This window comes from Heptranchias perlo, chromosome 1, assembly GCF_035084215.1.
Source record: "Heptranchias perlo isolate sHepPer1 chromosome 1, sHepPer1.hap1, whole genome shotgun sequence".
NCBI classification, from domain to species: domain Eukaryota; kingdom Metazoa; phylum Chordata; class Chondrichthyes; order Hexanchiformes; family Hexanchidae; genus Heptranchias; species Heptranchias perlo.
In genome coordinates this window covers 102,561,835-102,700,660 of record NC_090325.1, presented here as the reverse complement: position 1 = coordinate 102,700,660, position 138,826 = coordinate 102,561,835, and the positions used below count along the sequence as shown (strand labels likewise).

At 43.0% G+C, this 138,826-nt stretch overlaps 2 protein-coding genes across 2 annotated transcripts; both read right to left on the bottom strand.

Moving 5' to 3' along the window:
* Nucleotides 1-588: 588 nt before the first annotated feature.
* lgi2a (leucine-rich repeat LGI family, member 2a) lies at nucleotides 589-34,616 on the bottom strand. Its single transcript, XM_068001497.1, has 8 exons — nucleotides 34,435-34,616; nucleotides 33,444-33,515; nucleotides 24,509-24,580; nucleotides 24,340-24,411; nucleotides 24,110-24,181; nucleotides 9,229-9,398; nucleotides 6,486-6,650; nucleotides 589-1,994 (listed from the first exon to the last, which is right to left on the bottom strand). Exons 1-8 carry the CDS (start codon nucleotides 34,614-34,616, stop codon nucleotides 1,177-1,179), a joined length of 1,623 nt encoding a protein of 540 aa, XP_067857598.1. The 3' UTR covers nucleotides 589-1,176.
* A 25,520-nt stretch (nucleotides 34,617-60,136) lies between these two features.
* Nucleotides 60,137-117,285, bottom strand: sepsecs (Sep (O-phosphoserine) tRNA:Sec (selenocysteine) tRNA synthase). Its single transcript, XM_067989167.1, has 11 exons — nucleotides 117,168-117,285; nucleotides 114,117-114,271; nucleotides 111,279-111,397; nucleotides 99,125-99,283; nucleotides 92,194-92,347; nucleotides 86,883-86,985; nucleotides 82,020-82,149; nucleotides 80,120-80,211; nucleotides 68,579-68,672; nucleotides 64,396-64,486; nucleotides 60,137-60,954 (listed from the first exon to the last, which is right to left on the bottom strand). Exons 1-11 carry the CDS (start codon nucleotides 117,279-117,281, stop codon nucleotides 60,636-60,638), a joined length of 1,530 nt encoding a protein of 509 aa, XP_067845268.1. The 5' UTR covers nucleotides 117,282-117,285; the 3' UTR covers nucleotides 60,137-60,635.
* Between the last annotated feature and the right edge of the window lie 21,541 nt (nucleotides 117,286-138,826).

Here is a 138,826-nt window from a genome sequence, read left to right as displayed (position 1 = left end):
GCTGTTGCTTGATTAGTCTGTGGGACAGCTCTCCCAGTTTTGGCACAAGTCCCCAGATGTTCGTGAGGAGGACCTTGCAGGGTCGACTGGGCTTGGTTTGCCTTTGTTGTGACCGGTGCCTAGTGGTCTGATGCCAGGTGGTCCGTCTGGTTTTATTTATTTATTTATTTTTTTATTCGTTCGCGGGATGTGGGCGTCGCTGGTGAGGCCAGCATTTATTGCCCATCCCTAATTGCCCTCGAGAAGGTGGTGGTGAGCCGCCTTCTTGAACCGCTGCAGTCCGTGTGGTGACGGTTCTCCCACAGTGCTGTTAGGAAGGGAGTTCCAGGATTTTGACCCAGCGACGATGAAGGAACGGCGATATATTTCCAAGTCGGGATGGTGTGTGACTTGGAGGGGAATTAGAAGATAAAATGTATCACACATATGTTATGGCGAACATAGTTGAGCAGTGGCAATTACTCAAATTAAAAAATATCACCAATGCAACCAGCAAAACAAGACTATCTAGATGAAGCAAGTGAATGGCGCATGATCGGCTACAAATTTGCAAGCACATTATAAAACAGCGTTAACTCAGGAACCGTGTTTTATTTTGTCGTACATTATCGGATTACATAAAACTTGGACAAACATATTTATCGCTTAACTAACATTACATGTTAGAATTGTAATATGCATATCCTTAACATAGAATATATATTAATAATGAACAAGAAATCATTTCGTAAATGCTTTTGCTAATGCTAGCGGTGTACAGATTGTATTAATGGCAGTAAAAGGAATGCACATTTTTAAAATTACTTTGTTATAATCAATAAATATCTTCTTGGTTCTGAGTTTGGCAATTTACAGGGAGATAGTCAATGCAACTGCATCCGTGCCAAATTTCAGGTATAGTAATGGCCTATCCAGTGTTTCAGCTTCTCCTGGAGAGAAAGCCAACAAACACAAAAAGAAAAAGACTGCCTGATTGTTAATTTTTTGTGACCCTGTTTTTCCTCTAATTGTACATCTGTGATTTAATATTTTAAACAAGGTTTGCTCCAGCCGCCTCTGTTTTCAGTACCAAAGATCCACTCGCAATCTAGCTGACCCACTATTTTGATTAAATCAGATTCTTATGGAAAAATAACTGCTACCTCGTTAATTCACTATCAGTTCCTTTTCATCAAGTTACAGACTCAAATCAACAATTGCATGCTCAAAAATTTGAGTACTACCTTTAAAACTTGCGGCAAATAAAAAATCCATTCGATCTGTAGATACAGCAGTGAAAGACCGAGGGGCCTGCACATAGATTTCTTTAAATTTTGTAAAGGCTTCCTTTTGTCTGTCCCAAACATAAATCTGAGAGAAAGTGTAGTCACTTCCTACAACAAGATAGTGTCGGTCCTTGAATGAAAATGGTTGCAGTATCATTGATCCTCGTGAAGGAAGATCCTGCACTTCAACAAATTGCTTTGTATTCCATTTCATTATTTTAGAATCTCCAATAAATCTTGTCAAGCAGATGAACAGGTCATCTTTAATTCTAAAACTTTTCACAGCTATAACATCCTCCATATATTGCATTATACTTTGCTGGACAAACTGGTTTGTATTTTGGTTCCATTCAAAGATGGCTGGAACTTGTGACCGACTTGTTAGTATTAAATATGATTTCCCATCAATATTGACATACTCTGAGTCTATGTCTCTGAACCATTCATGCAGAGTCTGATAGGAATAGAATCCTTTGCCACTCCATTTATATATTGTCGATAACCCAGCTTTTGAACTGTCTACTATAATAAAGAACCACTCGTTATCAATCTGGAATGCCTCGATGTCATTTGGCTTTGAAATTTTAGAAACTTTGATCTCTTGAAATTTCACAAATTTGGCCCAGCTCTCATCATATTTGTAAATGGCAGAATCACCAAAAAGTTCTGCAACTACAACAAAAACTTGCTCTTCGATTGTTATTGCTTTACATCCGATTATCGATTGACCTGTGAATATACCACAATGTTGTTATTTCACATTATATGCATTTGGTAAAGCAGTACACTCACAAATCTAAACACCTCAATAACTGTGAAAATCATTTATAGATAAACGTTCCTAATGAAAAGGGCCTTTCTGGAATCAAAAAGACTCAAGCAAGTTTTAAGGGTCTTGTCAGATGCCAACATCAAAATATGAAAATATTAAGTTTATAACTCCAATATATTAAATTTGGTACATGGGCTTCATTTCATTGAAAATTCATTATAAGTACAAGCAGTACTTGTTACTCCTGTAGGTGGTGCTGTGATAGGTATTTTCAATGTGAAAGGTGTCACACCTCTCTGTCATAACCTGTGATACACAATAGTGGCTATTTTATAGTGAGAATATAACACCCTGTGACCGTACAATCTGACCATGGTTCTCAAATCACTCATAATATTTTCTGATTTTTTTTCATCTGTAACTGAAATTATAGATTAATTTTTCTCTGAGTCTGAAATTTCTAATATCCAAAATAAGGTTGTAAGCAAAATAAATAAAAATTATTACATATTTCACAATAACATGATTAAATGTATCCATTGAAATATTTTTGTGTCTTTTAATGCCTTCACTAACATTTTTACTTAAGATGCTGCCTCTCCCAAAAGCTTGGGCTTCGACGATATTTTTGCCCAGAGCTGTGACTTTGAGCTGAATTTGGATTGTGCAGTCTGTGCATGTGCAGTGTGCCTCATGTCACATTGGTACTGTTCAATAGCTGTACTGATTGGACATACTAGCAATTTCTGTTCAAAAAATTTTCAAAATTATTTTAAGATAAGCTAGGGGACAAATTTTAAAATCTTTATTCAGCTAAAGTTTACAATGAGTGATTTTTAAAATAAAGATGCTATCTTTTTAAAACAGAGATGCTGTGTGGTCGTGTGTGTATATGAAAGAGAGAGACAGAATGACATAGAAGAGACTACTTATTAGAGCCTGTTATAGCTTCTGAACTTCAGAAAATATATTACGTTCAGAGAGGGAGAAACGTGTATGCAGTGGGCAGGGAAGGAGCAGCTAGTGGCCGTCCCAATGGGGGTGAGGGGAGGGAAATACAGGTCAAAAAAAAATCAAGTAAGTTGAATTTTGAAGATTCTAATTGCCATCTGTGTTTTGTAATTAAAATGTTTACATTTCTGAAAGCTGAGAGATAGAGAGAGAGGTCCAGAGATACACATCCATAAACCAATCACAAAATACCAAATTCATTGTTTACAGAGATCCCTTGGAAAGTCCACAAACCCTTGGAAAGTCCATAATATGGTAAGTAAAAAAAATAAAAACTTACCTCTTGGGAGACAGCCTCTAGTGGTCCCTTTAAGAACTGCTGGTTTGGCTGCCAAGTGCTTGAGAATACTGCACGTGCTTGCTGCGTTCAGTCACTAACAAATGTTGCATTTACAAAGAACCTAAAGCCTGTTTTAGGTGCAGGCCCTGCACAGGAGCCTTTACCAATATGGCGGGCGGCGCACTTCTGGTGCAAAATGTGCATCCGTGCACCGTCCGCCATGTCGGACACTTAGGTGTCCATTTTACGCCTGTAAAATGTATGCGGCACGAATGAATTTCTGGACCATGAAGTCTAAAAATGTTTAAAATTAACCAGGATGCATAATTCTTAATGTAAAAATTTAAAAATATTCTGGGGAACATCTCTTGTAGGAATGTATCACCCAAATTTGGACCATCAACATTTGGATTTTCCTTATAGGCTTTTATTTTTTTCCTCCTCCAATACAAGTGAAGGAATATTGTTTTTATCTATATAACTATAGAAGTTTACAGCACAGAAGGAGGTTATTTGGTCCATTGTGTCTGTGCCGGCTCCTTGTTAGAGTAATTCAAAACTAATCCCACTGCCACACACTTACCCATTCCTCAGTATCTTCCTATGCTTCAAATATTTTTAATCAATTTTCCCTTAAAAGATACAATGGTCTCTGTCTTAACCACTTCCTTTGGCAAAGCATTCCATGCTTCAACAACCCTCTATTTAAAGAAATTTCTCCTATCCTCTCCCCTCACTCTCTTAAGTAATAATTTTAAAATGATGACCCCTTGTCATTGACTCCCATAACAGAGGAAGTAGTCTTTTCCTATTTACTCTATCTAACCCTTCATAAATTTTAAAAACCGCAATAAAATCTCTTAGCCTTCTCTGCTACAGTGGAAATAAACCCAGTATCTCAAGTCTCTCCTCATAAGTATAGTTTCTCATCCCTGGTATCATCCTGGTGAATCTGTGCTGGATACTCTCTATGGCTTTCAGGTCCTTGCTATATTGAGTGCCCAAAACTGTGCACATCATTCTAACTGGCCTAACCAATGTTCTGTACAAATTTATCATCACTTCTTTACTCTAGTGCTGTATGCCCCATTTATAACACCACAAATCCTATTGGCATTTTTATGGTTTTACTTACCTGCAATCGCACTTTCAAGGAATTATGTATTTGAACCCCTGGGTCTCTCTACTGTTTAAAATGCAAAGTCTGTGTAACTACTTGTTTTCACATGTCAGGTGTGTTCATGAGTTATTGCCTTTTAAGGGCTGTGTCAAACTTTTTGAAGCTGTTGGTCAGCTTTTGTTAGTTTTCTAGGTGGGAATGTATGCTCTTGCATCCTGTTCACATCACGGGAAGAAGCCTTCATTGACATAAAATTGTAGGCTACATTGAGCTTTGCGCACATTGTCTGTGCACAGGCTCCAAGCGCTCAAAGCATTTCAGGTTCACATTGTGGTGCACTATAAAGATCAGGTGCAAAGTAGACCTCAGGCCTCTGCATCAAATAATATAGGGCACCTGTATTATTGTCCTCCATGTGTTGCATGTGCACCTCCCAGCAACCAGTTACAAAGTGCCACTGACCCGAGGCCTGAGAACCAGTCACCTGTTCACTCTCAGAGGTACGCAATAATGTGTAATGCGAGAATCTCTAAAGGGGAGAAGGAAAAATTAACCAAGAATGGGATGCAAAATATAAATGAAGCAATAGAAAAAAATTAAACAAATGTCTGCAGTAATCAATAATTATTTTTCACAGACACATTACAAAGAGGGTGGAAGAAAGAAAGGCTAAAATTAATCAGATTGGTAATGGTGGAAGTAATCACAGTCCTCAGGAGTCATTGCACTTCTTTTGCCAGCTCACTGCATCTGAGGACAAACCCTGGAATCTGAAATACCATCCTGCTGACTTCTTGTTATTTAGGACCATTGATTATGGCAATAAAAAAAATAGCTCTACTAATTGCAGTACTTTGGCATTCTTCCCTATTGATGCTAGTTTAATTCACTTTGTGAAGTTCCTCAACTAGAAACGCTGAAACCTCACTGATCAGGTCAGGAAAAAGAATTGATCTTCCGCTAGTTTATTTTCTTGCACTTTTAGAGACTCGGAAAGCTTTTCTTTAATAAGTAATAAAATTATTCTTTTTTTTGTTTGATGTGATTGTTGTTTAAGTTTCGATTTATCTGAAAGTACATTTGGATCACTACTGATAGAGATATTTGGTTCACAATCTTCATTTGTGTTTAATTATTAAAAATATTTTTATTGCATTACCAATTTATTTTAAAAATTTTAATCTACTGAGATAGTCCTTAAGCCGTTCCTAAACTATGGGCTGCAGTTTTACTGGCTGAGGAACAGATAAATAATGTAAAGATGACATAAAATCCAGTGTATTGGCTGTACTGATATAAGAGTCACATCCTTGACTTTTATAGTAGGTAGCCAGCCAGGAAAAGATTGATTGTACTGGTGCACAGTCACATCCCTTGTTTGTAATTTGTATAAACCTGCATGAAAGCATGAGCTATGGCCAGAACTAGCACACTGTATTCAAACACTTTAATAAACTGAAACAAGATATCATTGATATTACTTTTCCCCCCTCCACTCCTAAAGGTGGTAATCCATTCTGGAGTACAGTGCAGTGGGCACTAGAAGCCCCTTTCTTACTTCACCCGTGTGGCCATTCTTCATGTGTGGCTCCAGACAGCAAATGGCAGAAGCCTGTCCTCACCTGATGCCCACGTAAGTAGGCATTCCAACAGGGATGAATGGAGATCAGGACCGGAGAACCTGGTTGTTTTTTCCCCACCCAACTGAGGCAATTAGAGCAAAATGTGTGGCTCTCATTGTTTTCTCAGCTAAGATCAGCAACTCAGCACACAGTGGGGATCAAATCTCAGTCCACATAACAAAGTATTTCATTGTATGTGAAGTGTTTTGGTACATTTCTGAGAGATGTGACAAGCAATATATAAATGCTCATTTCTTCTTTCTTTCCCTGCCTTCCCAGTCTGTATGGCTGAGTACCAGAGAATATCATGTGGTGTATGTAGGATGTTACAATAATAACAGGCATTCATCTTTCAAAAACGATGAAAATAATGCACAAAATATGATTAGTGACTGTTAGTTAGATTTGTACATACCAGTAATATTGTCGTAACTTCTAAAATTCATCTCAATATGGTCCCATTCTAGCACTCTGCAGTTTCCCTCATTAGGTTGTGCAATTGTTACGTATACATCATTCTTAAAAGAGAATGTATTCACAGATATAGACTGGTATGGTAAAATCTGGTGCAGCACAAACTCTGCAAATAAAAAGTGTTTTTTATTGGTCATTAATACATAAATATAACCATAATCAATTTAACTTTTATCCTCTCAATCATCACAAGCTCTCTATGGTTACCACATAATTGTCTTGACCATTATTTTAATGTTAACTCCACCTGATTAACAATTCATGTGACAAGGTCATAAAATATAGTTTGGCTTTCTGGAAGTTCTGGGTGTTTTAGAAACTGCAGTTGTCTCATGTTTATTTTCTAATTTCAGGCTGTTATCATTTTGCCTGATCATCTCCTCACTTATGGCCCAGGATTTTTATTGGAATCACTCTCTGTGGTACACAAAAAGCCAGTTTCCCACTTGTATTTTATTCCCCTCCAATATTCTGAGTCACAAAGTTAATTTATGCATTCGGACATGAGCATCAAAATAATAAAAGTTCAAACATTCGGTCAATTCTACAACCTTTGGTTAACTTCACAAACGAATAAGTAAAATAAGACGATTTTATGGTTTGTTCAGTGGAAGAATTGTAAAATAACGTCACGTTAATCTTAAAGATTCGGTTGTGACACCAACAATTTCTGATATTAGGAGCTTTGCTCAGTCAGACAAAAAGAAGAGCAGGCAGTAAGGATATGTGACCTTTTATCTCATGCACAAGTAAAATTACACCAAAGATGCCCTTTAGCATTAAGGTCAAACTTTTCTTCTTAACAATAAATTTGTTCAATTTGTTTTTAGTAATATATCTTCAAGGCATTGATTGTCGAGAACTACATGAAAGGGAACGATTACAGTATACAAATCAATGCTAACGACAGTGAAGCACGATGAAAATATCCGTAGAGTGCACCTAATGATTATTTTTTACAGGTGCCTGAAAATATCAGATCTACAGTCTGGGCATTTTTTATGTCATTGTTATTATTTACTAATGAACTGATTGGATCATTGAAAAGTCAGAATACAGATGTATGCCAGTACACACTGTATTACACATCGTTTTACACAGCGCTGATTTTCTTTTCCAAAGTATTCAAAAAATACTATAATTTTAGTAAGGCACAAGAAGTCAGATAGTGAGATTAATAATGAGTACAAAAACAAAATAAAGGATAACATATATAGTACCCTAATACTCCGTTCTTGGTCTCTTCCTCCTCATCATTATTCCCTTCGGTGACATCATCTTGGAAGCACGGTTTCAAGTTCTATTTCTATATTCACAAACTAGCTCCTTCCATCCTTTGCAATATTACATGGCTCTGCTCCTACCTTTCCCCCACTGCTGCCTAGAATGTAAACCAAGACATTATCACCTCTTAATTGGCTTCCTTGTTTCTGCCCTCCACAAACTGCAACTCATTCAGAATGCCACTGTAAACTCAAAGGCACGTGTTTCCATCACCTCAGTCCTCGCCAGGCTCCACTGGTTCACTGCGCCCATAGGAATCAACTTCAAGACCCTTATCCTCACCTTGGTGTCTCTATAGCCTTATCCCACCCTGCTCAGTGAGCCCCTTCAGCCCTATCTCTATGACTGTCCAAATCCCTCCCCTTTATCTTCTCCCTTCCTGCTTTCAAAAGCATAAAAAAGGCTTTCTCTTCATCCACTCTTTTGGTTCTGCCCTTTTACCTATTCTCCCCCTCCCACTGAAAGGATCAGATAGGCCGTCTGTTTTACACTCTGCTCAATTTTACTTTGCATTGAAGTCAACAGGTTAGGTTAAAATTATCCTATTGCCTTAATCATTAATAAATGTACAATGCTAAACTGGGTCTATTTGATATAAACCAAAATCAGTAATCTAAATATCATTGTGTTTTTAATTGATATGCTAATTGACAGGTTGTGATATAAAATGGCATTGTATTTGAAAAAGTTAACCAGCAGAACGGATATATATTTCTCAAGATAACATTTACTATCTGGCCACTTCTAATGAAATGACTCAACTTCTTCTTGTTAACTAGTCTTTCTCTTTCAGAGTTAACTGATCTGCATTTCCAGTATTTCCTGTTTTTTACCTTAATTTTTTCCCTGCAGTCACTGAAGGTGCTGAATCATGCAGTGATACAGTCCCTCACCTTAGTGATACTTATTCATGTACAATGTGGTTGTCAGGCTATTCAACTTTAGGGGGAGGCATTAAGGGAACCAGTTCTTTGCCAACATCTATTCTTCCCCAACATCTACTCACATGCACTTCCTAGCAGGAATCACTGAATAGTGATCAGGAATGGGAACTTTGGTCGTTTATGTCGCCCTCATTAGTCAAGGGGCATTGAGGCCAATTGTAGCACAACTATCGCAGACCTAGCTTGGATCAGCTAACACAGAGCTCAAAGCTAATGGTGCAGTTTACCCATTGAACGATTGATGGAGGGCCCAAACATTATGTTTAACTAGAGACAGGCAGCAAAATCAAGGTCCATTCAGCAAAAGACATGTGTGAATTTGATGGGCCAAACCTTGTGCTTATTATTTTTATTATTATCATCACATAGATTTACAAATATTTGCTAAGACCATTGATTGATCTGTGATCAAAATAACTGACAATTTGCTTGCACATAATATGGAAGACAACATACCTGTTGACATGCAGTCAAAGTCAGAAGTTGTCATATCTATTAGTTTCTTTCCCTCATGATCTGGTGGGCCATCACAGAAAACATCAGCCACAGTGGCATTTATGGTCTTCAACCAAGTAGTCATCCATTTCGTTTTACAGTCGCATTGGAGCTCATTTCCACGTAAATCTCTAAGCAGTTAAAGAAATTACTGAATAAATATGTGCAACGGGAAGTCACCACATTTGATTGCCCATGGAGGGCGCCCACGCCACTCGGGATGTATCTCAGGAACCCACCAACCCCCACAGGACAGAAAGTCCAGCGACTGTTGCCATCCGGGGGGTGGGGTGGGGGGGCGGGTGGAAGCCATGCTTCCCTTGATTTTTTGGTCCTCATGATACCATGAGGGAGCCGATAATTTCAAAGAAAAAAATAATTTTGCTCCTGATCTGTCTTCAGGGCTCCAGTTCGCGACCCAAGCCTGGACCCCCAGTTTGGGGGCAGTTTTGTCTGGGTACTAGCCAGTACACCTCATCTCACTGGACATCCCAGTCACCATAGTTCTGCCCTGCCTCTGAAAGGATGAGGTCACAGGAACTCACATGTTGTAAGGACATATCTGGGCTCCAGCCTATTTTGTAATACTTCCACCACATTCTTGCGGAGTTATGGTGGGAGTGTGCCGGAAGGATCAAGGATTTTCAGCCCCATTAGATCCATGTATCATGCATCTATAATGCAAATTAGTTTTCAAAATAATCATGTTTTCTGTCACGTGGCATGTCATAAAACGGTTTTATGTAAAATGCTTTTACATATTGTAATGCAAATGGAACTAAATCTATGGAATCACAGAATAGTTCCAGTTCACAGTATTCAATGAATTAAAGAAGCCAAGGGGGCAATTTTAAATTAGTGCCTGAAACAGGTGCAATGTCAGCCGAGAGGCCCCTCCACTCGCCCATTCGTGCCGGCATGCGGCCCAAGCCATTTTGAGGGCCAGACCTTAGTAGCACGCTGCTGGTAAGTTGCGGGCGCACTGCTGTAGCTTTGCTGGTTCTGGGAGGGTGAGAAATTGGCCAGTTCCCATGCTGAGCCAGCTAGCAGATCGGGTCTAGGGTGGGTGAGGCGATCCCAGAGCCGGGGATGGGGGGTGGGGAGAGGGATCCACGAGCAGGCCAGCAACGGGATGGAGTTTTTTGCGGGCCCACCAAAGAAAAAATTAAAAGCTTCCTGGGCTGTATTCTGAGCGGCCTCCAGTGGTTCCTTTAAGGACCGGTGGCTACACCGCTCAAAACCTGGTACAACTCGGCAGGGCGTATACAGTGCACGCTCTTCCCATTTGTACTTGAAAACTGCAATCATGGTCCTACGACTGGCATAGAGCCCTGATTTATATTTAAGCAGCCTCCTGCCTGTTTCAGACTGGGGGGTGGGGGGAAGTGTCCATTTACAGGCCAGCCTGAAAATTGTATCAGGCAATAAGCGTGAATGGGGAGGCAGAGGTGTCCCACCAGATTTAAATTGCTGGCTGTCAGTTCTTCAGGCTAGAATCATAGAAAGTTAAGACACAGAAGCAGGCCATTCGACCCATCGTATCCAGCTTAATCCCACTTTCCAGCACTTGGTCCGTAGCCCTGTAGGTTACGGCACTTCAAGTGCACATCCAAGTACTTTTTAAATAAGTTGAGTGTTTCTGCCTCTACCACCCTTTCAGGCAGTGAGTTCCAGACCCCCACTACCCTCTGGGTGAAAAAAAATCTCCTCAGCTCCCCTCTAATCCTTCTACTAATTAGTTTAAATCTATGCCTCCTGGTTGGGGATTCTAGGAGTAGGGGGCACAGTCTAAAAATTAGAACCAGACCTTTCAGGAGTGAGATTAGAAAACATTTCTACACACAAAGGGTGGTAGAAGTTTGGAACTCTCTTCTGCAAACGGCAATTGATACCAGCTCAATTGCTAAATTTAAATCTGAGATAGATAGCTTTTTGGCAACCAAAGGTATTAAGGGATATGGGCCAAAGGCAGGTATATGGAGCTAGATCACAGATCAGCCATGATCTTATCGAATGGCGGAGCAGGCACGAGGGGCTGAATGGCCTACTCCTGTTCCTATTTTCCTATGTTCCTATGTTCCCACTGGAAACAGCCTTCCAGTTACAAAAACACCCGTCAACCATTACCCTTTGCTTCTAGCCACTGAGCCAATTTTGGATCCAACTTGCCACTTTCCCTTGGATCCCATGGGCTTTTACTTTTTTGACCAGTCTGCCATGTGGGACCTTGTCAAAAGCCTTGCTAAAATCCATGTAGACTACATCAAACGCAGTACCCTCATCGACCCTCCTTGTTACCTGTTCAAAAAATTCAATCAAGTTAGTCAGACACGACCTTCCCTTAACAAATCCATGCTGACTGTCCTGACTGTGACTTTCTAAATGACAATTTATGCTGTCCCTCAGAATCGATTCCAATAATTTGCCCACCACCGAGGTTAGACTGACTGGCCTGTAATTACTCTGTTTATCTCTTTCTCCCTTTTTAAACAATGGTACAATGTTAGCAGTCCTCCAATCCTCTAACACCATGCCTGTAGTCAGGGAGGATTGGAAAATGTTGGTCAGAAACAGGCGGCCGGCATTTGAAAAGCACTCCCAAATGGTCTAGGTCCAGTTTATACTAAAGACTGCTTACTAAACCAATTATATATATATAAAACTGCTGATGGTGAGTCAGAGGATACTCTAAACTGTGGCATCTGAAGCATGACAGCTAAAGTGCGACCGGAAGTAAACAAGACACTTACAGGAAATGCGTGCTGCATACAAGGTTTTATATACTAGTTGTCCTGCCAGGGCATTGCATGTAGGGAGTCAAGATCAAGTGCCGTATTTATGTCAAGCAGGATTAGAGGATGGGCGATAATTGAACCCAAGTGGAGGAGGGGGCGGAGGCAGGTGGGAGAGGGAAGAGGCCAGCTGGCCTGGCAAATGCTGCACATGGTGAGAAATTGAAAGCACAGCTTCCACATAGGTGTGATGCTCAGTGAGTATTTTTCTTTTGGATGCAGGAACCATGTGATCAGGATCCACTGGCTCATCAGCCAACGACTCATGTCGCCTGACCCTCCAATTGACAATCACAATCTCTCCCGCCTCCTGACTGTTGGTCCTCTGTGCATCACCTCGTGCTGTTCCCTAATTGGAACTAACAAAAACCCTCGAGTGCTTCACGCTGGGCTGTTGTTTGGAAGTGAAAGGGAGAATGATAGTGGTGGTGATGCAGTGGATGAAGATGGGCTTAACTGCTCTTCCTCCTCCTTCTCCTGGGATTCAGGAGCACCTAGGGAAGGATAACAGAAGGGGAGGGATTCAAATGGTGTTGTGATCAGAAATGTTTTTGTACTCACTTGCAGAAGAGGTCTGATCTCGAGTCTGTTGATGGGGCTGCTTTGGGGTCAGGGTAGGTCCTGGTCCAAGTGGATTGCTGCAGAAAAGGGAGACTAACCTTTAGCTGGTACAGGCCCTCCCATGCCTCCATCTCTGACACCTTGTGTTCTAGTTTTCCCAGAATTTCCAAGGCCTCCTCCTCATAGTTGGGGGGGGGGGTGGAGGGGTGTTCAGACCCCTAATAAAAGCTCCTCCCTAATCACCTTCCTCTCCCTTGCATTGTAGGCAGTAGCTGTAGGCTTGATTTAGGCCCAGTTACATTACTTTGGTGAAGCTCTGGAAATCCCAGGGTGGACTTTGGGGTTGGAGACTAAAGCAATGGGTCTGCTCTTCCAGTTCCTATTCTTTGAGCCTGAGAACTGAGCGTTCCAAGGGTGCGACAAAAAGAAAAATCATATTATGTGTGGCAAAATTATAAACAGAACACGTGAACCAGTTTTCACCCCTCTAACAGTGGAGAAATAGGGCTCGGCTGGCAATCCTCTAAAAGATTCTGATTGTTGAAGCACCAAAGGAGTTGATATTATATAAGTCGATGTTTATGAACTGTTCCAGCTACACCTCACCATCCCATATCATTCCACAAATCCACACAGAATCAAAGTGACAAAGCTTCACATGGGCTTCTCTCTCTCAGACAGTGACATTGTCAGAAATTGTCCCTTATACGCAGATGTTCAAACACAGAATTAAGCATCACTTCCTGCTGGCACTGTCAGCTGGCTGGCTGCCCAAAGACCACACAGAGGGAAAATCTACCCCACCTTCCTGTCCACATTCAATTGCATACTGGCCATCTTGCATTAATGTTTTTCTTTTTTGCAAATGCTAGTGAGGGAGACTTTTAACCATCAAGGAGTGCAGGTTTTGGAATAGGTAGCATTTTCTGAATCAAACTGGGGACTGCCAGTTGCGCTCAGTCTGTGATGAGCTGAATGAAATGCTGCCTCGCACCAGTATGAGGATGGATGGAACATCCAATAGGTAGCAGCTGTTACTTTACATAATATAAGTCGATGTTTATGAACTGTTCCAGCTGCACCTCACCTGCAGTTTCAAATTGTACAGTTCCTGTAGCCTGAGTGCCTAATAGTTAAAAAGTAAGATGCGTATTCAAGCCAATTAATGCTGGGATCCAATCAGCTGGTACTTTGCGACCAGTAGTGCACAACACTACATCCAGTATCATTTGCCACTTCACTGTGATGATCATTCCTCTCATCTTGATTTACCTTTTAGCACTTTTGGAAGTGGTATCTGTCAACCGTGTAAAGTATTGTGGGCTGACATTTGGCTTAACCATGCCTTGTTAGTCTCGCGTATTTGCTTGAGGTTTGGTAATGTCTTAGTTGAATTTGCCCTTTTTTGGGGCTTTGTTTTTTTCCCCTGATTTTCTTCCAGTTGTTGATTCCAAAAAATAAAAACTGAAAAACACCTGAAACCCGCCCCCCCCCCCCCGCTCCGAGTTTTGCAGAGAAACAGTTGCTACTTTCCACAATTCAGAAATAATTCACAAAACATGCTGTTGTCTGGTCGGACCTGAAATTAATTTACAACCAGAGGTGAAGCTGCCTGAGGCATATATTTTTCTAAAGAAAAATTAAAGTTAAAGAAAAATTAATTTACTAAGCATCATTATAAACCAATGGCAGTTTAATGAATCAACTTTCCTTTATCAATGCATGCAGAAAAATATCAGCAGGCCCGACTAGGTGAAGCAGGATGCTTGCTTTCTGAGGGATGAGGATGATCAACCCAAAGTTACTTCTGACCCAACCCGAACCCTTGCATTCATATGTGTCCAGTCATTGCTTCTGTACTTAAACCTCACATGGCTTTCTGAAGCTCTAAAGTAAATGTAATTATTCTGTTTTTTTTTGCAGGACAAACATGCACTCTCAGCATAATAAGGCATATGTGACAAACTTCAAATCACTTCAATGAGCCACTTAAATCGGCTTTGCCTTCTTCTATAATACATTCGCGAAAGATGCTGGCCCTGAATTTCGGAGGGGGTTGTCCTCATGATCTGTCATAACTTCCATGGGAAACAGGCTGAACCCTCATGGAAATTCAAGGCCAACGACTTTAAGCTGCACTTTAAGAAATAATATCATGTGATGTAATTGCCGAGCCTTTAACTTAGCTGTAATTGGAAGTGCAGCAAACTGTTCCATGTGCCAAATAGGGATTTGCCACCCCAATAAGAGAGGGCCACTTGAACTGTGAAAAGTCAAATTTGTGAATCAAGTACCTCCACACTGAAATAAATAAAGCAGAATACATAGAGGAAAATCGGGCAGGGAGGAGTGCATGCCCATGATGGAGCCCTCCCAATTTTCTGTCCATTCATGTAAATGGATGGAAAATCTGGTGGGTTCCATTAGGGATTGCGATCCTTTCTGCCTGGTTTTCCTCCATGCATGCTGCCCAGGAAATTATTTACACCCAAGTACAACAGAGGAAAATCTGCCCCTGTATGTTTGACATGTAGCACGTGACAACTTCTCATAGTTGGACATAATATAGAATGTTGGAATAGTGTAAAGCTTAGAATGAGAAAAGAGTATTCAGTTGAAACATTCCACAAATCTTGTACAATTTTCCCTTCTGGCAGATTCTACCCAACTTATGGTCCTTTTAACCAGAGAGCATGGAGAAGGGTTAGTTGTTGTAGTGTTGCTTTAAGAGGATGAAGAGCACCCAGTGTGTTACCCAGCCTGTTCTGCTGAGGATGTGGAACTTCTCGTGCCACTGTTCTGCAATAGGGGTACAGAGTAAAAGAGCAAAGAAGGAATGTTGGGTGCCACATTATATAAAGGACAATAAAGCCACATAGAGCATTCTGTGTAAATTCACCAGGATGATGCCAGGAATGAGAAAATATGGTTATGAGGGAAGACACGAGAAACTGCGACTATGCTCCCTGGAGCAGAGAAATAAAAGAAGAGATTTAATAGAGGTTTTTTTAAAATTGTAGGAAAATATTATTTCCTCCGACTGGGGAGTCAGTAGTGAGGGGTCATCAATTTAACATTGTCACTGAGAATGAAGAGAGAGGTTAGGAGAAATTTCATTATGCAGAGACTTGTTAGTGTATGGAACTCTTTGCCACAGGGAATAGTGGAGGCAATGACTATTGGAGAAAAATTGAAAACTATCTGAAGCAGAAGGAGACACAGGGTTATGGAGAGAGAGTAGGGCAATGGGATCAGTTTTGGATTGTTCTAGGAAAGAACCAGTTTCCTGAACGAACACGACGGACAAATGGCTTCCTTCTGCAATCTAAACTTCTATCTTTCTACGATCCTAAAGTAAGGAAAATTCCAGAAAATCTAACCTTGCAAATGATTAAAGTAACCAATGAATAGTACTTTTTTTAGACGAAACCCTTTGCAAAATTTACATTTGTGTTTGCTTTGAAGGATGTTAATATATTCCTCATGAGCATTATGGCCCAGATTTTCCTGGTGACTTGCGCCATTCAACAGCATAGGGACCCTTCAATGGCGCAAAAGGAAGAGGAAATTATGGAGTAAGTGACCTACGCCACTAATTATGACACTCCATATTTTCCTGGGACTTTTGCCACTACTCTGCTGTTACCTTCGTCAAAAACAGTGAGAAGTTAATTATCATAGCTCTGCCCCCATTTAAATCAATGGCAATCATGATTTTTTTGCATTTAAGCCAATTTTCACTCCGCTGCCAGTTAGACTGAAGAAGAATGGCATGAGTGGCCTGGCAGTGGCGTGATTTGTTGACTTTATACTGCATTTATTGATTACTTTTAAAGGACGTGCTAAATATGTTTGCTAATTGGGACTTGCTATTATTGACCTGTTACATGAGGTATTTTACAGCCCGAGGAAGCCCTAACCTCTCCCATCATTAATAATGCAAAGTATTGGTTTAGTAATGAGAAAGGTGTTCCCAGCAACAAAACTTAACTGTTGAGTAGTTGAATGTATAACTTTTATAGCTTACTCACATTTGATCGGCAAAATAACCAAAGGCGACATGAAGAAATACTTTTTTATGCCGCTCGTGGTTGTGATCTGGAATGCACTGACTGAGGGGGTGTTGGAGGCAGATTCAATTGTGGCTTTCAAAAGGGAATTGGATAAGTACTTGAAGGGAAAAAATTAGCAGGACAACGGGGAAAGGGCGGGGGAGTGGGACTAGCTGGATTGCTCATGCAGAGAGCAGGCACTGGCTCAAAGGGCTGAATGGCCTCCTTCTATGTTGTAACCATTCTATGATTCTATGATTCTATGATTTTAAAAAAGAATTGGAGGATTCCGTTCCTGCCCTAATCCCTGACAAGCAAACATTATCAATAGTTTCACAAATTGGCAAAATACAACTGAGTATGCTTTCAAATGCTTATGACTAGTGCTGGGATGCAACTTTGATCTAACTTTTTGACCGGTTGTAAACAATTTTACAACACCAAGTTATAGTCCAACGATTTTATTTTTAATCCCACAAGCTTTCGGGGGCTTTCCCCTTCCTTGACTGGTGTTAGTTCTCAAGTAGCTGGTGTAAAAAGAAACCTTAAACGCATCTGATTGCTTGGGTTGAATGGCAAATGCCTTGTCATGGCAATTTAATAGGATGTAAAGATCTGAAAAAGATCTTAAATTGAGAAAATGACAGCTGACACACCTGTGAATTTTAGTGTTGGCACGGAGGAACCTGCAAATGAGAAAGATCCAGCAATCGTGCCGCTAACAGGGGAATATCTACTCACTGAGCCACTATCCAAGTAGGATCCACTAACAAAGAAGTGAATTTATTTACAATATACATACTTTCACGTGCAGAAATGTAGTTCACATCAGAATCTAGGTTACAGAGTAAGGCAGTAGTAATGTGGCATTGCTGTTGAGCTCAGCGCTTCAATTACCTCCATAACAAAGAAATCATTGGCCACGGCTGTGTTGCTTCCGATTCACCACATTGCTCACTGTGGCGTATTTTAATTAGAAATGCAGGAAAATATGGAGGAAGTTATCAACGGCGAGATTGACGCTAGATGGTGAAATTTACGATCTCGGCAATGCAATAGCCCATATTTTGCTGGAGTGGGGCATCTCGTGGCTTGCCCCTTTAGTTAGACTTTCTCCCTCACCCTTCAGCTTGAAAACTTTTTGCCCTATAAGTTGCTGGAATTGCGAGCTGATAACGTCGCAGCGAGGGAAACAAGGCATCTGGGACCTTGGTGAAAGACGGGACCAACAATCTATTTCCTTCACCAATGAGATTCAAGGATTGAGAGAGAAACAGAGTAACGATTGAGAAGGAAATAGGGTGAATTAGAATCAAATAAGGTACAAAAAGAGAGGAAAGAAAGAATGGATTAAGAGAGAGAAAAAAAAGAGACAGAAAGGAAAAGTAAGAAAAAAAAGTAAAAATTTTAAATGAAAAATCTCTAACAACAATTTACTAACTATAGGAATGAGACTCCATGGTTTCAATTGTTCCCTTTCTGGGCTGGAGAGGTTAAATGGCATTGCAGGAATGCGTCTGGAGAAGACCATTTATGCAAGGTCTGGTCTGGCACAGAGCCCAGGCTGACATCTTGGTCACTGAGCTGCACCTTTGCCAGTGCTTGTATGAAGCTGCTGCAATATGCTGCAAGACTGAGATCGATAGATTTTTGGACTCTAAGTGAATCAAGGGATATGGGGATCAGGCGAGAAAGCGGAGTTAAGGTCGAAGATTAGCCATGATATTATTGAATGGTGGAGCAGGCGCGAGGGGCCATATGGCCTACACCTGCTCCTATTTCTTATGTTCTTATGTTCTTATAAATCTCATCATTAAAAAGATACTTGCGCTGTTAAGTACCAGCCCTAACTTTATGCGGCGAGTTGAATCAGCAATTAATGTGTAAATGCAGCAATTCCTTGAAACTCACGGGGAGGTTGAGGGCGAGCTGCCGTTTTCGCAAGTCTAGCAGTGGAGTGGCGCAAATTGTCCAGCAACTTGTGGCGATTCACAATTCACCTCTTCCTCACCACAAGTTGCTGGACGATTTACACATTAATAACAGCGTGTGAATTAAACTCGCGTTATTTTGGCAGCAAAAGCTGGCCCAATGACTTATTCATTTCGAGGCTGTCTACTACGTCCAAATTGAAGGGGAAGGTTGCCTCCTAGGAAATGAGGAACACACATGACTGATGACCCCTCTGGTGAAATCACGTGCTCAATCACAATAAAGCTATAATTCTCTCACCAGAACTGGTCTGCTCATTGAGAATGTTTTCAAAGTCATTAAGCAATATTTGCAGTCCTTTGATCGCTCAAGTGTGGCATCTCCATATTCATCTGTGAAAGCTGGAAAAATTGCTACAGTGCACTGCATGTTGTACGATATTAACATTGACAGAGGCTTGGCAATAGAGGTGCATGAGAAACAGCAGGAAGCAAAGAGGAAACAAGATGAAAAATATGCCCAGGAGCCAGCGGAAGACTCTGCATTGCTGGCTAGCAGTGAGGTTCAGGACAATATCATAGCTCATCTCATTTAGAGGAGCCCCACCAAAGTTTAAAATTACAGTTTCTTTTTCTCATTTGTATCAGACCAAATACCTTTTCTTTTGTGTTTAAGAGCTGCACCTTTTTTTCCTTTTCTGAAATTGTCAAGTTTGACTCCAGTTTCTTTGTAATAAAGCCTCAAAATGCAATTTTCAATGAAAGGATGTGCTATTTTACATCTTTACTATGTATGGTAGTATCTAAGGTGCATTTTCTGCACTTGTCAACCTGCACATGACCCCCCAAAGTGCAAATATATTACCTCCTAAAAGTGTTCTCCAATTGCGTTAAAACACCATCTGTGCTCTATTTACTGGTGGGAATGATGTCACTTGCCCTCATCTATGTGCTTCCCAGGAAAGGACCATCGTTGTTCCTGAGGTTCTAGGTTCCCTCTAACTGGAGAGGCAAACTACCCCTGATGTCCCTTCAGCAGGAGGGCTCTATGTTTGAGTCACTGTGGTGCACCTGCTTTTGAAGACACCCATGGAGGCCATTTATGCAAAGTCTGGTCCGGCACAGAGCCCAGGCTGACATCTTGGTCACTGAGCTGCACCTTTGCCAGTGCATGTATGAAGCTGCTGCAATGTGCCTCTCCTCAGGAGGCACACTCATATGCCAAAGACAGAAGAGCAAGTATCTTGAAGGGACCTGAATCGCTCCTCGATGGATATCAGTAGCCCTTTATTGATGGACTTCATACTACTGCAGTGTACTGTCATGAATGGTAATGGTTCCTCATTAACAGCAGACTCCATACCAGATAACTGTCCATTCATCCTTCCCATTAACTGAGGAATAGAGTCAAAGGACTTCTCCACACTGTCCATGTATTCTTTGGAAAGCAAGAAGCATTCCAGGCCAAGGAACCCGAGCCAGGACAGTCAGAGCCACAGCGTCCCAACCTGCACTGTTGCTCATAACCAGCCCCTGGCTTTTCTACTCATTCCAATTACTGTACAATATCTAGTGCTTCTTGTGGCTCCTCCACATCCATAAATCCCGAGATGCTAGTTTGTGGGCTGGAAAGTGAAAGTGGTGATGCTGGGTGCTTTGGTGTACTGTACTGCTCTGGATCCCACTGCACACCACTGGTTATGGCAGCATCACCTGTGAAGAGAACAGAAGGTACATTAATGAGTCTACTGGTACATTTTACTTAGTAAGCATTTTCTTTGAAAGTAATGACGTGGAAAACTGTTTCAACTGTTTCTCACCATGTGAGAGCAATAAGTCATAAATCAGGAGGCAGCATGAAATTGGAACAGAGCAGCTGCTTCTCCTTCCACTGTCTCCATGTCAATGTGGGCCAGTGTCCTTTGTTCAAAGGTTGTCAGGGTCTTCATTGTGTTGCTGCCACTACTGGTACCATTGTGGACCCTGTTGTGTACACCACCTTTTTCTGTAAAAGTGACATGACTAGACATTATTGGTAGGGTTCATTCATCAAGACTCTGGTAAGCCGTGTGCAATACCTCAAACTATTAGACTGAAATCAATATATATAGTGCATAGTAAAGGCTGCAGCACTGCACATTCAATTCCGCATTATTTTGGTATGGTACTTCTCGAGATGTGGTGCTTCTTTGCAACATCTTTCCATGCCAGCATTGATACCATCAGTAATCCATATCGACGCAGCCTGCACCCATACTTAGTGGACCATCCTCTTGACCCCAAATAGTGGTAATAATCTAGATCATTAACTGCTTCAGAAATGTGAATATGAGCATCAGTGAAGACATGTGCTGATTGACCAGCTTCTGCTTTCTGTGATTAATGTATTTGTGAGGCACAAATCTAACTGGAAGAAACCAAGGTGCCTGCCAGTTTGATTGACGGGTGGTACAAACAGAAATAGGTGAACTTTAATAAGTTTTGACTATTCCTGAAATCATAATCTTCTGATATTCACACTTCAATTTTTCCTATTAAATTGCAGCAGAGATCTCTATGTAGAAGCTCAGATTAATCTAACACATTACTGAATTTCACCAATGTAGCCATGATTACAGTTTGTTACTTGTCATTATTTTAAGGATAGCATCACAGTGAAATTTCTACCTTCTTTTTCAAAAAAAAAAGTATTTTTGGTGAAGAAATCTTACTGGAGTTTTCAAGGTTCAAATCATATTTTTAAACCCCTGGTTTGTTATTGTTTGGTATATATTTTCTAGGGACATTCAGATGACTTTTTATCACGTCATAATGTCATAAAGGTGTGATTTCATATTCCAGCTGTAAGTACCCCAGCACCATACTTTTCCCAAATGTTCTAATCTGACTCAGTTGTGTTTGATTTTAAATAAACTCACATACAAGTTCAATCTTTATGATATTCGATTTGTTAGAAATGTCCTTCTGTATATAACGCAAACAGCAGAGATCACAAGAAAAGCAGTCACATCAGTGATGCATTGATCTTAAGCCCATTCATCCAGGTGCACACATATTTTTCTGCAGGGCACAGTAATGGAATTTATACTTTCTGTATATTGACTATTTCTAGATTGGCTAGGCGTATTTAGTCTGCAAATTTTCATTACAATTTTCATTAGAGATGCATTTTGGGGGCCTAATAGAGCATACTACCCGTACTTTGTGTATTCTGTTCATAAATATGCAGAGTACTATTTTTTTTTTATTCGTTCATGGGATGTGGGCGTTCCTGGCGAGGCCAGCATTTATTGCCCATCCCTAATTGCCCTTGAGAAGGTGGTGGTGAGCCGCCTTCTTGAACCACTGCAGTCCATCTGGTGAAGGTTCTCCCACAGTGCTGTTAGGAAGGGAGTTCCAGGATTTTGACCCAGCGACGATGAAGGAACGGCGATATATTTCCAAGTCGGGATGGTGAGTGACTTGGAGGGGAACGTGCAGGTGGTGGCGTTCCCATTTACCTGCTGCTCTTGTCCTTCTAGGTGGTAGAGGTCGTGGGTTTGGAAGGTGCTGTCGAAGAAGCCTTGGCGAGTTGCTGCAGTGCATCCTATGGATGGCACACACTGCAGCCACTGATGAAGGGACTGAATGTTTAGGGTGGTTAATGGGGTGTCAATCAAGTGGGCTGCTTTGTCCTGGATGGTGTCGAGTTTCTTGAGTGTTGTTGGAGCTGCACTCATCCAGGCAAGTGGAGAGTATTCCATCACACTCCTGACTTGTGCCTTGTAGATGGTGGAAAGGCTTTGGGGAGTCAGGAGGTGAGTCACTCGCCGCAGAACACCCAGCCTCTGACCTGCTCTTGTATTTATATGGCTGATCCAGTTAAGTTTCTGGTCAATGGTGACCCCCAGGATGTTGATGGTGGGGGATTCAGCGATGGTTATGCCGTTGAATGTCGTGGGGAGGTGGTTAGACTCTCTCTTGTTGGAGATGGTCATTGCCTGGCACTTGTCTGGCATGAACGTTACTTGCCTGCGAACATCCCCATTTCTGACCTTAAGATGGAGGGAAGGTCATTGATGAAGCAGCTGAAGATGGTTTGGCCTAGGACACTGCCCTGAGGAACACCTGCAGCAATGCACTGGGGCTGAGATGATTGGTCTCCAACAACCACTACCATCTTCCTTTGTGCTAGGTATGACTCCAGCCACTGGAGAGTTTTCCCCCTGATTCCCATTGACTTCAATTTTACTAGGGCTCCATGGTGCCACACTCGGTCAAATGCTGCCTTGATGTCAAGGACAGTCACTCTCACCTCACCTCTGGAATTCAGCTCTTTTGTCTATGTTTGGACCAAGGCTGTAATGAGGTCTGGAGCCGAGTGGTCCTGGCGGAATCCAAACTAAGCATTGGTGAGCAGGTTATTGGTGAGTAAGTTCCGCTTGATAGCACTGTCAACGACACCTTCCATCACTTTGCTAATGATTGAGAGTAGACTGATGGGGCGGTAATTGGCTGGATTGGATTTGTCCTGCTTTTTGTGGGCAGGACATACCTGTGCAATCTTCCACATTGTCGGGTAGATGCCAGTGTTGTAGCTGTGCTGGAACAATATATAGTTTTCTTAAGCTATTTTTGTACAAATTAGTGACTGAATAAACATAGTGTACCACCTTAGAACAGACAAGGTTAAGGGGAGATTTGATAGAGGTGTTCAAAATCATGAACAGTTTTGATAGAGTAAATAAGGAGAAATTGTTTCCAGTGGCAGAAGGGTTGGTAACCAGAGGACACAGATTTAAGGTAATCGGCAAAAGAGCCAGAGGCAACATGAGGAAACATTTTTTTATGCACTGAGTTGTAATGATCTGGAATGCACTGCCTGAAAGGGTGGTGGAAGCAGATTCAATAGTAACTTTCAAAAGGGAATTGGATAAATACTTGAAGGGGAAAATTTTTACAGGGCTATAGGGAAAGAGCAGGGGAATGGGACTAATTGGACACCTCTTTCAAAGAGTTGGCACAGGCACGATGGGCCAAATGGCCTCCTCCTGTGCTGAACCAACTATGATACTATGAATGTTCTGGCTCTGGGAGTGTTTGCCTAAGATTATGAAATACATGGTTCATATTTAACCAACTATTGCACTAGACTCTTTTGTAAAACAACATATTGAAACTCTGCCATTTCAACATATTGAGTAATTTTTCCAGGTTCTTGGCCAGACTGCCAGGTGAAGTGATTCACGATAGCAAAGTACGTCATCTTGAGGGGAAGACAAAACAAAAATCTACAGGGAGTCAGACTTACCCAACCCCACCTGGGAATGCAGATAATGGAGTGGCACTGCCTACAGCTCTGACCTCCTCAGTTTCCTACCTGGAGGAGAGCATCCAAGAACCAGAAAGGCAGAAAAAAGGCGTTTTATTGATAAAATGTATAAGATACGGTTAACCGGTCTCATAGTGCAAGCGAATGATATCAGTAGTTAACTTAATTTATTGCTGAAAAGTGTGAGAATCTTACAGTTCAATCAAGGAATCCAAGTCAATGAAGACATCTCTTGGTAAGGATCTGATGCGACTGCTAGCCAAAGAACTGAAAATAAAATAATTCACTTTAAGACACTGCCTCATTAGTTTAAATACCATCTGAGAAATTACTTGTTTCTATGATTGGTTTCTTTCTATAAAAAGAATTTAAAACTTAGATTGTGTTAAAATAATTTGAAAGGTGACAATAACATGAAGACTTACAGATGGATCAAATCTCTGAGCCCTCGAAAAGCGTGTTTTGATATAGACTCAATTTTGTTGCTTTCGATGAATCTGAAGAAGTGAAGACAACCAGTTAGTTTAAATGGTTGAGTAATTTGATCATTAAAAAAATGAAGGAAATAGTAAATGCAAAAAGAAAAGGACTCACAAATACTCAAGATGTGGAAGTCCAGCAAAGGCATCATCTCTTATTGATGTAACTGAATTTGAATTCAGGAGCCTGAAAAAAAATCAACTCTTTTGAGGATTTTACAACTTTAAATTTATGTTATAAATTTTTGCAAAGAGGCAGCATCCAAGCTATGATTATTGGCAATAGATTTAATTCAAACTTGATTTAAGCAACAAATCTTTTACAAACACATGCGAGTTTACTCTCAAAGTTGTATAGTTTCTGGAAAAAAGTAACTTCAGAGCTAGGGTGTGAGGGGGATTGTGGGAGCTTTGGCTTGGTGTGCAGGGGGAACAGGGACAGCAGCAGAGGCAACTGGACGAATGGTCTCGACCATGGTGATGAAGAAATCCATGAGCTCCTCACATGTCTTGTTAGAGGTGAGGGTGGAGGGGGCAGGGGTGAGGGCTTTAAGGAGAAGGTTGATAGCAGAGAATAGGAGTCTGGGGTTATCTTTAAATAGACAACAAGATCACTAATGAAAAAGCCATACTAAAACCTATATTGACAATCATGGGTTAGACCAGAATTTTAATGTGATGGATAATTTCAGAGTTACTGGCAGCTTCCATAACTTTAGAAAGTGTCATTAGAAGAGCTGTAATTAAAAGGGTCAGAGAGATCACCTTTCTTAGGAATAGTGTGAACATGAGCAAATGCCCAAGCAGAAGAAAGATAGATTGGGCATCAGAGAGATTTAATACTGCATGGGACAGTGGTTAATTCAGAGACAAACATTTTGAGGATGGCGGGAGGGATGCCATCAGGACCAAAGTCTAATTAGAGTCCAGAGAGGAGGATCCATAACGTTTACTGGAATAAAACTTGATATTGGTTACCATAGCAGAATAGAATGGAACAATGGAGGAGTTTCTATACTCAGACAATTAACATTAATGGTGGAGGAAAAAGTGACCCAAAAAGGTCAACTTTCTTTTAGGAGTGTTAGCAATCAAGATGGGAGAGAAGTGGGGAGGTGGCTTTACTGGAATACAGAGTCAGCTTTAGCAAGGGACCAGAAGGAATGAATGAGAGAGATGAAGGCGGCCTAGAGCTGACACTTTTCTTCAATACAGTTGTGTTGAGCAAATTTTTAAAAATGTATTCTATAAAAAGAATCAACACATCTCCGTAACTGTTTAACAGGCTTGTGCATCAGTGTAAAAAAACCACATTACCACTAATGAGTGTGATATTTCATGGAAATTCACTTTTTAAAAGCTTATATTACTAACAAAGTACAAAAGCAGTCTTATCCGCAGCACATTTTTTCTGGAAACAAAGTGACAAAGTGAGAAGTAAAATTCAGTTAATCATTTCCAAAATAATTACAATTTCATGCCTTCAACTTGCAAGTATGGGTGTCATTTTATACAGTTTGGTACAGCAGTGGCCCCTTTCAAGCTGAGTCTGTTAACAGCAGTATTCCAGTGAATAATATGATTTCCCAGAAAGGATTTACAGAAGTTACGAGTAGAGATAAAATTGGATCAAGATGTCTCAGGCCAATTAAGACACCTGGCGGAAAAGACACTGGTCTCAAACATCTGCAGTCCTTTGATCCCTGAATAAGTGCTTGGAACTGTACATTGGGAACTTCTACCTCTGTCCCCGCTGGGGCATCCGGAGTCAGGGGGAGGTACTCTCATCCATATGATCCTGAAAGGTCACACACCACTATGGACACATCCTGGGAGCCATTGCAGAGGGGCTGGATACAGCGGCAATGAAACGCTACTCTGGAGATTTGCCAGTACCACTGGCACAGAAGGGTAAATGTTGTGCGCCATCGGCCCCCTTTATGAAGGGAGTTGAAAAAGAAAAACTAAATTGTGGCAAAATCTTCCGGGGTGGGACGTCCAGAAGGGGTTTACGTCTGCTGGCCAGGAGGCTGGTACACCTTCCCTCACATGACGTACCAACCTACTGGAAGACTCCCAGACTGTGGCTGAGGAAATACCTGGGCTGAGGAAATACCTGGGCTGAGAGTCCTCTTCTCCCTGCCACATCCCCTCTGACACGGTGAGCCTTGTTTGGGACAATCTGAAGTTCCATCACAAAGAAGGCCTTGTAGAAATTGACAGTACAGGCTGGGACTTGCCAGTAGTGCTAAACAGTAGATGCACAGAAGTAGAGGAGTGGACATTAAGTTAGCCTGAATGATGATTTCAGCAGGAGACAAGATGATCGGATAGATTTGATTTTGCTTGACAAAAATTTGAAAAGTTCTAAGGACAGATATTTTGAGCCATAAGAAATTGAAGTCAGGTGATTTAAGGGAACACATTTGAGCCACAAGATGCCAGAATGAACATAATCACATGCATCTTTTTGGGTAAGAAGCTGGAGGGGAAAAAGAGGAATCGGAAAGAAAGAAGTGACATTTGAGTTTCAGTTGGAAACGATAGCTGAGGGCAGCATGGTTAGAGCTGGAAATGAACAGAACCAAGGTTTGAGGAAAAGCTACAAATATTCCAAAAGTGTAGAATAGAGCAAGAAGAGGAAACAACAGCTGTGTGAGTATGATGCTGGATGATGCAGACGTTGGAATATGCTGTGAATCTTCAGGCTGTGGGTGCTGTAACATGAGAGGGGTCTGAAAGATCCCACACAGGATAGCATTGTAATCTTTTGGTGACTTCAGTCTGTTTCCTGGACATAGTTGCAAGGTAAAGTCACCTACAAGTGCACCCCTGATGTAGGCAGCTTCCCAAAGCACTACCAATGAGTTCAAGCAGTTAACAATCAAGTGGCTGAGCCATGGAACTGTGTTTGACCATGATGCCGATGAACAGAAGTAGCCTTCTTAACATTTTGAGCAGTGATGGACTAAACTGAGAAGAAAAAGAAAGAAAATTGGATAGAGTGATGCCAAAGGATTTCTTTCATTTAGTTTCCTTATGTTTTTGTTTTTTCTTGGGTAGGAACATGTATAGATGTGACCTTACTATGTACAGTACCTTGAACTACATTGTATATCAAATCTAATTAATATCAAAGAGGTAGGGAAAAACACTGTTAGCTGTGCTATGGGAATGCTCAGCATTAATTGAGGTACAGAGTGGGATAATTCTCTTTAAGGATCTTGAAATTATGTTGTGCATTATTAGTATATGAATGTTTAAGATAAGCATATAAAATTCTTCTGTCTGCTATTTTAACAGAGGTTTTAATCCATTAACTTTAAATACATTAATGCTGCCATTAAAATAGCAGACACAGGAAATTCAAATGAATGTGTTAAGTATTCTTATGCTAATATTGGACAGTATAATTTTTAGTGCCTTTGACATAGATAAACTTTCCAAAGCACTTTGCAGAGGCACAATCAGACAAAATGGACAACGAGCCAAAAGGTGGATATAATAGGAGGGATGACCAAATCCTGGTCAAAGAGATGGGTTTTAAGGAGAGGTATTAAAGGAGCAGAAGGAGGTGGAAAGGCAGAGGCACTTGTATTTTTGTGCTGCAGATCCTTCTCAATGTTTTTGTTCATTGACAAAAGATTAATTACCTACCAATGGTTCTCTATGCACCCTCCCATTTTGTCATATTTATTGGGAGCTATCGTATGCAAAACAAACCTAAAAATAGTTGTCATTAGTAGGAAATGTGGCCAGATTTGGGATAATTTAAACTTTTTCTGGGCAGTTGCTTTGGTTAAAATTCTGCCCCATGAGAAGACCACTTAGTCTCTATGGCAGTTATTTTACGATTCACAAGTATTTCTAAATCTAGTTTTTATGCCAGTTGCTTGTTTAGCAATGATTTTTTTGTTTGTTTCTTCATTTCAATGATTTGTATATTATTTATAAATGTTGTATTCATTTTGCTCCTATTTGTTTCTTTCTTTCCACTGGAGAATAAAAGTTTGAATTAAAAATGCACAGTACTGAACACTCTAATCTGATGTTTAGTGCAGTTCATCAACATACAACACTGTGCCAACAATGCACTGCGATTAGTCGGAGAACACAGAGCTTTTCAGTCAACGATCCTTGAGAAAGATTGAGATGCTGGCCTGCAGACATCAAAGGTTCTACTGGTGTCCACTTTCTAAGCTTTTACTTGTATTGATTGCATTTAAGATCTGTAGCCATAAACTTGCTCTACTGTGTGTTATGATGCCCAAAGCCACTTAACTAAACTGAAAGGGAATAATGTGCCATTTGAAGAGGTGGAAATAATCATTTAGTTTATTACATCCATGGTAATTTTTTTTTAAATTATAGTTTGTGTTTTCTGATTTGAATGGTTGTATAATCCATGTTTTGTTATTCAGTAAAATCAGTGTTGCTACAATATCCATCAGTGAGCAGTGATGAAAACTATATTTCCCATATGACAGTTCTTCCTGTTTAGTACTTTGGTACAGTGATAAAGTCATTTAGATGCCTAAGATTTGGCTTCCTGCAAACAAATCTAATCCATTCAAAATAATAAACAAGTAACATTGATTTTCCCAAGTGAGTATTACTCACATTAATAAAACAAACACTGAACAGAAAAATAGGATCTTGTTACCAAGTAATAGGTTTTGTGATTGAAGTGTTAATTTTGATGTGGAATGTTCAATAATGATGATCTACAAACCAATCTTGTAAAAATAATGAATTAAACAAAGCAGATCTAGATTTAAGGAAGCTTCATCATCAAATTGTGTCCACAAAGATTATCTTGTGAAGTGTGCTTATGAAATATTAAGCTATAAAGTTTCTATGAAACAAAACTAAAAATTAAAAGCTCTTAGAATCTTTATAAAGTAACACTCTGGGCCGTACAATGGCACAATCCTTTAATTAATGTGACCTGGCTTTAAATCCAGCCTGTACTGATGGAATGAAAGTTGCTTCTGGCTTCAAGGATTCTATAATGCAGTCTGACTCCAGTCACTAATGGGCATGGATCTACAGCATAAAACTGCCCCTAATGAGCAATCTCACTCAGAGAAATCACAGGATATTTGGTGTGGAAAATGGGGAAAATGTCACACTGATGCAGTAGGAGATGTTCTTCTAAGGCTGAAGCAAGTTGATGGCACAGAGTACTGGGAGCTTTACTTTGCACCAGGCCGTGATATACCTGACCTGGGAGTGATGGACGCTGACACTGGGTTCCTGAGATGGGAGGGTTTCATTCCCCAGCACCAGCAATCCTTACCTTGGTCAGCACATTTAAAAATATAAAGCATCTGTTGTAAAGAATATGTATTTAATACTTTTAATCTTTTGAAATAAGCATATTTTCAGTTACATACCATACCAACAATAATTTTATGTAAATTCTAATTAAATATCATAGAGCATTATTACAGTAAGCTTTGGAAATACATAACATTTATTTTGTTATTGAATATAATTAATCAAATAGGTGATTTATTCATGGAGAGGGGGAAGTGAATTCACTATTTCTTTTTTTAAAATTCTGTTGTTAACCCAAGCACCTGGATGCCAATTGCTTAATTTTCAGTTCCCAATTTACCATGCCCCAGAAATTTGGTTTTAGATTTGGTGTTGCACCCAAGGACCTTAAAATTGTTGTTGAATTCTTGGCTCACCTATAGCTCAAAAGAGTCAGCATGGATTTGTGAAGGATAGGTCCTGTCTGACTAATGTAGTTGAATTTTTTGAGGAGGTCACTAATGGTGGATATGTGAGTGTCTATGGATGTTGTCTATATGCATTTCCAGAAGGCATTTGATAAGGTTTCGCACAAGAGATTATTAGCAAACATGACAGCACACAGACTTGGATGTAACCTTGTGACATGGGTTGGTAATTGGTTGGGAAGTAGGAGACAGAGAGGAGGGATAAAGGGAACATTCTCTGATTGGTGGGATGTGACAAGTGATGTTGTCCAGGGATCTGTACAATTGTCCAGGGATCTGTACTGGGGCCTCAGCTTTTCACTATATATTAATGACTTGTAGGAAGGAATAGAGAGTTGTTTATCCAGGTTTGCAGATGACACAAAGTTAGGGGGCCACAGTAAGTTGTGTAGAAGGAGCAGGAAGTTACAAAGGGACAAGGCTAAGTGAATGGGCAAAATTATGGCAGATGGAGTTAAATGTGGGGAAGTGTGAGATCCTCAACTTTGGATCCGAGAAAGACAAATTGGAGTATTTTCATGATGGTGAGAAACTAGGAGCTGTGGAGGAAAAAGGGATTTAGGTGTCCATGTATACAAATCACTAAAAGCTAGTGCACAGGTGCAAAAGTAATCAAAAAGACCAATGTAATGTTGGCCTTTATCTCAAAGGGGTTGTAATACAAACATTGGGGGTGATGCTTCAGTTGTACAAGGCCTTGGTCAGACTCCATCTGGAGTACTGCGTTCAGTTTTGGGCACCAAAACTCAGGTAGGATATATGGGTTTGGGGAGAGTACAACACAAGGGTCACCAGAATAATACCAGGGGTTAAAGGATTAAATTATGAGGATAGGTTGCATAAACTTGGTTGTATTCCCTTGAATTTAGAAGGTTGAGAGGTGATCTAATCGAAGTCTTTAAAACGATAAAGGGATTTGATAGAGTAGATGCAGAGAAACTATTTTCTCTCGTGGGGGAATCCAGAACAAGGGTGCATAATCTTAAAATTAGAGCTAAGCCGTTTAGGAGTGAAATCAGGAAGCAATTTTTCACACACAAGGTTGGGGAAATCTGGAACTCTCCCCTAGAAGGCTGTGGATGCTGGATCAATTGAAATTTTCAAGACTGAGATTGAAAATTTTTTTTTAGGTAAAGGCATCAAGGGATATGGAGTAAAGGTGGGTAAATGGAGTTGAGGTACAGGTCAGCCATAATTTAATTGAATGGTGGAACAGGCTCAAAGGGCCGAATGACCTACTCCTGTTCCTATGTTCCCAATTAGTGGTTCACCTGAATTGTCTATGGTGTAGACTAAAGATGGGATTGTAGGATCAGTTAAGATATGCAATATTGGGCTGAGTATTACAACATCTCCTTTCATATTTCCCATCACTGGTCTCTGTCTTCTTCTTGTGGATGTCAGATGCTGGACCATTTTCATATATTACTGATGAGGGTTCTCAGTTTCTTGCTTTCTACTTGTCGCAATATATTTGACATCATCAAGATAATTTTTTTGGTTAATCATGTCTTGCTACATTTTGAATTTCAAAACTGTTTTCTGAAATGATTTGAAACTTCAAGGTTGTCTTTTTCCTTCCCATCATTAGTCACTCTCTCATTAAAATAATTCATACTTTGGGTAAGTTTATCTCTCATCCATCCAATGTTCCCACTACCTTCCCTACTTGCCCTTTCCTCAAATGTTTCATTCTAGAGTAAGTTTCAAAATTTCTGTTCTCAACTTTTCAATAAGTCACCTTTCAAAATATACAGTAGTGGACAATTTATAGCATCCTTTTTGTAAATATTGCCAAGATTAGTTGAGTTCCTACTAAAGTTTTTAAAAGCACAGGATTGTTTCCTTTCCTAAAGTACATCTGACTTGCATGTGGTTTCAACCTGTCAACTTGTCAATTGGGATATTCTACAGTTATAAGGTTATTTTCCTGACCTGCCCTTTCTCTCAGTTTGCTGGTTTTCCTTCTTGTTTCAAGTACCTACCTTTGGCACTACATATTTCCTCTTAAATGCAGTGGTCAGACAGTATTACTGTCTTTCTTTTCAAATTATTTGGATAGGGAACATGATTACATTCAGTCTGTTCCGTTTGGCTTTCATGGTGTCCTGTTCACATCACCTTCTTTTATGGAAAGGCTCTGGTCTTCTAAGCAAATGTTACCTCTTCACCAGCACAACTCGTGGTCTGCAAATAATCTGTTGTGATTTGTTGTTGTAGGTGGGACCCTGTTATACAATGTTTTTCTTCTACGTTTGGCTGCCACCCTATATCTACTGAAGCTTGTTGGTCCCTCATGTATACCCCAATCGCAAGGCTGTAACCGTCTCCTTACTACTTACTGTGATTGTATTTAAAAATACCTATCACCTTATTTATAGTCATTAATAACAGATAAGGGCAGCTTTGGAGGTGAGCCTCATCCAGCTTCAATAAAGATTGGCTTTATTTTTAATGCAGAAGTCCTACTCTATTCCTCAAAGTTTTATACTAATTATTTAGTTTTATCTGGTCAATTATTGTCTTTATGATTCTTGTAATTCTTTATCATATTATAAAATTCTTGAGCATCCTGCAGTGATTACCTTCAAACAATTTCCCAATTTTCCTTTACTTCCCTTCTGAAGGATGGTAACACATGTTGGGATTTGGATATTGTGAGAAGTGACATTACTCAAGTGTTCATTCTCCATTTGTGAGTGTGGGCAACCAGTTGACAGCCAGACCTCCCCCAGTATCTGCACACAAACATAATAGGGATTGCTGGAAAGCATCCGGAGTAATGCCCTCTTAGCGACATGTAGGTCAACTGCCCATTCCGCTGAGATTAGTTCATTTAACATGGACACCAGGGGATTTTTCTGTGTAATTTAACACTTATCACTGAGACATTTGAGGAAAGGGGATGATCAGTTGTATTTTATTTTAAATACACTATGTACGGGTTCTCCCTATCCTTTATGAAACTAGATTGGTCGCAAACCATCTTCTGTGTTACATATACAAGGATAGGTAATGGGGAAAATATTCATAGCTGATGGGTATTGATTTCACATCTATTCACCCCAATGTAAACAGTGATTTCAAGAGTAAAGTCAATCGTAAGATTGGACTCTACATATATCTATCACTGAGAAATACATACTTCACATTCACAACTTCTATGAGTTCAGCAAGTTTGATAATTCGGCAAATCTTTTGTTATTTGCCTTATATTTTTGCACCAGAATCTAACTGGGTTACCCAGAGAAAGAGTGGGTGTTTACATTCTATCCATCCCGACAAAAGTAGTACAATACTCACAGAAGTTGCAAAAACGGCAAGTTTGAAAACATTCCTTCTGTTATTTCGCGATAAGTTCCATTTACCAAACTCCTGGCAACAGAGTAAAAGCAAAAAAATTAAGAGGATGCAATCGTTTGTAATGAATCTAAATTGACATTGATATGAATGAAGTGATTTGAGGATCTGGTAGCGAGACTTTTCTTAACACACTTACTCCATTACGGAACACTTTGTTTCCTTCTATTACATGTAATTTATTATGTGGCTTCCTTGCTCAGAGAAAGCTGGATTGATTTGGTATGGTGCACTTTATCCAGTTTGTTCAACGGTCTCTCTTTCAAACTTTTCTTTACACTTTCTTATTGAACAGAGATTCCTTGCAACCCCAGTTATTCTGTAACCTTGTAACATCGTTACGCAGAATTTAAAAAATATTGTTTGAAGTGAATGCAATAATCTATTCTCTTATACAAAGCCAAACCTATTTTTTTTAAAACCGTGTTTGCGGAAATAGAAAACTATCTGTGAGAGCAGCTCTCACGGGAGCCGGTGCAGCTGCTGGAAGACCCCCTGTTGTATTCGTTTGTTGGAAGAGCACAAATTAACAAAAAAAACGAGTCGCCTAAGTCTCATCCGGTCACTGCGTTACAAATCAAAACTACTTTAGATCGCAAATTGCCATAATGTAAAATATTCTGCACTGCTAACGCTCGCTGCACAGTGCGGTTTGGCGCTGACAGCCTTGGTACATTCAGAATAGGTCTATTGCTTACCTTTCGTTTCTTGACTACATTAGTATTATTCTTATGTTACACCGTGCAGTGAGATGTAGTTACACAATAATATAAACAATCTCTCCTCACTTGTCTTTCAATTGAAACTTCATTTCCCTGCTTGCATTTGGTTTTACTTAGGGCGGTGCTGACTGTCAGCTAAGGACTGTCACTTCGTTCCCAGTCGAGAACAAACGAAAAACAAAACATAGATTTCGTCGACTCTGGTTACTTACAGGGAGGTTATATCATTGGGGGTGATCCTTGGGACAGATGATGTTCCAATACACATGATAGTGTCCTTTGTACAGCTGCACCGAGATGGACATTTCGCTGTTTTTATCATCTCAGCCCCGGATAACAAGCTGATCCCAATTGCAACAGAAAGCAACGCAAAGCTCTTGTACAAACTACACATTTTGGTCTTTAACACACTCTTGCACACGACCATTTTAAAAAACTCACACAGTCCTGCGTCTAACACTTTCTGCACCGTCTGCCGTTTGCACGAAAGCGCTGACTCTCAACAGCGTGTAACTGCAGCGCTGGGTCCAATGAATTATTGATTGAATGTTCCGACTCCAGAGAGTTTAAAAATATCCGCTTCCAAGGTTCAACGTGCCCTTGCCCGGTGTTTTACCTTTCCCTCCACGAGAAAGGCCGCGGATCGAATTTGGGACCCACTCTAGGTTACAAACGTTCTCGCCAGAACTGAACTGACATTTTAAAATAAAACTTGTGATTTATAGTCTCGTGTAACTTTGAAAGGGGATATGAATGATCTCCCTGTGAGATAAAAAGCATTAAACACTACTTGTCGTTGTCACCTGAGCGATTTGCAAATATCCCCACAATCTTTAAATTGATATTTCCATTCCTAAAAGGATAAGTACTCGTGTGATCGATTCCAATTTCTATGTGTTTATCCTCGCACAGTAAAAAAAAATCCTATTAGCACATTCAGATTTGACTCCGCGTCCCTTAATATTCCCCTGGGGAAATTACGGTAATTACAGGTAGCACTGAAATGGACCGTAAATCTTTAATCGATTGGTAATCTATATATTTGCTCCATTTAAAGATGCACTTTTAATACGGGTGTTGGGAAACTCGGGAGGCGATGTTGTATTCTCTGCAAGTACTGCGGATGTCGAGTTGGATGTTCTGACACTGTGAACGGGCACCGATTTGCAATCAGCACCTTGGACAAGGACACTGAGCAACAATTAACATCTTGGAAGGGAGCCTGTAGCCACATCATAAGAAAAAAAGGCATCACGCAAAGCGACAGTACAGCGGAGACAGCGAATCATGAGGTAATGATCAGCAATGTTCACACTGGGTGCCTGCTGACACTTTCAGGTAGATCGAGCTGTTTCATTGCCATGATTTGCATTTGTACTAAAAATAGCCTACGTGTCACCTCAGTAGTCCTGGAGGGCATGACAGACTCTGCAAGCCTACACCGACTATTAAAGTAGACACCCAGAGGTATAGAAAAATAATACAATACTAGGCGAGAAATATCAAGGCAAAATCCCATTACAACCATGACTTATTATTAATCATGCAATAGGAGAGCGAGCAATAAACAAAAACGATCAATGATCGAGGTAACACTATCAATTTGCAGCTGAGTTTCATAAATGAAGGTAATATGCCTCTGTGACCAAGATGAACAAGGATTTGAGAAGAGGAAGAGTTTAATCATAGACACTAACAAACCAATGTCACTTAATATGCCGGGAATCTTACAACACCAGGTTATAGTCCAACAAATTTATTTTAAAATCACAAGCTTTCGGGGATAATCTCCGAAAGCTTGTGATTTTAAAATAAATTTGTTGGACTATAACCTGGTGTTGTAAGATTCCTTACATTTGTCCACCCCAGTCCATCACCGGCATCTCCACATCACTTAATATGCCAGTTGTATAGATTCAAAGAGGTTCGTTAAATGGGATGGGGGGAGGGCGGTGGAAGGGAAACCTGGGCATTTTGATCCCTGGTCATTTTAATGACATTAGCTGGTGAAAATTTGAAAATTTTCTTGGAGAACTCCTCTATAGCGATATGGCTCAGAGCTATTGGCCCATTATGTGAGTAAGTTAGGGGGTTTATATTCAAAATTGAAAGGATTGTCTCCAACTGATGGTTATTCATTTATACGAATTGGTGACATTTATAGACTAATACGCTAGAATTCAACTAGAGAAAAACAAAACAAGTCAATCTTGCATTTTGATTCTGAAGAAACTGACATTATCTACAACTAACTAGATAACACAATGAATGGCCACTGCCATTGAAGCGGCGTCCTCAGTTCAGCTTGTGTGTCACAGCAGGAAACAGTGTCAGGCAATCTGTAGAAATTAATAATCACTATGACAATATTTGTGTTTGTTTCTGAGTTTTGGGACAGAGGGGAGGAGTTTTAAGTATTAATAGCCTACTGCACACATACACCCCAGTCTCTTAAAGATAGTGGAACACAATATCCAGTGCATGACAAAAATGTGAAGCACGCATTTTTGATGGTGTATGACACCTCAATTCATTGTGAAAATATCAGCTATAGTATTCCTCTGCTGTGTACCCCACATGTGCCTATGTTTGGGGCACAATGCAGAAGGAAATGGGGCAAGGAACCATTACACTGGTTCTCTGCCCCGTTTGTGTTGTCCAACAATATCTAGGACTACCCCTAACATTAGTGGGACGCCTGGTCCTACAACTGGTGAAGGCAATATAATAATATGTAAATAATGTAGGAGATGCCTTCTGCCTCAATTTCTTTCTGGTAAGTCAGTCGGGTGCCCAGTGAAAACTGCCCCAGAAGAATGCGTTAGGCCTTGTGCCAGCCCTGCTCAGATTGGAAGATCTGAGTGGGACTGCTAAATAATCACTGAAAGAACGATGATAATTTCATTCTGAAACAATCATATGAAACTATCAACTTTTTAAATTAGCTGGTGAGCTGATATAGAAAATTTAATAGCAACGTATTAATTTAATAGCAACAGTATGGAGAGAGGACAGAGTGACATTTCCACTGGCAAAGTGGAATGCTCCACAAAATGTTGTACACTTGAGGTATGTTCACAAACTTAAAAAGTTGCTCCTCATCCTATGTATTCTAACTTTTTTCAAAATATTAGGGTCAAAGCCAATAGACTGTGGTATTGGGATGAGGATATTATTTAATTTCCTGTAATTAGATTAGTCTCCACTCCCTTCATATTTTAAGCTGTTCCACAAAATAACAGTAACAGACAATACTTGTAGTACAAAGTTTGATGGAGAAAGGAGCAGCTGGACGATGTTGTGGGTCACTCTCCTTTCAGCTCTGGAACATGGATCCAAATCCAGGTAGAATGATAATAAAGGAAGGCCCTTCCTTTATCAGTTATAGGACAGCTCAGATCTTAATACAGCTTCAGCAGTCTCCTCCTGGCTCCTTCAGTTTTATGATTTCTGGTTCCTGTGATTATCTAGGATCTTTGATTGGGATTATCAAGCTTTAATTGACAGAAGTATTCATTGAAGGTGCACATCTTATTTTGTTCTCTTCCTAGCTGCAATTTTGATTAGCTTGATCAGAAACATTGCCTTTGGCAAGTCCAGTTTATTTTAAGGCTGCTGATCAAAGGCTACTTGGGATTTATCAGTTTCTAAGGACATTACTGTCTTTTCTACCTTAAACGGGAGTAATGGCTGTTGTCTACAGGAACTTGATGCCTGTGAGAGCAGTATAATTGATATAGCCACCCATTTCAATGGATTTGCTTTTACAATTACTATAACATTGTTTCTGCCTGCGTTACTGGGTACTTCTAGTGGAAAGGCATTAAAGCAGGTTAGATCATCAGGGCACTAATCTATTGCAGTTTATTTGCCAAAAGGTCTTTGCTTTCAAGATCTGTTTTCACCATCTGAATTTTGTTTGTTCATTAGCAGATCTGAACAGTCATTTACCATTATGGATAGTTTTTGCTAATGGTAGAAAATGCACATCAGCTATCTTGATAGGAAAACAGCTTACAGCTACAATAACACCTTCAGCTGCACTGATGCAATTGTGGACAATATGACCTTATTTTAAGCACTCTGTGTGAGGTGGGAATTCATATTGCAACTGGTAGTATTTTCAAACCATTTTTTGTCCACATTCATATCATGACATCCAAAGAATAGCTATGGGCTAGAATCAAAGAAAAGTATACCACAAAATAATAAAGTTTCAGTTTAAGAAGCATTCACCTTCAATTTAATAATGCACAACAGAAAGAATATTGCTGAAAATAACTAAATGCTTATAGGAAATTTGTATTGTACACTGATTATTGATTGTATAAAATGCACTGTAATGTATTCATTGCTAGTGCTGATATAACTGCATCAGTGCATTGTCTTCACATTTAATGGCTGAGAATGAACAAGAACATCAATCAACTAAATAAACTGTTCTTAAAAATGTCACTAAATTGTAAAATGCTTCCATTTTATTCAATGTATGGTTTGTGACTGTAATAGACTTTATCACAGTTTAAACAAGATTATAAAGGGGACTTTGAAATGTTGAGTATAAGCTAATTGTGGGCAGCCCAATAGCTCAAGCAGTTTCGTATTCCATTCCCACCAAGACACCATTTTGATTCTTGGGGCTGTCCATCACTGAAATCACCTACCTCATTTGGGCGAGTTGTGTCATTCAGTCTATTAGATCTGCTTCTTTCAACAGGCCATGAACAATTTGCAGAATTATGGTTTATGTCCAACTTATTTAACTTGTGTAGTCACTTAAGGAAGGTGAATAAGCCCACGGCACTGGAGTGAAAATGCAAGCCATCAATCAACCCTGATTGTTCTAGTGATGAGCTTCCCTTGGTCCCAAAAGGATTGGACATATAGTGTTTTCTAAAGTATTGAATCATCTGAATCTATATCTATCCTTACAAACTTTGATCCTGTTTATCCAGCCCTTGTTTATAGGAATTGACGACTTACTTCAATTCCAAGACATATTCAGAAGTGCCAATATGATTATGGGCTAGATTTTGAATTACAGAGTCAAAAAAGCATATCCTAACAGTAAAGTTTCAATTTAAGAAGCATTCTCTTCAGTGTAATGATACACAATGAAGGGAAAATTGCTGAAAATAAAATGCATTGTAATGTGTATATTGCTACTGTTGCTACAGTAACAGCATACAACAGTGCTTTGTCACCAGACTTAACAAATAATGACCCTATGGCACTATTCCAAGTAGAGCAGGGAGTTCTCCCAGTGTTTCAGCCAACATTTCTGCCTCAATCAACAAAAATAGACTGTCTGGTCATTCATCTGATTTGCTGTTTGTGGGATCTTGCTGTGCGCAAATTGCTGCTCTGCTTGGCTAAATGACAACAATAATTCATTGGCAGTGAAGTACTTTATGATAACCTGAGGACATGATAAGGGACTAAATAAATACAAGTTAATTCTTTATCTATCCAGGGAATAATGCCTTTTTCCACCATTCATTGAGCCAAAAACATGAATTATGCTATCAAAGAATCCCATCTTCTCACTCATGAGAGTTATACATAATACAATATGAATTACTTTACATTCAAATTACTTTCCTGAACAAATTTCTTATTAATTTGGATAACATTTGGAATGAAACAGTGTACATTTCATTTTGTATTGGTGGAATGTGAAGGACAAAAAAGGGATAAACATACTTTAAGCTTATTGAGAAAATCTTAATATAAATAAGACTACAGATCTTAATTATCCAGACTATAAACCTTTTCTCAAATAATTCAAGCTACATGGTAGATTAAATCAGATGAATAATAACATCTTGACATTTTGAAATGCCACAGCATTTCATTTATAAACTAATGGGCCCAATGATTGATAATTAAATCCAATTATCCATTAAGTAATAGAGAACATTTGCTAGCATTGTCACTTTTCTATTTCACAAGATCAGTCTCAACATGAAAAAGCATTCAAACATTATTTTAGCTGTATATTGCATGTCCGTTAAATGAATAAGATATCCAATATTTTAAAATATAATTATGATGACTATCCATGTAATAGGAGTCCATTCATATAAAGTTCATTATGCTAGAAAAGCTCACTTATTTAAGAAATAGTATATACACATATACATTACTGTTTTCAATAACAGAATATGTTAGGAGATTGCATGTCTAAGGGGAGGCAAAGAAATGTTTAGTCATGATGCTCCAGCTATTATGGTGTGAGGCAGGCTTGATGGACCAGCTGGTCTTTCCCTGCCCGTCAATTTTGTACGTTCGCACTTTCTGTTGCCATCCAGGCTCAGAAATTGGGCAAACGATTTACTCCACCAATGCTGCTCTGCTGCTGGCCAAGATGAATGACTCAGCATAGGGACAACCCTTCCATCAATTGTCCGTTCTTCTCTGTGTAGAAGCTTGTGCACTCTGTTTATCGCTTCCCAATAGTGATACAGATGAGATTTGTATTTCAGAGTGGGCATTTGCATCAAGATTCAAACATGCTAAGCCAGGACACTGCCCAAAGCAGTGTGGATACAAAATTGGCAAGGGGACAGAAAGCAGAGAATAGTAGTGAACGGTTGTTTTTCAGACTGGAGAGAAGTATACAGTGGTGTTCCCCAGGGATCAGTATTAGGACCACTGTTCTTTTTTTATATATATTAATGACCTGGACTTGGGCATAGAGGGTATAATTTCAAAGTTTGCAGATGACACGAAACTCAGAAATGTAGTAAACAATGTGGAAGATAGTTTAACAGACTTCAGGAGGACATAGGCAGACTGGTGAAATGGATAGGCACATGGCAGATGAAATTTAATGCTGAGAAGTGAAAAGTAATGCATTTTGGTAGGAAGAATGAGGAGAGGCAATATAAACTAAATGGTACAATTTTAAAGGGGGTGCAGGAACACAGAGACCTGGGGAGTGCAAATACATAAATCAGTAAAGGTGTCAGGATAAGTTGAGAAGGCTGTCAAAAAAGCATAAAGCATATGGGATCCTGGGCTTTATTAATAGATTGTTGTAAACAATTTTACAACACCAAGTTATAGTCCAGCAATTTTATTTTAAATTCACAAGCTTTCGGAGATTTTCTCCTTCCTCAGGCAAATGTTTCTTGAAACATTTGCCTGAGGAAGGAGAAAATCTCCGAAAGCTTGTGAATTTAAAATAAAATTGCTGGACTATAACTTGGTGTTGTAAAATTGTTTACAATTGTCAACCCCAGTCCATCACCGGCATCTCCACATCTTTATTAATAGAGGCATAGAGTACAAAGCAAAGAAGTTACGCTAAATAAAAAACAGAAAATGCTACAAGTCAAGTAGCAGCTGTGGGGAAAGAAACAGAGTTAACGTTTCAGGTTGATGACCGTTCGTTAGAATTGGAAGAAGTTGAAGATTTAACAGTTTTTAAGCAAATACAGTGCCAGGGAAAAGGCGGAGGGGGGGGGGAACGGGGGAGGAGGGGAGGAAAGAACAAAAGGGAAGGTCTGTGATAGGGTGGAGGACAGGAATGATTAAATGACAAAAGGGATGTTGGTGCAAGGCAAGGAAGGTGGTAATGAGACATGATAAGAAACAAAGGATGCTTCTAGGAGGAGCAGTAAATGGCAACAGCAGAACCAATACCATTGCCTGCTGCTCCAACAAGTTATGCTGAACCTTTATAAAACACTGGTTAGGCCTCAGCTAGAGTATTGTGTTCAATTCTGGGCACCACACTTTAGGAAGGATGTCCAGGCCTTAGAGAGGGTGTAGAAGAGATTTACTAGCATGGTACCAGGGATGAGGGACTTGAATTACATGGAGAGACTGGAGAAGCTGGAGTTGTTCTCCTTAGAATAGAAATGGTTAAGGGGAGATTTGATACAGGTGTTCATGAATGGTTTTGATATAGTAAATAAGGAGACACCGTTTCCAGAGGCAGAAGGGTCAGTAACCACAGGACACAGATTTAAGGTGATTGGCAAAAGAGACAGAGGTGACATCAGGAAACATTTTTTTATGCAGCGAGTTGTAATGATCTGGAGTGCACTCTAGAAAGGCTGGTGGAAGCAGATTCAATAGTAACTTTCAAAAGGTAATTGGATAAATACTTGAAGGGAAAAAATTCACAGGGCTATGGGGAAAGAGCTGGGGAATGGGACTAATTGGATAGCTCTTTCAAAGAGCTGGCACAGGCACGATGGGCCAAATGGCTTCATTAGGTTGTTCTGACCATTGTTCAGAATACAGCTTCCCTTGTATACAAGTCAATTAAAATAAAACTTTTCCCTTTGTGATACTGGTCTGAGCGTGTTAGTGCATTGGTATAGTGTTAAGTTTCGACATTCCTCCTGAGCTGTACCTACTATGATACTATGCAAAGTCACCAGCGGATGCTTCCTGGTACTTACGCTGGGATAGACTGCCTGTGAATTTTTGGGGCCACTGTCTTTTGTCCGAGACACTAAACCGAGGTCCCATCTGCCTGTTCAGGTGGGCATAAAGGATTCCATGATACTATTTAAGAATAACAATGTGCTCTCCTGGTGTCCTAGCCAACATTTATTATCCAATCACCAACACCAGAACAGATTAATTGGTCATTCATCTTATATGCTAGTTGTGGGATCTTGCTGTGTTTAAATTGGTCGCAGCCTTTGACTAAATAACAACAGTGATTACTCTTCAAATGTAATTCATTGCTTGTGAAGCACTTTGGGATGTCCTGTGGATATAAAACCCGCTTCTAAATGCAAGTTCGTTCTTACCACATCATGACCCCACCCAATAGTTTACCTGAGGGAAAGTTCTGCATCAAAAACTCTGATTCCCAATTTTAAACAAGCTAACTCTAGAATATTTAGGCACTCCTGCGTCCCTACTATTCTACCCTGTCTGGCTGCCCTCCAGCGATAACACCCTCCCTAGCTCCAGCAACATAAAAATTATTGAGACCTGTCGAGTATTTGATCATCTTAGCCCATACTTATCCCTGTAGCCTTTAAACCAATTGCCAACCAGACATGCATCCAGTTCTTTATTGAAGGTATTCACGGAAATAGCCTAAACTGCTTTTGCTGGGTGTTTCTTCTATGTGTCCACTAATTCATGGGGGAGAAAGGATCCTGCTCATCTATAGTCTGGTTAGTCTCACTTGAAGATTGTTAATTTTACCCTTGTGCTCATGTTATTTTTTAATTCGTTCATGGGATGTGGACGTCGCTGGCGAGGCCAGCATTTATTGCCCATTACCTAATTGCCCTTGAGAAGATGGTGGTGAGCCGTCTTCTTGAACCACTGCAGTCCGTCTGGTGAAGGTTCCCCCACAGTGCTGTTAGGGAGTTCCAGGATTTTGACCCAGCAGCGATGAAGGAACGGCGATATATTTCCAAGTCGGGAAGGTGTGTGACTTGGAGGTGAATGTACAGGTGGTGTTGTTCCCATGTGCCTGTTGCTCTTGTCCTTCTAGGTAGTAGAGGTCACGGGTTTGGGAGGTGCTGTCGAAGAAGCCTTGGCGAGTTGCTGCAGTGCATCCTGTGGATGGTACACACTGCAGCCACGGTGCGCCGGTGGTGAAGGGAGTGAATGTTTAGGGTGGTAGATGGGCTGCTTTGTCCTGGATGGTGTCGAGCTTCTTGAGTGTTGTTGGAGCTGCACTCATCCAGGCAAGTGGAGAGTATTCCATCACACTCCTGACTTGTGCCTTGTAGATGGTGGAAAGGCTTTGTGGAGTCAGGAGATGAGTCACTCGCCACAGAATATCTAGCCTCTGACCTGCTCTTGTAGCCACAGTATTTATATGGCTGGTCCAGTTAAGTTTCTGATCAATGGTGACCCCCAGGATATTGATGGTGGGGGATTCGGCGATGGTAATGCCATTGAATATCAAGGGGAGGTGGTTACACTCTCTCTTGTTGGAGATGGTCATTGCCTGGCACTTGTCTGGCACGAATGTTACTTGCCACTTATCAGCCCAAGCCTGGATGTTGTCCAGGTCTTGCTGCATGCGGGCATGGACTGCTTCGTTATTTGAAGAGTTGTGAATGGAACTGAACACTGTGCAATCATCAGCGAATGTCCCCATTTCTGACCTTATGATGGAGGGAAGATCATTAATGAAGCAGCTGAAGATGGTTGGGCCTAGGATACTGCCCTGAGGAACTCCTGCAGCAATGTCCTTGGGCTGAGATGATTGGCCTCCAACAACCACTACCATCTTCCTTTGTGCTAGGTATGACTCCAGCCACTGGAGAGTTTTCACCCTGATTCCCATTGACTTCAATTTTACTAGGGCTCCTTGATGCCACACTTGGTCAAATGCTGCCTTGATGTCAAGGGCAGTCACTCTCACCTCATCTCTGGAATTCAGCTCTTTTGTCCATGTATACCAAGGCTGTAATGAGGTTTGGAGTCGAGAGGTCCTGGCGGAACCCAAACTGAGCATCGGTGAGCAGGTTATTGGTGAGTAAGTGCCACTTGATAGCACTGTTGACGACACCTTCCATCACTTTGCTGATGATTGAGAGTAGACTGATGGGGCGGTAATTGGCCGGATTGGATTTGTCCTGTTTTTTTGTGGACAGGACATACCTGGGCAATTTTCCACATTGTCGGGTAGATGCCAGTGTTGTAGCTGTACTGGAACAGCTTGGCTAGAGGTGCGGCTAGTTATGGAGCACAAGACTTCAGCACTACAGCCGGGATGTTGTCGGGGCCCATAGCCTTTGCTGTATCCAGTGCACTCAGCCGTTTCTTGATATTACGTGGAGTGAATCGAATTGGCTGAAGACTGGCTTCTGTGATGGTGGGGATATCAGGAGGAGGCCGAGATGGATCATCTACTTGGCACTTCTGGCTGAAGATGGTTGCAAACACTTCAGCCTTGTCTTTTGCACTCATGTCCTGGACTCTGCCTTCATTGAGGATGGGGATGTTTACAGAGCCTCCTCCTCCCGTTAGTTGTTTAATTGTCCACCACCGTTCACGACTGGATGTGACAGGACTGCAGAGCTTAGATCTGATCCATTGGTTGTGGAATCGCTTAGCTCTGTCTATAGCATGTTGCTTCCGCTGTTTAGCATGCATGTAATCCTGTGTTGTAGCTTCACCAGGTTGGCACCTCATTTTTAGGTATGCCTGGTGCTGCTCCTGGCATGATCTTCTACACTCCTCATTGAACCAGGGTTGATCCCCTGGCTTGTTGGTAATGGTAGAGTGAGGAATATGCCCAAGACAACTGCCTGTTTCGATCATCTCTTATCCCATCCTAACTAATTTTCCTTGTGCACCCACCCTGGAATAAACTCTCCCCCAACTCACTTACAACGGCACTTTCAAACTGCCAACTGTCTAGCCTTTGGCCCTCTATTTGCCACTATACTTCTGCAGCCGTTGATCTGCTCAACCACTGCCGTACCTCCTTTTTTAACGCCTTTGTTCCCAGTAAAACCCTTACTCTCCCAAGCTGCATGATCCCCCTGGTTTGGCAATCTATCGCCAGATCAGGCTGGACAACATTAAGCATTAACAGCCCTTGCTCTCCTCTGCCAAAACTGCTCACTACTGAAGGATCATCCTTGAAAGCAAAAATAATTCCTGGTTACTTTTTTTCACTACCAACCGTCTCCTTCATCCCCTTTCCCCGTCCCTCCACCCTCACCTCCAACAAAATTGATCGGAGCTAATGGGGTTCTTTATCATGAAGATTGAGACCATCCATTGAAATTCCTCTGCAGCAACCCCCTTATTCTTGCCCAGCAAGCCAAAATTCCTCTCTTTCCAAGCCCTGAACCCACTCTTTCACTAACTTCCCTCCTATTTCCTCTCATTCCATCTCCGATCTCATTTTGTCTATGAGACCCACCTCCTGCTCTCTTAACCCAATTCCCACTAAACAGCTGACAACCAAAGTTCCCTTCTTGGCTCCCATACTATCTAACATTGTAAATGGTTTCCTCTTCTCCTCCCTTTCAAAACCATCATCAGCCCCCTACTCAAAAAAATTGCACCTTTGACTGCACTGTCCTTACAAACTACCAAGAGCTGAGCTTCTGACTCTATATCCTCCTCATTACAAAGACCGGATACTTCCACCTCCATAACATCACCTATCTCTGCCCCTGCCTCAGCCCATCTGCCACTGAAACCCTCATTCATGCATTTGTCACCTGCAGACTGAACTATTCCAATGCTCTCCTGGCCGGCCTCCCATTATCCACCCTCTATAAACTTCAGCTCATCCAAAACTCTACTGCCTGCATCCTATTCCACACCAAGGTCTGCTCACCTGTCCCCTCTGACCTCACACTGGCTCCCAGTCCCCCAAAACCTCCAATTCAAAATTCTCATCTTTGTGTTTAAATCTCTTCATGGCCACACCCCTCCCTATCTCCCTTCTTCAGCCCTACACCCCTCCGAGAACTCTGCGTTTCTCCAACTCTGCCCTCTTGTGCGTCCCCTGCTCCCGTTGCCCCATTTGTCGCCATACCTACAGCCATCTAGATCCCAAGCTCTGGAATTCCCTCCCTAAACCTCTCCACCGCTCCACCTTTCTCTCGTCCTTAAAACCCACCTCTTTGACCAAGCTTCCTTCTCAGTCTTTGCACTGTTAATTTCACAATCCTTCAATCTGATTGGTTAAGGAGATATACAGTTGCTTGTTCTGTGCACTCAGATCCCAGATGCCCTGTAGAGGGCACCGTACGGTTCCCATCTCATACTTCCAGCAACTTGCTCAAAATATCATGAAGATTAAATGGGCAAGGGCAAGTTTAACTAACAGTGAGCACCATTCGTTGTCCGGTTACAGCAAATTCTGGGCCAAAGTCTTATTGGAGGCGATATGCCCAAAAATGCACACATTATTCTGAATATGCCCATGGTGCAAGGTTAGAATAGATTGCTTCAGCTTGTAGTCAAATGACATTGAGATGCAGTCTAGTAATTGATTAGTTTTGTCAATAACAGCTTCACACTAACTGGAAACTGGAATGGTTAATAATCACACCAAATGTTTTTCCTTTGCTAACAGAAACCCCTTGAACATGCACAGATATTTCATGTTCCAGTGCTCTCATCGACTGCATTTCTTTGATTCTCATTAGAGATTAGACTGTATATTTAAACCACAAAGGCTCATGTTTGGCTTTTGGAGTAGCAAATGACCAATCTCGCTTTTAAAAGATGCATTGCAGTGAAATGCTCCATTAAAGAGAACGGAAATCCAGATTGAACAAAAACTGCTGAGTTGCCATCATTTGAGATTGTGAGCATTGGTTTTCAATAGTAATCAAATTCAGTAAATTTCTGACTTTTAAGGTCCTCAAATGTATGGCTGGAGAATATATTAAGCTAATTTCTCCAAGATTTCTATGCTACCAGCAACCATTAGCTCAAATATCAAGGAACCTGTCCATGTTACAATTGAATCCAACTGAACCATGATATTATGCCATCATATTAGAATATGGAAATATACCCATTTTGGACAGTCAATAAGTCAGTATCCCCAGTCATCTTAATAACTCACCATTAGAACACACACATTTACTGTCATGTTAACCCGGTACTATTTGGAAAATATGCTAATCTCCAAAATAAACAAAGAAATTAAATCTCCTACTTCAGTCACATGCAAATGGTGCTCATAAAGATGCATACTAAAATAAAAATATTTCTCAAATGTCAAACTGATTGTTAAGTTGAGAATCCAGTTCTAAATAATCCCTGTATAATTTGCAGCATTGTAAAACTGCGTGCTTAACAATTTATTAACACACCAGCTTTGCAGCCGATTCATTAAAAGTTGACATAACCATATGTCAGATAATAACACTGCTGTATCAACTGGCACAGATGATCTTAGCTCTTTTATCAGTTCAGCTGCAATTTTGTAATAAATCGTTTCACATTCAGTTGAACGTGATAACTTGCATTTCTTTCCTCCTCCAAAATACAGTTCCTGGTTCAGAGATGCGCTGCAGGAGGAGAATAAGCATTTATACAAGACAGAACCATCCACTGGCATTACTGCAATCAAGTTGGTGGGGGGAGGCAGGTGGAGGAAGTGAATTGTTTCCCTTCTCCTGTGGAACGTAAATGACACAATCTGCAAACAACAAAAGCTTCTCTGTGACACAAAGGAAGCTACTTCCAAATCTAGGCCCCTAAAGTCAGGCAACCGCAGTTACCATAATTATGGCCAAAATCTGCTCCTTCCACAGCCATAAAAGTTTTGATACTTTTTCAGTTGTTGTTCAGCTAGCCTAAAGTGGGTGACTTTTTACTCGCAAATGGAAATTAGTATTTTTAAAAAAGGATTTTGGACTCAGTATAATGAAATATGTCATTATTAGGCATGTAATTCCTCGGTTAGGCAATACAAAATAAAGCTGCTTCAACCTCATCAAAGAACACTTTCTACACTAGCAATAGGTTTTCCATATCAGTTATCATTATGACCCAAGTAAAACTGTGAAGGTAATATTGAACAGAAGTGAATTTTGTGCAGTGGACTCAGGTTTAATAGGAACTGGGTTAATCTTTATTTAAAAAGCAAAATCTCAGTCAGGTACTCAGTACTTTTCGGAGGCAACAACATTAACAGTGCAACTTTATTCCCCACAAATCCTGTTTTTGCTGTGAAAGCATTTTGTCACTTGAAGGCCATCACTATAGCATATCATGATCGTTGTTTTGTTTGCCAACAGAATTGATTCTGCAATTAAAAATGCAAAACACTCAACCTTACTAAGTCATTGTTTTTCCAAGATGCCTAAAACAATAGAAAAAAATTGAACAAAAAGACAGCTGAGGTGCAGTTTGAGTATCAACATTTTTCACCACTATCCAGCTTTAAAAAATATATTTCAGACAATTAAAACCATCAGCTATCTCTTCGTAATGATCGTCTGCATATCCAACTCTTCACTGTCACCTGGTCTTCTCCCTTCCTTTTTCCAGTTATGATCCAGGGTCTGCGCCTGAAACATGTCATTTCCCTTTTCAACTGCTTATGGACCTGCTGTGTATTTCCAGCATTTTCGTTCTTTTTTTCAGATTTCACAGGATTTGTGATTTTTTCTTTTTATCTGTGCTGTTTGTTTCACTGCCACTTCTCATCCAGGTACATTAGCACTCAAGAAGTTCTGTTCCTCTCTGTGTCATGATGTTTATTTGTCTGCTTTGTCCTGTTCCCTTCCTGTACGTGTATTTACCGAAATCCATTTTCACAGAGTATTTCTTTAATCAGTGCCTGTCTCGAACTTCAACTCATTCCCCATTTCTTCCAGCTAAAATTTCAACCTTTTCAGATCCTGTCATGACAACTGATATATCTGTGATATTCAATGCTTCTCTTACCACTGTATCGTACAATCATAACCCCCATCATGTGCCACAGCACACATTCTCTCAACTTCTCTTTCCAAAACCATCGATTCAACCTGCATCATGGCTGCCCTTATCCTTTACTTAATCCTTTGTCTCATCTGTCACCTTAACAAACAAACTTTCTCCTCCCTTTCAGCTGGCAAGGACCAGAATGTTAAGAAACTCCTGGATGCAAACCAATCCACTGCTCCCTCATCACTTCCTTTTGGCTCCATTTACCCCATTCTTGTCAGGACACCTATTTACATGTTTTCATTAACCCCTCATACCTTCCCCGGTCTAACACCAAACAATCTTCCCTCAGCCAGAGCCTTCATTTCACCGCCCTGTGCCCTCACCTCAATGAACTCCAAGCTCTATATGCCTCGCTCTGCTGCTGCTGCCTCTGCCTCCTTGCTTTCTTCTTTGGCGAACAGGCTTCCCCTTGTAGTTCTAGTTCTTTCTCCTGTTCCAGCCCCTCCTGCTCTTGGTTGACCTTTCCATCTTATTTCCTTTTGTTTCATTGAGAACAGCCATTGTGACATCACCATTATGAGTTTCTCTATGCCTTTGCTCACTCTAATTTACTTTGCATTGAACTTCCAAACTCAACATTGTCATTAAGCCTGCTGACAAGGGTGGTGCATTTGTATGATGTCATGACCTCTTTCTGGCTGAATCTGAATAACGATTATCTGATTTCTTTTCATAGCTCCCCCATGCCCATAACCCCAGTCAAATCGTCATCTCACAAATTGTCACTGATCTGATCTCTTTCCTTCTGGAAATCTTTTCCATATTGCCTCCATTCTTATCTTTCCCCACTGCTGTAGTGTTCATTTCTATCTTCGTTCCAACAGAATTTGTAGTCTTGGTCTCCTACACTGGTGCACTCAATACAAACTTCAGGAACGGTATCTCATATTCTTCTTGGACACTCTGAAGTGCTCTTCTGTTTCTGGATCTCAGCCAGGTTTGCCATTACGGCTCTGCTGTAATTGTTGAGCTGTATCTGTGTGTTCCTGCCCTTCCAGCCTGAACCCTCTGCAAGATAGTGTGCTATATTGGAGCCAACATGATACACTCACTATTGTGTCTTTTACTGCAAAGAGGAGTGACCTAATTCAGGGTGTGCTATCACTTTTTTTTGAAGAAAAGGAAACTACTTAACTTATTTCACATTCCCTTGAGGTCTGATTATTCAAAATCTAATATTTTTGTTGCCGTCTTTTTTGCATACCCTCATGAGCAGTTTAGTTCTAATGATATTATGACGATACAATCTTCCTCCCTGAGGTGAACAATTTGGTTCAATCACTGATGGATCAAGTACAGATGACAAGATTCAAAAACTGAAATTAAGGAACCTCTTGCAGCACAGCTGCCAATATTCCCTCCTGCAGGAAAAAAAGATAACAAATCTGCTCAATGACTTCAGCAAATGAAGGACAGGCAAAAACACACAGCATAATTCAGTGCCTGGCACTACAATCTGATACAGATAAAGGATGATTCATGTGGTTACATCACAAGAGGTTGATGACTACAAAAAGTTAAAAACCTGAATAGGAAGAGGAAAAATTACCAGAATGTAGTTCCAAAAGTAAAATGAGCTCAACCTTGTTCTGAATCACTAAAGAGACTACACGATAACATCAACAAGTTCCATCCCACCATCAAGCTCACCATGGACTACTCCTCAGAATCAGTTTCTTTCTTGGACACACGAATCTCCATCAAAGACGGGCACCTCACTCTACCGCAAGCCCACGGACAACCTCACGATGCTCCACTTTTCCAGCTTCCACCCTAACCACGTCAAAGAGGCCATCCCCTATGGACAGGCCCTGCGAATACACAGGGTCTGCTCAGACGAGGAGGAACGCGATGGACACCTACAGACGCTGAAAGACGCCCTAGTAAGAATGGGATATGACGCTCGACTCATCGATCGACAGTTCCGACGGGCCACAGCAAAAAATCGCATAGACCTCCTCAGAAGACTAACACGGGACGCAACCAACAGAGTACCCTTCGTCGTCCAGTACTTCCCCGGAGCAGAGAAACTACGCCATGTTCTCCGCAGCCTTCAACATGTCATCAATGACGACTAACACCTCGCTATGGCCATCCCCACACCTCCACTACTCGCCTTTAAACAGCCACCCAACCTCAAACAGACTATCGTTCGCAGCAAATTACCCAGCTTTCAGGAGAACAGCGTCCACGACACCACACAACCCTGCCACGGTAACCTCTGCAAGACATGCCAGATCATCGACACAGATACCACCATCACACGAGAGGACACCACCCACCAGGTGCATGGATCATACTCCTGTGACTCGACCAACGTTGTCTACCTCATACGTTGCAGGAAAGGATGCCCCAGAGCAAGGTACACTGGCGAGACCATGCAGATGCTGCGACAACAGATGAATGAACACCGCGCAACAATCGCCAGACAGGAGGGTACCCTCCCAGTCGGGGAACACTTCAGCAGTCAAGGACATTCAGCCACAGACCTTCGGGTAAGCGTACTCCAAGGCGGCCTTCGAGACACACAACAACACAAAATCGTCGAGCAGAAATTGATAGCCAAGTTCCGCACCCATGAGGACGGCCTCAACCGGGATCTTGGGTTCATGTCACGCTACACGTAAGCCCACCAGCGAACAAAAGCTATCTGTTTTTAATATAACGGGTCATTTGCTGGCTTTCTCTGCCTTCCGGATGTTTCTGCCTCTCTCTCTGTTTTTTTTTCTGTTTGTTTTTTTTTTGTTGACTGTATATTCGGGGGCTCTGTAGGTAACACCTCTCTGTCTGAACACGGTGATTGCCTTGGCAACGGGCAGTTGCAAAGACTATCTGTAATCACCATGTATTGTTCTGTGATTTATAAATGCGTAGGCTTCGAGGAGTTCCTGACATTTACCTGAGGAAGAAGGAAGCCTCCGAAAGCTTGTAAATTTCAAATAAAATCATTGGACTATAATTTGGTGTTGTAAAATTGTTTACAATTGTTCTGAAAAAGCATGACAGCTTCCCTGCATAACTTAATTTTTGAAAGTGCTGCTACAGAGCAAATATAATAGTCCTAACCAAGAGTAGCCATGATGTGGAGATGCCGGTGATGGACTGGGGTGGGCAAATGTAAGGAATCTTACTTCTTCTGACGAAGGAGAAAGCCTCCGAAAGCTTGTGATTTTCAAATAAAACTGTTGGACTATAACCTGGTGTTGTAAGATTCCTTACATTAACCAAGAGTAAGCAGTGAACCTGCTTTAATAAATTTCCAAGCCAATCGTGCAAAACAATTACAACAGTCAAAAAAAACAGGAGCTGAATGCACAAAGATGTCTGTGTACCTTTAAAAATGGCCACTGCAGTAGGCAGCACAGTAAAACAGTACAACAGAGCATCACCGTGCAGTGCTGTTGACACTCCCATGCTGCTGAGTTGCTGAATTCATCCATGTTGCTGTGGGTGAGGAGCTGTATATGGGCCAGGTGTCTCAAGTGGGAGAAAAGAACACTGAAGGGAGAGAGATGGCATCTATCCCAAACAATTTTTGCACACCTCAGAGTGGTATTGGTCGAGACCTGCAACCAGTTCACACAAGATCCTGGATCACAGAACGTGCTCACCCATGGGGTCATTGGGAAGAAAGCAAGGATTCCCAGCCCCTCAAAAAAAATTCCAAAAAGCCACTGTAGTAGGAATTTGGGGATTGATGATTTAAGGATTTCTTGCCACATGAATAATATTCACATCAGTACCTGCACATTAAATTATTTAACTCACCCTTTACTGTGAGGTTTATGCCACCAAGCTAGGAAAGATGCTAATACTGCTGTTTACTTACATTAAGAAAGCATTAGTGAAACAATGTAGTTTGGATCCATTTCAGTAAAAGCAATTCATCATTGTAGTCTCTATCCCATGTTAATTATTTACTTCATAAAAAGAGACAAGGTGGATTTCAATCAGATATGCAGCAAACTTTAAATTTGAATCACATAACAGCTTGAATACTTTGTTGACATAATCAAATGAGATACAAAGCATTGTGTGCAGCTAAATTTTCAGAGCAATTACTGCTTTCCTGAATATTGGCCTGGAAATTGCTCATAAAATAACGGCGAGGCTAACAAGGCTCACCATTATTTCAGGGCAAATGGATGAGCAAGTTCTGGAGTGTGCACACGTGTAGTCAAACATGGAAATCCGGAAATTGCTCTACCATTTGCCCTGTTCATTTGAAAGCTTTGTGTTAAAGAGATCTCACTGGCTGAATGAATGGACCAACGCGAAATTGCTGCACTGCCCAGCTGGAAACAAACTAATCTCTCCATAAAAAAGGTACGCTGGGTTTTTTAGGTCTAAACTAACTTTTAACAGCATGGTATTAATGACTGCCAAACAACCTCTCTGGCGTTGAAAATTAACTTTCAAAAATGTGGAGTCTCGTTCCTGTCAATATTAATTGTTGTTGGGAACATTTTTTAAAAATGTTTTAATTTAAAATTGTTATTTTTTAATTTATTCTTTCTGTCTCTTTTATCTCTGCCTTTTAACCTTACCCTCGCTTTATTTCACTTTCTCCAACTGATTTTATAGTGGATATACTAATCTATCTGACACTTCCTGGTTCTTAGTCTGCTTGGCTTGTGAAGGATGTTTTAGTTTCCTGGTTCTGACTGCGTTTATTTTAAACTCGTTCACGGGATGTGGGTGTCGCTGGCGAGGCCGGCATTTATTGCCCATCCCTAATTGCCCTCGAGAAGGTGGTGGTGAGCCAACTTCTTGAACCGCTGCAGTCCGTCTGGTGAAGGTTCTCCCACAGCGCTGTTAGGAAGGGAGTTCCAGGATTTTGACCCAGAAGCGATGAAGGAACGGCAACATATTTCCAAGTCGGGATGGTGTGTGACTTGGAGGGGAACGAGGTGGTGTTGTTCCCATGTGTCTGCTGCTCTTGTCCTTCTAGGTGGTAGAGGTTGCGGGTTTGGGAGGTGCTGTCGAAGAAGTCTTGGCGAGTTGCTGCAGTGCATCCTGTGGATGGTACACACTGCAGTCACAGTGCGCCGGTGGTGAAGGGACTGAATGTTTAGGGTGGTGGATGGGGTGCCAATCAAGCAGGCTGCTTTGTCCGAGATGGTGTTGAGCTTCTCGAGTGTTGTTGGAGCTGCACTCATCCAGGCAAGTGGAGAGTATTCCATCACACTCCTGACTTGTGCCTTGTAGATGGTAGAAAGGCTTTGGGGAGGTGAGTCACTCGCCGCAGAATACCCAGCCTCTGAGCTGCTCCTGTAGCCACAGTATTTATATGGCTGGTCCAGTTAAGTTTCTGGTCAATGGTGACCCCCAGGATGTTGATGGTGGGGGATTCAGCGTTGGTAATGGCGTTGAATGTCAAGGGGAGGTGGTTAGACTCTCTCTTGTTGGAGATGGCCATTGCCTGGTGCAACAGTTACATGCCACTTATCAGCCCAAGCCTGGATGTTGTCCAGGTCTTGCTGCATGCGGGCTCGGACTGCTTAATTATCTGAGGGATTGCGAATGGAACTGAACACTCTGCAATCATCAGCGAACATCTCCATTTCTGACCTTATGATGGAGGGAAGGTCATTGATGAAGCAGCTGAAGATGGTTGGGCCTAGGACACTGCCCAGAGGAACTCCAACAGCAATGTCCTGGGGCTGAGATGATTGGCCTCCAACAACCACTACCATCTTCCTTTGTGCTCGGTATGACTCCAGTCACTGGAGAGTTTCCCCCTGATTCCCATTGACTTCAATTTTACTCGGGCTCCTTGGTGCCACACTCGGTCAAATGCTGCCTTGATGTCAAGGGCAGTCACGCTCACCTCATCTCTGGAATTCAGCTCTTTTGTCCATGTATACCAAGGCTGTAATGAGGTCTGGAGTCGAGTGGTCCTGGCTGAACCCAAACTGAGCATCGGCGAGCAGGTTATTGGTGAGTAAGTGCCACTTGATAGCACTGTCGACGACACCTTCCATCACTTTGCTGACGATTGAGAGTAGACTGCTGGGGCGGTAATTGGCCGGATTGGATTTGTCCTGCTTTTCGTGAACAGGACATACCTGGGCAATTTTCCACATAGTCGGGTAGATACCAGTGTTGTAGCTGTACTGGAACAGCTTGGCTAGAGGTGCAGCTAGTTCTGGAGCACAGGTCTTCAGCACTGCAGCCGGGATGTTGTCGGGGCCATTGCCTTTGCTGTATCCGGTGCACTCAGCCATTTCTTGATATCACGTGGAGTGAATCGAATTGGCTGAAGACTGGCTTCTGTGATGGTGGGGATATCGGGAGGAGGCCGAGATGGATCATCTACTCGGCACTTCTGGCTGAAGATGGTTGCAAACGCTTCAGCCTTGTCTTTTGCACTCACGTGCTGGACTCCGCCATCATTGAGGATGGGGATGTTGACAGAGACTCCTCCTCCCGTTAGTTGTTTAATTGTCCACCACCATTCACGACTGGATGTGGCAGGACTGCAGAGCTTTGATCTGATCCATTGGTTGTGGAATCGCTTGGCTCTGTCTGTAGCATGTTGCTTCCGCTGTTTAGCATGCATGTAGTCCTGTGTTGTAGCTTCACCAGGTTGGCACCTCATTTTTAGGTACGCCTGGTGCTGCTCCTGGCATGCTCTTCTACACTCCTCATTGAACCAGGGCTGATCCCCTGGTTTGTCAATGATGCTTCCAGCTGATTGGTTGAGGGGAGAGAGAGATCCTTTCCTCGCTCTCACAGCTCAGAGAAGCCCAGGAAAGATCGCTGCCCTTCTTGCAGGTTTCCATTGTAGCAAGTTGGTGTCCACAAGCCCGCGAAAAGTTTGTGGATGAGTTAGTTACTTATGAGTGGCAGGTGTTTGTTCACTGCTCAGCACAATTTCCGGGCCATAATTTCCATGTGGGTGGTGTGCTCATCGAGGGAGGGGGTGGGTCTTCCATTGTTGAGGAATCAAACACATTTCCACTTTAGTAGCCAGCGTCAGGCCAGCATCAAGTACTCCAAGCAGTTTCAGAGTAGAAGGATCCTTCCCTGTCTTAACAAAGTGGGAAAAATTGCTGTTGCGTAATTTTAAAGTTTACAGCAACTATTCTTATAACTTCCCGAGTGAAATTGTCAATCCAGTGGTAAATTGGATCAATTTTGTGCCATTGCTCCATGCCCACTAAGAATCAGGCTGAGAATGCCCAAACTAATTTCATGTAGGTTTCTGATAGAAGAGACTTTCATCCCATCAGTTTGGTCTGGATTTGAATCCATTCCCCAGAGGTGAAAAGACAGTTTAATAACCCATTGTGCCAACCAGTCCCCTAATTTCACTCCAACCACTTGAGGATCCATTCCATCTTACAGTTCTTTCCATTCGAACTCCCAATGTTCTTTTAAGCTTTTTACAGGATGATATTTCTGACAAAGGTAATTAAGTTGCAGTACCATGGTAACCATGCAGATTGAAATCCCCATAACCAACACTTTACAACATAATCGTAAATACCTGTCATCCATCAGTGAGAATTTTACACTGTGTCAGACATTCCACCTCCTGCTTGGGCGCTTCACTAGTCACCCATGTATAATAAAAATTATTCTGCCTCTGCATTTTTAATTCTTTGACTCTGTAACTGAGCAAACCATTTCTCATTTTTAAAACAAAACAATTTTATTGGTTACATAGGGAAATAATGTTGGCCCAGAATTTGCTGGGAAAATAACGGTGAGTTAAATGCACACACCATTATTAGTGTGTAAATAAACCAGCAATTTGTGGTGAGGAAGAGATACCTGCAAATTGCAATTCGCCACAAATTGCTGGGTGATTTCTGCCGCTCTGCCGTTAGCCTCCTGAAAACGGGAACTCATTGTCAACCTCCCCATGAGTTTCAAGAAATTGCTGCATTTGTGCTGTTAACATGATTTAAACTTGCTGTAGAAAGTTGGAGCTGACACTTAACGACGTAAAGACTCTTGATGGTGAGATTTATGTTCCTGCAATGCCACTCAACCTCACCGGTGCAGAAAGGGAACAATTGAAATTGTGGAGTCTCATTCCTGCAGGTTGTAAATTGTTCCTAGAGGTTTTAAAATTTAAAATTTAAAATTTTTTTCTTACTTTTCCTTTCTTTTTTCTCTCTTAATCCAAATTTTCTTTCCCTCTCTTTATTTCTCTTTCTGTCTCTAATTGGACTCTAATTCACCCTCTTTACTTCTCCTTCATTCCTTGGTTTCTTTCTCTATCCTTAAATCTCATCAGTTAAAGTGATAGATGGTTAGTCCAGTCATTCGTCAAGGTCCCAGATGCCCCTTTGACCTCGTGCGCTGTTATCAGCTCGCACTTTCAGCAATTAGAAACACAAAACACTTTTGAGCTGAAGGGTGTGGAAAAAAACCTAACACAGGGCACGCCGCAAAATGCCCCGCTCCAGTAAATTCTGGGCCAATGTACACGACAAAACTAACCAATATGTACAAAACACCCTTACATGTTTTACACAACACCCATAGCAAGATAATAATATGATTTTTTAGTATATTACAATAAACTCAGGATATCAATCTATAAGTTGAGGAGCTTTAATTAAGGGCTTCCTTAAAAAAAAGAGAATCCCATCCTCTGTTGACCTGAAATTGAGGAAAAGGATGTTGCATTTATACTGGAGCATTGTCACTGATAGCAATTCCACATTTGGCAGCAGTACTTTGAAGTGGTGCTACTCCCTCCAGAGTAATAGAGAACCACTTCAAGCTGCAGAGCTAGAACAGTAACCTAAATCACTGCTGCTAGCAGCTTTGTCTGGCAATTTATATGGTCACAGATGGACATTCAGCACGCCATATAGATTAGCAATATGTCTTTCCACTTGGTGGCTGTGTGGCCTGCAAGAAACCTTCCCCAGCCATCAGGGACGGTCCGTGGCCAGAATGAGAGTGACTGTCAAACAGTTGCACATGGCATTTGTTTTTTGTGTTGTTTCTGATATGGGGGTGATGCCAGAGGACTGGAGAATTGCAAATGCTACACCCTTGTTCAAAAAAGGGTGTAAGGATAAACCCAGCAACTACAGGCCAGTCAGTTTAATCTCGATGGTGGGGAAACTTTTAGAAATGATAATCCGCCAATGGTGGGGTGAAGGAAGTGGAGGATGCAGAGTTCTAGGAGAGTTGTTGAACTGGACGAGGTTACAGAGATACGGAAGGGCGAGGCCATGGAGGGACTTGAACACAAGGATAAGAATTTTTAAATTGAGGCATCGGTGGACTGGGAGCCAATATAAGTCAGTGAGCACAGGGATGATGGGTGAATGTGACTTGGTGCGAGTTAGGATATGGGCAGCAGAGTTTTGGATGAGCTCAAGTTTATGGAGGGTGGAAGATGGGAGGCCGGCCTGAAGAGCGTTGGAATAGTCGAGTTTGGACAAAGTCCCAATCTCAGCACAACCGTTGGGGGAAGATTTTTTTGCCACAAGAGATTAAGTAAAGAGCGAGGGAAATTAGTGAATGATTTGTGTTACAAGCAGGGAGATGGAATTTTAAAACAATATAGCGAATCAAAAAATATCAGTGATGGTTTCCATTCTCTATTAGTGACATTCTGCATCTCCAGATTCCTCCACTGCAACACAGTGACCCAACAGTGCCGCTAATGAGTGGGGCAGAAAAACTCAAGTGTATTGCAACATGGATTGTGGCACTGATGCTGTTTGGCAGCAGCACATTAGTAACAACATTTTACTCTGGACTTCCTGGCTATCCATTTTTGGATTACAATGTATATGTGCTTTATATGTACATACACTTCAAATGGTCCAGTAGCACAGTGATCTGCTTGGCACAGCTTCAATTACCATGGAGGCTTTAAGGCTGAAAATCTCACTCAGGTGCTTTGTTAGTTATCTTGCTATTTCTTTTTTCAAGTTTAGGAATACGTATGCAACATATGAGGTAGCCACCTATTCAATTGGTCCCATTACAGTTGTTCTCTCATATTTTCTTTTTGTCAAAACAGTAGAGGGCTTTACAGACTAACTGGATATCTGCAATGCAATCAGAATAAAAATCATATTTTTAAGCCATGCATTCATTTTTCTTTGGAACCTAAATCTAAACTGCAAAAGACATCTATACTGTGGGCTAAGAATGAGCAACTTAGCCTGTGTGCAGTTGAGTCCCAAATAGTCTCAAGTCTCTGGTCTATAATCCAGTTGGAGAATGATAACTTACTTTGAGGATGTTAACTCTGTCAGTATTGCCTGTTAAGGGTCTCAAGTGAAATGAGATCTGGCTTTTTTCCATGTAGTCTATAGTGGATTTGATTTGACAAGCTTCTGAAGAGCAGAAGCCCTGTACTGCCTAGTGCAAAGGAGAAAAGTGGTTTCTTAAGGCAATGCTGGGCTACCAAGTAATCTCTCAGATACAAGTAAATGCATCATTCATCACTTTCAACCCTCACCGTAAGAAGAGAAAAATAGTTAATCCCCCCTCATTTACAAAATGATTTTCATATTTACAAGCTTCATTTCTATATACATTTATTCTAACAGCTTGTAATTAACATAGGAAACAGTGCAATGTCAAATGGAATACACACAATATCAAAAATGCTCAGGACAATCTCACAGTGCCAGAACAAATTAAAAATATTTTCAATTATTGTTTTTATTTTTCCTTCCAAAAAACCCAATCTAAATCTGAACTGCAAAAGAAATATGTATTGTAGGCTAGCTTACCCCGTGCGCAACTATAAGATCATAATGAGGTTAAATTATTGCTTCCATCATTCGCAGCAAACAATCATGTAAACATTAACTACTCTGATATGACTCAGGATCATAACATAATTCCCTGTCAAGAGTCTCCAGATGATCAACAATCATCCTTGGCAAAGAAGAAGAGGAAAACAAAAAGAAAAAAAATGAGAATAATGAAAATTTTAAGCCTATCTTTCTGTCATGCACTTCTGAATGTTCACCTCTGAATTGTGCAAGTAGGCCGTTGCCCAATTTAAGAGGTATCAGACAGGGTGATTTTCCTCATCTGTCCCAACTTTTAGGCTATTTCGGACACTTTCTGACCATTCTGCCATTTCAGCATCTTCAGGTTTTCCCAATATTTCTGTTCCAATTTCCATTTCTGTTCCTGGAATTCTTTTCTCTTTCAGTAAAGTCTTGAGACACTTGTCCAGTTTTTTAATAAAAAGGTCCACATCTTGCTTTTTTATTCCAATAGCTGATGCAGCATTCAGATAAGGGCACAGATAGCTATTAGTGTGAGACATAAATCCTTGGAAAGTGTATCCATTTATAATTTGTTCTGAGCCAACAGGAACAACTCTGAGGTAAGAGAAAGAAACAATGTAGGTTTGGCCCAAGCAGTATTTACATACATGTTCAGTTTGACCCAGAAAAAAACTGCAGACTGGATCCAAAACCATAAATAATTAAATTCAAAATTTGAAGAGGAACACAGGAACAGGAGTAGGCCAGTTAGCCCCTCGAGCCTGTTCTGCCATTCAATGAGATCATGGCTGACCTGTGACCTAACTTTATATACCCGCCTTAGCCCCATATCCCTTAATACCTTAGGTTAATAAAATCTATCAATCTCAGTTCTAAAATTAACAGTTGAGCTAGCATCAACTGCTGTTTGCGGAAGAGAGTTCCAAACTTATACCACCCTTTGCATGTAGAAGTGTTTCCTAACTTCACTCCTGAAAGTCCTGGCTCTAATTTTTAGGCTATGTTCCCTAGTCCTAGACTCCTCAACCAGCAGAAATAGTTTCTCTCTATCTACCTATCACTTCCCCTTAATACCTTGAAAACTTCAATCAAATCACCCCTCAATCTCCTAAATTCCAGGGAATACAACCCTAGTTTGTGTAATCTCTCATCGTAATTTAACCGTTGGAATCCAGGTATCATTATGGTAAATCTACGCTGCACTCCCTCCAAGGCCAATATATCCTTCCTACGGTATGGTGCCCAGAACAGAACACAGTACTCCAGGTGTGGTCTAACCAGGGCTTTGTATAGCTGTAGCATAACCTCTACTCCCTTGTATTCTAGTCCTCTAGATATAAAGGCCAGCATTCCATTAGCCTTTTGGGTTATTTTCTGTACCTGTCCGTGACATTTTAATGATCTATGTACATGGACCCCTAAGTCTCTTTGGATCTCCACTGTTTTGAGCTTTTCACCATTTAGAAGGTGCTCTGATCTATCCTTTTTAGGTCCAAAATGGATGACCTCACACTTGCCTACATTGAAATCCATTTGCCACAGTTTTGCCCATTCACTTAATCTATGAATATCTCTCTGTAATTTTGTGCTTCCATCTACATTGCTTACAATGCTGCCTATCTTTGTGTCATCGGCAAAATTGGATACATGGCTCTCTATCCCGTCATCTAAGTTGTCAATAAATACAGTGAATAGTTGAGGCCCCAACACAGATCCCTCTGGGACACCACAAGTCACATCCTGCCAAGTTGAGTACCTGCTCATTATCCCTACTCTGTCTCCTGCCTCTCAGCCAATTTCCTAACCAGGTCAATAATTTGCCCTCAATTCCATGAGCTTCCACTTTAGCTAACAGTCTCTTATGAGGGACTTTATCAAATGCCTTCTGAAAGTCTATATAGCCAACATCTACAGACATTCCCTTGTCCACTAATTTAGTCACTTCTTCAAAAAATTCAATCAGGTTTGTGAGGCATGACCTACCCTTTACAAATCCATGCTGGCTCTCAGCTGAAAATGTTCAAGGTGTTCAGTCACTCTATCCTTAACTATAGACTCTAGTAATTTCCCGACAATAGATGTTAAGCTAACTGGTCTATAATTCCCTGGTTTCCCTGTCACCTTTCTTAAATAGTGGAGTGACATGTGCTATTTTCCAATCTAAAGGAACGGTTCCCGAATCGAGAGAACTTTGGAAGGTTATAGTTAGGGCATCTGCAATGTTCTCACCTGCTTCCTTTAAAACCCTGGGAAGGAAATCATCTGGGGATTTGTCACTTTTTAGTGCCACTATTTTCTTCATTACTGTTAATTTGCTTATGTTAATTATGGTGAGTCTCTGTCCCTGATTCAAAATTAGTTTCCTTAATTAATCCGGCATGCTATCCACTTCCTCTACTGTAAAAACTGACGCAAAGTAATTATTTAACATGTCTGCCTTTGCTCATTTTCATTTACAATATCACCATTATCAGTTTTTTAAGGGGCCCACATTGCTCTTGACCACCCTCTATTTCCTAATATAATTGTAATTTTTTTTTGTGTTGATTTTGATATCCCTTGCAAGTTACTTTTCACACTCTCTTTTTGTAACTCTTGCCATCTGTTTTGTCAACCTTTGCTGTTCTTTGTATCTCTCCCAGTCACCAGGATCTGTGCAATTTTTTCATTTTTGTATGCTTTTTCTTTTAGTTTTATGTTGTCCCTTACCTCTTTTGTCGTCCATGGCTGTTTTTTTTTTGGTAAGTGGAGCTCGTGCCCCTTAGGGGTATAAACTGGTTCTGTATTACGTTACATTCTTTTTTGAACACCTCCACTAATCTTCTGCTGTTTTACCCATTAACAGATTTGCCCAGCTTACTGTGGACAGTCTTTGTCTCATCCTGTTAAAGTCGGCCTTACCTAAATTTAGAATCTTAGTAGCTGATACGGGTTTCTCCCTTTCAAACACAACGTTGAATTCGATCATACGATGATCGCTATTAGATAAATGTTCACGCACCACTAGACTGTTAACTAAATCTTGCTCATTACTCATTATAAATCTAATATGGCCCGCCCCCTTGTTGGTTCTAGGACATATTGTTGCAGAAAGCTGTTCTGAACTCCTTGAAGAAATTCGCTATCTTTCTGACATAAACTCGTCTGCTTATCCCAATCAATATGAAAGTTAAAATGCCCCATTAAATCCACTCTGCCTTTGCTACATGCTTGTCTAATCTCTGCATTTATACATTCTGCCACTTCACAGCTGCTACCCGGGGGCCCATACATAACTCCCACTACAGTCTGAATTCCTTTTCCATTTCTTAATTCTCCCCATTAAGTCTCCACTGCCTGCTTACTTCTCATTACATCCCCTCTTAACATTGAAGTAATTTCATCCTTACTCACTAAGGCTAGTCTTCCCCATCTAACCTTCCCGTAGACCTTATAACCTGGTATATTCAGTTCCCAGTCCTGACTGTCTTGCAGCCACGTCTCAGTAATGGCTACCATGTTGTACCCTCTAAGTTGAATTTGCGCTTGTATAAAGAATGCTTATGTGGGCCACAAACCCTAACCTGTCCTTCAGCTCTAATGTTGTTTTTCTCACACATTTCTTATTTCTCTCTCCTAATTTAATTACTTTACATCTTTTAGTTTTCCCTTTACTTGTAGTATCTAAAGCATAATTTCTAACTATCACTCTACTCTCTTCCTTTTTGTTTGTTTGAGAATTATTATCATTTACATTACCTTTTCCACCTGAGCGCCCCCCGCCCCCATTTGCTAGTTTAAAGTCCTCGTGACCTTGCCGGATACGGCAACAAAGTACAGAAAAACACAAACTGTGGAATTAATTTTAAAAATTCCCTCCTGTATATGGTCGGGGGCGGGGGGGGGGGGGCAGGATCTGTTTTTAAAATGACAGGTCTCAGTGTATGCAGCTCACATACCCAATGCAGACATTCATGATCCTCATTAACAAAAAGGAAAACGAAGCACAATTCGATCAATAAGTGGAATAAGGGTGCTAATTATTCAGTAACTCACCTGGCTCCAGATACCAGTCTGGTGAAAAGCATAGATCCAAGCTGAGTGACAGCCTTATCATTGTCCTTGTGGAATCTTTTCAAGGACATTGCTGAAATGAGTGGAAAACCAAGGAACAATATGAGATGACTGCACAGTATGAGCTTCACATAAAGCATGTCTCAGACAATTTGTGTTTAAATACAAAACATACAAAAAAAAATCAATAAACTGCAACATTGAGGGAGATGGCAACAAAAACACAGGCAGTGGGCAGTGTTGACTTAAACTGTGGATCAATGTCCCGCATATGTCGAACTTTCAATCACAGCCTCTGAGAGGCACTGAAAGCAATGCAATTTTCTAGGATGGGCGAAATAAAATAAGTAAGTGAGAAAGAGTGTCACCATGTGGTACTCCCACACACCTCCTGGCAGCTGGTTACACCGCAACAAGAAGCGGTCCCTAGGCTTGCCCACTCTGCCAAGGAATTTGCCTGATAAAAAGGTGACCCAGAAGAAAGAAGACCACCAGGAAACATTCTGAATTAATTAAAGAAATAGGAATCAATGACCTGATAATGATGTGTGCCAACACTATTGGGGCGCTCTTCAACTGCTGGCTGCCCGCTTCCCGCCCCATTGACACCCAAGGCGCACCTGATGCAATTTTCAAGCAGGCCTGTAAATGGGCGAGCAGCCTGCACACCTGAAACAGACGGGAGGCTGCTTAAATATGTAAATTGTGTCCTTTGCCGGTTGTAGGACACAATTGCAATTTTCAGGTACAAATTGGCAGAGCATGCACTGTGCACTCTCTGCCCATTTGTACCAGGCCTTAAACAGCCTAAACAATGGTCCGTAAAGGGAGCCTTGGACTCCATTTAAATAACAGCCCACAAAACGTTCTTTTGTGCGGGGCCAGGAGGAGCCTCAAAAAACTTTGACCCAACCCGCTGACCTGTTGGAGCACCTGCCCCCATACTCCCCGCCCCAGACCTGACCTGCTGGCCGGCTCACTGTGGGAGCTGACTAATTTCCAGCCCACCCACAACTGACGTGCTACAGCGGGGCACCCACTTGGTGCCCTCCCATTGTTGCCTGCGGCCTGTGAGTGAGGCCGGGACTCATGCCGGCAACAACGGGTGGGCAGTGCGGCTGCAACGACAACTTCGTGTCCACTTTGACAGAAGTCAAAGATCGCCGTCAGTAACTTCTTAGTACACACAATTCATCAGGTTTTAGCGTGGCAATTAGTTTTAAAATATATTTGCAGACTTTCTTTAAAAGTCTAGTATAGAATTTTCTTCAGTCAACATCATTCGCTTTTTCTTCATTAAACCAAAAATGTACATAATTAACATTTTGACAACTAATAGTACTTTTAGAAGATATATATAAATAGATAGGTAGATATCGATAAAGTGGTTCTACTGCACATTTTGTGGTGCTGTAAAGCAGTTTTGACATGGCACTATCAAAAGATTTGCAGTGCAGCTGTAGCTGAACTGGCGTCAGTTTCGGATTTGCCAGATGTGATACAACATGGGGGAGGTAGTCTCACACCAGCTGTGCATAACTACAAGTAGAGGGAAGCTTTTATTTAAAGCCCTTTATAGTAACATTTATGTTTATATAGTGGTATATCACTGTGAAAGTGCTTTGCACAATGATTCATTTATTAAAGTGCAGTGGCTCTTCTTTCGTAGGCAAATGCCTTTGAAGTCACCTCTTCATTAACGTTAAATATGTCATTGTCAGTTGGATGCCAGCAAGCGGAGATCCTGCAGGCAATTTAAAGATGTGTGCACAGAGTTCTACTTTTCCCCTATCTCGGAGCGGTATGGAGCTAGCAATGTAACTTGGTTCTGCCAGCTTGTACTTCTCCAGTCTAAAACCGGTAGGCGCACTGCAAGTGCACCATTTAAGAATAACAAATGCCACTCAGTATTCAAGGGGGTTAATCAAATTAGCCATTAAATTAAATTGAGAAAACTAATCATGGTTAAGTTATAAATACTAAAGTTATGTACTGTAATATCATGCTACAATGAATGTTTATATGGCAATTAAACTGGTATCTTGATGTCATAAAACTAATTACATTGTGATAACATTTACACAATCTAAAGCAAAAACAGCAGAGATGGAGCTTTTACTCTATTATTGCTATGTTTGGAAAAATTTAATTAAATCACTTTCCAGATATGAGTACTTGAATTGATAAAAATCAATTAAGGACTAGCAGCTGCAAAGCATCTCTAGTGTCACTATTCTAAGAAGGAACATTAGACCAGCTTCACCCACTTCACCGACAATGTGCCTGGTAGCAGATTGAGATACAAGGATATTTTGTGGTGGGATGTGAATTATACACTAGAACTGAAGAAGCCACAAGTGAGTTACAGCGAGCATCGCGCCTGGGAAACAGACCACAATCACACAGTTCTTCATGCTAATTCTGATCATACCACATCTTGGGTAATGTTCAAAAAATGACAAAATTTTCCCCTTGCAGCTCCATTGTGACATCATCTCCACGAAACACGGATATGTTTTATTGAGATGATGTCATCGCAACTCTTCAAAATGTCGCAACAATTTAGTGGCCAGTTTTTAAGACAACAGTCTGAAAGCTGAACGTGCTTTTTAAAACAAAAGGAAAGATCCAGCTGAAAAACCTGCCATCTGTGGTTTTACTCTCACTTTCTTATTAAAACGACCAAAGGGAAATGGGTTAAAGAAACTGATTCCCTGCAACCTACTGTTAAAAATAACCCGCAGATCCTGTCACATGATCCAATATAGCTTTAGCTCATATCTTCTAAAAGTCAGTGATAGCATTTTCCTGCTTTATGATAGCACTACTTTAACCTTCAAAGCAGAACTTTAAGTATTTACATTGAATAAGTGGGCTGCATCACAACAGTAAGAAAGCCAGGTTCAAAACAACTTCACTAATTTTATATTTATAACTGATCGTGCCTAATTAATTTAAAGCACTGATGCAGTCTTGGGGTTCAGGCAACATTCATAACTATTACCCAAATCCTTCAACTGGATTGTTAGCTTGTAATTATCTTGTAAGTATCCATAATGAATAAATGAATGAAGGTCAATGGCAGAGTAAAGCATGCTTGGAACCAGACTCTTACACACAATGTTCCATGCATTACATAATTCATATCAGAAAAATGAATTACAGCGAGTAGTTCAGCAAGATTCCTGAATGCGATTGGTAAAAGTGCACTTCCGCTATTACCTTTAAATCTTGTATTAGCATGTGATGTCAGAAAGCAGGATAAACAATGGCTACAACTCACAAAATGACATAGGAAAACTGTGTGCTACAGAGTTCATAGGAAACACTAGCCTTGTTCAACTATATTCATAAACTAGCTGTAACTCAAGGCTGCAAGTAAACTCTGAGAAAATGCTAACTGCTGTGTTATAGTGACCTCTAGTGCTAAAAGAAAAACAGAAAATGCTGGAAAACACTCAGCAGGTCAGGCAGCATCTGTGGCAAGAGAAACAAAGTTAATGTTTCAGGTCAGTAACCTTTCATAGAATCATAGAAGGTTACAGCACGGAAGGAGGCCATTTGGCCCATCGAGTCCATGCCGGGTCTATGCAAGAGCAATCCAGCAAGTCCCACTCCCCCGCCCTATCCTGTAGCCCTTCAAGTACTTATCCAGTTCACTTTTGAAAGCTTTCATCAGAACCGTTCAGAAAAACAACATTTTCTGTTCTTATTTCAGAATTCCAGCATCCGCAGTAATTTGCTTTTGTTCTGGTGCTAAAAGCTTGTCTTAGCATGCTGCTATTCACTCCTCCAATAACCTTGGTTACAATGGATAACTACTGACTGAAAAAAGTCACTCAATATTTGTATAGTTCAACTATAGTAATTTGAAAATGTAGCTGTTTCAGCGCCTTCTGCCAAGTGATTTTCCTGTATGACTAGCTTAGTTTCCCGAATAGAGTAAAAGCTGCTTAATTTAAATTATCTGTTAATTTGAATTGAAATCATGCAAACAAAAGCCTCCTGAGCTGTTACATTAAATTTGCTTAATCCGAATTACTCGGCAATTTGACTTTTTGTAGAGTAAAAAAAAATGTTTTGAATTGACAGGAGTACACAGAGTTCAGTGAAAGCACTCAAAAATGATTATCAAATTTTAAAAAAGGAAAAAAATCAGATCTACCTAAAGACACAGGGTTATGTGAAGTCTCTAGAAGTCTTTCGCCATGAGCTTCAGACAACTTCTTCATTTCAGTGGCAAGGTAAGTGAACATTTCCTGCAAAAATATAAATTTCTCCAATGAGTGTACAAAATGATTAATAATAATGACTGTTGAACTCGTCACTGATACAGCAACTTCCATTCAGTCACCCATATCATCTGAGAACTTTTTTTTCCACTTAGTATTCTTTTAACTGTCACTGTTTGAGAATGAAATGAGTAAGAGAGACTGTGGTCATTGTCCTTGCTTATTGTGAGCATTCTGCTGCTTATACACCATCATACAGGCTCCCAGACAGTGACCTGTCCTGGCCAGGCTCCCTCTCTACTTTTCCGCTTACCATTTCAAACTGCATTTGTCCACTTACTACCCGCCCTTCAGACAACTCATGGTTTCTGCCTGTAACAAATCTCCCTTGGCTCTTCTCTTCTTAATTATGTTAAGCACCTTCATCCAGGACAAAGCAGCCCGCTTGATAGGCACCCCATCCACCACCCTAAACATTCACTCCCTTCACCACCAGCGCACAGTGGCTGCAGTGTGTACCATCTACAGGATGCACTGCAGCAACTCGCCAAGGCTTCTTCGATAGCACCTCCCAAACCCACAACCTCTACCACCTAGAAGGACAAGGGCAGCAGGCACATGGGAACAACACCACCTGCACGTTCCCCTCCAAGTCACACACCATCCCGACTTGGAAATATATTGCCGTTCCTTCATCGTCGCTGGGTCAAAATCCTGGAACTCCCTTCCTAACAGCACTGTGGGAGAACCGTCACCACACGGACTGCAGCGGTTCAAGAAGGTGGCTCACCACCACCTTTTCAAGGACAATTAGAGATGGGCAATGAATGCTGGCCTTGCCAGCAACGCCCACATCCCATGAACAAATAAAAAAAAAATACCTTACTCTTCCTCTGAAGAATCACTCTTCCTTTCGGATGAGACGTTAAACCGAGGACGTAAAAAATGCCATGGCACTTTTCGAAGAAAATCAGGCAAGTTTCTGCCGGTGTCCTGGCCAACATTTATTCTCCAACACCACCAAAACCAGATTATCCAGTCATTTATCTTATTGCTATTCATGGGACCTTGCTATGTGCAAATTGGAGCCACATTTCCCTACATTACAACAGTGACTACACTTCAAAAATAATTAATTGGCAGTAAAGCACTTTGGGACATCCTAAGTTCATTAAAGGCACTACATAAATCCAAGTTCTTTCCTCCTTTCGTTCCTATATCTTTAAATGTGCTTTGAGTGGTTTCATTTTTCACTGGTTAAAACACTTTACGTTCACCTATTCCCAGGACCTATGGGTAAGTTATATCCCACAAACACACAGTTGTCAAGTACATAGCTTCATTTCCAATGAGATGACTCATATTAAACTGGAGAACACATGTAGAGTTGGACTTCTTATAATTGTTGAGAGTTATTCATAACATCATTTCTCCACCATTCTTAGGAAGAATAGTATATTTGAAAAACTAGGTAACAGCATACAAACAGAGAAGAACTGCCCAAATATTATGAAGCCTGGAAATTTGTGAACAAAAGTACTGAAAAGTACAATTAGATCTTGACAAAGAACAAAAACAGCAGACACTGATAGGTTAGCTATTTTGGTAACTGCTTACATACTGGATTGTGCACATAGCAACTATACTGGTAAGCTTACCATGCAACAGAAGACATGGCACAATATTGAGTTGTAAAACATACATCCTTATTGATCCTGCCAACTTGTACACACTGACATTTATTGCAATACAATGAAAACTTAAAAGTTGCTTGTGTAACCTGATGTATCAATACGCACATCCAAAAACATCAATAGAAAAAAGATTGAAACCAGTCCTCAGATACTCTATGTACCGACTATTTGCTGAATTCTTTAATGTCTAGACAAAGTAGTACTCATCCTTTCTAATTCTGAATATATTACTTATAACAATATCATACAAATACATAGACGTTTCAACAAGAAATAGGCCCAACCAGTCCCTGTTGGTGTTTACCCTTTTCCCATATGCTTTCATCCCCTTTTCCTTCATCCACCATCACACACTTGATGGGCCAAATGCCTGTTCCTATGCTGTAACATTCTATGATTTTATAATAGGATAGCATTCACACATCATTAATTGTTCAGAGATGCTCATTACCTAAATATGCCTTTTCACTTGCCAATTCATATTACTCTTTCTCGCTTATTTTGTATCTGTGGATCTTGATGACAAAGCAGTTTCAAAGACACCATTTCCCTTTCTTTAGGCTTCACAGATACCATGTTCCAAACTATAATGGACCACAAAATAATTAACATAAATCTTTTGAGTGTAAATACTCACTTCCTCTCAAATATGTTCAAAGTACAGGATGCATATTCGACTCAGATTCTAAAATGAAAATAATTTCCAACTTTGGAAAAGTTGCTGACTGTCTGTACTCAGTCATTTTTTTTTGTAGAATGCGGAACCATGCCAAAGTCAGACGTTAGATTTGTTCAACTGGAACAAATGCTTTAACGATTCTTGTACCATACATCTCAGGGTGCAATCTTGAGTATTATTACAAGTATTATTTGTAATATCACTCACTTAAGCTTCTCTACCACACTGTAGCTATTGCAAGGGCACACAACTAAATGCTTTTTGTTAGCAGTTCCAAAATCAGGTGTCCATGCTTACAAATATTATACATAAACAGTATATATTTCCCCAAATTGTTCGCCCAAAGTGGGGGCATATTATAATCAAAGATTTACACTGATTGACCAACAAACTAAACCGTCCATTTTGTTCAAATCTACAGAACGTCAAACCCACCCTCAACTGTATAGACATGTCTTACATTCACTATAAAAAACAATGTATATGTTGTTCTAGCAACTTTTATACCAAGTAGCAAAGATTAGTCATGTCACTGTCCATGTCACATTCCCAAATTCGCAGAATGTTAAAAACATCAACAAAAGGTACCATCCGTGCACTGAATGTTATTTTTCTCTAGCAGTAATAATTTCTATGAATAGATTTACTCCCATGCCTATAAAAAAACGTATCTTAATCAATCACTTTTCAGATTCATAAATCTTCTACAGTACATTTCCAGCAGTGAATGTTCCTCACTATGTAACTCTGTAACCGGTAATTATTTTTGAAATAAATATGCATTTCATTGCAACAGTTTATCGTTTCCACACCATTAAATCTCCATGAATTCTAAATAAAGAACGTTGACTGTCTGACTACAGGACATCTGTGTAAATGACGTCGTTAATGAACATTTAATGAGTCTTAGAAAATTAATCTAATTATGCCATTTTATCTTAATAGAATCCCTCCACAAGCCAAACTGAATAGATTTAGTTTAAACAGGACAAAGAAGATTGTTTATTACGGACACAGTCTTTTCTGAATACAAATTAAACTAAAATGCAACGCCAACAAAAAAATATCTCCCACTGTTCAATAAAAATGTAGAAAGCAAGCAAAACAGGATGAGAAGAAAAATACATGGATGTGCAAATATCATTGGATTTATTTTACAGAAACTCATTTGCTATATTTTAGAACATGTGTTCTGTTCTACAAGTTAATTGTTATTTAGGATTGCCAAATCCAGCATCTCATGCAAAATAAAAGGTTTTCAGAGTTATCTTTTCAAAGGGATTATGGGGAAAGATTTCCGCTGTCCGCTACTTATAGAGAAATTGTAAATGTGCGTATAAAGAACAGATTTATAATAGCACTATAAACAGCAATGAGTAGAAATCTTCTCCGCCAGCTTCTGATGCAAGTCTGATTAAAACCTAATGAAGGCTTCAGCTTCCTGAAATCATATGCACACCTAAAGGTCCAGTTTCTAGCTCATCTAATGCTGGAAAGTCCTTTATAATGTTTGGCATTTTCAGGCTAGCAGCAGTTCTGGATCCTTAAGTTCAGAAAATTTACATATGCAGGGCCCAAAGTATTCGTATGCCCAGGTTTCTGAACAGAACTGAAGGGGAGGGTGGTAAATCACTAGCAAGTGGGGAAAATTAAGAATAAATGCTTTTTTAGCATCAGCACCTGCTTTCCCCTACCACACCAATAGCTTTAACCTTTCTACATTTCATACATTTAGTGAAGAGGATACAATGGATAAATGGATTTCTTTGCAGTGCATCTGCTCCATTGCACTGATTGCAATGGTACTGCAGTACTTTCAATCTACTCCAGATATTCTGAGAAATGATATGATGTGATATTTTACACTCTCAAACAATGTCCTTCTCTCTATTTATCTGGCAATTGCATTTTCTTTCCCCCTCCTCCGCCTGCTCCCCCCAATGAATACAGTTCCAGAGATACAAGGTTAAGGTGTATTTTCTAACTAGTTTTAAGATATTGATTATTGTCACTATGGGTTATATTGAATCTTTGATCCAATCTACCAATTATATTCAACATAATGTAGATGTTACATAAAATATGTGACATCTGTGAAATGTTTGACATATTCCAGTTTCACCATTCATTAAGGAGGGAATTCTACTAAATGGTCACAAAATCCTAAAAATGTTATGAAGGATGGTATTTGTACACTTAGTGGTGGCTACTGTGACCTCCGCCAATTATTGTGTCTTATACCTGAACACATCGGATTAGAGGCAGCCTGAAAGCAGACATTTGGCACTCAACTCCCCCAGGGACATCACAGATAGGAAGCACTGGATTACGGGAATATTCCTCATTCATGTCACTCATGTGGAACGTCAAAGCTGGAATCATTCCACACAAAATGTCTACTCCCACCCTGTCTGTAATGAGTGCTTTTGAAGCACATAAGTGCAACAAGAGATGGCAGACACCCAGGTAGGCTTATGAATCAAAACAGCGAGCACACTCTGTTAAGTTTTGAAAATATGACACTATATAAAACAACAGTCAAAAAACTCACCAACAACCTAATAAAAAAATATAATCAGTCATTCAATTAGAATCCATAAATAAAAACAAAAAGTGAAAACTACTCTCCTCATTTATCATTGATGGGTAGATTTACTGTTTAAATTGAGTTCTGGGTGTATGATCTCATAGATTCCTCCAACATGGAAAAATATGGATTACCCTGGTGTGTGGAGTTAATTAGTTGGCTTCTTGCCTTGCATGGTCACAAGGTACTTTGACGTTATTCTAAGCTTTTCTGTACCACTAACTGACAGACCAAACCAGTCCGACTTGCACCAGCGCAGGATTTTCTTTGTGCTGTTTTCAGCATTCAGACCTGCAACTAGTCAGGCATCACTACGCAGCTAGGAATACTGTGAATGCGGTAAAATGCTGTGACAGCTGCCATAAATCAGCAAACTTTCTAGTGCATTAATCTTTTCAGATGTGACAGTCATTTTTATCTTGTGGAATAGAAGCTTATCTGCATCACACATACCATTATGCATTTTTTTTAAAAACAGGATCCATTAAACAGTTTACCAGAAATAAAGACTATTCAAATCTCTTTATGCTCCTCCTGTCAGTTCTTCTCGTAAGGCATTAAGATATTCATTCATTTTTCCTTCTCATTTTCCTTTGAATTGGCTTCAGGTACTTTTCTCCTTCTGAAGGCAGTAGCTCATGCTGCATTCGAGATACTGGTCCCAATGGTGAAGCTTCATGTGTGAGCTTGGACAGTGAGAGACAAATGGCCATTTTGACTGTGATGTGGGGAGGCTCACAACAAAGCCCAATCCATCGCTGACTGAATACAGACTTTCAGCTGGATAGCAGTCAAGACTTGGAATGCTGGCCAGTTTTTCTCCTTCCTAAACAAAACCATTAGTATGCCACACTGCTGTCCCATAACCACATTTTCTATATTTGAGCACTATCAAAATATCACTTCCTTTAAAAATTGGATGCAGGTGTATTGTTTCACAGACCATAGTAGCCTTCTGAAGTGGTCATGCCTGAGCCAGACAGTGAGACCAGCAGGTTATTAGATTGGGGGAGCGGATCAGCACCTACAGAAGAGGGAGGGGGAAAATGGTTAAATCCAAGATGGCCACCAAAATGGTCTTATGAACATATTTAGCATCTGAATTTGTACCATAAGACTCTCACTTTTTTTGGAATTGGCTATGGAATCCCCATTGGAATTTGTTATTTTACTGAAACTGCAATAAATGAAAAAAAATGTTTTTTTTTCCCATCGCTTTTCTGCCAATTTTCTTCCCTTGCCTGGTGCCTCTTCCAATGATTCCTTGCTTCCATGAGTCTCTTGGTTCAATGAGTCTCAGGCACTCCCCAGTACCATACCCAAGTGGCCATTCTGCATGTGTGCCTGGACAGTGAGTGTCGGCAGAATATTCAACCGCATGATGTATAGGGGCATTGCAACAGCCTGACCCTTAACCTGTCCCTGTCCTCACTCAACACCCACACATGCCAGCAGAGGTTACTAGACAGCGATAAGGGCAGGAAGCTTAACCTAGGAGCATTGATGCCAGTTGTAGCTGTCCTGTTGCCGCTCCGGCGAAGATCAGCTGACACAACACGGAACTGAGGACCGTCCTCTTCTGTGTAGCTCAGCTGGGGCATCAGGGGAAGCTATCATTTGGTTTTCATTAGAACAGCACACAATTGCTTATCAGTTGAACATTTTGTTCTGTCTATTAATCTGAAACGGCTGCCATGGACAACTTTTCTTTCAATAAAGAATGCTGATATGACAGCCATAGTGTTCCTGTAGGCACCTGTCTAGATTAATATAGCAAAATAATTTCTGAATACAATTGAATATTCTTGGTCACATTTTTCCTGCAACAGTTTACAAATACTACCACAGAATTTAAAAGGATTTATGGGATGACTAATCTGACCCGGCATTTCAATGTAGTAAAACCTCTGCATCTGATGTAAAAATGGCTGTTGGAACTGAATCCCGATAGATGCAATACTACTCTGGGAACAATTGTTATGCTTGTACCTAAATTATGCACATAACAGGGAATAGGAATAAACCCTATGGTTTAATTTCTACAAATAACGCATTTTCTTACAAAGCAGCCAAACATATTTGAAAGGTCACCAATCAGTAAAATCCAGATTAATGAGGCTTCCTTCTCCATAACACCTTGTTTTTGGTTGGTTTTATAATTTAGTCTTTTCTTTGCTGATAATGTTGCATTGAAAGAGATGATAACAATACATTTATAGTCAATTATTGTTTATCACTCAGCACAAAAGTATATCTTTTTGTCTTAAGTAGTGAAGAAAGATCCTCAGGAAAATAGAAACATAGAAACAGAGAAAATAGGAGCAAGAGTAGGCCATTCAGCCCTTCGGTCCTGCTCCGCCATTCAAAATGATCATGGCTGATCGTCTAACTCAGTATCCTGTTCCCGCTTTTCCCCATATCCCTTGATCCCTTTAGCATTAAGAAATATATCTATCTCCTTCTTAAATACATCTAATGACTTGGCCTCCACTGCCTTCTGTGGTAGAGAATTCCACAGGTTCACCACCCTCTCAGTGAAGAAATTTCGCCTCATCTCAGTTCTAAATGGCATACCCCGTATCCTGAGACTGTGACCCCTGGTTCTTGATTCCCCAGCCATCGGGAATATCCTCCCTGCATCTAGTCTGTCCAGTCCTGTTAGAATTTTATACGTTTCGATGAGATCACCTCTCATTCTTCTAAACTCTAGTGAATATAGGCCTAGTTGACCCAATCTATCCTCATACGTCAGTCCTGCCATCCCAGGAATCAGTCTGGTAAACCTTCGTTGCACTCCCTCCATGGCAAGGACATCCTCCCTCAGATAAGGAGACCAAAACTGCACACAATACTCCAGATGTGGTCTCACCAAGGCCATGTATAACTGCAGTAAGACATCCCTGCTCCTGTACTCAAATCCTCTTGCAATGAAGGGCAACATACCATTCGCCTTCCTAACTGCTTGCTGCACCTCAATGCTCGCTTTCAGCGACTGGTGTACAAGGACACGCAGGTCCCCTTTTCCCAATCTATCACCATTCAGATAATAATCTGCCTTTCTGTTTTTACAACCAAAGTGGATAACCTCACATTTATCCACATTATACTGCATCTGCCATGTTCTTGCCCACTCACCCAACTTGTCTAAATCACATTGGAGCTTCTTTGCATCCTCCTCACAGCTCACATTCCACCCCAGCTTTGTGTCGTCTGCAAACCTGGAAATGTTACAATTAGTTCCCTCATCCAAATCATTGATATATATTGTGAATAGCTGGGGCCCAAGCACTGATCCCTGCGGTACCCCACTAGTCACTGCCTGCCACCCGGAAAAAAGACCCGTTTATTCCTACCAATTCACAATCCATGCCAGTATATTCTCCCCAATCCCATATGCTTTAATTTTGCACACTAACCTCTTGTGTGGGACCTTATCAAAAGCCTTCTGAAAATCCAAATACACCACATCCACTGGTTCTCCCTTATCTATAGACAAGAAATGGGAGATTCACGAGGATTTTGCTGTGGTTTTGTTTGGTGCACTGACTTTCCAGAATGAATGTCCAAGAAAACAAGCATCACAGTTGTGCATATTAGAAAATGTTCAATTTTCTTAGAAGAGAATTCATACTTTTTATTTAACACCTAATATGTGAACCAACCAGAAGATCATTGCAGTGATATATTGGGGCCTGGGTATCATGGCACATCTGGATGTTTCACATCAATTTCACATGAGTCACAGCTCACAGTGCTGGCTTTAAATCTAATCTCTGAAAGTTTTAAACTGAAAGTTTTAAAGAGTATGGCTAGTTGTGACTGATCAGAAACTAAATGGGTCAGTCTTAACAGTTCTCAATGGACAAATATACACAGAACATCCATAAATTGATATTAATTAAGCATAAGGAGAATTCTATTGAGACATTGAAGTATCGTTATCATAACGCCAGATGATGCACATTACTGGGGTTTGGAGAAGCTGTTCAACACTGTATCTAATCTGTGTAATAACTGACGCAGATGTCGACATTGCATGCTCATATTCCCGAACATGAACATTTATAACTTTGAAGAAGGATAAAGCCTGGAAATTGGTATTCGCCAGGCACAGCAGAGAGAAAAGAGGTGGAGACCCATTACATCAAGACTTCAAACCTGCTGCACTAGCCCAGGATTTCCTGGGGCTCCCTCAACGTACATCACTGGGTCTGCACCTGCAGCAGGTGCTGGTCCCGCATTACGATGTTAACGAGTTTTACCATTTTATTCTTCCTACATCCATTGGGCATCCCAACGGAGGGGCACCCAAAGAAACTTGGCACAAGGCCCTGAGACGGGTGCGTCTGCAGGGATCTGAGGCGGGGGGTGGGGGGGAATGCAAGCCGAACAACAAGAACTTGCATTTATATAGCGCCCTTAACATAGGAAAAACTTCCCAAGGCGCATCATAGAGGCGTAATCAGACAAAAATGGTCACCAAGTTAAAGGAGGTGATATTAGGACAGGTGAGAAAAGCTTGGCCAAACAGGTGGGTTTTAATTCTGGGTAGTCTTAAAGAAGGAGAGGGAGGTGGAGAGGCAGAGAGGTTTAGAGAGGGAATTCCAGAGGGTGGGGTCTTGACAGCTGAAGGAACTGTCGCCAATGGTGGGACGAAGGGAAGGGGGGATGGACAACAGACCAGAGTTGGAGGTTTTAAGAGTTTTTGGGAGCGGGAGGGGGGTTGTAGGGCTGGGGAGAGATTGCAAAGATGGAAAGGCCATTAAGGGATTTAAACACGAGGGTGAAAATTTTAAATTGGAGACATAGGTTAGCATGTATAAGGGTGAAGGGTGAGCAGAATTTAGTGCGGGATAGGATACGCGTATCAAAGTTTTGGATGAGCTGAGGTTTAAGGAATGTGGAGGTTGGGAGGCCGGCCGGTCTGGAGGTAACAAAAGAATGGATGAGGATTTCAGCAGCAGATGAACTGAGCAGGGGACAGAAGTGGATGGTGTTACTGAGTGGAAGTAGGTGATCTTTGCGATGGAGTGGATATGGGGTTGGAAGCTCAGGCCAGGATTGAATAGGATGCCGAGGTTACAAATTGTCTGCTTCAACCTGAGACATTGGCCAGGGAGAAGTGCGGAGATTGTGGCGGGAGCCGAAGATGATGGCTTCAGTCTTCCCAATGCTTAACTGAAAGAATTTTCAGTACATCCAAGACTGGATGTCAGACAAGTAGTCTGACAACACAGAGGCAGACACAAAAGGAAGTGGGGTTTGTGGGTGGTGAGGGATACAAGGAAGTGATCGGAGTAGGCCTTGTCTGTGTTCAAGACCACAAGAGTAGACAGGTCATGTAAGATGGCAAGATTCGGGGGAGCCGTGATTATGGGTCGAAGAGATTACATGGAGGGAAGAGGTTTAGGGAGGACAGGAGGGCAGTGAATTAAGAGGAGCGAGAGCAAAGGGAGCGGGGATAGAGATTGAAATCACGAAAAGTCACTCAGTGCAGAGGCTGAGGGAGGATATCTCGGGGAGAAACGCATGTTGGGGCTTGGGAGAGGATTTTAAAGGAGAGATAAGAGGGGTGAAACAAGATTCAATGCTTGAAGGAGAAGAAGGTAACAGAAGAGTAGAGGGAGAGACCAAGGTGTGATTTGGTGAAAAGGGCCACATCACCACCGCGGCACTTTGGGCGGGGCAGGTGCTGGAAAGTATAACCAGGTGGGAGGCCTCCATAAGGAGCACGGTGTCATCACCTACAAGTCAAGTTTCAGTCAAAGCCAGGATGTCAACGCATTCATCCATAATAAAATCATGGATGACAAGGGACATGTCCTCAAGTGAACAGGCATTCTGAAGAGGAACCAGGAGAGGGGCGGCGATTGTTGGTCTGCTGGCAGAGTCCAGGGGGACAGTGGTGGGTGCAGCTTGGTGAGATTAGCTCCAGCGAAGATGAAAGAGGAGCTGTCACAGAAGATGGAAAGGTACCCCTCCCTGCCCGCCCCTCCTTCCCTCCCTCCCTCCTGAGGGTGATCTTCAAACCTTGCTGTCTTCTGGCTACTGCTCTCCAACAGCTGCCACAGGCCGCAATGCCAGCCAACAGGAGCACAGCTGCAGGTCTCGCAGGCGCCTCCTCTGACAGGCACAGTGCACCTCAGAGGTGCTGTACTCGTCAGGCACAGGACACCCATAGAGGAAAACTAGCCTCAAGTATGTGTCTTCTGTTTTAAAAGCACAGTGCTGCAAAAGAATTACACTGGAACTCTGTTATTGTACACTATTAAGGTCAGAAGGATGGGAATGTATGAGATGTAATTTGTGCGTCTTTGCACAAACTCTTTATACAAGACATCAGGAAAAAAGCACAAACTATAACAGAAAAGCAGCTTTAAAGAAAAATCCATCAATAATTCAATAAAATTGAATTTGCAACATGATGGTGATTTGTACAGTACTGAAATGCAAACAAGAAAATATATAGTGCAGTGTAAATACGGGCTCCAGACCTCGAACACTGTGAACTTACCTTTCTTTCTTTTAAGAGCCGCTTATAGCCATTCACACCAAGTGATAGCAGCGTAATAAGAACATCCATCGAGGGCGATGCCGAAGCTCTGCCTAGAAATATCAATGGGAAATGTCTTTCGTATTGAGCTTAACTATTTCTAAATAATATAAAAGAAAGTAGAGGTCCTCTGATGTTTCACTAGTGGCACTAAGCCGCACAGACTCGGAAGATTCCAAATCCAATTCCTGAACAGGGAAGAGTTAGCTAACCCAAGTCAGGGTAGCAAATGACGATGCTATAGCTGGCTGCAACATCCCTGGGCTAAAGATCTGGATATGAAGGAGAGGTTGTTCAATGGCCCTGATAAATAGTGACAGGATTGGTCTGGACTGTGATGTCCCCCACAGTCAATTAACCTAATCCATTTACTCCCCAGCTTCACAATACAAAGGATGGTTGGGGGGGGGGGGGGGCTACCAAGCCTACTCAGCCTTGCTCCCTCATGAAGCTCTATCTTCTCGATAGGAGAGGTAAGGAGAGAATTTAAATAGCGCCTTTAATTATATGCCCTGAGGCGCTTCACTGGAGTTGTAATCAGACCAAAATCAGAGGAAATCTAGAGAATGAAAACAATTTTTTTTACAAAAGCAAAGACACTTCTGACTTGTAATTGAAAAATTATAGCATGTTTAGAGTTTACATTTAAAAAGACTTCTGGAATGAGAATGCGGAGCAAGAAGGTTACATTTCAGTGCAGTAAGCTCCAAATGTGACTGACTCTGTGATTATGCAGAAAATATTACAAAAAATACATAATTTTAGCTGAAACAGGTATTTCTTTAGTTGGCAGCCAAAGATTTGGTACAACAGTTCACTGCATAGCCACAGAGGACAAACAGGTCACAGTAATGTCTTTGAATCGAAAATACACTGCCAGAAGAAAAACACAACAGCATTCTCTTGATGGTAAATAGACGTGGGTTTAAAAAACAATGCTACAACTTCACAGCACAGTTCAGAACATTCAGCAGCAGAATTGGTGACCGAGGATGTTGCTTTAATATTCGAACAACTTTATATCAGGTGGCTGGCTCAATAAAAATGTCCCAAGCAGAAAGATTGAATAAACAATTGCTGAGCACAGACAATTACAGCCTAAAAAAATATTGCCACTGAACATTAGACACTTATTTCTTTAAGCAACATAATAATATATTGCTATACTGCATTTCAGCTACAACTAACAGGTGGGGGTAAAATTTTAGGCGGGGGGTTGTTCTCCCAATTTCCTTCCATAAACTGCAGAGAAGCAGCATAAACAGATGTTTCTGCCGATCGTACACTGAAACCACAGTGGGAGATTGGGAGAATTTTACCCCACGATGTCTACAATGGCCCTTTTTAAAAAAATGTTCTTGCATCGGACAATTTCCAATGTGGCAACCAAAAGGCTTTTAAAAAAAGGCAGTTTGGAAAAGCAGGATGGAAAGAAGGAAAAGTTATTCCAAGCAGGTAGATATATTAGGGTTCATTGTTATATTAAAACAAATCTGTCAAGTGTAATATAACTAATGGGTACAGCTGTACTTTTTCACTTCTATTTACAAATTGATACAAGATTAAATGAAAAAAAATGCATTTGAATAGTTTAAAGCTGATTGTTGTTCATTTCATAAATATTGCCAACAATGAATTTATCAAAGCACTGAAGTGAACCTTGTTCTGGATATAGATATATTCCTTCCTCATTCAGAGGAGCCCTCAATCTAACCCAGGCTAAGAAGCCTTAGCCAGAATTTTGCATCAAGGGTTTATAGCAGCCAATCTGGATATAAATGAAAGCTAAAAATGCAGCAAATCTCATTATTATAACTGAAATTTACTTGATTAACTCATATAGTGTCTGATAATGAATTACCTGGGTACATTTTGCTGATTTCCTGTATGAAGACATCATCGAAACCAGCTACTATAGCACCACCTACTGGAACCATGAAGTTCTTGTCCAAGCTCTGTACAAAAGCATCTATTCGGCCAACTCGTGCTCCCTAATTAAAATGTGAAAATGGTTATGATAATAACAAAAGAAAAAGATATTGTGACTACTTACTTAAAAAATATGCAATATCAACTTCAAGCCATTTCTAATAAGACTGTGAGAACTCCTCGTTTGTATTTATTTAAATATATAAAAATAATGACTTTCAACAGTTTTTGTTCTGGGAATTTTTTAACTTGCATACCACAAGTTGACAGCATCATCAAAGAGAGTGGCTGAGAGGAGGTATTGGCCCCAAAAATCTGAGGGAGTTAAATCAAATACCGTGACTGTATCCATCAATGTTAATTCAGTTCCCATACACTTTATTGCTCAGTAACCTCCTCCAAACCAGTAACCCTGATGGGAGAGGGGGGAATGCGATCTGAAGAAAGACTGAACAGAAAGAGACAGAAAGAAAAATTAAAGCAGGAGGTGATAATAAATTCCTTGTTTTTTACTGTGTCATTTATAAAAAGGAGTACTGATGGAATGCTGTACTAATTAAGTTCAAGTATGTTTAGTGCAGTGGAATGGAACACTTTCCATTTCAGGCACCCAATGTCAGCATCAAGCACTCCCAGGACAGATATAGCACAGCAAGATGCAAGGTAGGACGTTTGGGACAGGTAGTTGCTTTTTCATTTAAGACGTCCGTGATTATCACAATATAAAACCAGTTTAAGCCAAAAACTTACAGCTAGGTAGTTCGTTAATCAGATGCAAGGTAAAGACCCTTATACACTCCTCAGCAAGGTGTTTCAGACTCAACCTCAGAAGTGCACTTCCTTTGCACCAGTGTGGCATATTTTTCCATCTAACTGTAAGCCTGCCAAATCTGAGGCAGTTTTTGTGTTGTAGTGCCCTCCCCCACCCCTTGCCCACAAGGAACTGGATTGAGATTGTACAAACTCATTTCACACGTGACCAATGCAGCCAGCAGACTGAGGAGATTTTCATCCCATTAGTCTGGGCTGGATTTGAACCCCGGTCCAAGACTACACCTATTTAAAACACGATTCCTGCCCATCCAGAGGAGTGTTTGACCTATATTCAAAACTTATTGAAGTATTTCTGGCCTAACTATTAGACATTTCAACAAAAGCACTAAGAATTCCTGCCAGCACTGCTGAATCCTGATAAAAATTTAAAATCATGCTTGTTGGTACTGAGTACTACTGTACAAAATACAGCCGACCTTCATTTTACTGCACTCCTGTATAGAGAAAGGTCTTTTTCTGAACTCTGATTTGCCATAGGTCCTGCTAGGCAGCATCCGGAACAGTACCAATATGTAAGTGCTCTGCAAATTTCTCATCACTTATTTTGGTCTTGAAGCGCCTACATTTGCAAGGTGATAATAAGTCTCCCTTTTCACTGCTGTGCTGAGAAGACCACTGTGATCAGACATGCTCTATGATTTTCCTTCACCTTATGGTTTTCACAGCATGTTTTAACCTAGTCAGACACTCCTGTTATGTTGCCACATTTTCCCTCCAGTATACTCATAACTGTTTCTCATCAAAAGAACTGTATACAATGATGGAAACTTTTAATGTTAAGTACCTTAGAAGCACTGAGGCTTTGTTCAGGCCTAGTTTCTTTTGACAGGACTTTAAAAAGTGGCTGAAGAGTTTAAGAACAAATATGGGATTTTTTGCAGGAGTAAAATATTGTAAGTGTGTAAGTTACTTTAATAATTATCTAAGAATCTGCTTGGTAAAGCTGACACAGCTAAAATAGTGTTGGAAGGAAAATAGTAACAGCTATTACAATAAAAATCATAAAGGGTTATAAGACACCACACACTCCTTTATAGCCCAACTCCCCGTTAAGCTGCACACCTCGTGCCTGGTTCCTAAACAGCACGTTAAAAAGGGGGATCTTGTGCATATATTTTACAACTAATTAATTTGTTAGTGACAAGATAGATGTGCTGCGCTAGCAATATTCAGTGTGCTTGGCAATGAAAATGCAATTGGGGAGATTACCTGGATCATAAATTTACAACATCGATATGTGCTTATCTGAAATCTCACCGACGTTTGGGACAGGTAGTTGCTTTTTCATTTAAGACATCCGTGATTATCACAATATAAAACCAGTTTAAGCCAAAAACTTACAGCTAGGCAGTTCATTAATCAGATGACATTTTTTGCCTACCTACATTTTTAATTTGTACATCAGCATTCCAAAGATAACTAAATCTATGTTCTATGTTGTTTTCAAATTACTTTAGCTCTCTGAATGCTTCATTTATAATACTACACCAAAATACTGCTTGGTGAAACTTGTTGGCATAGTAAGTTAGCACATTCTTCTGGGAGTTGGATTGAAATGCATGCCAGAGCAGTGGGGGTGAAATTCTCCTGTACTGCCTGTAAAGATCCTATGTGACAAAAACTGAGGCAATCTCAATCCAGTTCCTCAGCAATAAAACTACCCATGATTTGTCAGAAATTAGCACTCTCATTGACAGAATGCGCAAGGGTGGCTTGGGTGAGAGAAATCAAAAAATTAATGCTGAAATAATGGGGGTGCTTTTCTGAGGCTGGGACCCAATGTGGACTCCCAAGTGCATAGTTAACTTAGACCAGACACATTAACCTCCTGGGTTGAGGTCAGAAAGAGGGCCAATATATTAGAATCTATTAAATGTGCAGTTCTCATATTTTAAAACAAAAACCCATATCACAAATCAGACTTTCTAATTATACCCAATCACATCTAAGTTCATTTCATCTATTCTCTGAGCACATTTAAAACCAGTTAGTTATTAGGCAATAGCATAATTTCACATTGTATTTGACTTCGAAAAAAGGATTGATGCTCATCAAGATGACCTTCACCATAAAAAGAATTTACATTTAGGGTTCCATATCGCACATTCACAGGACATTTCAAATGCTTCGCAACCAATGAGTTATTACAATGACAGTGTAATCACTGTTGTTAGGTGAACAAATATGGGAGTCAATTTGCATGCAGCAAGATCTCACAGACAACAAATGAGTTGAATGACCAATTAAACCTGATTTGATGGTGTTGATTGAGGGAGGAATTTTGACCACGATACCAAGAGAATTTCCCTGCTCTTTTCGAGTAGCGTCATGGGATCTTTTACATCCATTTCAAAAGGCAGACAAGGCCTCAGTTTAGCTCTCTTTCAAAAGACAGCATCTACAAAAATGCAGGACTCCCTCAATACTCCACCGGAGTGTAGAATTAATTTCATACTAGGAAGTGTACAAAAGTGGCCAAGAGTGATCAGGATTAAGATTCTCCGACCTACACTCGGTAGGGAAGCCCAAAGTCTCTGCTGGTTATTCTTGATGGCCCAACGTAGATGTAGTGCTTACTGTGGGTAGGCAATGAGACACAAACCCATGCCCCATCAAGTTAACTATTTAATAAACGTAGTTTATATGCTTATTTTCCAGGAGGTACTAATCCTGCCAAACACTTTACCAGATGTAAACAAACAGCATATAGTGGCCGTGCTAAAATTAAAAAATGCAGACATTGCAAAACTTCAGCCTGCTGCAGATATAACATTTGCTAAGTTAATTTACCCTAGTGGGCAACCAGGTAGACTTTCAGAGTGAACTATTCCTGGTTGTTCTAGAAACAGTCAGAACCTCACCCTTAAAGTTAATGCAATTGAAGGATGAGAAAACACACAGAGGTTTAGTAAAAGTGTAATTTTCCTTGTGGGAGGGAAGTTCTTTAATGGGCCGGAAATTGCTTTTAAAATAACGATAAGCTGAACAGTGCTCACTGTTATTAAGGGTGAAATCGAAGAGCAAGTTCCGGTGACCACACATGTGCAGTCAAACGCGGAAATCTGGAACTTGCTCTTCCTGACTCGCCGGTAATCTGGAAGCTTCGCGTTAAAGGGACCCTCACCAGCTGCAATCAATGGACCAGCGCCAATTTGCTCTCCTACCCAGCTGGAAGTGAACTAATCTCGCCACAAAACAGGCATGTTGAGGTTTTTTTAGATTTGAACTAAGTTTTAACAGTGTGGTAAGTATTAGTGACTGCCAAACAACTTCTCTGGCACTGAAAATTTTAAAAATGTGGAGTCTCATTCATTGCAATTTTAATAGTTGTTGAACATTTAAAAAAAGGAAAAATTGTTATTTAAAAAAAAAATTTTCTGTTTCTTTTATCTCTGTCTTTAATTCGATATTTCTTACCCTATCTTTATTTTGCTTTCTCTTACTGCTTTTACAATTGATTTTACTGTTGTAGCTTTCACTGCAAGGTTTTGACTCTTCACGGCTTGACAAGGATGCTGCAATCTAATTGGTTGAGGGGAAAGAGAGATCCTCCCATCGCCCATATAGGTCCTAGGTATGCGGGAGTTAACGCTGGACTGTTTTCAGGTTCCCATTAGAGGAAGTTCCTGCAGTAAAGACCGCGGATACAATATGGGTAAGTTAGTACGTAAGGAGCAGTGAGCCCGGGTTGTTCGCCGCTCACAGCAATTTCCAGCCCATTGTATAATTAAAAATACAGGGTATGTTTTCTCCACTCATCAATTTTAACAAAAAGGTAGTCACAATTATAAAGTAGGGAAATTCATGTTATACTTGTTTCTACTTTTTCACTAACGTTAGCAAACAGTGGAAAATATACCCTAAAGTATTTAAATTACATAGACCAAGTTAACAGCAACTTATTTCCACTGAACTTTTTCTTAGTTCCTAATAGTTATACAGCAATGGCCTTGCTTCATACCTGCTGAATGAGGTGCATACACTTGGACAACTGCACTCCATAAGCATTATTGACTATGTGAGGGATATCATATTTTGCACAGATCTGAGCCAGTTCTTCCAGTCTGCAAAAAACATAAACACAGCCATAGGAGTGGAGCCAACACAAACCAACACAATACTTCTTGCAAAGTATAAGATGCTTTTATACAGTAAAAATTAAAATAAGCAGAAACTTATTAGAAATACTGATTAAGACTTAAGACTCAAACTCCTTTAAAAAATACACTTTATCCCAACTTCACATAAGTAGTGAAACTTTCAAAAGTTATATGAGAATAAAATCAAATGTAAAGGGGGTGAGGTAAGAGGAAAGATTGGAGAAGCTCATGCAGTATAGTGATCAAGGAGAGGCCTCACTAAGGCATATAAAGTATAACTGGTACAGCTAAGGTATACCCAGAGTAATACTTCAAATGAAGCCAGGAATGTAGGACCACAGGAAGAGACAGAAACATTCAAAATGCGGCAAGATGTTGTAACAGAAGCATAACATGGCAGAAGCCATGCTATCCTAACCCCTCACCCCCACTCCCCCAACAGACAGACACACATATAACAAAATATACTTCCTGCCAGTTGTTGCATTTCCCCACTATCGGCTATCATCTCACCTTTTCCATTGAAGGTAAAGAGCACTCCAGCGACATGGTTGGTAAACACACTGCCCTGTCTATTTAGGTCTCAGGTTTGATCTTTAGTCTGTGCTAAGTTAACTAATATCATCTATAGTCATGATGGGGGTGTTACACTTAGCCTCATTCCCCCTAGACTAGGGAGGGTAAAAGTGATCAGCTGTAGTTCCCAGTCATGATCGCTATTCAGTACCTCCAACTGCAAGGCCCATGTGTGAAGACAGAAACTGTCTCAACTGCAATTCCCTTGGATCAAATAGCGGAGTGGGTGCGTTGGGGCAGGGGACTCCTAAAATCGTAGAAATCCGGACCGGGTTCAGAGCCCGGCTCCAACTTGCTGATTTCCGGGTTCCCCAGTGACGCGCTCGGGTGCGCGCGTGCCTCCCGAATGCGGGAGTCCCACCGGCAATTAAAGCCGGTGGGATGATCGTTTACATACCTTAACATATAGTTAAGATACTTGAGATATCTGATTGAGTAGACATTTTGGCAAAGGTGCAATTTTGAAGGATCCCCAGCGTGTTTCCCGTGCTGCAACAGACGTGTTTCAGACAGCAGCCAGTGGGAGATGCAAATGATTATTTGACAGGTGGGGAGAAAACCTAATTTATTGCAGCAGGGCACTCTGTCACTTCAGACAAAGTTTTGGCTGCAAGACCTTTGTGTTTTCACTCAAAATTCTTACTTTCCACCAAAAACTCTGCTGTGCAATCATATTTACCTACTTTCCGGACCCCCTCAAACTCACATCGTCAGGATGGGGGGTCGCCAAGGCTGCACTCGCCACTACATCCGAGGACAAGCAACATCACCAGCCTAGTCAGGCACAGCGTCCACCTCCACCGCGTGGAGCTCCACAACACAGTGCTACGCCACAGGCATTTGCACGAGAGCACAGAGGGCGACAACAGAGAGAGCGATGTCACACGAGGCACTACCCTCGCCACAGGGTCTACAGACCGAGGTTCAGCTTCCTGGACCTCTCTGAGGAGCAGAGCATACGGAGGCTCAGAGTCGGTCGCCAGGTAGTCGCAGGCATCTGCAGCCTCCTTCGTGCCGAGCTGCTCCCGGCTGGCCCGAGCAGCATCTCCTTACCTGTCGCCGTCAAAGTCACCACTGCCCTCAACTTCTTTGCCTCCGGATCATTCCAGGGTGCCACCGGGGACATTGCCGGGGTCTCTCAGTAGTCTGCACACAAGTGCATAAGGCAGGTCACTGACTGCTTGTTTCGCAGGGCCTCGCTTTACGTCAACTTCCCCATGGATGACCTCAGCCAGACAGAGAGGGCAGTGGGATTCCACGCTGTGGCTGGTTTCCCACGGGTGCAGGGTGTAATCGATTGCACCCTTATAGCAATACGAGCACTTCCACACGAGCCAGGACTGTTCATCAACAGGAAGAGCGATCACTCCATTAGCACTCAGCTCGTTTGTGACCACCGCAAGAGATTCCTTCACGTATGTGCAGATACCATGGCAGCTGCCACGATTCCTTTATCCTCCAGAAGTCCAACATCCCGTCCCTCTTCCACGCAATGAACACCCTTAAGGGCTGGCTCCTCGGGGAACAAGGGATACCCCCTGCATACGTGGCTCATGACACCTCTGAGGAACCCCACCACCGAGCAACGGTGTCGATATAACGACAGCCACATCGCCACCAGGTCTACAATTGAGCATACTATAGGACTGCTCAAGATGCGCTTCAGGTGCCTTGATCGTTCTGGGGGAATGCTTCAATATGCACCAGACAGAGTGGGACACATTATAGTCGTCTGTTGTGCCCCGCACAACATGGCACAACAGAGAGGGGTGCCGCTGGAGGAAGCCCCATCCACATCTACCACCCATATTGAGGAGGCGGAGGAGGAGCAGGAGGAGGAGGACAAACCCATGGGGAGAACAGCGGCTCACCTGGCTGCTCGTGAGGCCAGGGAGTCACTGATATGTGAACGGTTCTCCTAACACCAGACAATGTGAAGACTCCAGTCCTCACCATCTCGATAGAGCAGCGCCCACACCAGCAGCACCCCCACCCCCCTGCACAAAATAGCCCTGCAACTACACATACACCCACTGCGGGGTGACCCAATGGTTGGCATCAAGTGTGGGTGTTCATGGTGAACCTCATCAAAGGGCCTTATTACAGAAGCCAGTCAAGAGTGGCCAAGACGTGGCAGTAGTGGTGACAATAATAATATTTAATGTGCGATTAACAAAAAGCAAATAAAAATAAAAAACATGACCAACCATCAAACACTCTTGTGCATCCCCTTTGTGTTTACAAAACCTTCGCCTTTTGCTTCAGACGACTTCTACGTGATGCATCTCCTGTGGCTGCAGCAGAGGTAGTGGCAGGTTGCTCTTGTTCATTCCCTGACCGATTAGATGCTTTGGGCCTACGCCCTCTGGGTTTCGGTGCCCGTGAGGGCCCGTCCAAAGACTGCTCCACCCGCACCTGTGCAGGGTCAGACTCGGCCACCTGGAGAAGAGGCAGGATTGCAGGTACTGGTTGAGAGGGGGGCAACGGGTGAGACGTGGGGGCACTTTGAATGGCGTCCCCACTTCCATGTCCCCTTTCGCCATCATCCCTCTCCTGGGCCAGGCCCACACCACTCCTACAACTCTGCTGGACGACAGTTTGGAGGTCATGTGTGAATCCTTTTAAGTTCAGTGCTAGTGTATCTGCCTGCCTGTTTAAGGCAGCAGAATGTTGTTCACCTCGAGTCCAAAGGGCTGTTGTCAGGGCCTGAATGGACTCAGTTGTGAGCCGTGCTTGAAGCTCCATGGAGGCTAGCCTTCCCTCCATCGCACACATTCCCACACTTACCCGTAACACTGTCTCAGAGATGCCCTCACGTCCCTGTGCTACCATTCCACTCATGCAGGAGTTGGACTCCTCCATCCTCTGTGCGATTGTGGAGAGTGCACGTGGCACCTGTTCCAGTACCTCGCAAATGTGCTGCTGTCCCTCGATCATTCTCCTTTTAAAGGATGGCCCCCGGGGTTCAGCATTTGTGTCCAGCTGAGCAGAGCCTGGAGAACAGTGCTCCCACCGATGCGGACTCTCCACAGCTGCCCCTGCCACCAGACTACTAGAACCCACCAAGGTGTGAGTATCTGCGCTGGTGGGTGACTCGCTCAGATATGACGGTGCACCCTCAGAGGCTGCAGGTCCTCTGAGGAATCTCCCTCCGCTGTCACAGCGGTCACTGACGGCCCTGTAAGAAAACAGAAGGCAATATTAAGCATGATCATAGATGTTGAGGTGCTGAAGATGGCAAGGCATGTTAACATCAATTCATATTATGTGTGCTGAATGTTAAAGTTCTGTCCCCGACGGACAGGCACTCGAGGGTGCGGCTCAGCTCCAGTGCCTCCTGCTCCATGTCTGTGAGCACGACTATCTGTTGCGGCCCCCACTCCGGTCCTCACCCTCTCCCGTGCATTCTGAGTTCTCTTCTCCTATAAGGGGAGAAAGTAGAGAGGCGTGAGTGAGTGATGGTGACGTGGCCAACCGATGAATGCATTGGTTTGGGTGAGGCTGACCTTAAAGAGATGCATCAGAGGGTGAGTATGAGACAGAGCCATGACATTGTATGAAGATTGAGTTGAGTGGCAGTGTTGGGGTGAGTAATGGGGAGGGGAGGAAGTGCTGAGGAAGTGCAGGTAAGTTGAGAATGAGCTTTGACTGGGTGTGAGGAGTGATGTGATAGAGTAGTGTTGGCAGTGCAGAATGAGTTGGGGGTAGGGGTGGTGATGTGGAAGACGGAATGTAGAAGAATGAGTAAGTGCACTTACTTTTGCTGACCTAGTTAGGTCATTGAAGCACTTCCTGCACTGGATCCAGGTGCGGAAGATGTTGCTGCTGCTGGTGACCTCCTCTGCCACCTCGAGCCAGGTCTTCTTGGCGGCAGAGGCAGGCCACTTCCTCCCGTCCACCGGGTAGAACACATCCCTCCTCCTCCTCACCCCATCCAATAGCACCTGGAGTGAGGCATCACTGAATCGAGGAGCAGCCTTTCCCCTGGGCTGCTCCACTGTTCTATTTGGGTGTTTGCTCCAGGAGCAGCCATTGGAGGACTGCCCCTTTAAATAGAGCTCCTCCAGCTGACAGCCTGTGATGTGGGTGCGCAGTCCGCCCTTTGCGCAGGTTTCAGACGCCAAACCCGGAAGCTACATTAAGTGGCTCCAATTTACCCGCGATCACGTGGGGAACGGACAGATTTTATTGGGTGGGTTATCCACCTGCCCAATCGCCCCCCTGCTGCCATCCCGCCTCTCCGCTAATATCGGGGCCATGGTCTTGAAGCACATTTGTAGACTGGCCACTTGAATGAGACACTAGAAGGGACTGACACCCATGGAACAGTACCCCAGCATGAGGAGAAGGGAGAAAACTAAGAAAAAGAAAGGCAAAGCCTCTCCCCATCCATCCTTCTCACACCACATACACAATGTTCTATGAGGACATGTATGCAACTTGTGAACATAAGTTAATTAAAAAAAACAATTACAAACCATGCAGCTGGGCAGCAGTCATAAACAGGATAGCTCCTTTCATCTAGCAGCATGCATTAAATTGATAGAAAAATATAGTGTAGTTAACAAACCAGAAGCAAGCAGGGAGATAGCTTACCTGTCAGGAGCCCTTGGGGCAAAGCAGGAGGTAGTGGAATGTACACAAAGGACATTTTCTGCCCCAAGCTGTTGGATCTTGGTCTCAATAGTCTGTAAGTCAGTGCGTAATTCATCTCCCTCCAGCAGATTTTCAATCACTACAGGTTCAAAACCTGACCCAAAAATAAATGCAAGTGTGGAAATGAATCTGTTCAATTATAATATACTAAGGCACATTTTACATCCCACGCTGACACATGATGATCTTGCAAAAACTCAGTTTTCCAGTTAGCAAAATATTATAGCGAAAGTATATAGGAGTTGATAAAGAAAAGTTGTGAAAATTATTTGGTCACAATGTCACAGAATAACAATCACACAGACATACAAATTTCATTATAAACTGAAGTTTCAGCCTAGGGGAGATTATCAATCATGCATCTCTATTCTGGTGCTATGTTACAAAATAGAATTATTATTTTAGAGGTGGTTCATTTTGGTACTGTATGTTTTACCCTGGTGTAGAGGGTTTGGCCGCTCTGTACAATGTGCAAAGATATAATTGTGTTTAGAGCATAAATTGACATCACATTTAGCCTTAATGGCTGCATTAACAGAACAGTTTCCAACTCATGCAGTAATAACATCATTTGATCAGAAAAAGTCTTTCATTGGTCAAAGAGTACATTTTTGAAGCCTCCGCTCGATCAGAAACAAAAGACAGAAAGGGAAGAAGCAATAGTGGAAGGCAGAGAAAACAAGGGCAAAAAACAAATAGGGCCGTAGTGCAAAATAATACTAAGATGACTAGCAATCTTAAAAAGACAAATCTAAAGGCATTGTGTCTTAATGCACGGAGCATTCGCAATAAGGTAGATGAATTAACAGCGCAGATAGATATTAACGGGTTTGATATAGTTGCGATTACGGAGACATGGCTGCAGGGTGACCAAGGATGGGAACTAAACATCCAGGGGTATTCAATATTTAGGAAGGACAGGCAAAAAGGGAAAGGAGGTGGGGTAGCGTTGTTAGTAAAGGAGGAAATGCAATAGTGAGGAACGATATTGGCTTGGAAAATCACTATGTGGATTCTGTATGGGTGGAGCTAAGAAACACCAAGGGGCAGAAAAGGTTGATGGGGGTTGTCGATAGGCCCCCAAACAGTAGTGGAGATGTAAAGGGGGGCATTAAACAGGAAATTAGAGACGCATACAAAAAGGGTACAACTATAATCATGGGTGATTTTAATTTACATATGGATTGGTCAAACCAAATTAACAATAACATTGTGGAGGAGGAATTCCTGGAGTGTGTACGTGATAGATTTCTAGACCAATATGTTGAGGAACCAACTAGAGAACAGGCGATCCGAGACTGGATATTGTGCAATGAGAAAGGATTAATTAACAATGTTGTGCGGGGTCCCTTAGGGAAGAGCGAACATAACATGACAGAATTCCTCATTAAATGGAGAGTGAAGTAGTTGAGTCCGAAACTAGGGTCCTGAATCTAAATAAAGGAAATTACGAAAGTATGAGGTGTGAGTTGGCTAGGATAGATTGGGGAACTTTATTAAAAGGGATGACGGTGGATAGGCAATGGCTAATATTTAAAGAACGTGTGCAGGAATTACGACAATTATTCATTCCTGTCTGGCGCAAAAATAAAACAGGAAAGGTGGCTCAACCATGGCTTACAAAAGAAATTAGGGTTAGTATTAGATCCAAAGAGGAGACATATAAAATTGCCAGAAAAAGCAGTAAGCCTGAGGATTGGGAGCAGTTCAGAATTCAGCAAAGAAGGACAAAGAGATTGATTAAGAGGGGGAAAATAGAGTATGAGAGTAAACTAGCAGGGAACATAAAAACTGACTGTAAAAGCTTCTATAAATATGTCAAGAGAAAAAAATTAGTGAAGACAAATGTAGGTCCCTTACAGTCAGAAATGGGGGAAATTATAATGGGGAACAGGGAAATGGCAGAACAATTAAACACATACTTTGGTTCTGTCTTCACAAAGGAGGACACAAATAACCTCCCGAAAATGTTAGGGAACCAAGGGTCTAGTGAGAGGGAGGAACTGAAGGAAATCAGTATTAGTAAAAAAAGTGCTAGGGACATTAATGGGGCTGAAGGCTGACAAATCTCTAGGGCCTGATAATCTATATCCCAGATACTAAACGAAGTGGCCCTGGAAATAGTGGATGCATTAGTTGTCATCTTCCAAAATTCTATAGACTCTGGAACAGTTCCTACAGATTGGAGGGTGGCAAATGTAACCCCACTATTTAAAAAAGGAGAGAGAGAAAAAACAGGGAATTACAGACCAGTTAGCCTAACATCAGTAGTGGGGAAAATGCTAGAGTCTATTATAAAGGATGTGATAACAGAACACTTGGAAGGCATTAACGGGATTGGACAAAGTCAGCATGGGTTTATGAAAGGGAAATCATGCTTAACAAATCTACTGGAGTTTTTTGAGGATGTAACTAGTAGAATAGATAGGGGAGAACCAGTGGATGTGGTGTATTTGGATTTACAGAAGGCTTTTGATAAGGTCCCACACAAAAGGTTAGTGTGCAAAATTAAAGCACATGGGATTGGGGGGAATATACTGGCATGAATTGAGAATTGGTTGACAGACAGGAAACAGAGAGTAGGAATAAACAGGTCTTTTTCCGGGTGGCAGGCAGTGACTAGTGGGTACCGCAGGGATCAGTGCTTGGGCCCCAGCTATTCACAATATATATCAATGATTTGGATGAGGGCACTAAATGTAACATTTCCAAGTTTGCAGACGACACAAAGCTGGGGTGGAATGTGAGCTGTAAGGAGGATGCAAAGAGGCTCCAATGTGATTTAGACAAGTTGGGTGAGTGGGCAAGATCATGGCAGATGCTGTATAACGTGGATAAATGTGAGGTTATCCACTTTGGTTGTAAAAACAGAAAGGCAGATTATTATCTGAATGGTGATAGATTGGGAAAAGGGGAGGTGCAACGAGACCTCGGTGTCCTTGTACACCAGTCGCTGAAAGCGAGCATTCAGGTGCAGCAAGCCGTTAGGAAGGCGAATGGTACGTTGGTGTTCATTGCAAGAGGATTTGAGTACAGGAACAGGGATGTCTTACTGCAGTTATACAGGGCCTTGGTGAGACCACATCTGGAGTATTGTGTGCAGTTTTGGTCTCCTTATCTGAGGAAGGATGTCCTTGCCATGGAGGGAGTGCAACGAAGGTTTACCAGACTAATTCCTGGGATGGCAGGACTGACGTATGAGGAGAGATTGGGTTGACTAGGCCTATATGCACTAGAGTTTAGACGAATGAGAGGTGATCTCATCAAAATATATAAAATTCTAACAGGACTAGACAGATTAGATGCAGGAAGGATGTTCCCGATGGATGGGGAATCCATAACCAGGGGTCACAGTCTCAGGATACGGGGTATGCCATTTAGAACCGAGAGGAGGAGAAATTTCTTCACTCAGAGGGTGGTGAACCTGTGGAATTCTGTACCACAGAAGGCAGTGGAGGCCAAGTCATTAAATATATTCAAGACTATATAATCAAAATTGGGAGCATCATGAATTGGTGACACTTGATTCTCTGGTCCACCTATTGCATGAAGCTCCTTTCTAGCAGCAGAGTCTGCAAAAATGTATCTGTTAAAATTAATAGCAAGATGCTCCCCCAATGTCTTAGTGGGTAAACGCACCATACGGTGTGGTACTAAACCATATGGACCAGAAAGTCCCAAGTTTGATTTTTGGTCTGTGCTGAGTTAGATCACAGCAGTAAAAATTGCAATTGGTCTCAGCGTGTATGGACAATGGACCAGTTTACTATACAATGATTGCTGCTGGAAAATGCAAGTGTTTGGATGTTGGGTAAAATATGTGTACAGTATTGTAGGAGGTATAGTGCTGTATTAGCAACCCAAAGACCATGGGATAATTTTAACCTAATTCGCCGGGTGGAAAACCCACGGGATTGGGTGGACGCCGGTTTTACACCATCTCACCATGGCAAGTTGTGAAATTGAATTTGTGGCCTAGCACCAGGAAATAAAATGTCTGTGAAAGCTGCCCGATTGTCATTAAAAACCCAACTGGTTCGCTAACAAATTCAACGAAAGGCAACCCGCCATCTCTACCTGGTCCAGCCTGCATGTGACTCTAGTTCACATGACTTGGTTGACCCTTAATGCCCACTGATGTGGCCTAGCAAGCCACTCAATTGTAAAAACAATTGCTTCAAGAAGGCAGCCCACTACCACCACCTCATGACAACTGTCAATAATGCAGCCTTGTCAATGTCACCCACATCTCAAGAACAACTAATTAAATATTTGGCCCATGTATAATATGCACAGAATTTTTTTTTTTTTAAAGTTAAGGGAAGTGGTGTTCAAAGACAGGATGCTTGAAGAAGCCATGCCAATGAACCACCATGCCATCGATGAAAAGAACCCAGAAACTGATGAGTGGAAACCACTTGCTGAGTTGTCAAAAACTCCAGATTAGTCACTTCAGTGGCTCATCAAACACTTACACATGTACGTGGGGCATCACTTTGAGTGGTGGAGATCCATATGGAAGCATGAACACCATGCCACAGCGCAATGAGACACAGATTCTGTCCCCCCGACCTTGGCTGAATTCCTGATTTCAGCTGCAGTGCAGGGAAGGAGACCGGGGGGGGGGGGGGGGGGGGGGGGGGGTAATTTTAACCCCTAAGAACGGGTGGACTGGGGAGTAAAAATTGTTGAAATCTTCAGCGGGACCGCATCCCGGCTCCAACGCGCGCACTTCCGGGTTTAACCCAGGAGTGTTGGATGCGCGTGTGTGCAACAGAAACCCGGAAGCCCCGTACCACTTAAAAGCGACGGGCCGATACTTAAAGGGGCAATTGAATAATTGAGGCACTTAATTTTTTGCGTATTAGAAATGTAAACTGAATTTAATCTTACCTGTTCGGGTTTCCCATCGCTTCTGATTTATGTCAGGTGAAAGCAGGTGAGAAGGGTCGGATCCATGAGGTGAGTGCCTTTATTGCGCTGCTTGTGGGTCAGGATGAGCAGGAGTGGTTCATGCAGGCCCAACAAGCTCACCTGGAGTGATAGGACCCCGTGATCATCCGACCCCACACATTCATGTTCCCGCCCCCCACCCCCACAAATGGTGGACCACCTGTAAGGAAATATAGGTTTAGAAGATATTATGGGGAACCAGGCTCGAAAGGGTTAAAAAGTCAAAGCTTTAGCTGAAATTGTTGTGTCACCAAATAGACTGCTTTTAAATTAACTTACTGCAGTTACAGGATGCCTAACAGCCATGAGCATCCTGTCATTGCAAACTAAGGGAGGCACCATAACGATATTCCCACTCCTTCAAACATACTGGAATGATGAAGCTAGCTAGAACTCTGATTATCTTCAAGGCCTATAGGGTGACTCATCAACTACAGGGGCTAAGAAGCATTGTGCTAATGATAAGGAAAGATAAGGGGGGCCACAAGGCACTGTCTCATCTCGACAAGTACGTATTGTCCATATGATTGGGTAAATTAAGGGGAGTATTGGGGAAAATACCCAATTGAATGTATTTTGCCGCAGTTCCATTCTTTCTTTTAAGGGTATAAAAGTGAAGGTCCCTAATTGAAAGGGTGTAGAAGCGGGAGGAGCGAGGAGTGGACATAACTTCTACCCAGAACGGAATGGGTAGTATTATTCTTGTTCTGTACTGTTAACTACTGCTTAGACACTTGCATGTGTTGATCCTTGTGTGAAGTTAATAAAGTATCACTATATACAATTGGAGTCAAGTTGAATCATTCTGAACTCCCTCCCCCACTCGATCTTCTCCAAGGCCATGTTCCCACCCCCCCAACCTCAGTTTCTTCCACGGCCCAAGATCTCTCTCTCTCTTCCTCCTCTCCGATTCACAGCTCCTTTCCCTCCCAGCATACAGCAAGCCTGTCTATCTGGCTGCCTGGCACGTGGAAAACCTGGAAGCACAAATACTTACCTTCAGTTGAGTTGCGATCGCAGAATGCGACACACTCACTTGACTTCCGGGATCCCCACATGAATATCTATGCATGTGCTGGGTTCCCGGCTCCGAGCTAATGTCCCAAGTACCCCTCTATATGGTAGATAAAAAAAAAACAGATGAAGACTGGGCCATTCTATTGCACTGTACAGAAAGCCCAGAGTTACAATGAGGACAACCTGGGAAACACAGAAACACAGAAAATAGGAGCAAGAGTAGGCCATTCGGCCCTTCGGGCCTGCTCAGCCATTCAAAATGATCATGGCTGATTGTCTAAATCAGCACCCTTTTTCCCGCTTTTTCCCCATATCCCTTGATCCCTTTAGCATTAAGAAATATATCTATCTCCTTCTTGAATACATCTAATGACTTGGCCTCCACTGCCTTCTGTGGTAGAGAATTCCACAGGTTCACCACCCTCTGAGCGAAGAAATTTCTCCTCATCTCGGTTCCAAATGGCATACCCGTATCCTGAGACTGCGACCCCTGGTTCTGGACTCCCCAGCCATCGGGAACATCCTTCCTGCATCTAGTCTGTCTAGTCCTGTTAGAATTTTATATGTTTTGATGAGATCACCTCTCATTCTTCTAAACTCTAGTGAATATAGGCCTAGTCGACCCAATCTCTCCTCATACGTCAAACATTCTCTCAGAAACAGGAAGTGCTTTTCCTAGTGGGGAATGGGAGGAAAAATAAATCGAGGGGGGAAAAATAGGATTTATGTCATACCAAAGTTGTTAAAGTTATTGAGAAGTTAATATCCAGAAACCAATAGTACCAGAATATAAATTACAGGAGAACTGGAGAATAGAACAGCCAAAATAGGCAATTCGTTGTCAGCGAGGGCAGAAGTGTGCTTTCAGTAACCATGTGATACCATAAAATTAATTTTGTACCTGCTGTGATCATGGATTTGAAGCATGATTTTTGATCAATCCTTGGCCATATGATAAACTTCGCTTTAGGTCTCCTGTGTCGCAGTGCAAGAAAGCAGAGAGTCAGGCTCATTCCTGTTGCCATTGGAACCACAAAGCAGCTAGAAACAGTTCGAACACCTGGTGATACAAGAGGCTGACTGTCAGCACCATCTAGAGTGCAGATCATCAACAAAGTCAAACAATGTGCATATATCTGATGGACATGAAGGATACGATTTAATAATCTAATGTAACCACTGCTGTTTTGATCTAAGAATGCCTGTTACAATTGTGTCCATTATTGATGTGTGGACAGTGTGTAAAAGACTGGTCTATTAAAAAAAAGGGAAAAACAGCCTGAACCTGCAGAATAACAAGAGGGAAAACAAATATTGAGAATCTTCACCAGTAGGGATCAAATTGCAGAGTCTAATTCTGAGTAATTAATATTACAGCCAAATATACATTACCTGGAAGAAGGAAAGGTATAGATAGAGCAAATAAGTAGAATTTCAATTGGGTGTCCAACATTTTTATTCTTTCCTGTATGTAGACCTTAACGTAGAGCAATAAAGGAATCCCCAGACTTCTGAATTAACCAATTCATCATATTCACAGCATGTATTTTTAGATTACCAAACACCTGAACTCTCACCTAACCATCCAAACTTACTTCCTGTCTTGTTTCCAGATAGCTACACACTGCTTTGGTTGAGTTATTAAGCAACTTAGCAACAGGGTATTATACCCTAATACGTCATGAAACAAAAGCACTTGTCTAATACCACTTCATTTAAATCATGCAATTTGAGTAGTCATCCACGAGATCTGCTGCCAGCAAAAAACTTCAACCAGACAGTCCTACTCCAGCTCTTATAAAGAACGGGTTGGAGCACATTTTAACGATGAACAAAATTTGTAATTTAGAAAATGGATGTGCTGTAAAAGCTTTCTCTTGTTTTTATAATGTAATTACAACATAATCACAGAATATGTGTTGCTGCTTCATAACACACTCTCGCCCATTTGATATCCCTTATATGAAACTTATGAAACAATTATTTTAATATTTCAGACAATAATCCTTAAACAATTAGCGCTGTCCTAGCAATATGTGCAAATAAGAATGTGAGGTTTTTAGGAAAGGAAAAACCCATTAGGCCAAACAAACCTATCCTTTTTAGGTAGATTAGACCACTTACCCTTCTCATCACTGTGCAAATTCAGCGATCCAGCACTCTCAGCGGGGACCTCTTCTCAATGGGAGCATGGTTCAGAGAATCAGTACTGGATAGAATGTAGTAGCCCTGTCTCCAGCCCATGGGATCCAAGGGAGAGTGGCAACTTGGATCCAAAATTGGCTCAGTGGCAGGAAGCAAAGGGTAATGGTCAATGGGTCTTTTTGTGACTGGAAGACTGCTTCCAGTGGAGTTCCACAGGGTTTAGTACTAGGTCCCTTGCTTTTTGTGGTATATATTAATGATTTAGACCTAAATGTAAAGGGCATGATTAAGAAGTTTGCAGATGATACAAAAATTGTCCATGTGCTTGATACTGAGGAGGAAAGTTGTAAACTGCAGGAAGATAGCAATGGATGGTCAGGGGGCAGAAAAGTGGCAAATGGCATTCAATCCGGAGAAGTGTGAGGTAAGGCATTTGGGGAGGGCAAACAAGGCAAGGGAGTACACAATAAATGGGAGGATACGGAGAGGTGTTGAGGAACAGAGGAACCTTAGAGTGCATGTCCACAGATCCCTGAAGGTAGCAGGACAGGTAGATAAGGTGGTTAAAAAGGCATACTGGATACTTTCTTTTATTAGCCGAGGCATAGAATATAAGAGCAGGGAGGTTATGCTAGAACTGTATAAAACACAAGTTAGGCCACAGCTTGAGTACTGCATACAGTTCTGGTCACCACATTACAGGAGAGATGTGATTGCACTAGAGAGGGTATAGAGGAGATTTACAAGGATGTTGCCAGGACTGGAGAATTTTAGCTATGAGGAAAGATTGGATAGGCTGGAGTTGTTTTCTGTGAAACAGAGGAGTTCAAGGGGTGATTTAATTGATAAAATTATGAGGGGCCTAGATAGAGTGGTTAGGAAGGATCTATTTCCCTTAGCAGGCGGGTCAGTGACCAGGGGGCATAGATTTAAAGTAATTGGTAGAAGGATTAGAGGGGAGCTGAGAAGAAAATGTTTTCACCCAGAGGGTGGTAGGGGTCTGGAACTCACTGCCTGAAAGGGTGGTAGAGGCAGAAACCCTCAACTCATTTAAAAAGTACTTGGATGTGCACTTGAAGTGCTGTAATCTACAGGGCTACAGACCAAGTGATGGAAAGTGAGATTAAGCTGGATAGCTCTTTTTCGGCCGGCCCGGACACGATGGGCCGAAAGGCCTCCTTCTGTGCCATAACTTTCTATGATTCTATGCTTCCATCAAGCTAAACTCCATATTGAGACTAGAGGATCATTGAATTTATCCTTTTTCTCTCCAGAAATCCATTGAACTACCTCTTGAAAGCACATATATGGACATCATGGGAGAACAGGATTACATTCAGCTGTGATCCCTCATGACCAAACAACCAGTCAACGTAAAAGAATTTTAAAAATTGGACACCCAATTGGACTTCAAATAATTTGCTCTATCTATACTTTTCCCTGTTTCGGATATATATTTAGCTTTAGCAGTCTTTCTTTATTAATATTAATTACTCAGAATTACATTCTGCAACTTGATCCTGACTGGTGAAGATTCTTTGCATTTACCCTCTTGGGATTCTGCAGGTTCAGGCCATTCTTCCCTTTTTTATATATTTCGATCAGTCTTTTACACACTGTTTACATTTCAATAATGGACAAAACAGGTGAATATTGGACAATTGTACAAGGTACCAAAGGGTTCTTGGTGCCTCTAGTGTCTCGTACAAGAGCCCCCAGCAGAAGTCACCACCTTTGGAAGAAGAGGAGAGAAAATTGCAAGCATAACAAAAATCATAAATCAGCACTGAAGGTTTGGAAAGGGAATTAGAAACCATCTCTGGTAAGTCTGAGATGCTGTTTGGTCTTCCTCTTATTTAAAACACTGTATCTCTTTAAATATAACGCCTCATAAACATTTCATGTAAATTTTGAAAAATTATTAAAGTATAGCTATTACTATTGGTGACACCAGGAGGAACACGTTATACAGTGCTTATATGTAATTTGTATTTAAGACTCCTACAAAACATATGGGGGTTGAAATAGCGCAGGACCAGAAATCGGCGTGAAATGGGCGTCGCGAGTGGAATGCACGTCCAAAAGCATCAGCCTAAGGCTCATTGGAAATTGGGTCTCGGCCTCATCGGCATAAAACTGGTGAACTACGGACAGCGATCAGGTGTCCCAATGCAACTCATCGGTCAGGGCTACAGGAAAATCGGCTGGCTCCAACGCCAAGCTGCCCACAGGTGAGAGGGGGATGGGTGAGGCGAATCGGAGGGGGGACGAGCCCAGCCGGTGCAGGTCCGCAGTATTTTTGTGGAACCAAAAAGAGCACTTGAAATTTGGGTGAAGTGAGATATCTTGAGAAGAAGAATGAGGGGGAATACATACTAAATGGTAAAACTTTAAAAGGTTCAGATACACAAATCTTGAAGTTGGGACGGCAAATTAATTAAGCTGTAAAACAAACTCATATTGGATCCTAAGTAAATAGTAGCAGAGAGTACAACGTTAAAGAGGTAATGCTAAATCTATACAAATCATTGGTTAGGCCACAGTTAGAACACTGTGTGCAGTTTTGGACACCCTACTTTAGGAAGAATATCAAAGCCATGGGCAGAGTGTAGAAGAGATTCACTATGATGATACCATGGATGAGAGGCTTTTGTTCTGAGGAGCGACTGCAAACACTGGGGCTCTTTTCATTCAAACAGAGAAGATCTGATAGAGGTGTTCAGAATTATGAAGGGTTTTGATGAGGTAAATAGGGAAAAAATATTTCCACTGGTCAGTGAGTTAGTTGGTAACAAGAGGGCATAAATTTAAGATCAAAATCAAAAGAATAAAACAAAAGTTTTGGAGATTTTTTTATACACATGGTAAATTGTTAAGACATAGAATGCCCTTCCAGAACACTGGTGGAAGCAGAATCTATAAAGGCTTTTAAACGTGAAGTGGATAAATATCTGAAAAAAAAGAATTTCAAAGGAAACGGGGAAAGGACAAGGGAATGGGACTATGGGAACAGCTCTTCCAGAGAGACAGCATAGGCCCAATGAGCCGAATAGCCTGGTTTTATGTTGTAAAATTCTATATAATGGAGTTCTAATCAACTATCTTTGGCAATAAAGAAGAAACTTTGAAGAACTTTCTTTTAGATAATTAATTAAGTGTGGTGGATTCCATAAAGCAAACTGTACATGGTCTATGGAAGGCACAGAATTGATGGGCCAAATTGTCGATTCTCATTCCAAGTTTTATGTTATGCTCTAAACAATAAGTCTTGCACTGTTTCAGTAGCTAAGGTATATCACTGACTTAAGAGCCAAATTAGGAACATTACCATCCTATTAGTTGTTGAGTGCTGTGTACTTGTGATAATTTAGTAAGATTGCAGACCTGTCAAGACTCATCTCTATTCAGTGAGACTCACTAATTCCTGTGAAAAACTCTTAATCTCCTTCCGTACATACATCAGTTTTATATATATAACTATTAAATACACAGCTATGAGTTGCAAACAGTCGCACTGCAAAAGCTGTTCATTTCAGTGGGTTGCAATCTGTCTCACATTTTCATACCCCAAAAAAATTCTCATTACTGAATATTCCAAATTTGGCAAATAACAGAGCAGCTCGCTTGATGGCCGCCCCTGCCACTGGACTCAATGTTCACCCCACTCCATCAGTAGTGCACTATGGCTACAGCGTTTACTATTTACAGGACGCACTTCCAACAATTCACCAAGGTTACTTTAACAGCACCTCCCTCCCTGCAACCTCTACCACTGAGTAGATCAAGAGCAACAATGTTGTGGGAACACCATCACCTCCAAAATCCCATCCAAGTCACACACCAGCCTGTCTTGGAAATATATCACTGTTTCTTCATCATCAGTGGGTCAGTATCCTGGAATTCCCACATACAATGAATTACTCTTGAAGTGTAGTGACTGTTATGTTCGGCAAACATGTTAGCCAAGATCCCACAAACACTGATGAGATGAACAACGAGCTTATCTGTTTTTGATGGTGTTGGTTGAGGGAAGAAAGTTAGCCAGGATACTTGGAGAACTCACTACTCTTCTAAGAATAATGCCATGGGATCTTTAACATTCATATGAACCCATGGAAGAAACAGACAGAAGCTCAGTTTAATGTCTCATCAGAAGGACAGAAGGAGAAAGCTGTAATACTCTGTTGTGAAGGTTGCTGTTCAAAGGTGAAGGAGATGGAAAACTAACTGTGACTGCAGTATATATCATCTATGGGCTACACTAGATACTCACCAAGGTTAGTTTGATAGCACCTCCCTCCCCTGCGACCTCTACCACCAAGAAGGACAAGAGCAGCAATATTGTGCGAACACCATCACCTCCAAATTTCCCTCCAAGTCAAACAGCATCCTGACCGAGGACATATATTGCTGTCCCTTCATCATCAATGGGTCAATATCCTGGAATTCCCTACTTCACACCATTGTGGGAGCCCCATCACCACAAAGACCGTAACAGACAGGAGCAGGAGTAGGCCATTTGGCCTTTCGAGCCTGCTCCGCCATTTAATGAGATCATGGCTGATCTGATTTTTACCTCAACTCCACTTTCCCGCCTTTTCCCCATATCCTTTGACTCCCTTGCTGATCAAAAATTTGTCTAACTCAGCCTTGAATGTCTTCAATGACTCCGCCTCCACAGCTTTTAGGGGTAAAGATTTCCAAAGATTCACAACCCTCTGGGAGAAGAAATTCCTCCTCATTTCCGTCTTAAACGTCTTATTCTGAGACTACGCCCCCTAGTTTTAGATTCCCCCATGACAGGTAACATACTCTCAGCATTTACCCTATCGAGTCCGCTCAGAATCGTGGATGTTTCAATAAGATCTCCTCTCATTCTATTTTTTTTAATTCGTTCATGGGATGTGGGCGTCACTGGCAAGGCCAGCATTTATTGCCCATCCCTAATTGCCCTTGAGAAGGTGGTGGTGAGCTGCCTTCTTGAACCGCTGCAGTCCGTGTGGTGAAGGTTCTCCCACAATGCTGTTAGGGAGTTCCAGGATTTTGACCCAGCGACGATGAAGGAACGGCGATATATTTCCAAGTTGGGATGGTGTGTGACTTGGAGGGGAACGTGCAGGTGGTGTTGTTCCCATGTGACTGCTGCCCTTGTCCTTCTAGGTGGTAGAGGTCGCGGGTTTGGGAGGTGCTGTCGAAGAAGCCTTAGAGAGTTGCTGCAGTGCATCATGTGGATGGTACACACTTGCAGCCACAGTGCGCCGGTGGTGAAAGGAGTGAATGTTTAGGGTGGTGGATGGGGTGTCAATCAAGCGGGCTGCTTTGTCCTGGATGGTGTCAAGTTTCTTGAGTGTTGTTGGGGCTGCACTCATCCAGGCAAGTGGAGAGTATTCCATCACACTCCTGACTTGTGCCTTGTAGATGGTAGAAAGGCTTTGGGAAGTCAGGAGGTGTGTCACTCGCCATAGAATACCCAGCCTTTGACCTGCTCTTGTAGCCACAGTATTTATATGGTTGGTCCAGTTAGGTTTCTGATCAATGGTGACCCCCAGGATGTTGATGGTGGGGGATTCGGCGATGGTAATGCCATTGAATGTCAAGGGGAGGTGGTTAGACTCTCTCTTGTTGGAGATGGTCATTGCCTGGCACTTGTCTGGTGCGAATGTTACTTGCCACTTATCAGCCCAAGCCTGGATGTTGTCCAGGTCTTGCTGCATGCGGGCATGGACTGCTTCATTATCTGAGCATTATTATTCTTCTAAACTCCAACGAGTATAGACCCAACTTGTTCAATCATTCCTCATAAGACAACTCTTCCATACCCAAAACCTAGTGAACCTTCTCTGAACTGCCTCCAATGCAAGTATATCCTTCCTTAAATGAGGGCACCAGAACTGTACACAGTACTCCAGGTGTGGTCTCACCAGCACCTTGTACAGTTGTAGTATGACTTCCCTCCTTTTATACTCCATCCCTCTAGAAATAAAGGCCAATATTCCGTTTGCCTTCCATATTATCTACTGCACCTGTACGTTGACTTTTTGTGTTTCATGTACGAGGACACCCAGATCCCTCTGTACCGCAGCATTTTGTAGTATTTCCCCATTCAAATAATATTTTTCCTCCTAAAGTGGATAACTTCACATTTTCCCACATTATATTCCACCTGCCAAATTTTTGCCCATTCACTTAACCTGTCAATATTCCCTTGCAGACACTTTGTGTCCTCCTCGCAACTTGCTTTTCCACCTATCTTTGTATCATCAGCAAATTTGGCCACAGTACATACTGTTCCTTCATCCAAGTCATTGATATATATTGTAAATAGTTGCGACCCATTTGTATTGAGTCTCCAAATGTCCTGCTACTACTTCCTTTATAATGGATTCTAGCATTTTCTCAATGACAGATGTTAGGCTAACTGGTCTATAATTACCTGCTTTCTGTCTCACTCCCTTCTTGAATAGGGGTGTTACGTTTGCGGTTTTCCAATCCACTGGGTCCGTTCCAGAATCTAGTGAATTCTGGAAGACTGCAACCAATGCATCCACTATCTCTGTAGCCACTTCCTTTAAGACCCTTGGATGCAAGCCATCAGGTCCAGGGGACTTGTCAGCCTTTGGACCCATTAGTTTGCCTAGTACTTTTTCTCTAGTGATGGTGATTGTTTTTAGTTCCTCCCTCCCCTTTGCCCCTTGATTATCTACTATTATTGGTAGACTGCAGTGGTTTAAGGAGAAGGCCCACCACCACCTTCTGTGAGTAACTAATGCGACATTGCCAGTGTCGCTCACATCCAAGAACAAATATTTTGAAAACAGATAGTCACAACCGTTCCATGAAATAGGAAAGGAAACGGGTGCTACATAACAGAATACAGACAATTGCAATAACTGCAAATGTGCATTCTGGCAGATCTTGGTTTCAAGTCCACGTTCATTAGACGTTGAGAGATAGTCCAAGACAGTTAAGTACAGATATCTCAATAAATACCCAAAGACTTCAAGTAAAACCATACCGCTTGAAAACATTAGACCTAGCTCTTTTAGCTCCTGTGCAAAGTTTGCGAACTGCTTCAAGTCTGTTAGGAAAATATTGTTGCTCAGGGTTGCTGTAAGAAACTGAAGCATGATTCATGAGCTTTATAGAGATGATATCAAAAACAATTTCTAAATTCCCATGGTGCTGGTGTTGCAACAGCAATTTCTGCCCTGGACAAGGAGAATAATAAAAATGGTTAAAGCCTATCATTTATGATCAGTCAGTAGGTGTGGAAACTGTACATCTTGAAGGGATAGGATAATCACTGGCTAGAGCATCATCTCCCACATTGGTACTTAGAAGAATGCCTTGACTGGGGTACTGTATTCACAACTTTTCATAAGATTAGTGACAAACAGGATAACCTTATGCAGATTTACACACATGCTGATATTTAAAAAGCTGAAGAATAAATGTAGGGACTGAGTAGCACGTTGTCTTCTCACTTCAGGGACATGGAGACACATTCAGCTCACACTGACCGTAAGGGACCACAGCAAAAAAAAAGCTTGAACAAAACAAGCTCCCAGTGTGCATGGATTAATTCTACAAAACAATCCATGATTCAGCACAAACTGACAGTTTATTACTGATCTCACTTACTACGGTCATAAGAAATGGCTGGTATGTCAAGTGGAATGGCAAAGAAGGGGAACACTTTTCTGAGACTGCGGTTAAGATGCATTGTTGGGACAGAATAGTAGAAGCTTCCTTCTGCATCTGATCTTATTATTCTTCACCCAGAATTATTTTAGTCGCAATAACAACGTGCATTTATATAGCGCAGTTCACATAATAAAACATCCCCAGGAGCGTAATCAAACAAAAATTGACAACGAGCCAAAGGAGGAGACATTAGGATGGGTGACTAAAAACTTGGTTGAGAAAGTAGCATTTAAGGAGCGTCTTAAAAGGTGAAGAGAGAGGTGAGGATGCTGAGAGGTTTAGGGACAGAATTCCAGAACTTATGGCCTAGACAGCTGATGGCACGGACGCCATTGGTGGGGCAATGGGAATAGTGGCCACAGTTGGAGGAACACAGAGTTCGTGGAGGGTTGTAGGGCTAGAGGAGGTGACAGGGATAGGGTGGGGCGAGGCGATGGATGGATTGGAACACGGCAACGCCATGGATGGATAGTGAGTCAGTATCTAGGGGGCATAAACTTAAGATCATCACAAAAGAATGAAGGGAGAGGTTAGGAAAACTTTTTTTATGCAGAAGGATGTTAAGGACATGGTATGCCCGAGCAGAAATAGTAGTGAAAGCTGAATCTATAATAGCTTTTAAAAGGGAAGTGGATAAATACTTGAAATAGAAAAATTTTAAAGGGTATGGGGAAAGGACGGTGGAATGGGATTAAAATGAACAGCTCTTTCAGAGAAACGGCTTTGTGGTGGAGGGTTGAATGCCTATCGTCTGTGTTGTAAAGTTCTATGGCCAGGATTTTGACCCCAAGATCATCAGGATTTTGAAGTAGGGGTTTCCCGGACATCCTTACAATTTTGATGTAAGGGCAACTTTTTTTTGTCGGTTTGCCGGCACGATTGACCGCCTGGTCTCAGTTGGATGGGAGCAGAGCAAGGAAGGGGACGTGAAAAGGTACGTGTTCAGGTAAGTCTTAGATTGTGTGGATGTGGAAGGAGGTGGGGTGGGGGGGCATGGGTGGGCACACGGTACCGGGAGGCATGGAGTTCACAGGGTCAGGGAAGGGTCGGTCATTGGGGTGGGGTGGTGGGAGGTCAGTTATCGGAGGTCGGTCACCAGGGGAACCAGTTATGGGTGGTGGGGGGGGAAATCAGGTGTCAGTCACCGTGGAGACAGTCACTGAGGGGGGCGGGGGTCGGGATCAGGGCTCATTGCAGGGGTTGGGGGGGGTCCGTGGTCATGGGGGGGGGTCACGATCGTTTGGGGGGCCGCAAACATTGGAGGGGTCGCGATTGTTTGGGGGGGGGGCTGCGATCGTGGGGGTGGGTGGGGGGGGGGGGGGGGGGGGATCAGCTGCAGGTAGACTTGTTGGGCATGGGGGAAGCACTCCTGCTCCTTTGGGTCGCCCGACCCTTGTCCCGCCCTGGTGAAAACTGGAAATGGGCGGGTTGGAGGCGGGTCTGAAATTGTTACAATCTTCAATGCCCCCCCAACCCATCCGTTTTTCACAGTTAAAATCCTGCCCCATGATTCCAAATGGCTTAATATTTCCTCTGATATACAGCTGCAGGTTACTGTTCATACTTCTCTAAAGAATGGGGGAGAAAGTGGTCGCTGCCGTGCCTGTTGTATGGGCAAGCAATTAGCGTTAGGGAGACGAATTTCTGGCTGCAATCTCTTGTGCCCAATTTCCCCCGGAAGTGCGCCGGCTGCCAAAATTGGAAGTTGGTTACTTCCAGGTGTCCAGGATGCCTGCCTGAAGTATGAATATGCAAATCAAGGCCCTAATACCTGTTTTAGGACCCCTCTCCCAAATTCAGTGTAAAGTGGGCTGAGCTTATGCCGCCCATGCGCTACTCAGTTTTTCTGGGTCTCCAGCAGCCTAAAGAGGCTGCTGAAGGACGTCAATGAAAATGTAAGCTCCTCCTGGCCTCACAACAATACTATGGGCCACTGTCAGCCCTGGATCACTCACCCCCTCCCAGGACCTACCTCACCGATTTCCCTGCAGCCCTGACCGGCGAGCTGTATCGGCCACCCAATTGGCGGCTACAGCTCACTCTTCTTATGAAGAAGAGGCCTGAGGCCCGAGGCCCAATTTCCAACGAGCCTCAGGCCGACTTCGTTGGGAGCGCATTCCCTTCGTGACACCTATTTCGTGTCGGTTTCTGGCGTTACTTCAATTTTTTGGCCAATGTCCTCCCAGCTTAATTAACTCATTAAAACAGGCTGGAGGTCAGAAGCTACCTTGTAAAAGCCAGAGGAACTGGAGCTGAATAGCCATTTTAAACTTTAAATTTATAAAGAACACAAATTATTCATATATATTTATTTATACACAAGTAACAAGACCATGTAACTTGTCACACCTTGGGCAGAATTTTAACATCGAAAAACGGGTGGGTTGGGGATGGGAGGCGTTGAAAATCGCACCAATTTCTGACCTGCCCACAACCCGCCCATTTCCGGTTTTCACCGGGGCGGGACGAGGGGTGGGCAACCAACCCACTCTCAAGAGGCGAGTTGGTCACTAAACCTTTCAAGGAGGCTGCGGGCCTCCATTTTCAAAGGTTGCTCGATTTCAACCCAAGGAGGCCGGGATTCCCATGCCTTCTCCTTCACGCTATGCGAAAGGAGGTGAGAAGGCCCGAAACTGCAGGTAAGTGCCTTTCTGGCACTGCTTGTAGGCCTGGAGGAGCAGGATTGCTCCCCCAGGCCCAACAAGCCTACCTGCAGCGACCCTCCCAACACTCGCGGACCCCCCCTCTGATCCTCGATCCCCCCCAAACGATCATGGACCCCCCCAATCCCTCACCCCCCCAAAACCTGGCGACTGGCCCCCAATTCCTCCCCCCATAATTGAAATTGACTCCCCCCCCCCGTGACCCCCATGCCCATCGGTGCCCCCTGCCCACCAATGCCCCCTGTGCCCATCCATCCATACAGTGAAAGACTTACCTTTTCACGTCCTCTTCATTGCTCTGCACCCGTCCGACTGAGGCCAGCCTGTCAATCAGGCCGGTCGGATGGTAAACTAACAAAAAAAATAAAAGACATCCTTACGTCAAAATCGTAAGAACGTCCGGGAAACCCGTACTTCCAGGTTTCCCTTCCACGATTCGAACCCCCCACACCCATGCCCCCTTCCCGGCTCCAGGCTAAAATTATGGCCCTTGTTTCTGCTGAATAAAACAGAGCCTGCAATATTGTACAAATTTTGTCAAACCTGCAACTCGAAGAATGTCCAGCACTATAGAGTTTGTAATTTTGTTCAGGAGACTGGATCCTGCTGCTTTGGGCTGAATAGCTGCAATATCACCTGATCTTCCAATCCCATGCATAAACCTGAATAAAGAAAGCACAAACAAATTCAAAGCTTAAAACAGTTGTCAAATATTACTAAAAGTTAGTTTTATGAACTAATAACATTACTTATTGTTCACACTAGGAAACAAGTGCATTTCAATGTTCAACCATGTCAACCTGGCTCTGTTGGTAACATTCTTGCCTCTTGATCAGATTGTGGGATTGAGCCCATTATATTTTTGGGTCTTTTCTAGCTTTCTTAACCTAGATTATTTTGGCTCTCATATCTTATGGGCGAGTCTCAATTCCCCACATCTTTCAGAGTGTCTTACCTTGTCTTGGGACCTGCGTCAACTTTCCATAATATACCCGGGAAACCAAAAGCAAATTCTATCTCGTAATTGTTTTTGGTTACTGGATTTAATTTATGCTTTCATAAGATCTCACTCTGGTCTTCAAAAGCAATAGACCAACACATCAGATTTCACTTTAAATTTAAAATATCAAATGAATTTACTTTGAAAAAAGATGAACAAGCATATTAAAAAGTCACATAATATAGTTATATATTTACATTAGACTATCTTCTGCTTAACTCCTTGAGTAATAAAAAAAGATTGCAAATCTACGACTCAACCTAATCCTTTGTAAACATTTTTAAAATACAGTGTTTTCTCCTTTCTTTAAGGAATATCAAATTGACTGGTACTGGCTGATTGCTTCTTTAAGTTTCCACACTGTTCTCGTGGGATTTTCTAACTGACCTCAGGTTAAACAAAACAGTCTTTTTTATATCTCAGAAAAGAGTTAGCAGGATTTCCTAAATTTTGGATACTTGACTTCTCAAATTCAAAAAGAAATCACACAAAATTGCTTAAGTTTCAATAATCTCTCTCAAGACTGTAATCAATGACAGTTGTAAATTATATTATATATATCTACATACGTAGATATAATATATATATATATCTATATATATATATATATATATATATATATATAGATATATATATAAAATATGTAGATATGTGTGTGTGTATACATATATATATACAAAAATAAAAAGAGTCTATCTCATTTGCAAGTGTTTATTAGAAGCAACCTGTAAAAAGATTGTATGGTAACTGTTTGAACAAGCACTACGCAATGAGCCATGCACTTCAGCTAGAATCTGATCAACTGTTTTAAAAACAGTTGACACACACCACTGAACATAGTAAGCAGCTGGGATGCTGGAAGGTGCTGGGCTAGGTGCCAAAACATCATATCTTAACACTCCCAGGCTCCAGATACCATGGAAATGGTGTCTCCAATTAAGAGGCCAACCATCAGGGAGTAACATTTTTAATTATGTTGATTAATTATTTAAAAAACTAGCCCATCTCCTGTGGCGTTACACATGGGGGAGTCAAGGTTAAGGACACTATTCAGGTCAAGTAGAATTAAAAGATGGAGGGATGAGTGGACCAAGGTAGGGGAGGGGTGGGTAGAGAGGGTGAGAGGAGTGGAGAGGGTGAGGGTGGAGAGGAGGGTGAGGGTGGAGAGGAGGATGAGGAGGGAGAAAAGGAGGATCGGGAACGTACAGGAGGCAAAGCATGGGTGGGTTGGGGGTTGTCTAAGGGCAAAATGCGGCTCAATGGGGTGGGGTTTGCAGGGGTCAGTATGCTGCTTAGTTAGGGTATGATCCCCTGGCCTCAAATCGCCTCAATGGGGAGGAGGGTGAAAAGGGGCAAAGTAGCCAGAATGACAATGTCTAGGTTCAAAATGGTAGTCTGTAGGAGGAACGGCGTTGGGAGGCGAATCAAGATGATGCTCAGTGTTGGGGCATCCAAGGCCGGAAAGCTGGGCAGTGAGGGGTTGGGAGGGGGGCATGGCCTGAATGCCAGTGCCAAAATCCCCCTCAGTGTGAGGGGGCAAAGGAAAAGAGGTGAGATATGATGGGAACAAAGAGAGAGAAAAGGGAGGGGAAAAGAGGAGAAGGAGAGGAAAGGAGAAATTAATAAATTGTGATAGGGAGAGGGAAGAAGGAGAGAGGCCAAAGAGATGGGGAGGACAGAAAGGGAAAGGAGAAAGGGTGAGGAGAGGCCATAAAACACAGTGGGGGGAGTTGCAGAATCAAGCTGATGCTCAGTTGGGGAGGGGAGGTGGAGATCTACAGGAGGTCATCATGTTCTTTAATGTGGGTTGAGGGTTGTCTACGGGCTAAATGCTGCTCAGTAGGGATGGGGGTCAATAACAATCAGGAACAGGAACAGTGGCAGATTTTTCTTTCTCTAGTTTGGGATGCTAAGGCCAATTGTAGCCCCCAGCTGCCACTAACAGGCCAGAAGGAATATGTTCTTGTGATACTCCAGGATAATGCTCTTAAACAACCTTGCTGTAGGCTATTCCTTTAAAGTTATTTATTATTGCTGAGTATGAGATAATAATATTTAAGGAATGGTCAAATAAAATCATATTCTTCAGAAATGTAAACTGGCATTTGGAAATAGTCTGCAGATAATGTACATTGCCCACATCCACTGTATCTGTCATACATAAATTGCAACATCTAGATGAATTGAAGAATGATAAAGCTGACTGAATTTTTTGGTTGAAAAACATTATTTGTTCAAATATAACCTCATGTTCCCACAGTAACCTGCAAACCTAAATCTGATCACTTTTACTTCACAATACAGCGTTGATATGTTCAGGGCTGTACTGCAGTGTCCCTTAAGAGAATACACTCAACAATTATATATAAAAATAACTATACCTGTAGTGTCTTTGAGCAACTAGGTTTGAGGCCACTCTTCCTTCCCTCTCACCAACTCCGCAATTACCAAGGAAGTTGTTACTATCCATAATGGCCAGTTCATGTAGAAAAAGCTCAATGGTATTCTCATCCCATCCATCTTCTGGGCATTTACGCTAAGGAAATGATGGAACAGTGAGAAGTCTGAGCAGATTTTAATATCTCACAAAGACTGTAAAGTGTTTATGATGGGATAGGAACACTACTACAACCATGTTTGTCATAACAGTAACTGGGATTTAAACCTTAACTCTAAGCATACAGCTTCTCATCTGTACTTACTTATTTTTTCTTTGCCAGACTAAAGAACTAAAATCCAAACAGTCCTGAACCAGCTGCAGCAACACACGAGGCAGAAATTACAGCTTAAAACTCAGAAAGACTTCAATACTCAGGTAAAGCTTGTATTTCCAAATCTCCACTGTTCACTATCTTTTTTATTGAAATTCTCAGTTGACAATCCTATTTTTGATTCATTTTCCACAGTTAAAGATGGGACTTTAAAGATTAAGGAAATGAGAGTAGAAAACGAAATTGTGGATAATTGAATTAAATAAGTTTGGGGCCACTATCATTAATAGGTGAAGGATTTACTCATAAAACAAGTGGGGATATAGTTCAAAGTCTATGCACAAATATACTGCATAGAAACAGGAGTAGGTCATTCAGCCCCTCGAGCCTCATTCAGTTAGATCATGGCTGATCTGTATCTCAACTCCATTTACCCACCTTTGCTCCATATCCCTTGATAACCGTACCTAACAAAAATCTATTGATCTCAGGCTAGAAAATTTCAATTGACCCAGCATGCACAGCCTTTTGGGGGAGCGAGTTCCAGATTTCCACAACTCTTTGCATGAAAAAGTGCTTCCTGATTTCACTCCTAAATGGCCTAGCTCTAATTTTAAGATTATGCCCTCTTGTTCTGAATTCCCCAACAGAGGAAACAGTTTCTCTGTATCTATCCTATCAAATCCCTTTATCATTTTAAACAACTTGATTAGATCACCCCTCAACCATCTAAACTTGAGGGAATATGAGCCAAGTTTAGACAACCTGTCTTTGTGATTTAACCCTTTAAGCCCTGGTATCACTCTGGTGAATATGCGCTGTACCTCCTCCATGGCCAATATATCTTTCCTGAGATGCGGTGCCCAAAATTGAATGCAGTACTCCAGATGGGGTCTGGCACAGGCTCTGTACAACTGAAGCATCACTTCCTCACTTTTGTATTCCAACCTCCTTGAGATAAAGGCCAACATTCCATTAGCCTTTTTTATTACTTTTTATACCCATGCACTAGCTTTGAGTGATTTGTGTACACAAATACCCAAATCCCTTTACTTCTCCACAGCTCCTATTCTCACGTCATTAAGAAAATATTCTGATTTGTCTTTCTCAAATCCAAAGTGCATGACCTCACACTTCCCAACATTATCCCCATCTGCCATAGTTTTGCCCATTCACTTAAGTCTGTCTATGTCCCTTTGTAACTTCCTGCTTCCATCTACACAACTTACTGTACCTTCTAACTTAGTGGTATCTGCAAACTTTAAACATATAACTCTCTATTTCTTCATTCAAGTTATTTAAATATATATGGTGGGATGCTGAAGCCCCAGTATGGATCCCTGTGGAACAACACTTGTCACGTCCCGCCAATCACAGAACAAACCCTTTATCCCTACTCTATCTCCAACTCCCAACCACCTATGCTAGTAACCGCCTCAAAAATTCAACTAGCACAATGAAATGCATTCACTATATAATGAAGATGCACATAAGGTATGTAATCTATGTATTGGAACACATACATCACACCATATAATGAGATTGCACTGCTAAAAAATACAAACACTCTTAAATAAGTTTCATTTTTATACTTTTAAATGTCCCCAGTATCTAAATCTGTGCTTTTTAATTTTCAATTCTTGCTCCCAATTTTGACCCTCTTCTCCTGAAGGGCTTTGGTTCCAGAGGTGCCGCTATTGTCAGGTACTTTGTCCAACTGGCTAGTCTTCATGTGCGTGCGCGCCCGACAGAGTGTATCAGCAGGCCATGTGACCGTGCCATCTTAACGGCCGACATCCACACACGTTCACTTTTTAGTAGGGGTAACTGGATAGCAATTAGGAGCTGAAACCCTCAATGATTTTGCTCCACCCACGCCAGGTTCTTGATGCCATCTTAGCCAAGATCAGCTAATTCAGCACGGACCAGAGTTCAAAAAGGGATCGAACTGGCATCTTCCTTGTCTGTATGGCTCATTTTCACAGTGTATAGACCCAGGGTGCTACCAGGATCACTTGCCCCGATCAAGCCCCGATCTCCCTCCCTCCCTCCCTCACTCCCCTCCCCCCCCCCCCCCCCATTGCCAGGCTGTGACAAGCCCACCGCCCCCCCCAGCCAAACTCCGATCCCAAGCATCGATCGCTCCCTCCCTCCCCCCACGATTGCCGGGCTCTGACCCCACTCCACCAAGCCCTGATCTCTCCCGATTGGCGGGGACCATCCCCAACGGTCCCCGGCTGCGACCTCCTGCTGCTTGTTTTCCCAACTGGCAGCCAGCCAGCCTGTCAATCTGGCCGGCTGCCAGATGGGAAACGGAAGAAGAAAGTGATAATGAGGTCCTGTCGTTAATATCAGCAAGGCCTTGGCGTCCCCGGGATTTCCGGGTTACAGACACGCTACCGCACTCCCCTGCACCCTCCCCATAAATATCTGGGTCACAATTTCTATCTGCATTCTCTTAAATAATCCTTCAACAGGGGACTAACTAGCTATCTGAAGAATTATTGATCAACAAAAGTTGAAGTAATTAAGACAAAGATGTGAGAGAGAAAGGTGAGGAACTGATATGCTCTGAGCATAGCTTTCTGGAACAAACAAACTTTTTTGCTCCTACTTAGGCATAAGTAAAAAATAAAAGATATGACTTGAATGAGTGTTGCTACAAAACAAATTATGCAGTGCAGGTCTTTACTAGTTGTTAGGTTAATTTAGTTTCATTACCTTTTCTATTAGCAGCCGAATTAAGTGCTCATGTGTGCGACGGGCCTGTAAACCTTGTCGAATGTATGAAGGGGAGACAATCTGCTCACTTAAAGAGAAGTTTTCAGTGTTCATTCCAGCTGTTGAGACAAAATACAAAACTTAATTTAATGCAACAGTGCTACAATTTAAATTGGCAGGTTTCACATTATACATCATCCAGTAGTTGCATATGAAGGAGGATTAATCATTGAAACATTACATACCATACTCAATGAGTGATTTACAGACATCACACATGTGGTGTACCACAGTCATTATTTCTCTCTTATACATGCTTAATTTTCATTTAATATTCATTTTAATCAGGCTATTGTGAATGCAAAATGCTTTAATACTCTCCATTATTCCAGGTGAGTTGCCTCTCTCTAGTGACAGATCGCCATCTTGAAAATCCCATAAAAGGGGATTAGCTAAAATACAACCTAATTAATCAGTAAGTATTGAAGTTTATCCCATAACTTGCCATTTAATAAGTGGGAAGCAGCAGGTTTATTTTTCTCCACCAATTTTCTCCCTTCACCTCCACACCTGAAACCGTTGATTCCTTGGTGGGTAAAGTTGCCCTCGAGTTCTTTGCCCAACCAGCCATTATTCAAGCGTGAACCCTAATAGGGTATTCAATCAAACTAGGGAAGATGGGGGCTGGGGGCAACCATACCTAATCCTGCCCTCATTCAACAACATCCACATGTGCACACTTCCAGCACAGATCTCTTGATGGCGATCAGGAGCACAAACTCCAGTCCATTTCCCCATTCCTAACACAGGACATTGATGCTAAATGTAGTAGCCTTACTGCCTACCTGGCTGAACCAATGATTGAACCTGGGAATTTTTCTGGTCTGTGTGGTTCAATTAGCCATCAGGGAAGCAAGGAGCAGCAAGTTTTATTCACTTTTTATAAACCCTTTCTCTTCCCCCCTCTCAAAAGTGAACAAAAACACACCCATGTTTTGCATATACCACTATAATTTAATAGGGTATCTATCTAAAGGACATTTTCAATCATTTCCCTATTAGCATGAGTTCAAGATTTGTAATAATAACCACTGAGCTTATAATTGCTGAGTATGGAACAGATGTGGAAACTGCATTGTATAAACTTTCATTTACCTAATACATTTATCATGATATCCTCCCCCGATCTCATAAGAACATAAGAAATAGGAGCAGTAGGAGGCCATCCAGCCCCTCGAGCCTGCTCCACCATTCAACAAGATCATGGCTGATCTTCTACCTCAACGCCATTTTTCTGCAGTATCCCCATATCCCTTGATGCCTTTAATATCTAGAAATCTTTCGATCTCTGTTTTGAATGTACTCAGTGACTGAGCCTCCACAGCCCTTTGGGGTAGAGAATTCCAAAGATTTACCGCCCCGAGTGAAGAAATTTCTCCTCATCTCAGTCCTAAATGGCCTACCCCTTATTCTGAGACTGTGACCCCTGGTTCTAGATTCCCCAGCCAAGGGAAATATCCTCCTTGTATCTACCCTGTCGAGCCCTGTAAGAATTTTGTATGTTTCAATGAGATCATCTCTCATTCTTCTAAACTCTAGAGAATTCAGGCCAAGGCCACTCAATCTCTCCTCATACGATAATCCCTCCATCCCAGGAATCAGCCTGGTGAACTTTCATTGCACTCCCTCTATGGCAAGTATATACTTTCTTAGGTAAGGAGACCAAAATTGTACACAATACTCCAAGTGCGGTTTCACCAAGGCCCTATATAATTGCAGTAAGACATCTTTACTCCTGTACTCAAATCCTCTTGTAATAAAGGCCAACATATCATTTGCCATCCTAATTGCTTGCTGCACCCTGCATTTTAGCTTTCAGTGACTCATGTACAAGGACACCCAGGTAGGTCCCTTTGAACATCAACATTTCCCAATCTCTTACCATTTAAAAAATACTCTGCATTTCTGTTTTTCCTACCAAAGTGGATAACTTCACATTTTTCCACACTATATTCCATCTGCCATGTTCTTGCCCGCTCACTTAGCCTGTCTATATCCCCTTGAAGCCTTTTTGCATCCTCCTCACAACTCACATTCCCACCTAGTTTTGTGTCATTAGCAAACTTAGAAATATTACATTTGGTCCCCTCATCCAAATCATTGATATAGATTGTGAATAGCTGGGGCCCAAGCACCGATCCCTGCAGTACGCCACTAGTCACAGTCTGCCAACCTAAAAAAGTCCCATTTATTCCTACTCTCTGTTTTCTGTCTGTTAACCAATTCTCAATCCATGCCAGTATATTACCCCCAATTCCATGTGCTTTAACTTTATTCACCAACCTCCTGTGTGGGACCTTATTGAAAGCCTTCTGAAAATCCAAATGCACCACATCCACTGGTTCCCCCTTATCTATTCTACTAGTTACATCCTCAAAAGAACTCCAATATTTTGTCAAACGTGATTTCCCTTTCATAAATCCATGTTGACTCTGCCAAATCCTATTAATATTTTCTAAGTGTCCTGCTATCAAATCCTTTATAATAGAGTCTAGCATTTTCCCTACTATTGATGTCAGGCTAACAGGTCTGTAGTTCCCTGTTTTGTCTCGCCCTCCTTTCTTAAATAGTGGGGTTACATTTGCTATCCTCCAATCTGCAGGAACCGTTCCAGAATCTATAGAATTTTGGAAGATGACAACCAATGCATCCACTATCTCTATAGCCACCTCTTTCAAAACCCTGGGATGTAGATCATTAGGTCCTTGGGATTATCGACTTTCAGTTGCATTAATTTCTCTAGTACTTTTTTTTTAACGAATACTAATTTCCTTCAGTTCCTCATTCTTGCCAGACCCTTGGTTCTCTAGTATTTCTGGAAGGTTTTTTGTGTCTTCTTCCGTCACATTTACCCCCCACCCCCAACTCTTTGTACGTGGTTGTACCTCTGTAACATAAAGGTCTGCCTTAAGCACCAGCAATTCTTCTGGTGCTGCTTCTATAACTCGCAAAGGGCTCACAGACTTGTCACAAATCTCCAATGTGATACAAAAGGAATATCCAAGCTTTTTAATTGTGGCCAAACAGGTGCATGAAGCTCATTTAAACATATAAATTTTAAATCCATGTTCCAATTCTAAGAAAAGCACCTGCCACACCTCTAAACCCATGAAATTCCAACAAGACAGACCAGCAAATAAGAACAATAAGCATAAATAGAAATGAATTGCTTTGGTTTGAAGAGCCACATTTCCAGGCTTCGGAACCTGTATGTAGCTAATGGGCCGCAGTTTGGACAACTTTGTTAGAGGATTTTTTCCTGCAGCCTGCCAAACAGGACTACAATATTCCATCACAAAACAGATATCTTTGAATAACAGTAAATTTGTTGATGGCGACAAGGATTTCCTCTACGAGTTCTTACAGGCACTTTCGCCACTTGTTTGCCATGGGAAAATAGAGAGCTGAATCTCAGAAATGAAGAGAGCCTGTTACCTTACAGGTGGATTGACAACATCGTGGCTAATCTCCTCGCTACAGAATTCTCATTGCTGAAGGTAAGAAACCACTTGACTGCCCAAGGTCCTATCCTTTCTGTAGCTGCCTGATCTTCTTTTAAATAGAGACTTTAAGAAAGAAAGAGCTTGCATTTAAACAGCATCTTCAGATCCTCCAGAGATCCCAAAGTGCTTTACAGGCATCAAAGGGGCAATTTTAACCAGCAAGGATGGGTGGGTTGGGGGCGGGTGGTAAAAATGTAAAACCCGACCCCAACCCATCCACTTCCGGTTTTAACGGAGGCAAGTCAAGGGGCGGGTGACCAACCCGCTCTCAGGAGGCCGGTTGGTCAATAAAATCTTTTAAGGAGGCAGCAGGCCTCCATTTTGACAGATTTTTTATTTTTAAGTCGTGGGGGCTGGGACTCTCAGGCTTTCTGATTCTCGCCACATAAGAGGGGAGATGGCCCGGAACAACAGGTAAGTGCCTTTATTGCACTGCTTGTGGGCCGGGAGGAGCAAAAGTGTTTCCACCAGACCCAAACAGCTTATCCCACACACGGGATTGGCCAACCCTCTCGCCTCCCCACCCCGCACCATGGGCTCGATATTACCAAGGCTGCAGGTTCGCGGCGGGGGGGGGGGGGGGGGGGCTATTGGGCACGTGTGTATCGCGCCCGGTGAAATTAGTCTGCCACCTGCGCAATTGCAGCCTAATTGGATCCATTTACCTGGTCGTCCGGGTTCCCCACTGCTGATCTGTGCGTCGGGCGGACTGCGCATGCGCAGTAAGGTCTGTCAGCTGGAGGAGCTCTATTTAAAGGGGCAGTCCTCCACTGACAGATGCTGCAACAAATAGAAAAAATTACAGCATGGAGCAGCCCAGGGGGAAGGATGCTCCCAGGTTTAATGATGCCTCACTCCAGGTATCATTGGATGGGGTGAGGAGGAGGGGGAGGACAGAGATCTTCCCCCCGGCGGGCGGGAGGAAGCAGCCTGCCTCTGCCACCAGGAAGGCCTGGCTCGAGGTGGCAGAGGAGGTCACCTGCACCATTAACATATCGCGCACCTGCATACAGTGCAGGAGGCGCTGCAATAACCTAAGTAGGTCAGCCAAAGTGAGTACACTTGCTCATTCCCCTATACTCCGTCTGCCACATCACTGCCCCCACCCCACATCTCCTTCTGCACTGCCAACACTACTCTCTCACATCACCCCTCACACCCACTCAAAGCTCATCCTCATCTTACCTGCACTTACTCACCTCGCCAGTACTGATCCCGCCACTACCACTCAACCCAATCCTCATACAATCCCATGGCTCTATCTCATACTCACCCTCTCGTGCATCTCTTTCACAGTCAGCCTCACTCAACCTGCCACTACCTGTGCTGCAGCCACAGGGCATGCATCACATATGTGCAGTAGGCAGCGTAAGGCAAACGTGTCGTGAGCATGAAGGGGATGCACAAGGGTGTTTGAGGGTTTGTCATGGTTTTTACTTCTATTGAATTTCTGACCAACTCACATCACATATTATATTGGCACCACTACTGCCACGTCTTTGCGAATCTTGTCTGGTTTGTGCAATAATGCCCTTTCCTGAGGATCACAATGAAGACCCACAACTGATGACATCCATTGTGTCACTGAAGAGTGGTGTAGGTGTATTTGCAGGGCTCTTTTGTGGAGACGTCGGTGATGTCCCCGGTGGCACCCTGGAAGGATGCGGAGGAGAAGTTGTTGAGGGCAGTGGTGACTTTGACAGCGATAGGTAAGAAGATGGTGCTCGGGCCAACCGGGAGCAGCTCGGCATGAAGGAGGCTGCAGATGTCCACGACTACATGTCGAGTGACTCTGAGCCTCCGTGTGCACTGCTGCTCAGAGAGGTCCAGGAAGCTGAGCCTCGGTCTGTGGACCCTGTGGCGAGGGTAGTGCCCTCTGCGACGCATCTCTCTCTGCGGTTGCCCTCCCTCCTGCTGTGCAGATGGATGTGTCACAGCGCTCTGTTGTGGAGCTCCACGTGTCAGAGGTGGACGGCGTGACTGGCGAGGCTGGTGATGCTGTTCGCCCTCCGAGGAGGTCATGACTGCAGCTACGGCGGCCCCCAACCAGAAGATGTACATCTGAGGGGGTCCGCAAAATAGATACATGTCTCTGGACCCCGGGGTAAGTGTGCAAGTTGGTGAATTTGATTGTCAGGAGGAGGGTGGTGGAGGCCAAACTTTGTCCCAAGTGACAGAGTGGCCTCCTGCAATGAGTGAGGGTTTCCCCCCACACCTGTCAAATGGACCTTTGCAGCTGCCACAGGCTGACAGCTGCAACACGTCCATTTGAACTGGGAGTGTTTCCCCCAGTGTGGGAAACAGTGCCAGTTGTCTATAAAATCCCACCCCTCCTCACATATTCCCATAATCAGGTCAGTTAATGACCTGAAATAGCAAAGTAAATACTTTTAAGTGGCATCCCGCTGGCTTTAATTGCCTGCGGGATTCCCACCTGCGGGGGCTGCGCGCGCACGCTGGCGCGTCTGTGGGGAACCCGGAAGTGGGCAGGTTGGAGCCGGGCTCCGGACCCATTCCGGGATTCCCCGATTTTCGGAGCTCCCCCACCAGGAACGCACCCGATAGCGGGTGCTAAAATGAAGCTCCATGTCTCTGACCACACCCGATGTGGACTGGTTAAGAAGGTATGTGGGATACTTTCCTTTATTAGCTGAGGCATAGAATATAAGAGCAGGGAGGTTATGCTAGAACTGTATAAAACTCTAGTTAGGCCACAGCTTGAGTACTGCGTACAGTTCTGGTCACCACATTACAGGAAAGATGTGATTGCACTAGACAGGGTACAGAGGAGATTTACGAGGAGGTTGCCAGGGCTGGAGAATTTTAGCAATGAGGAAAAATTGGATAGGCTGGGGTTGTTTTCTTTGGAACAGAGGAGGCTGAGGGGTGATTTAATTGAGGTCTATAAAATTATGAGGGGCCGAGATAGAGTGGACAGGAAGGACCTGTTTCCCTTAGCAGAGAGGTCAATAACCAGGGGCATAGATTTAAAGTAATTGGTAGAAGGATTAGAGGGGAGCTGAGGGAAAAATATTTTACCCAGAGGGTGGTGGGGCTCTGGAACTCACTACCTGAAAGGGTGGTAGAGGCAGACACCCTCAACTCATTTCAAAAGTTCTTTGATGTGTACTTGAAGTGCTGTAACTTACAAGGCTACGGACCAAGTGCTCGAAAGTGGGATTAGGCTGGGTAGCTCTTTTTCGACCGGCACAGACACGATGGGCCGAATGGCCTCCTTCTGTTCCCTATATTTTTCTATGTTTCTATGTCTCCGACCAACCCATATCTATCCACAGCCCCCCCGATGGCTGTCTCCGACACCCGCCCGCGCTGTCTCCGACACCCGCCCGCGCTGTCTCCGACACCCGCCCGCGCTGTCTCCGACACCCGCCCGCGCTGTCTCCGACACCCGCCCGCGCTGTCTCCGACACCCGCCCGCGCTGTCTCCGACACCCGCCCGCGCTGTCTCCGACACCCGCCCGCGCTGTCTCCGACACCCGCCCGCGCTGTCTCCGACACCCGCCCGCGCTGTCTCCGACACCCGCCCGCGCTGTCTCCGACACCCGCCCGCGCTGTCTCCGACCCCCCTCCCCCCTCCGATGACCGACCCCAAGCCCCCGATGTCAGACTTACCTCCAATCCACTCCCCGGCTGCTTTCTCGACAGCAATGAAATAAGTGACCAGTTTATTTATTTTTGGTGGTGTCGGTTGAGTGATAAATGTTGGCCAGGATACTGGGACAACTCCTGTGCTATTCTACCAATAGTGCCATAGGGTATTTTATATCCACCTGAGAGGGGATATAGGACCTCTGTTTAACATCTCATGTGAAAGTAGGCACCTCCAACAATGCAGCACTTCCTCAGTGTCAGCCTAGATTATGGGCTCAAGTTCCGACTGGGGTTTGAATGCTGACTTTCTGATTCAGCTGCGAGAGTGCTACCACTGAGCTAAGGCTGACACTTAAGCACTTTTAGAGGGTGAGGACATCTATCAGACATGAATCTATGGTAATACTTTCAAGCTTCCTGCGGCTGATAGACTGAATAACTACATAAATTATAATGCTGTTTAAAGACCTATCTTCGAGTTAGGAATGGGCCAGATTTTGCTGTAAAAATAACAGTGAGGCTAACAGCGCTCACCGTTATTTATGTGCAAATTGGGACAGTAACTTCCGGTGACCGCACATGCACAGTTAAACGAGGAAATCCGGAAGTTGCTGTCCGAGGTACCCTGCTCATCCAAAAGTTGCGCGAAAATGGCATCTCGCCATCTGACTCATCATTCAAATGTATTGAGCGGTGTGAAGTTCCTGTACTTACCTCATAGATATGGACTAAACTCGCCAAAAAAAGGTTAGGGCTTTTCCTTTTCAGTCTAAGCACCCTTTTAACAGCATGGTAAGTCTTAATTACTGCTAAACAACCTCTCTGGCACTGGAAATTATTTTTTACAAGTGTAGAGTCTCATTCCTTCAGCTTTTAACTATTGTTGGACATTTAAAAAAAATTTAAATAAAAAAATATTTTCTTATTTTTTCTTTCTGTCTCTTTTATCTCTCGCTCTTAATCCAATCCTTCTTTCCCTCCCTTTATCTCACTTTCTGCACCTGATTTGACATTGAATTCACTATTCTAACTTACACTTCCTGGTTCAGACTCTGCTCGGCTCTTTGACGATTCTTTAATCTGATTGGTTAAGGAAATGTACAGCTGCTTGTCCTGTTCACACAGGTCCCAAATGCCCTGTAGAGGGCACCGCGCCATTTGGCTATCCCATTGATAGCAACTTCCGTGCAAAACCCCATAGAAAGTCTATGGGCAAGTGCAAATCCAATGAACTGCTCGGGCCATTCGTTCGCTGCTCACAGCAAAATCCGGCCCCATGCTTTCGACACAAATAGCAAATTTAATTTGTGATTTTTTAAGGGAATTAAAATGAAATACATGACTCACAATGTTCCTCTACTGGTTGATTTCACTTCACTTACTCACAGAGCTGTTTTCACAACCTGTCAAATCTGGTGATTTTACTAACACTTCTTAAAAATTAATCAACTTTCTGCATTCATTAATTTTTCAGTGCTTTTTTTTTTAGAAACTATTTCAATATGATCCCAGATGCTGCAGCAAAATTTCCATTACAAATAGATTGCTATCACAGCTCACAAAACCAGCTTGCCTATCAAATCTTTACATCACCTTACTTTGCTCTCTACTATCCAACTATCCTGCTGATACAATCATTTCTGGCCTCATTTCACATGCTGCTGGCAGACATTAAATCTTTTTCTTAAACTGCTCCCATATGGGGACCAAATCAGTTCTTCTACCAACCACAAAGTCCACATGTCAGATCTGACTCATGCCATCTGTTCAACATAATGCTGAAAGTACTGGCAGTAGTGGATGGCTGGCAGTGGACTGCAAGACAGTAGTAATCAAGACAATAGTATGATCAGGGACTCAGATGCTGTCACATACAATGAGAATGAAATAAGACTGGATTCTTCAGCTGAACCCCAAAATTAGTTTACTGTGAGTCACCATCTGATAAATATCCAATGCTATTCATGTTATATGAAGTTTTTCCTAAAAATCTATTGCTCTAGGTATTTTTGGTTGTGTCCATGCCACTAAGGCCATGCAGGTTATTTTGGGTGGTGAATTAGAGAAAAATTCACTCGCAACCAAACACGACATTCCCTATTAAAAAACAAATTCGAATTAGTCAACCAACAGCACTTTGGAAATAGGATTTCCAATTCCACATGGCAACCTAATAATAAGATTTATTTGCTTACATCTGAGGGCTGTATAGATGAAGATGTATTTGCATTTTCTGTATTTTATAAAGGTGAAGTCATAAAAACAAGAATACCACAGAATTCTAAAGCATGGGTTTGCCTCACAATCCTTCACGTAGGAAGATTCCGATCTCAGCCAAGGCAATCCAGATAAATGCTCTGAATAAAGGAAAGAGTTTTAAAAACACCTTTGCATAACTCGGCATTAGATATACAGCAGCATTGGCTTGAGGCTGGGTATAATTTGCTTGGGTTCCTTTTAGCTAGGGAAAGGTATATGGTGAAATGGGTCCTAAAAAGGTCTAAAAGGGAGAATTCAATGACTCTTAGAATGTCGAGGACTTCATTTCACATCGTTCACCTGACGAAGGGGGAAGCCTCCGAAAGCTTGTGAATTTAAAATAAAATTGCTGGACTATAACTTGGTGTTGTAAAATTGTTTACAATTGTCAACCCCAGTCCATCACCGGCATCTCCACATCTTAGAATGTCATGGCACAGAAAAATGCCATGTCACCAAGTCTGTGCTGGTGTTTTTACATCGAAACTACAGCACAGAAACAGGCCATTCGGGCCCAACTGGTCTATGCCGACGTTTACGCTCCACACGACCCTCCTCCCTCCCCACTTCAACTAACCTTATCAGGATACCCTTCTGTTCCTTTCTCACTCACGTGCTTATCTAGCTTCCCCTTAAATTTACCTATGCTATTTGCCTCAACTACTCCTTGTATTCCACATTCTTACCACTCTTTGGGTTAAGAAGTTTCTCCTGAATTCCCTGTTGGATTTATTGGCGACTATTTTATATTTATGACCTCTAGTTTTGGACTCCCCCAAAAGTGGAAACATTTTCTCTACGTCTACCCTATCAAACCCTTTCATTATTCTAAAGACCTCCATCAGGTCACCCTTCAGCGTTCTCTTTTCCAGAGAAAAGAGCCTCAGCCTGTTCAGCCTTTCCTGATAAGTATATCCTCTCAGTTCTAGTGCCATCCTTGTGAATTTTTTTGCACCCTCTCCAATGCCTCTATATCCTTTCTATAATATGGAGACCAGAACTGTGCACAGTACTCCAAGTATGGTCTAACCAAGGTTCTATACAAGTTTAACATAACTTCTCTGCTTCACAATTCTATCTCTCTAGAAATGAACGCCAGTGCTTGGTTTGCTTTTTTTATGATCTTATTAACCTGCGTTGCTACTTTTAGTGATTTGTGTATCTGTACCCAGAGATCCCTTTGCTCCTCCATCCCATTCAGACTCTTATTATCCAAGTAGTATGTAGCCTCCTTATTCTTCCCACCAAAATGCACCACGCACTTATCTATATTGAAATTCATTTGCCAATTACACGCCCGTTCTGCAAGTTTATTAATGTCCTCTTGCATTTTGATGCATTCTTCCCTTGTATTAACTACACCCCCCAATTTGGTGTCGTTCGCAAATTTTGAAATTGTATTTCCGATTCCCAAATCCAAATCTTTAATGTAAATTGTGAACAAGTGATCCCAGCACCGATCCCTGGGGAACACCACTTCCTACCTTTTGCCAGTCTGAGTAGGCCACCTATTTTTTTTTGATAATGTTCCCACGATGGTGTTAAATAGGGAATTCCACGATTTTGATCCTGCGACAATAAAGGAACGGCAATATATGTCCAAGTCAGGATGGCGTATAACTTGGAGGAGAACTTGGTGGTTCCTACATTTCTGCTCTTGTTCTTCTTGATATTGAGTCCAATGACAGGGACACGAATTAAGCACACTGCTCTGTCCTTGGATGCTGTCGAGTTTCTTGGGTGCTGTTGTGGCTGCATCCAGAAAGGGTGGCAAGTATTCCATCACATCCAGACTTGAGCCATGTAGATGCGGGGGTCAGGAGGTGAGCCATTTGTTGCAGAGTACCCAGCCTCTGCCCAGCTTTTGTAGCCAAGCATTTAATACTGCTGGTCCAGTTCAGCTTCTTGTCAATGGTGACCCCCAAGATGTTGATAGTGGGTGACTCAGCGATGGCGGGGCCGCTATAGATCAAGACAAGATGGCTGGGTTTTCTCTTATTTTGTGGCGTGAAGGAGTTGTTAGCCCAAGCCAGGATATTATCCTGCCAAAGGTTGCCATGGGCCACTTAATCGTTGAAGGAGTTGTGAATCAAATCCCACTCCACTGCTCGCCACCACCTACCCCCCACCCCACACTCTTCATTATTTCACTTTTTCAAACAATTATCTAATTTCCTTTCAAAAGGACTCATCTGCTTCAACATCAGGTAGTGGAAGAAGTTTTTCTGACCTCCCTATTGACTTGACAAAAACAACTGGTATTTATATAGCATATTTAAACCAGAAAAACATCCTACGGAACTTCAGAGGTGTAAGGAGAAAAAAGACACCAAGCCAAAGAAGGAAGACTTACGAGTGGGGGGCCAAAAGCTGGGTCAAACAGCTTGGTTTTAAGGAGGATCTTAAAGGAAAAGAGGGAGGTGGAGAGGCAGAGAAGTTTAAGGAGGGAATTCCAAAGCTTGAGGCTTAGATGGCTGAAGGCACAGCCGTCAATGGTGGGACAAAGGGATTTTGGGATGCACAAGAGGCCACAATTGAGGAATGGAGTGTTTGGGGGAAGGGGGTTGTAGGCCTGGAAGAGGTTAGGGAGATAGGGAGGGGCAAGGACATAAAGGGATTTAAACACAAGGATAAAAAATTTGTATTTGAGATGATGGGTGACTGGGAGCCAATATAGGTCAGTGAGCACAGGAGTAATGGGAGGTGTGACTTGGTAAAGAATGAGCGATGGGAAGCACAGTTTTGTATGAGCTGAAGTTTATGGAGAGTGGAAGATATGAGGCCAGCCATAAGAGCACTGGAATAATTGAGTCTGGAGGTGACAGGCATAAATGAGGGTTTCAGCGTCAGATGGGCTAAGGCCAGCTATTTTACAAAAGTGGTAATAGATAGTCTTTATGATGGAGAGCATATGGGGTTGAAAACCTCGCTTAGGATCAAATAGAACAGAGAGGTTGCAAACAGTCTGATTGAGCCTGAGGCTGTATTCAGGGAGGAGGATCGAATCAGTGGCAAAGATACGGAGATTGTGTTGGGGACCGAAGACAATAGCTGCGGTCTCGCCAATTGTTTACCAAGAGAAAAATACAGATCATCCAAGACTGGATGTCAGAGTGCAGCTCCAGCAACACTCAAGAAGCTCGACACCATCCAGGACAAGCAGCCCGCTTGATTGGCACCCCATCCACCATCCTAAACATTCACTTCCCTTCACCACCGGCACACAGTGGCTGCAGTGTGTACCATCCACAGGATGCACTGCAGCAACTCGCCAAGGCTTCTTCGACAGCACTTCCCAAACCTGCGACCTCTACCACCTAGAAGGACAAGAGCAGCAGGTACATGGGAACAACACCACCTGCACGTTCCCCTCCAAGTCACACACAATCCCGATTTTGAAATATATCGCTGTTCCTTCATCGTCGCTGGGTCAAAATCCTGGAACTCCATTCCTAACAGCACTGTGGGAGAACCTTCACCACACAGACTGCAGCGGTTCAAGAAGGCGGCTCACCACCGCCTTCTCAAGGGCAATTAGGGATGGGCAATAAATGCCTGCCTCGCCAGCGACACCCACATCCCGTGAACGAATAAAAAGAAAACAGTCTGACAGCACAGAGGCAGTGGAGGAATCGAGAGAGGGAAAGGAGATCAGATAGTTAAAAGTGCAACTAAGCGAAGGCAGCTCCACTGAACTCTACAATTGAGAGGCGTTGGAGAAGGATGGTATGATCGTCCATGTTAAAGACTGCACCTCTTGATGGGCTGCCCCTTTGCACAGAGGTGTGCAGTGAGAGAGGCGTTGGTATCCGTCCCAGTTCACCTCCAATAGTTCGGTAACACAGGACGCTGTGCTCTACGGACTGTTGCCCAGGACGCCCACCGAGATAGACATCACCTGCTGCTGGAAGACCATCAACTTGGTGAAGGAGGCCCTTTGATCCGCCTGAAACCTGCTGGTCTTCCAGCTGATGGAGCTGTCCACGACCGGGTGTTGCCGACTGGCACGCTCCGTGGTCCAGGAGTATGTGCTGCGGGACGCACTGAAGTGAGGTGCGGCCTACGCAAAGGCTCTATGGGGAAAGGCCATTGTATAAAGGCACCCCATCTTGTATTGTATTGTACACCATGAATCATAAGGAATATACTGTGTTTGAATTGTAACATTGAGATCGCATTGTGTACGATCTGTAATGTATTGGTTTGAATTGTACTGGTTTGAAATTGTGATATTTACATAGAATTTTAAGATACACACAGCTCAATGAAATAAAGTGTACTTTGAAATAAAAAAAAGATTGCAGAGAGGTCTGCCCGAAACTTGCTGGTCTTACAGTGCAAGGAGCTGTCCTCAACTGAGTGTTGCAGACTGGCACATTCCAAGGTCCAGGACTACGTGCTGAGGGACCCCTGAAGCTTGGTGCTGCTGCCGCAAAGGCTCTATGGGGCAAGGCCACAGTTTAGGGCCCTCCTGCTATTGTATACCGAGGGGTTGGAATCAGAGAAAAAACCCCCTCGGGCAGAATGTAAAATGACAAATGAATATAATGTCTGCAATGTATCTGTAATCAATAAGCTGTATTGATTGTAATGCAACGAGGCACCCTAGAGTGTCATGAACTGTAATTATCATGTACAATGTGTAACTGTATTGTTTGAATCATATTTGAACTGTACTGTATGTATCCTGCAAATTGTATGACCTGTATTGTTTATGTTTGAGATGTAATATGGCAACTGTACTGTATGTACAGTTACAAATTTTATGAATAAAGTATATTTTTGAAACAAAAAGAGACTACAGGGAGGTTAAGGAGTACAAGCAGGAATAATGCATCGCGGTCACAGAGAATGTTTGTGACTTTGATTAGGGCTGTTTCGGTGCTGTAGCAGGAGTTAGAAACCCGGTTCACTTTCTCATCATGGAAACAAGATTTAACAGCTGAAAAGATATCTTCGATAATCCTGGGAATAAGACACTGCGCTTTGAAAATCTGTCAAGTGTCATTCCTTCACTGTCACCCGCACCATTACCTCTGGAGTCCCCCCAAGGATCTATCCTTGGCCCCCTCCTATTTCCATCTATATGCTGCCCTTCAGCGACATCATCCGAAAACACGTCAGGTTCCACATGTACGCTGATGACACCCAGCTCTACTTCACCACCACCTCGCTCGACCCCTCCACTGCCTCTGATTTGTCCGGCTGCTTGTCCGACATCCAGTATTGGATAGTAGAAATTTCTTCCAATTAAATATTGGGAAGACCAAAGCCATTGCCTTCGGTCCCCACCGCAAACTCCGTTCCCGAGCCACCGACTCCATTCATCTCCCTGGCCACTGTCTGAGGCTGAACTAGATTGTTCACAAAATTGTCGTCCTATTTCTATAGTGGATAGGAAGGATCTATTTCGCTTAGCAGAGAGGTCAATAACCTGAGGGCACAGATTTAAAGTGATTGGTAGAAGGATTAAAGAGGAGCTGAGGAAAAATATTTTCACCCAGAGGGTGGTATGGGTCTGGAACTCACTGCCTGAAAGGGTGGTAAAGGCAGAAACCCTCAACTCATTTAAAAAGTACCTGGATGTGCACCTGAAGTGCCGTAACCTACAGGGCTACGGACCAAGTGCTGGAAAGTGGGATTAGGCTGGGTGGCTCACTTTTGGCTGGCGTGGAATCGATGGGCCGAATGGCCTCCTTCGGTGCCGTAAATTTCCTATAGAAAGGTTACAGCATGGAAGGAGGCCATTCAGCCAATCGAGTCCGTGCCGGCTCTATGCAAGAGCAATCCAGCTAGACCCACACCCCCGCCCTATCCCCACATTCCTGTAAATTTTTTCCTTTCAAGTACTTATCCAGTTGCATTTGAAAGCCATGATTGAATCTGCCTCCACCACCCGTTCTGGCAGTGCATTCTAGATCATAACCACTCGCTGTGTAAAAAAGATTTTTCTCATGTCACCTTTGGTTCTTTTGCCAATCATCTTAAATCTTTGTCCTCTGGTTCTTGACCTTTACGCCAATGGAAACAGTTTCTCTCTATCAACTCCGTCTAGACCCTTCATGATTTTGAATACCTCTATCAAATCTCCTCTGTACCTTCTCTGTTCCAAGGAGAACAACCCCTGCTTCTCAAGTCTATCCACGTAATGAAAGTTCCTCATCCCTGGAGTCATTCTAATAAATCTCTTCTGCACCCTCTCCAAGGCCTTCACATCTTTCCTAAAGTGCGGTGCCCAGAACTGGAAGCAATACTCCAGTAGTGGCCGAACCAGTGTTTTATAAAGGTTCATCATGACTTCCTTGCTTTTGTACTCTATGCCTCTATTTATAAAGTCCAAGATCCCGGATGCTTTTTTAACTTGCCCTGTCACCTTCAACGATTTGTGTTCAAAGACCCCCAGATCTCTCTGTTCTGTACCCCTTTTAGAATTGTGCCTGTTAGTTTATACTGCCTCTCTTCAATTCGGTCTTCCTACCGAAAAGTATCACTTTGCATTTTCCTGCGTTAAATTTCATCTGCCACATGTCCGCCCATGCCATCAGCCTGTCTATATTCTCTTGAAGTCTATCACTATCCTCCTCACTGTTCACTACACTTCCAAGTTTTGTGTCATCTGCAAATTTGTAAATTGTGCCCTGTACACCCAAGTCCAAGTCATTAATATATATCAAGAAAAGCAGTGGTCCTAGCAACAATCCCTGGGAAACACCAGTGTACACCTCCCTCCCGTATGAAAAACAACCATTCACCACTTTCATTTTCACCTTGGACATCCAGTCCCTCTACACTTCCATCCCCCACCAGGACAGCCTGTGGGCCTTCCGCTTCTTCCTTGAATGGAGGCCTAACCAGTCCCCATCCACCATCATCCTCTTCCGCCTTGCTGAACTTGTTCTTACATTGAACAACTTCTCCTTTGATTCCACTCACTTCATCCAAATAAAAGGTGTCGCTATGGGTCCCAGCTATGGCTGCCTTTTTGTGGGATACGTGGAACATTCCCTGTTCCAGTCCTATTCAGGTCCGCCACCTCATCTCCTTTTCCGGTACATTGATGACTGTATCGATGCAGTTTCCTGCTCTCGCCGATGCTCAGTTTGGGTTCCGCCAGGACCACTCGGCTCCAGATCTCATTACATTCTTGGTCCAAACATGGACAAAAGAGCTGAATTCCAGAGGTGAGGTGAGACTGACTGCCCTAGACACCAAGGCAGCATTTGACCGAGTGTGGCACCAAGGAGCCCTAGTAAAATTGAAGTCAATGGGAATCGGGGGAAAACTCTCCAGTGGCTGGAGTCATACCTAGCACAAAGGAAGATGGTAGTGGTTGTTGGAGACCAATCATCTCAGTCCCAGGACATTGCTGCAGGAGTTCCTCAGGGCAGTGTCCTAGGCCCAACCATCTCCAGCTGCTTCATCAATGACCTTCCCTCCATCATAAGGTTCGCTGATAATTGCAGAGTGTTCAGTTCCATTCGCAACCCCTCAGGTAATGAAGCAGTCCGTGCCCGCATGCAGCAAGACCTGGACAACATCCAGGCTTGGGCTGATAAGTGGCAAGTAACATTCGCACCAGGCAAGTGCCAGGCAATGACCATCTCCAACAAGAGAGAATCTAACCACCTCCCCTTGACATTCAACAGCATTACCATCACTGAATCCCCCACTATCAACATCCTGGGGGTCACCATTGACCAGAAACTTAACTGGACCAGCCACATAAATACTGTGGCTACAAGAGCAGGTCAGATTCTGGGTATTCTGCGGCGAGTGACTCACCTCCTGACTCCCCAAAGCCTTCCCACCATCTACAAGGCACAAGTCAGGAGTGTGATGGAATACTCTCCACTTGCCTGGATGAGTGCAGTTCCAATAACACTCAAGAAGCTCGACACCATCCAGGACAAAGCAGCCCACTTGATTGGCACCCCATCCACCACCCTAAACATTCACTCCCTCCACCACCAACGCACCATGGCTGCAGTGTGTACCATCTACAGGATGCATTGCAGCAACTCGCCAAGGCTTCTTCGACAGCACCTCCCAAACCCACGACCTCTACCTCCTAGAAGGACATGGGCAGCAGGCACATGGGAACACCACCACCGACACATTCCCCTCCAAGTCACACACCATCCCGACTTGGAAACATATCACCGTTCCTTCATCGTCGCTGGGTCAAAATTCTGGAACTCCCTTTCTAACAGCACTGTGGGAGAACCTTCACCACACGGACTGCAGCGGTTCAAGAAGGCGGCTCACCACCGCCTTCTCAAGGGCAATTAGGGATGGGCAATAAATGCTAGCCTTGCCAGCGATGCCCATATCCCATGAACAAATGAAGAAAAACTCAAATTTTTATCAACTTTGCTTCCAATTTCCACCCTTCCCGCGCCTTCACATGGTCGATCTCCGACTCTTCCCTTCCCTAACTTCTCTATCTCCATTTCTGGGGATAGGCTGTCAACCAATATCTATTATAAGCCCACCGACTCCCACAGCTACCTTGATTACACTTCCTCTCACCCCACTTCCTGTAAGGACTCTATTCCCTTCTCCTAGTTTCTCCGTCTCCGTCGCATCTGTTCAGACGATGCCACTTTCCACACCAGTGCTTCTGATATGACTTCCTTTTTCCTCAACCGAGGATTCCCCTCCACTGTAATTGACAGGGACCTCGACCGTGTCTGTCCTATATCCCGCACTTCAACCCTCACCCCTTCCCCGCCTCCCAGAACCATAATAGGGTCCCCCTTGTCCTCACCTTCCACCCCACCAGCTTCCACATTCAACATATCATCCTCTGCCATATCCGCCACCTCTAGCGCGATCCGAACCACCAAACACATCTTCCTCTCCCCTCCCCTTTCAACATTCCAAAGGGACCGCTCCCTCCGTGACACCCTGGTCCACTCTTCCATCCGCTCTCCTCCCCACAGCACCTTCCCGTGCGAGCGCAGGAGATGCAACGCCTGCCCTTTCACCTCCTCCCTTCCCACTGTCCACGGCCCCAAACACTCCTTCCAAGTGAAACAGTGGTTTATTTGTACTTCTTTCAATTTAGTATACTGTATTCGCTGCTCACGATGTGGTCTCCTCTACATTGGGGAGACCAAACGCAGACTGGGTGATCGCTTTGCTGAACCGCTCTGTCCGCAAGCATCACCATGACCTGCCGGTCGCTTGCCATTTTAAATGCCCCTCCCATTCCCATTCTGATCTCTCTGTCCTCGGACTCTTACACTGTTCCAATGAAGCTCAACGGAAGCTCGAGGAACAGCATCTCATCTTTCGATGAGGCACTTTACAACCTTCCAGACTAAACTCTGATTTCAATAACTTCAGATCATAACCACTGCTCCCATTTTTTCGGTCAGCAAGTGCTGGTATTGGTTCTGCTGCTGCCATTTACAGCTATTCCTGACCAATTTTTTGTTTCTTATCCTGTCCCATTATCACCCTCCTTGCCTTGCACCATCATCCATTTTGTCATTTAATCACTCCTGCCCTCCACCCTATCAAAGACCTTCCCTTCTGTTCTTTCCTCCCTCCCTGGCTCTGGGGGAAGAGAGGGAAAGATCGGGGGGGGGGGGAAAAGAGGGGGAAAGATCGGGGTGGGAGAAAAGAGGGGGAAAGATCGGGGGGGGGGGGGGGAAGAGAGTGGGAAAGATCGGGGGGGGGGGGGGAAGAGAGTGGGAAAGATCGGGGGGGGGAAAGATCGGGGGGGGAAAGATCGGGGGGGGAAAGATCGGGGGGAGAGGGAAAGATCGGGGGGGGGGGGGGGGAGATCGGGGGGGGGGGGGGGGGAAGATCGGGGGGGGGAAGATCGGGGGGGGGGGGGGAGATCGGGGGGGGGGGAGATCGGGGGGGGGGGGGGAGATCGGGGGGGGGGGGGAGATCGGGGGGGGGGAGATCGGGGGGGGGGAGATCGGGGGGGGGGAGATCGGGGGGGGGAGATCGGGGGGGGGGGAAGATCGGGGGGGGGGGGAAGATCGGGGGGGGGGGGGGAGATCGGGGGGGGGGGGAGATCGGGGGGGGGGAAAGATCGGGGGGGGGGAAAGATCGGGGGGGGGAAAGATCGGGGGGGGGGAAGATCGGGAGCGGGAAAGATCGGGAGCGGGAAAGATCGGGAGCGGGAAAGATCGGGAGCGGGAAAGATCGGGAGCGGGAAAGATCGGGAGCGGGAAAGATCGGGAGCGGGAAAGATCGGGAGCGGGAAAGATCGGGAGCGGGAAAGATCGGGGGGGGGAAGATCGGGGGGGGGAAGATCGGGGGGGGGAAGATCGGGGGGGGAAAGATCGGGGGGGGAAAGATCGGGGGGGAAAGATCGGGGGGGGAAAGATCGGGGGGGGAAGATCGGGGGGGGGAAGATCGGGGGGGGGAAGATCGGGGGGGGGAAGATCGGGGGGGGGAAGATCGGGGGGGGAAGATCGGGGGGGGGAAGATCGGGGGGGGGAAGATCGGGGGGGGGAAGATCGGGGGGGGGAAGATCGGGGGGGGGGGAAGATCGGGGGGGGGAAGATCGGGGGGGGGGAAGATCGGGGGGGGAAGATCGGGGGGGGGAAGATCGGGGGGGGGGGGGGAGGTCGGGGGGGGGGGGAGGTCGGGGGGGGGGGGAGGTCGGGGGGGGGGGAGGTCGGGGGGGGGGGGGAGGTCGGGGGGGGGGGAAGATCGGGGGGGGGGAAGATCGGGGGGGGGAAAAGATCGGGGGGGGGAAGATCGGGGGGGGGGAAGATCGGGGGGGGGGAAGATCGGGGGGGGGGAAGATCGGGGGGGGGAAGATCGGGGGGGGGGAAGATCGGGGGGGGGAAGATCGGGGGGGGGAAAGATCGGGGGGGGGAAAGATCGGGGGGGGGGAAAGATCGGGGGGGGGGAAAGATCGGGGGGGGAAAGATCGGGAGCGGGAAAGATCGGGAGCGGGAAAGATCGGGAGCGGGAAAGATCGGGGGGGGGGAAGATCGGGGGGGGGGAAGAGCGGGAAGGATCAGGGGGGAAAGATCGGGGGGGGGAAAGATCGGGGGGGGAAAGATCGGGGGGGGAAAGATCGGGGGGGGGAAGATCGGGGGGGGGAAGATCGGGGGGGGGAAGATCGGGGGGGGGGGGAAGATCGGGGGGGGGGGGGAAGATCGGGGGGGGGGGGGAAGATCGGGGGGGGGGGAAAGATCGGGGGGGGGGGGAAAGATCGGGGGGGGAAAGATCGGGGGGGGAAAGATCGGGGGGGGGGAAAGATCGGGGGGGGGGAAAGATCGGGGGGGGGGAAAGATCGGGGGGGGGGAAAGATCGGGGGGGGGGAAAGATCGGGGGGGGGGAAAGATCGGGGGGGGGGAAAGATCGTGGGGGGGGAAAGATCGGGAGCGGGAAAGATCGGGAGCGGGAAAGATCGGGAGCGGGAAAGATCGGGGGGGGGAAAGATCGGGGGGGGGAAAGATCGGGGGGGGGGAAGAGCGGGAAGGATCAGGGGGGAAAGATCGGGGGGGGGGAAAGATCGGGGGGGGGGAAAGATCGGGGGGGGGGAAAGATCGGGGGGGGGAAAGATCGGGGGGGGGGAAAGATCGGGAGCGGGAAAGATCGGGAGCGGGAAAGATCGGGAGCGGGAAAGATCGGGAGCGGGAAAGATCGGGGGGGGAAAGATCGGGGGGGGGAAAGATCGGGGGGGGGGGAAGAGCGGGAAGGATCAGGGGGGAAAGATCGGGGGGGGGGAAAGATCGGGGGGGGAAAGATCGGGGGGGGAAAGATCGGGGGGGGAAAGATCGGGGGGGGAAAAGATCGGGGGGGAAAGATCGGGGGGGGAAAGATCGGGGGGGGGAAGATCGGGGGGGGGAAGATCGGGGGGGGGAAGATCGGGGGGGGGAAGATCGGGGGGGGGAAGATCGGGGGGGGGGGAAAGATCGGGGGGGGGGGAAAGATCGGGGGGGGGGGGAAAGATCGGGGGGGGGAAAGATCGGGGGGGGGGAAAGATCGGGGGGGGGGAAAGATCGGGGGGGGGGAAAGATCGGGGGGGGGGAAAGATCGGGGGGGGGGAAAGATCGGGGGGGGGGAAAGATCGGGGGGGGGGAAAGATCGGGGGGGGGGAAAGATCGGGAGCGGGAAAGATCGGGAGCGGGAAAGATCGGGAGCGGGAAAGATCGGGAGCGGGAAAGATCGGGAGCGGGAAAGATCGGGGGGGGAAAGATCGGGGGGGGAAGATCGGGGGGGGAAGATCGGGGGGGGAAGATCGGGGGA

What these genes read in the sequence shown, in the direction of transcription:
- sepsecs (XM_067989167.1), bottom strand. Translation starts at nt 117,281, where the DNA reads ATGAACACTGAAAACTTCTCTTTAAGTGAGCAGATTGTCTCCCCTTCA. An exon ending in GTTGCTCAAAGACACTACAG is followed by an intron (nt 111,398 to 114,116) that starts GTATAGTTATTT and finishes TTCTTTATTCAG; the next exon opens with GTTTATGCATGGGATTGGAA. An exon ending in AGACTGGTATCTGGAGCCAG is followed by an intron (nt 60,955 to 64,395) that starts GTGAGTTACTGA and finishes CTCTTACCTCAG; the next exon opens with AGTTGTTCCTGTTGGCTCAG.
- lgi2a (XM_068001497.1), bottom strand. Translation starts at nt 34,616, where the DNA reads ATGTGTAGTTTGTACAAGAGCTTTGCGTTGCTTTCTGTTGCAATTGGG. An exon ending in CCCAATGATATAACCTCCCT is followed by an intron (nt 33,516 to 34,434) that starts GTAAGTAACCAG and finishes CTCTGTTGCCAG; the next exon opens with GAGTTTGGTAAATGGAACTT. An exon ending in CTCAGAGATTTGATCCATCT is followed by an intron (nt 24,182 to 24,339) that starts GTAAGTCTTCAT and finishes TTTTATTTTCAG; the next exon opens with TTCTTTGGCTAGCAGTCGCA.